The sequence below is a fragment of the Doryrhamphus excisus genome, chromosome 10, assembly GCF_030265055.1.
Source record: "Doryrhamphus excisus isolate RoL2022-K1 chromosome 10, RoL_Dexc_1.0, whole genome shotgun sequence".
NCBI classification, from domain to species: domain Eukaryota; kingdom Metazoa; phylum Chordata; class Actinopteri; order Syngnathiformes; family Syngnathidae; genus Doryrhamphus; species Doryrhamphus excisus.
The window spans coordinates 2,055,678-2,170,351 of record NC_080475.1 but is presented as its reverse complement, the minus strand read 5'-3'; the positions used below and the strand labels follow the sequence as shown (position 1 = coordinate 2,170,351).

Genomic DNA, 114,674 nt, shown 5'->3' with positions numbered 1-114,674 from the left:
TAAAAAAATAAAATTAAAAAAACTTAAACTATATTAAAAATTATACAAATAAAATATATTTTTATTTTTTATTTTATAAATAAAAATATTTATTTTTTTTAATTCAAAAAATATTTTTTATTAAAAAAAATATATATTAGGAAAGCAGGAAGTGAACAAATGTAACAGTTACTAATTGTAAAAGTACCAGATGGAGGGGTAGGATTTGATAAGCTTTGTTTCTTCCTACTCCTTTTGGACATGTGGAACTGTGAACTGATTATGGGATGCATTCAATTGTAATCTGATGCATGTTCAAATGAAATAAAACCATTACCATTACCATTTCCTATCACCCAATCCAAGGCAAAAAAATAACAGAAAATTCCATTTGGAACGGAAGAATCCAATCAAATCTGTTTATTGATGTTAGTCTTTCAAATAGAACATATACAAACAAAAAGGGAAGGTAATTCAAAAATTCCAATCACTGTGCTATTGTGTTCAAAGTTAAAAACATGTCTTTATTTGGTAGGAATATACATATGTTTTAAAAAAAAGTCCATCCAGCAACAGTATCATTCATTGATTGTACCAAATACTACAATAAATAATACTTAGTCAAATCTTTGGTGTGCTACAGTAATATTTTCCATTGTCTTATTTTCTCATTGGTTTCACAGTCAAAAACAATGTCAGGTGATCCAACCGTCTTTAACGTCGCCCTTTTTTTTTTTTTTTGCAAAATGGGCGATGAGTATTGCAATTTATCGGCACATTTTAAAGAATACGCCATTTTCCTGTTGGAGTTTATCACAAAGTTAACTTGAAGCAAGCTGAAAAAAAAACATTGTAATGTGTATGATATGTTTAAAAGGAATTGCTTGGATTGTTAAATTCATATCTTTCTGCAATCTTAAAAAAAAAAAAAGCATTATGATTTCATATATAAAACCCCAAAATGAGAAAAATGCTATCTACAGGAGCCAAAAGCGGTTAAAAAAAAACACTCAATAATGATGCACTATGTATTCAGAATTTGAGGATGTACTGTATATTTTTTTAAATCGGTAAAAATGGCCGCCAGGATGAGAGGTCGCTATATACAGCATGTGATCCGTTGTGTGTCGTCGTTGAAGAATAAGATGGAAAAATAAAAAATAAAAATAAAGTGCAAGTGAGTGTGTGGGTCCACGCGACGTCTCGTCAGTCTATCGCTAAAAGAACAAAAAAAACGGGAACTCGCCATAATCCCCCCCCCCCACTCACGTCAATCAAATACCTGTCTCTTTTCGGATCCATTCTCTCAGCTTGGTGACGCGGGAGTAGACACCGGGCTTGTTGCGGCGAGCGCAGCCTTCGCCCCAGCTCACGATCCCCGCCTGGAACCACTTCCCACTTTCCTCGAAACACACCAGGGGGCCTCCCGAGTCTCCCTGGCGACAAGAGCGAAAAAAAAATGGCTTAGTGGTTTATTTCTAGCGGTGTGAAAAACAGTTCTTACCTGACATGCATCAACTCCTCCTGCCAGGAATCCGCTGCAGAGCATCCTGGAGGTGACCTGACCCTCCGTGACGACGTTACACACGGAGTCGTTGATGATTTTCACCGACGCTTTCTGCAGGAGTTGTGCACCTTGACCTTAGGGTTAAAACAGGACAAAGTGGTCAATGCTTGTGTCGTGTTCGCCCCCCCCCAACCTCAAATCAAAAGGTGTTAATGGGGCTGGATTAGTATTAGCTAATGAAGGTTTAAAGAGGCTTTCCCAGGAGAAGGACGCCCGTGTTGATGTATGGATACGAGGAAAGGCTTTAATGGTACAGAGCAGATTAGAAAAAGATGAGAGGGAAGAAAAGCCATGATGTGAGAGATAAAAAAGGAGGACATTAAAGGGAGGGAAGGAGGGATGAAAAGAGGAACCAGGGATTGAACGAAGATGAATAGCTCATTGTGAGAGGCAATGGGGGAGGAGTGTGATGTCTTCATTTTGATGAGGGGTAACAATCTCATCCATAATTGAGTAATAATAGCGGAAAAATGGGTATAATAATTAAAAAAAAAAAAAGCACATGACTACATTTTGGGATGCAGAAACACCAACGTATGCAGAGTACCTCCTTCTCGGAGCGCGCCCCAACCCGTGACCCAGCAGGACATGCCTGCAGGAAAGACGTGGGAGGAAGCGGGTAGGCAGATAGGTTGGATTGTATTCGACAATTCCAGAGGCTCGCTGAGCTCCAGCAACGCGATGTCATAGTCAAAGGTCATCTGGTTGTAATCCGGGTGGCTGATGATCCTCTTCACGGCACGGCGCTGGACTCCGTCATGCCTGAACTGGTCCTGCATGCCGCTGTACGTTTGCCAGTTGGCTGCAATGTGATTCCTGTTTTTAGCAAAGAGTAACAACAAAAGGTTATGTAACTAACAAAGCCGGAAAAAGACGTCTGCCTAAAAAACGATGGGTTGAGGGTTCAAATCTTCTGCTCATAACTTTTTTGAAGTTAGTTCTCCGTATGCTTGAAGGGTTTGCAAAGTCAGTCCTCAATTTACAGCCTTCCAATGTTTGTCTTTTCATGGTTTCATGTTAGCTCTCCCATAAATTAATAAAAAACTTAATTTTTTTTAAAGCCACGTGTCATAAAATCGCACACAAATGTGTGAGGACCAGGAGCCAATCATGAGCTCTGAAAAAACTCACAGGCTTGTCAACCGATTAGAAATTAGCTCAGAATATAACTCACAGTAAACTCATCACACAGCAACTTAACACTCCAAAAGGTATACCTGAGAAATATACAAATGTACCAATACGAGTTTAAAATAATGCATTCATTGAAGGACAAGCAGTATAGCCTTCCAACGTTTGTCTTTTTATGGTTATGTTAGCTCTCCCATAAATTAATAATAAAACTTTAATTTTTTTTAAAGCCACGTGTCATAAAATCGCACACAAATGTGTGAGGACCAGGAGCCAATCATGAGCTCAGAATATAACTCACAGTAAACTCATCACACAGCAACTTAACACCCCAAAAGGTATACCTGAGAAATATACAAATGTACAAATACGAGTTTAAAATACTGCATTCATTGAAGGACAAGCAGTACAGCCTTCCAACGTTTGTCTTTCTATGGTTATGTTAGCTCTCCCATAAATTAATAAAAAACTTATTTTTTTTTATAAAATCGCACACAAACGTGTGAGGACCAGGAGCCAATCATGAGCTCTGAAAAAACTCACAAGCTTGTCAACCCATTAGAAATTGCAGAAGGTCATTACTCAACATAACTCACAGTAAAATCATCACACAGCAACTTAACACTTCAAAAGGTATACCTGAAATATACAAATGTACCAATACGAGTTTCAAATAATGCATTCATTGAAGGACAAGCATACAAAATGATAGGCTGGTGCTGCAATGTTGCCTCTGTCCACCAGTAGGACCCAGAGAACAGAGGGAGGCTGACGTCATTGCAGCACACCAATGAATGATTTATGTTTTTAACGTATTGATATATGTTTGTATATTGCTCAGGTATACATTTGGGGTGTTATGTTTCTGTGGTGCATTAATTGTTATTTTTGCCAAAGGATGAGCTACTGTTTCCTCTGCACAGTATTTAAACAAACATTCAGTAGTAGTTCTGAGGTGAAGGAGAGGTCACAAGATTATATTTTAACCATAAATCAGGCGCAACACTGTATAAGCCACAGGGGTCAAAGTTTAAGCAAAAAGTAGTGGTTTATACGACGAAATTTACAGTGGAAAAATACACAATGCGACCATTATTAAGGATACAGATGCTATAGTAATGTCTACTTGTAAGGATGATGAGTATGCGTTCGATCAATTATTTCTATATTGCAAAAAGAAAACAGTTTCATGCCAACACAACAAATACGTGCAAACACACATACAGTAAAGTGATTCAGAAGCTCATTCAGATATAATGTAGGTGTAGGATATGACTTACAGGACATAACCCGAGGACCGCCTGTACTGGAATGACTTGTATGTTAGCCTAAAATTAGCCTAACATGTCTATTGGGAGTGTGAATGGCTGTTTGTTTACTGTATGTGCCCTGTGATTGATCTGGGATAGGCTTTGGCTCACCTGTGACCATGAAAAGATTAAATAAGGAGTTTATTGATGATATATTGTAAGGAAAAGATGTACGCGAGTGCCATTTTTAGTTAAATAATAGTGTTTTTTTCAGGAATATTTCATATCAATATTTGCTGTGAATCTATGCAAACCATGAAGCTCCTGCTGAATGACGAAGAGCATGCTTAGTGCTCCACCTACAGGCCGTTCTAATGAGGGCAGCTCTGTCCTCGCACAAAATGAGATGTAAATTTAAGCCCCCCAAGGTTTTTCTGAATTAACTGTATCATCAGGGGCTCTTTTTCAGACTTTGAAATTTGTATAATTTGTCCTCTGTTGTGCATAGTTCAAGTCTTTTTTTTTTTTTTCTCCAAGAATATCGCATAATGAGATCTGATAAAATGTCAAGTACGGGATGAATAATAAAATGCACGACACGATAACAGTATGCACAAGAGATTCCCCTCCGTGTTTATATATATATATATATATATACACACACAGTGTGTGTATATGCGTATTTATATACATGTGTCTCCTGGCTGGGACTCACTCTCGGTCGAAGGTGACGAAGCAGTGAGCGGCTGAAAGGATCCACTTCTTGGAGAGGATGGAGGCCCCACAAACGTGACCAAAGGTCTTGAAGTGGAGGCTGACCTGCCAGGGCCATTCCCCGAACTCGGCATTCTGGCCTCCGACGATGCGATTCAGTTTGTACGGTCTGGTGCCGCAATCTGGGAATGTGAGGACAGTGATTGAATGATAGTTAGGAATAGACCGGGAAGCACCCAGGATGCTATGATGGGACACTAATTGAAAAGGTAGAATGGCTCATTAGCTGATCGAAATATACAGTACAGGCCTTCTTACTGGGTTTTTTTTAGTGGTTTTCACTCCACAGGTGTGTCCTGTCAGGGTTACTTAGTAGAATATGTTAATGGTAATGGTTTTATTTCATTTGAACATGCATCAGATTACAATTGAATGCATCACATAATCAGTTCACAGTTCCACATGTCCAAAAGGAGTAAGAAGAAGCAAAGCTTATTAAATCCTACCCCTCCATCTGGTACTTTTAAAATCAGTAACTGTTACATTTGTTCACTTCCTGCTTTCCTAATATAGTTTTTGTTTTAATAAAAAAATTGTAAAAAAAAATAAAATAAATACATATTTTTATTTTAGAAAATTAAATAAAATTAATTAATTAATAAATTTTAATTAAGTAATTTTTATAATTTTTTAATATAGTTTAAATTTTTTTAATTTTATTTTTTTATGTTTGTCACGTACCAAAGTACAAGGTGATATGACCATCCAATGACATAATGTGTACCATAGTAAGTGTCAATATAGTGATATGTATAGCACATCATGACTGGTTCAAGACTTCATCCTTGTATTTAGCTAACATCAACTGCTTGTATTGTTTCTTGAATTGGCTCATCGTTGTGCATTGTTCGAGGGTCTTACTCAATCCATTCCATAGTTTGATTCCACATACTGAAAATGCTATGGCTTTTTAACGTAGTCCTAGCATAGAAGTGTTTCAAATGTACTTCTTCCCTGAGATCATATTTCTCCTCTCTTGTAGAGAAGTATTGGATGACATTTTTAGCTAATTGGTTATTTTTAGCCTTATGCATTATTTTAGATGTTTGAAGATGAACTATATCAGCAAGTTGAAGTATTTGTGATTTTAGAAATAAGGAGTTAGTATGTTCTCTATAGGCGGCATTATGAATTATCCTTACTGGCCTTTTTTGCAGTACATTTAGTGAGTGAAGATTGCTTTTATAGTTATTAGCCCATATTTCTACACAATAAGTAAGATATGATAGAACCAGAGAGCAATAAAAAGTCTAAATAAAAAGTTTCTGATTGAGAACAAATTTTGCTTTGTTCAATACTGAAATATTTCTGGCCACCTTATGTTGTATATTTTTAAAATATGAGGTTTCCAGCTCATATTTTCATCTATTGTGATCCATCAGAAATGTATTTTCGTTCACCCTTTCAATGTCCACACCGTCTATTTGTATTTGCTGGTGCGTGTCTTTTCTGCTGTTACCAAACAGCATGAATAACTTGCAATAACATACACCAGCCACACTCCAAGGCTAAAACCAAAGAAAGAAATTAAATAGATAACAAGAGCTGCTTGCTTCCCCTCCCCCCGAATAAACAGCCAAATGCGCAGCTTTTTTCATAATCTACTTTAAATGACAATGGAGAGATTAAAGCCACTTTGGGCTAAATGCAGAAAAAGAGAGAGAAGAAGATCAAGACCATTACTCACTGCAGCCGTCCTCGTCTGAATTATCGACGCAGTCGTTGATGCGGTCACATTCGGCGTTGACCTTGTTGACACAGTCGCCGCTCTTACACTTGAAGCTGAAGTCGGAGCAGATACCCGGAGCTACATTGGTGGGGCGGAAAGAAGGAAAGAACTCCAAATGAAAAGCGTACACTCCATTTAAAATCGACCGCTTAAAGTCTAAGCAAAACAACACAATGCAATCAGTGAGATTTCAAAGTGAGCCTCGAATACACAATGCATTGTGATGGAAGAGATCGCATTGATTCGGTGTATCGACTTGGGCTCCCGGTTTAATATCCTTCTTTATTCACAGAAGTAAAAATAAGGGAACTCTGCCTGTGTATAAACAACATCGCAAACAAGGTACAATATAGTGATTCTTTAAAAAAAAAAAAAAAGTGAATACAGACAAGTTAACGGTGCACAGCAAGATAAAAATGCATGTAAGGATGCTTCGTAAAAGCTAAACCTGCACCACGCTGTTGATGAAGCGCTTAATGGCTGGAGTAACATGCTTATAAATCACTCTGCTGTGGATTTTCCGATGCATGACTGACTTGCGAGAGAATAAGAGGCAGCACTTACAGGTTTTACAAGAGGCCTCGTCGCTGCCATCCTCGCAGTCGATCTTTGTGTCACATACGACATCCTGAGGCAGACACACGCCATTCCCACAGCGCCACTCGTTCTCCTCGCAACCTGCGGGGCAAAGCAGCGTCAAAATGAACGGTTGAGAAAATAAAGATGTGGTGCTGGCAAAAAAAAAATAAAAAATGGATTGACTTACTGCAACTTTCCTCGTCGCTGTTGTCTCCGCAGTCGTTAACGCGGTCGCACACCCAGAGTTTGGGTTTGCACAAACCGTTCCGACAACCAAACTGGTCCTCCCCGCACTCTGGAGTGAGAATAAAGCTGTGTTTTAATTATGCAAGTGAGGAAGTATCAATCATTTGACACTTAAGACAGAAATAATTTAGAATACACATTTGTGCCCTGTGATTGGCTGGCTGGGATAGGCTCCAACATGCCCACAACCCTTGTGAGGATAAGCGGTATAGAAAATGGATGCATGGACTCACTTTTGTTGTCATCGGTTTAGACATTAATGGTTGTGTTGAGTTCTTTTGGGTGACACTGTAATATACAAGCTGTACACTGACTACTTTACATTGTATCAAAATGTCATTTCTTCAGTGATGTCCCATGAAGGAGTATATAACATTTGCAGAAATATGAGTAAGGTGCTGGATGTGAATATTTTCATTCTGCATGTGGCTGCACGAGTGGTTAGCGTGCAGAGGCCGCACAGCTAGGAGACCGGAGTTCGATTCCACACTCGGCCATCTCTGTGTGGAGTTTGCATGTTCTCCCCATGCATTCCAAAAACATGCTAGGTTAATTGGCGACTCCAAATTGTCCATAGGTACGAATGTGAGTGTGAATGGTTGTTTGTCTATATGTGCCCTGTGATTGGCTGGCGACCAGTCCAGGGTGTACCCCGCCTCTCGCTCGAAGACAGCTGGGATAGGCTCCAGCACCCCCCCCACAACCCTCGTGAGGATAAGCGGTAGAAAATGAATGAATGAACAAAAATGTCTATTCTTGATGTTGACTTTTTCCTCTGATTTAAGAGCAAAATATGCAAAAAAGTGATTAGGGATGTCGGTACCCATAATTATTGACCTGATATCAGCATAAAAATGCAAAATCGGTTGAGATATCAGATTTTGCATGTTCTCCCTGTGCATGCGTGGGTTTTCTCCGGGTACTCCGGTTTCCTCCCACATTCCAAAAACATGCTAGGTTAATTAGCGACTCCAAATTGTCCATAGGTATGAATGTGAGTGTGAATGGTTGTTTGTCTATATGTGCCCTGTGATTGGCTGGCCACCAGTCCAGGGTGTACCCCGCCTCTCTTGTGAGGGTTGTGGGATTTCGGTACAGATAATTATCGACCTGATATCAGCATAAAAATGCAAAATCGGTTGATATATCAGATATATCTGCTGGGATAGGCTCCAGCACCCCTGTGGTAGAAAATGAATGAATTGCAAGTTGTCCTAGACGAGCAGAGAAAATAAATAATATAACACTTACACAAACAACACTGAAGGTGTGTGTCACAGTAAATGTGTTCCGGATGTATAGAGGACAGGAAGTAAGGTCGCCTATGTAGAGTTTTAGTTTAAATATGCTATTTTTTTTTACTTGTAGTCACATGTCCCATATGACATAACAGCATAAGGAAGACAGTTGTTTTGTTAGGGGACGTACTGCATTTCATTTCGTCGCTCATATCACCACAGTCGTTCCAGCCATCACATTTGAGGTCTTTGGAGATGCATATGCCAGAAGCGCAGGCAAACATGTTGGGGCAAGCTAAAAGGAGGGGGGGGGAGAAAAAAAAAAAAGCTTAAGAGAGATGTATGATTACAGATGTCATGTCGTCATCTCTCCATCCTGTTGATCAGTGCATTAACAAATCCATTGGCGACGACAGCATCAAGAGCTTTCAAAGCTCTTTATTCTGATTAGTCCTCTTCCAGAGTTTAAACGCACAGTCCGAACCCCTCTGTCATTTACCGCCACCATTCTGCAAGATGATGTACTAATCTTGTCACTCACGGTTTTGAGGATCGTAGGCGCTGTATTCTGCGCTGAAGCCTTTGTCCGTGTATGACTCATCGGAGTGGAAGGTCACTTCCATAATATTTGTGGTGCTCGTCAAAGCCAATAAAGACAGCTCGCCACAGTATCTGTGGATGGCAAGGTATGCAAAGATGAGTTGTCTTATATTCGGGGTTTAGAGATTTGAGATGCAAACCAACGGGTGGGTACTGAATGACGACTTCTCAAGCTAGTCTTGTCAATCATGCATGCATGATTCATGGCATTGACCCACTTGGAATTTAATTTTGGTGTATCCAATACGTAGTGTGCATTTATGTAAAGTATGTGTATAATGTCCATGCACATATTCTGCAACTCTTTCAATCTTACTTGTCGTCCATAATCTGCACATAATCTTTGTGACACACACGGATGTCCACCCCTGGTTCTTTCATGCGGAACATGTTGAACCTCAACCGCACCTTTTTCCCAGCCGGTACCTGTAGCACAGAGGCAGACTGGGTCATTACATGCTTATTTGCACAACAACTGTGTTTACAAGGCATGCAGCTGCAATGCTTATCAACGCAACGGACGCATTCCGAGCCGCAGCTCAGCTCCAGCTGCAGCAGTCTGACAGATGAAGACAGAGGAGGTACTGAACAGCTTGGCTTCCAGAATGCTGCCTCAGCGCTCCGCTCATGGCAGACTGATGGAGGAGGAGGGTATTTTTGCATAAAAAGGAGGGGGAGGTATTGTTGCAAACCTTAATGGTCCACTTGCAGTCCACAGCAGGGGGATAGAAGCTGGGGTGGAGAGGGGAGGTTAAGACTCCTGTGCTTGCAGAGAGGACGCCACCACAGGTATTCACTGGAGAAAAAAAAAATGTCACGTTTTATGTTAGGTACACATCCATACTGTATATTCCGTGGATATGTGAAATTTACCCTCAGATTTAGGGATAGCTTTGTACACTGCCCGAAAGCCGGGTCGCTGGACCTCACTGTCCGTAATCAGATTTATCAGCATGATGTTACCAGAAGACACCACCTCCAAGGGATTCGAGGGGGGCCTTTGACCGCACTTCCTGTGGGGATGCAATAAAGATAATGTGGAAAAGACATTTACATACATGCATTTATACGTCTAGTCTCTTTCTGCAATAAAAACAAAACCGGGTCTCAATATTTGATTATGGCTTTTCTGCATTTTTTAGTACACTGCACAATAAACAAAGGCTTTTTCCGCGCAAGGTACAAGACGTGCGTTGAGCGCATTTAAGCCTACGGTTGTTTCACTCTCAACATCAACGACACAAACAAGATTGAAATAATTTAATTTGAAAATAAATCAATAAATACGCAGGGCGAGATGGCGAAAGATAAATAAGGAGAGATGAGATTGCTTTGGAGGTGTTTCAAAGTCAAGCAAAGTGGGGTATTATTATTAAAAGTTTCAATAAAGCTAGGAGTGTGTGTGTGTGTGTGTGTGTGTGTGAGTGGCAAATCACATCTTTAAAGACTATTATGTCCCGGCTTTCATAAAGCTGCATGTCACCTTGAATAACAGCTGATCACTCAATAGCATATGAAAATGTTGCACATTACACATTAGATGTATTTGTTCAGTGGGAGATTGCCTGCAGTTACAGCTAGTGTTGCATTCAATGGCAATCGTTTTGACAATCACATCCTTCCCCCCACAGACAAAGTGCAATTACACATAGTGGTGTGGCAGGATTAAGGTTGGCACCCTTCATAGATTTGTAAGCAAAGGTCTTTTTAGGCCGACTCAATCTCACTCAGGTCGCCAACGTTAACAATAAATGCGGCGCTGAAGGCTCCAGAGGGGCAGGAAGAAAAAAAAAAAGTTGTAGTCACAAAGCAAGTGAAAGGAATGAAGCGGAATGTATTTTCCACCCACATCAAAACAACTTTTATCCCTAAATCCCTGTGCAATGTTTCAGTCAAATACAACGTGATTCCTTGTGGTTGTCCTGTGGGAATACCGTAGAACTATATTTCCTGTCTGTCTGATCTTCAAGGATAAATAAATTAGACTAATACCGCATGAGCCATATTTTTAAAAAATCATGCAACGGAGGTTTAAGAGCAAGTGAGAGTAAGGTACGGACATAATAAATGGTCAGTTTAATGGCATAAAATAGCATTCAGCATGTGATGGATTGTTATTTATGCGTCTCATTTGTGCACTTCAATTCCACGGACAGCCCTACTACGACTTACTCTGTGATCGCCTGTGATTCATCTGGACTTAAAGAATCATAAATGGCCACAAAGTCATCGGAGCAGTCGTCCTCCACGTGGAAGAAAGGGAAAGTGATGGAAATGGCGTTTGTTGCAGAGGTTCTGATTTGCCACTGACAGCGAGACCTCGGGGGGTAGCCGCTGGGGAAGCCCGGAGATGAAAACTCGGATTCCTTTTGCTCAGCCTCCAGTCGGAAGAAACATTCCCCTGGGAATCACATTGATGGCATGACACGTACGCTCTTGAGCCACATTAAGTACACTTGCACATTCTAAGGAGATCCGGTTCAAGCGTTGTTTTTCCAAATTCTGCCTTTAAAGACAAACAGTGGACCTCCTCCAAGGCTTAAATGCACAACCATGAGCCAATTCAAGAAACAATACAAGCAGTTGATGTTTGCTAAATACAAGGATGAACCAGTCATGATGTGCTATACATATCACTATATTGACACTTACTATGGTACCCATTAAGTCATTGGATGGTCATATCACCTCGTACTTCGGTACGGGACAAAAAATTAAGAAAAAAAAAACAAAAAACTATATTAGGAAAGCAGGAAGTGAACAAATGTAACAGTTACTGATTGTAAAAGTACCAAATGGTACATGATAAAAAAAAAATAAAAATACTTCAACTAAACCTTGTACTTTGGTATGTGACAAACATAAAAAAATTAAATTAAAAAAACTTAAACTATATTAAAAAATTATATATATATATATATATATATATATATATATATATATATATATATATATATATATATATATATATATATATATATATATATATATATATATATATATATATAATTTATTTTTTTATTTTTCTAAAATAAAAATATTTTTTTATTTTTATTAAAAAAATATGTTTTTATTAAAAAAAACTATATTAGGAAAGCAGGAAGTGAACAAATGTAACGGCTACTGATTGTAAAAGTACCAGATGGAGGGGTAGGATTTAATAAGCTGTGCTTCTTCCTACTCCTTTATGACATGTGGAACTGTGAACTGATTATGTGATGCATTCAATTGTAATCTGATGCATGTTCAAATGAAATAAAACCGTTACCATTACCATAAATATCTGCAACCTGCTTCAGCAGTGAGTGACTTTGCTCTACAGGAAATGCATCCATGGATGAGGAAATCAATCAAACGAGGACACTGTACTAAGTTCCTACGTAAACACAACATGAACTTCTCACCATGTTAATGTTACATTTAAAGTGTCACATGGACAATTGGCTCGAAAATAAATGAAATAAGCCTTGAAGGAATCACACACAAAAAAAATCCAACAAATGGATGCACAGAAACAAATAAACAAGGATAGAAATGTTTCATGCAAAGGAAGACTAATTAAATGAGGGGTGGTGTCATAACCTGGCCTGAGCCTGACTATGGTTTGAGTAGAACAGATCAGACTGTATATTGCAGCCAAATCGGAAATTATTACAAATGAAACAGGTTGTACTCACGGGCTCGGGGGTTCCTGGCCATGCGAGGGTCAGTGACTGGAGACAGACAGAAAAAGAAGGGAAGGGGAATGTGTTCGAATCAAGAAGGAAGGTTGGAATACACCACTAACGCTGGGAGGCAACTAGATTTTGATGCATGAGCCTGAAATATTTAGGTTTGCGCATTTACTGTTCCATCTCCCAGCCTTGAGGGAAACCTGCGATGCTATGCTCTTTCTGGTCCATCTCACCTTGCCTTAAAGCAGCAAGCCATACATCTCTCCCTGAGTAACTGCGACAGAAACATCAAATCATACCCACAGAAATCATTTTTTAAAAAAAGAGCCAAACCGCTCTGAGTCACAAGCTCAGCTCTTGGCTAGTGGCCAGGATGTGGACAAATGCAATGAGAATAGCAGGAAGACAGGAATGAAGAACAATGTGCCTCTCCAGGCTAGGCCTCGGCTAATAGCATTAGAGGATCCAAAGTGTATGAATGCACTCTCTCAGGTGCAGTACAGGCAGAGAGGGCCTGCAGGATGCCTTATCATCTTATCAGCAGAACTGGAAGTGAGCTTCTTTAATGCAAAGCATACTGCACAGAATTGCAATGCTGATAGGAGATGACAGCGAGCTTATTCAGCTCCGCATTCTCGGTCTTTTATATCTGCTGACTGTTAGGGCTCAAATACAGCGGGCGCATACGCGGGCTGACACTGCTGTCATAGAGTCGAGATTCCTTTCTAGCAAGTGGCTACGCTATACATACAAGTTTCCATTTTTTTGTGGCTGGGGCTTGTATTTATTCTGGCTGAGAAGTTTGCCCCTTTTAACTATTACAACATTGGTTCTGTGTTGTAAAATATACTTGCTAATAAATGATCACATGGGCAAAGGGACCCACATTGCCTTTGGCACTTTCTCATGCACTCCAAATCATTTGGACTCTACATCAGGGGTGTCAAACCACGTGACTTGCACCACGTGGTCAAAGTTGGCAAACACTGGTTAAGGACAATTAATAAAAGTTCGACTACCCAGGGTAAGGGCTCTCAGATGTGTTCAAACATTTCCATTCTGGGCCACATACTGAAAAACCAAAGGATTTTCTGAACTAGTGGTTCTTAGTTATTTTCTGTTAGATCTACACTGCGGGACAGAAATATATTTGTCTTGTGCCAATCACTCATAACGAGGTTGTCAACCTATTAGAAACCTCAGGAGGACTCATGGTATAATTTTGCAAAGAACACTAAAATCATCACACAGCAACTTAACAACCAAAATAGTTGTTTTTGTTATTTTTCTATTTTTTATGTTTTTTTGTTAGTTTTCTTATTTAAATTGTATGTTTAGAATGTGCCAAGGTCCAAAAAAACAAATAAGTGGGGGCCGTAAATGTCCCTCAGGCCACACTTTGGACACCCCTGTCCTTGCGGATACTATATTGTGGAGGTCTGACTCCTCCATCATTAATATTAATATGCTTCAGGTTGCTCCAAAATCATCGGACACTCTGCTGGGAGCCCTTTCTGTATCGTATATTGCGACCAACAGATATCCCGGTCCAGATATTGCACAACCCCATTTTATTTTTTTATTTTAATTTTAAATTGAATAACTTTGTGTATCTGTTTTATTGCCTGTGTCTTTTAAATTGTCTCTCGGGGATACATAAATTGTTTGAAATTGAAATTTCCAAATAGTAATAGAACCCCAGATAGGCAAAATTACATTGCAACATTCTATTAGCTTATTGACAAAATGCTACAGCAAATGTGTGCTGTATTTAAAGACTCCAACAGCATTGATTTTTTGGTTACACGTGAATCATTCCAATCAGAGTGCAACCTGGACAAATGCACACATCAGGAAGCTGAAGGTCTATAAGGTCAAACTCATCCAACTCACTGACTTGTGTATTAAAAGTCACAATGTCAATCTAAAACATGAAGGCTGCTGTTTTGTTTTTTTTTGCACTGAGTTGCTGCTAATACTCACATGTGGCTGTGATTTCACTGATCTTCAGCTGGCCCTTGGTCCTCCGTCTTTGCTGATCTTTTATTCCATTTTCCAAAGTCTCCAACACCAGTTCCTCAGAGAGCTCCGGCACCAACTCGAGGTCCTCCACTGGGACGTCAAACTGGGACCAATAGTAAGCTATCACGCCCTCGCTGGGGTAAGCAGGGAGAAAGTGCGGCCATTCAGTACCAAGTTTAAAGATTTGGGAGGAAGCGCGGATTAGTCGGGGAATTGGATCGCCAATAAAGGGACAAAATTAATGAATAAATCAAGCTACAGGAATCTCATGCCGATGCTGCCATCTAGCAGCGACTATGCTGTATAGTGCCAATAGAAAATGACCAAAACAACACATTCATCTAATAAACTTTTGCAGTCATTTCTACGTGCTTATGTCAACACTTTGGTTTATTTGTTTGTGTTGACGCCAAACTTACTGTAGCTTTAGAGAATTAACATAAAGTACAAAAGCAGCCTAGATGCTATCATACACTTAAAGTGACAGATTGAAAGCAGGGTGGGGGGGTTGGGCTCTTTCAACATTTAAACAATAATTACCCTCCCCGAACCCCAAACAGTACCTGAATGCTGTGACCACAGACTTAGTATAGTATGTAGAAAGGAATTCATCCTTCTTGATATTTTCCTCCAGCTGCGTAGAGAAAAAAAAAAAACATTAAGGAAAGATAATGTTTCCCTGAAGACATTAATAGCATTTTAATAGAAAAGGCGGGATAACATAAAAAGTGGTAAACTAAATCAGATGTCTATATTACAAAATGTATCTGTTCATTTGGGGCTGCACAATGGAAAAGTGGTTCGCGCAAAGGCCTCACAGCTAGGAGAGCAGGGTTCAATTCCACCCTCGGCCATATCTGTGTGGAGTTTGCATGTTCTCCCCGTGCATGCGTGGGTTTTCTGCGGGTACTCCGGTTTCCTCCCACATTCCAAAAACATGCTAGGTTAATTGGCGACTCCAAATTGTCCATAGGTATGAATGTGAGTGTGAATGGTTGTTTGTCTATATGTGCCCTGTGATTGGCTGGCGACCAGTCCAGGGTGTACCCCGCCTCTCGCCCATTGACAGCTGGGATAGGCTCCAGCATGCCCCCGCGACCCTCGTGAGGAAAAAGCGGTAGAAAATGAATGGATGAATGAAATTAAAAACTATAAACTATATTAGGAAAGCAGGAAGTGAACAAATGTAACAGTTACTGATTGTAAAAGTACCAGATGGAGGGGTAGGATTTAATAAGCTGTGCTTCTTCCTACTCCTTTTGGACATGTGGAACTGTGAACTGATTATGTGATGCATTCAATTGTAATGTTTCCCTGAAGATATTAATAACATTTTAATAGAAAAGGCGGGATAATATAAAAATAGTTTCAATGAGAACACATACTACTACTAACCTGCTCATGATGATATTAGATGCATGTCAGCATTATTGCATAGTCTCTAAAGACTGTCATTATTTAATGACTGTATTTGATTGATTGATTTATGAGAGAGTGGTGGTAAGTGTTGAAAAGAAGCTTGTGTTGTGCCATCGTTGTGGAACTGGTTAAACATGTTTAGCCACATGTGCTAACTGACACTTAGCAACAGTGCGGAATAATTTACTACGACTGAGGTCCCTCCTACAAATATTTAACAATATTCAATTTAAAGCAACTGTGCTAAATACAGATTTGCGTACTTCCGTACTTACAGACAATGTAGAAAAAGAAAAAGTAGTAAATTAAATTTCAATTACTGCACAATCAAGAGGTTGGGGGGGGCTTGCAGATATGTTATCGGACATTCATTCATTTTCTACCGCTTATCCTCACAAGGGTCGCGTGGGGGTGCTGGAGCGTATCCCAGCTGTCTTCGGGCGAGAGGCGGGGTACACCCTGGACTGGTGGCCAGCCAATCACAGGGCACATATAGACAAACAACCATTCACACTCACATTCATACCTATGGACAATTAGGAGTCGCATAGTAACCTAGCATGTTTTTGGAATGGATAGCAAGGGTGCTCACACTTTTTCATCCATCCATGCATCTTCTATGCCGCTTATCCTGACTAGGGTCGCTGGAGCCGATCCCAGCTATCTTCGGGTGGGGGGCGGGGTACACCCTGGACTGGTCGCCAGCCCATCGCAATTAAGTTAATATGCATGTTTGTGGAATGTGGGAGGAAACCAGAGTACCCGAAGAATGCGCAAACTCCACTCAGAGATGCCTAAGCGGAGATTCGAACCCAGGTTCTCTTGGTCAACATGCTAACCACTCTGCCACCATTTTCCAATTAACTAATTCAATCCCAGCTACAGTGTAGTTTGGGAAGCGACGCAACACCATCAAATAATTCACTTTTTTCTACATAACCAGCTACAAATTAACAGATTAATTCATTAATTTTCTACTCTTTATCCTCACGAAGGTCGCGGGGGTGCTGGAGCCTATCCCAGCTGTCTTCGGGCGAGAGGCAGGGTACACCCTGGACTGGTCGCCAGCCAAGCACATATAGACAAACAACCATTCACACTCACATTCATAAAACCCAAGATGAGAACCCACGAGAAAACCCACACATGTACATGGGGGAACATGCAAATCCACACAGAGATGGCAGAGTGTGGAATTGAACTTGGGTCTTCTAGCTGTGAGGCCTGTGCACGAACCACTTGTCCATCGTGCAGGCCCAAATGAACAGATAACTTTTGTAATATAGACATCTGATTTAGTTTATCCATTATCGGGATAATAAGAGGAATGTTGCGTAGCTTGAGTTACGTATGGCCGCCCCACATCCTTCAATTTTTCTGTACGAGTTTGGACCCCCCCAGCACCACACTGTTAAAATTTGAACACTCCGGAACTACAGTAAATACAGTACACAGTGTAGTGTTTTAGCTTCCTTGTCCAACATGCATCGGCCACACCAAGTGTTCTTTCAGCATCCAACTCACAACAGCCTCCAGTTCTTCTGCCATGGCTTCAAATTCAGGGCTGCTGGTGTCCTCCAGCTTCTCGTTGTATTTGAGATCGGGCAGCTTCATGTGACCGCTGAACACCAGCTTAGCAGGGACGCGATTGTGACTGAGACTGGCTTCTTCGGCATCCTTAACTTGAATGTGACAAGAAAAAAAAAAGAAAAAAAGACTGCATTTGAACGTCAAGTCAGTTTTGTTGCCTTTTAGATGACAGAAGACATTTTTCAAGCGAAACCCTATTTTTAAAGCCGCACGGTTTGATCTCAAGTTGAGCGGACAGATAAAACGCCTCCTACGAGAGACTGCTAATCAAGACTTCAGAGGGCTTTTCGTAAGAACGCGCGCGTGGAAATGACAAGGGAACTATGTCACGTACTGCCGTTTTTTTTTTTTTTTTTCTTAGCATTATTCAAAGGAGAAAGTCAAGGCTGTCACTTGAGCGAACACTAATGGGAAATCAAAAACATCCAAACAAGCCACTTAAACAGTCGCCTGTCAAAGAGCTTTCACAGCAAGTATAAACACCGATTCTGATGTTAGGTTCTTCTTTGCAGGAGCACACGATGCTGGGGTAAACACTTCAAACACCTTATTAAATTCTACAAAGAATAACTTTGATTTATGCAAAAAAAAAGAATGCTCTCATGATGTTCATAAAAGCATAGTGGAGCACTTGAGAACTATACAAGGGAATATAATGAAGAAAGCTTTCAACAGCACTCACAGACAAACAGCCAAATTAGGAAAGCAGCTACAGCAGCGAGGATGAGGAGCGCCAATAGAACCCCCAACACAGCCCAGAGCTTCCGCTTGGAATGGGCTTTCTCTTTGCTGGTTAGGAAGTCGATCCGCTCATGGCGATCGCTGTGGCCCTGATGGAAAGGAATAAAACAAAGATGATGATGAGCATGAAGAAGGGAAAAATGTTCTGACACATTTGTAGGTTAAATAAAACGCAAATAAAGTAAAGAAACAAAAAAAGTGTTTTTATTTTTGAAAAGTACTTTTTCAGTGGCTGCCATGAATTGGACTGGTGAGCATGGCGCTTTCATTGTTTAAACGTTTATCAAAACAAACGAATCTGTAACTGAGCGTTCCGTTTGCACTTCAATCTTGGTAGACATGATCCCGTACCAGCGCCAAACACCATTTTGTTATGGGTTACCGACTTTAGAGCTACTTGATGTGCATTGAAACCAAAATCAACCGGCCGACCTCGCACCGCCAGAACTGAACAGAATGGCATTATATGTACAATTTGTTGTTACTTTACTTTATTTGCCTTTTATTTAACCTACAGCATTCCGTTTGCACTTCAATCTTGGTAGACATGATCCAGTACCAGCTTCAAACACCATTTTGTTATGGGTTACCGACTTCAGAGCTACTTGATCTGCATTGAAACCAAAATCAACCGGCCGACCTCGCACCGCCAGAACTGAACAGAATGGCATTATATGTACAATTTTTTGTTACTTTACTTTATTTGCCTTTTATTTAACCTACAAGCATTCCATTTGCACTTCAATCTTGGTAGACATGATCCAGTACCAGCTTCAAACACCATCTTGTTATGGGTTACCGACTTCAGAGCTACTGGATCTGCATTGAAACCAAAATCAACCGGCCGACCTCGCACCGCCAGAACTGAACAGAATGGCATTATATGTAAAATTTGTTGTTACTTTACTTTATTTGCCTTTTATTTAACCTACAAGCATTCCGTTTGCACTTCAATCTTGGTAGACATGATCCCGTACCAGCTCCAAACACCATTTTGTTATGGGTTACCGACTTCAGAGCTACTTGATCTGCATTGAAACCAAAATCAACCGGCCGACATCGCACCGCCAGAACTGAACAGAATGGCATTATATGTAAAATTTGTTGTTACTTTACTTTATTTGCCTTTTATTTAACCTACAAATGTGTCATATCATTTTGCCTGACCGTGTATAATGCACATTAACTAAACAAGTCACTTTGTTACGTTGTTTATCACATACTGTAAAAGAGTGGATTATGTCAACAGTCTTGGAACTCGGCAATGGGATGTCGTTTAAAAGGTCATTTATACGACCCAACATCTGACATGTGACCTATTATTTTATGTCCACGATTTTATGCCTGTTGTTTTATGTCAATTTGCAATTAGCACCCAGATGCTATACTGTATAGTCAACATTTATCACCAGTGCTGGGAGTAACGGCATAAAAAAATACCGTTATCGAGAAACGATTGATGTATTTAATCACTATTACCAATGTTAACATTATCAACAGTAAACTGTGGAGCGTTATTATACATTCTTATCCGTCTGTTCGATTGCCATTTATCACGATGCAGGATGCTAAATAGCTGTTAAGGACAGTTGTGGTTTCTCGCTCAGAGAAAAACAGAACCCTGCAGCCCCACCTCATCTCAAACATGAAACATCTCAAAGTAAATATAATTTCATATTATAGCTTGGTAGGGCTGCACAAGTGGTTAGCGCGCAGGCCTCACAGCTAGGAGACCTGAGTTGAATTCCACCGTGGGCCATCTGTGTGTGCAGTTTGCATGTTCTCCCCGTGCATGCGTGGGTTTTCTACATCTTACATATTTTATTGAGACCTACTGGGTATTTTTTTAATTGATATTTCAAAAGGAATTGTTTCACTTTTACCTTCTCCTGCTGTTTCCTATTGTGCGTGTGTTTTTTTTAAAGGCCACAAAATGGGGGCATGGACCCACAGCAGCCCCCCCCCCATAATTTGCACTGACAGCCATGGCTAATGAACGGTAATGCATGATAGGAAGTCATTAAAATTCTTGTTTTACCTGTCTTGTATATTTCTTACCTACCTTTTGGGTGTTAAGTGACTGTGTGAAGATTTTAGCGTAAGGGTGACTTATTATAAGCAATGATAATTATATATATTTTTACTATAATGTCCCATTACGGCTGCACAGCGGTCAAGTGGTGAGACCCGAGTTCAATTCCACCCTCGGCCATTTCTGTGTTGGAATTTGCATGTGGATGCATGGGTTTTCTCCAGGTACTCCGGTTTCCTCCCACATTCCAAAAACATGCTAGGTTAATTACCGACTCCAAATTGTCCATAGGTATGAATGTGAGTGTGAATGGTTGTTTGTCAATATGTGCCCTGTGATTGGCTGGCCACCAGTCCAGGGTGAACCCCGCCTCTCGCTTGAAGACAGCTGGGATAGGCTCCAGCACCCCCACAATCCTCGTGAGGATAAGCGGTAGAAAATGAATGAATGATGAATTATAGCTCGGTCACCCGGGAGGGGCTCAGAGTAGAGCCGCTGCTCCCTGAACGCCTCCCTGATGAGGTGTTCCGGGCATGCCCAGCCATGAGAAGACCCTGGGGCAGAGTAGGACCAGGACACTCTGGAGTGATTATGTCTCACAGCTGGCCTGGGAACACCGTGGTGTCCTCCCGATGGAACTGGAAGAGGTATGCAGGGACTGGGGAATCTGTGCTTCCTGACTAAGACTTCCCAGACCCGGATGGATAAAGAATATCCTTTATGTTCCACAGCATCATGGAACACTACATGTTTCATTGTACTTGGTTAAATATGCTTCAATACTGGCTAAAGTGAATGATTTACAAAATAGGGTTAACCTCATTCAAATTAGCGCAGTGCAAAGCTGAACTATGACACAATGTGGAGTTAAAAAAGGGTAAATGATATGCGTTAGCATTGCGAGAGCAACAAGCAGTAACAAGCAGTGTGCATATGTTTGCAAGACCGGTCAAACCTGTTCAGTATTGTGGCAGAAGATCCCACGTTCACTTCATCATGAGCATGCCTTCAGACGCTGCCTGACCAATGAGGGATGGAACATGAGTGCAGTGCTTGACAGTTATGTGTGTGTCGATACTGGATGTATGCCCGATGTGGAGCTCTCTCTCAAGTGGGCGGACACAGAGAAAGGCTGCTGACCGGCTAGTAATCAACACACAATGAATTCAGCGCCTGCAGCAGATGAGCGAAGAAGCCTGAGTGCCATTAGGGATGGAGAACCGCATTGGTATTAAATCAATTTGTCAGATGGGCTGCCCCTTGCGATGGGGGCTCAATTACATGAGTCTCGATGATAACTCATGGCAATTAAGGCCTATTCTTACTCGGCGCTGGCTTCCGCACACGCTGTCTAAGTGGAATCTCAAACAGCAATCATAGACCAGAATGAGGGAACTCTTTAGAGATGGGGTCAGCCAGTGCTCCAGGGTCTCTCGCTATATCAGCCCCCCCTCCTCCATCAATTAATCACAGCTTAATAAAACCATTAAGCAAACTTCATCATGCCCCATTCTTCACTCCGAGAAAGAGATATTATCCCACATTCAACGACTTGAAGCGTTCTTCTTCTGAGCACTGCTAATACTGCAGAAACTCATCCATTTTTGTCAGAGAAAAGCCCCCTTTTCTCCCCTTTATCTCTTACCTGTTCCAATACACAATTGCACCAAAATACTGCCTTTACAAAAAAAAAGTACACACCTCCAACCAAGATCAAAACCAATCTACCATGCATCAATATTCATTCATTCATTCATTTTCTACCGATTATCCTCACAAGGGTCGCAGGGGTGCTGGAGCCTATCCCAGCTGTCTTCGTGTGAAAGGCAGGGTACACCCTGGACTGGTCGCCAGCCAATCACAGGGCACATATAGACAAACAACCATTCACACTCACATTCATACCTATGGACAATTTGGAGTCGCTAATTAACCTAGCATGTTTTTGGAATGTGGGAGGAAACCGGAGTACCCGGAAAAAAAACAAAGCATGCACGGGGAGAACATGCAAATTCTAACACAGAGATGGTCGAGGGTGGACTTGAACTCGGGTCTCCTAGCTGTGAGGACTGCACGCTAACCACTTGTTCGCCGTGCAGCCTGGATTAATATTCAATCATCGTTTTAAGGAATACCACTCATATTCAGCTGTATCCCTCCACAACAGGGGTGAGCAAACTACGGCCCGAGGGCCACATGCAAAATATTTGCCCACCCCTGCTCTACAATGTTTGTGGAAATGGATTGTTTTTGGATTATGCAAACAGGGGAAAATATGACATTGTATATTGACATATAATCTAATGTTGATTAAAGCAGGAGTCAAGGAGTGTTATTAATAGGGGTGCCTGATAATTATATGAGGATATGAGGAATTTTATGTCATAAACCCTATAACATCCGATAACCAATTTTAAAAAAGCATTTCTCATTCCACAATGAGGGTGGGGAAAAAAAAACCCTAATCAAACCGTATAAGCCACCTAAACGCCAGCATTCCTACGATGAATGGTGCTTGTTCCTATCGCTGCGGCGTTTGAAAAGTGCAAGTAGTTATCATACTTGAAGGTACCAGCTTGCAGCCACAGTTTGTACTTCTGAGCCGACGCTTTTTTTTAAAATATTTTGTTAATTGTGATGATGGCTATCGGTATGGGCTTGAAAAAAATCTGTCAGTAGTTATTAAAAATGATGAGGTTCTGTCAACTTTCTGTACAGTTGTTGACAGTGACAAACTTTACTATATGCACCAGTGGCCAGCATCCTGGAACCAGATCAATACCAATGGTGAGTCTGTATTCATTGCTGCTTTTCTGAGACTTTTGAAGTGTATTGCTGGTATTCATATTTCCTTCCCATTAAGCTTTCACAAATTCCATGGTCATCTGTTGTGCTTGTGTTTGCTTCATACACATCACGTAAATAAATAGCATTACATTACGTATATTAAAACTCGTCGTCTCCTTACGTAAGTGTGGAGCAGAAGTTTGTCAACATCAAAAAAAGGGGTGGGGGGTGGGGGGGTTCAGTAAACTGCATCTGACATACCTCGTAGTCCCTCATTCTGCAGTGAGGGTGCTGAACACCTTCTTTTCAAGTTTGCCTAATTATCTAAAGAAACTGTCTCCTTCCTTTACATCTCAGCAGACTAATGAACGTCTCATCTGACAGAGACACACTTCAATTAGCGGAAAAGGAAAAAACACGCAAGTTGTTATGCCACAAACTAGTACTCAGAAAACTTGCTAAGTTAACAGAATTAAATGTATAAATAGATGACCATAGCGCGCCATACTAAGGCAGCACAGATGCATGTACACTATGTGTACTGTAGATACTATCTAATAAATATCAGCAGGCATTTGATATATTTTATCTATACTATTTCAATTGTAAATGGTAATCATCTTTCAGTATGATGCAGTGCGGTACTTATCCTTATTGTAATAAATAAAAGGCATTTTTGACTTCCACTGGATCTCATTAGACCGTGTAGGTATACCTAACAAAGTTAACAGCTCGTTCCTTTGCTTGAGATTTTTCTTGGTTTTGTTCCCGTTTTACAACAGAAACAAGGAAGAGGGGGGATCAAGTGAGAACATGCTTGGTAATCTGATTGTGTCAAATACCTGAAGATGCAGCCCTTCGAGTTGCAAGACATGGAACTTCAAAACCAGAATGTAGATACTGTAAAATATTTAACACTAAAGAATGTTATGTAAAAGTACTACTTCCCTAAAGGAAGTGCAGAGCAGCACTGTGCAAAGTCTTGTAAACATTAATGAGCCTTTGGAAGGGAAAGCTCACTTTTGGCCAAGCTAACCACGGATGTTTAAGGGTGTATTAATAATCTGTGGCAAACACTAAACCAAAACCGCTTGGGTGTAGCACAGTAAATGTGTTCTCTGTGGCGGGGGGGCAAATGTGTGGAGGACAGGAAGTGATGTCAGAGGTTCAGAATGGTTAGCTTGTCGTAGGTAATGGCACCAACAGTATTTTGATTATTATTATGCCTGTCGGGATAGACAGTAATATAAACGTGCAACGTCACTGAAAAGCGACACCTAGTGGCCAATGTAGAATACTACATTCAACATTACAATGCTTCTTCTGCCTTGTATTTTACTTCATTTAGTTAGTCCATTAAGCCATTTTAATGCTTGAAAATGCTTAATTTAGGCCAAGACTCAGTACAATGTGCTTAAATATGCATTTTTAAACCTAATAATAGGCTGTATTCAACCATGAAACAGTAATAATTTGTTAACTTTTGATGTTCAAATGGAGGAATGACTGTATTAAGTGTATTAAATGAAGTAAGTGAAGCCACAATCTCTGTTATTATTATGATGATCAATGTTACTATGGTATGCTATTATTGTGTCTGTTGTGTGATTATTCAAACTGGTAATAAATGTCTGTCACTGGCGATTAAGTCTGGTGTGTGTTAATAGTTACACTTTCAGTTCATTAATGTTTTGTATTGCCTTAATTGCATTTTAGTACATTTTAGAACCTTTTTATGCTTGAAAATACTTATTTTAGATGTACACAATATAGCCTAGCTAATATACAACAGGGCAAAACCATGTCAAATATGTGAGAATTATGTTTCATACAAAAAAGGGAAAATATACACACATTTCGAAAAACAATAAATGAATCATTATTATTAAGAACTACTATTAATATAATATAATTATATTATATTATATAATTTAAGCTAATTAACAATTCATGGCATTGTTTCAACCGACTCACTGAACAGTGTGTTACTACGCTTACACGCTTACCCAATTCACTATAATATAGTTCCCAACAACCAAGTATTATTTAGACAAGATCTTAATAATTTTGTTAATTTCCAATATGTTCCTCGTCATTATAAACATTACCTCAAATGGCTGGAGTACTAATATTTTGATTTGAGAATCGATTTTAGAACATTAAGATCTGGTTACGGAGGTATCGATAATTCAGTATCAATCCGCACAGTAGTGCCAGTGATGGAGCCAGAGGTAGCTCTCTTCCGTGGACAGGTTTTTTTTACTTCCGCTGACAGGTATGTGCTACAGTGAAATGCGTCCAAGCGGAAACGGCGGTTCAGCTGAACAAATGTTCTGCACTACAGAGCCGCGTTTGTCAAAATTGTTTCCCAGCCGTGGGGGGGTGGGTGTCCATGCTGACTCATTGTGATGCATATTAAGCAATCAAGGCTGATTTTCATAGTTAATTATCTTGCAATTTTTATATTAGGTTTAGTATATACTGTATCATTCAATTAACACTCCTGCCGCCTGACAAGGCCCACCACATCAAATGTGCAACAACACGGTACTTTTATGGCAAAATAAGACTTTCATAAGTATATATTTTTGCTACATTACAATTTTTTGTAGGCTGTATAAACTCAATGGCATTACATTTGAAAGAGAAGGTAATGTAGGTGGATGAACTCACGTCGTATCTGGCGGCATACATCGTCAAAGGATATACGAACCACTTTCCTCCTTATTCGACACTTTTTGGGGGGAAATATAGAATTACAAAATTGTCTGTAAGAGTTAACAGCATTTAACAAGAAGTAAAACAAATAACAAATCAAACAATCACTTCCTATGTCGACGCAGGCTGGGAACACCAAAAAAAAAAACACACCTCTTATCTTCCTTACACACCTTTGTCATAAGCCACGCCCCCAAATACCTGCTAAATGCTATATGTTTCAAGCTAAATACTTATCTACAGTGTGCTTATAGTTTGGTTAACGTTTTAATATGCGGTTCATTCGCTTAGAAATAACATGCATAGAGAAAGTAGAATATTTATTGCGCATTAGCACGGTTTATACCCATAGTTTTAATAGAGGCCACCGAAGAGATCCAAGTATCAATTGTTTCAATACCAAGTGCATCGAAACACAAATATCGATTTTTTTTGTGCTAGTGATGTTTTCACATGTGATATTTGTATATGTAAATATGTAATATTGTTTACAAACTCAAAGAATACGTTCTTAGACACAGGAGGGCTATTTTGGTCCTATATAGTATAGGTTCGATATCACAGTTTGCAGTATCGCCCTTCCCTGCTTTTTTTTTATGCTAACGTTTGCAAACTTTCGCCACGATATTATTATTAAATATAATTATTCTATTGGCACTATATAGAAAAGTTAACTGTTAAAATTTAGTTTTATAATTAAAATATTGTGACATTGTTTTCGTTCTAGACAGATATTGTGATTATAATGTTGTATTTTTCAGTGTGAATGACAGCTGGTGGGTAGATTGTGTTGCAGTATCAACTCATGGCCACTAGATGTCTCTCTTTATCAATGTAAATGCCACAAGCTGCCATGATAAAGCCGGTTGATAAATAGCCGCAGAAACAGGGCTTGGTTCTGTGAGTTCGGATCCACATCCTAGCTCAGACTGCGACTGGAGAGAGACGCTCGCAGGAGGTATCTCAGGAGCATCACTTCCACTGAGCTTATGTTGGACTCAACAATTCTACTGTAGCCGCTACAAACCCTTATAACAACAAAAGGAAAGGACAACAAAATGGGACGTTTCGCAATTGCAATTTTACTGGCTGTGATGTCCTTTTACGCGTGTGGCAGCGTCGAGGTAAGACCATTGTGGCGCAATCCCATTCTTTAAAAAAAGAAAAAAAATCCGCATTGGACTGAAGTGTTAATATTGTATTATATCCTCATATGTGCAGTTTGTTGTCTTGCTGACGTTTCATGTACTGAGTTTTAATTAAGTGAATGCATACAAGAGTGATGACACAACATATTCACACACACACACACACACATTGGAAAAAAATGTGACAGTGCAAAATTTTAAAATGCAGATACTGTTTTTAAGATATACGCATGATCTTATAGTCGTGATTTATCACACAGCACAGAGATTATGAAATGTGCTCGGTTGTCTGCGTCAAGCAGGGGCCTGCATCTGACATGGAGGATGGTGGGAGGATGGAGATCAAACAGCATCTCTTTTCTCCCCCATCTGCTCGCTTCAGGGGTGGGGGGGAGAGAAGCCTGCACCTCCTTGGCATGAATGCCTGTCACGCATATTTGATATATTTAATCACTATGTTGTGTGCCCCCCCTCCCCAAGATAGAAGAGACATTTAAAGGCTGTGGTAAATGAGAGATATCGCCAAATTGGATGCTGTACTCTGAGAGAGCCTGCATGGGGTCGACCTTTAGGCATCCATCTTCATCGATATGTAGAGACGGGATGAAGTAGAGAAACTGCAGCTCAATGGTCCGCCTCGACCTCGCTCCCATCTTGTCTGTACTTACAGCAGGCCCGATGCTGGATGCACACTACCTTTATTACCTCCTCCAAGGAGGTCATGTCTTTAATACATAGGTTTGTGTATTTGTGGTAACCATCATACTTATACGTACATATATGGTAAATACAGTATAGTATAAGCAACTTTCTATTATGGTATGGACATTAGTGAGACGTCACAATTTTATGACTATATAAAAACTGTTAGCAACAAAAGATACATCTTTTATTGGGACGTACTGGGTATTTTTTTATTGATATTTCAAAAGGAATTGTTTCACTTGTACCTTCTTCTGCCGTTTCCTTTTGTGTGTGTGTGTTTTTTTAAAGGCCACAAAATGGGGGCAAAATGGGGGCATGGACCCACAGTAGCCCCCCCGCCATCACCACCCCGGTGGACATCATTGTAGTGCCAATGAACGGCAATGCATGATGGGAAGTCATTAAAATACTTTGTTTTTACTGTCTTATATATTTATTACCTACCTTTTGGGTGTTAAGTGGCTGTGTGAAGATTTTAGCGTAAGGGTGACGTATTATAATCAATGATAATTATATATTTTTTAATATAATGTCCCATTACGGCTGCATGGTGGACAACTGGTTACACTAGGTTAGTACGCAGGCCTCACAACTAGGAGACCTGAGTTCAATTTCACCCTCGGCCATTTCTGTGTGGATGTTCTCCCTGTGGATGCGTGGGTTTTCTCCGGGTACTCCGACTTCCTCCCACATTCCAAAAACATGCTAGGTTAATTGGTGACTCCAAATTGTCCATAGGTATGAATGTGAGTGTGAATGGTTGTTTGTCTATATGTGCCCTGTGATTGGCTGGCCACTAGTCCAGGGTGTACCCCGCCTCTCGCCCGAAGACAGCTGGGATAGGCTCCAGCACCCCCGCAACCCTTGTGAGGATAAGCGGTAGAAAATGCATGAATGAATGTATATTTTTTACCTACCTTTTGGGTGTTAAGTGGCTGTGTGAAGATTTTAGCGTAAGGGTGACTTATTATGATCAATGATAATGATTTTTTAAATATAACGTCCCATTATGGCTACATGGTGATCAAGTGGTTAGCGCGCAGGCCTCACAGCTAGGAGACCCGAGTTCAATTCCACCCTCGGTCATTTCTGTGTTGGAATTTGTATGTTCTCCCCGTGCATGCGTGGGTTTTCTCCAGGTACTCCGGTTTCCTCCCACATTCCAAAAACATGCTAGGTTAATTGGCGACTCCAAATTGTCCATAGGTATGAATGTGAGTGTGAATGGTTGTTTGTCTATATGTGCCCTGTGATTGGCTGGCCACCAGTCCAGAGTGTACCCCGCCTCTCGCCCGAAGACAACTGGGATAGGCTCCAGCACGGTGTGATGTCCTACTTGTGTCGCGGAATGAACGACAGGAGTGTCGGATAGATAAATCCCCAAAATGAAGAACGAACGCAGTCGCCCGTCTTCCATACCCCAAAAAGAGGATCTATTGGATGTTTATTTATTAGCTATCTTCCACAGCGAGCCTGTGACAGTGGTGACATGTCGCGATTCATTCTTAAATAATTTCCCATGTTTAAGAGCCTTAGAGGGATTACTGTGACGCTGAGGAGGATGAGGAGCAGCAGCACACACAAAGACCTGCCCATGAAGGTTTATATGTTGAAGATTACGCTGCGAGAGGGCCGGCTAGCTGGATTACCCCAAGTATTAGTCCTAATAGAAGTGTCAGCTTGCCTTGATTTACTCAGCATGCAGCTGAAATGTGTGAATGGGGCGTATTTGTGGTGATCTCTCTTTTTTTTTGTGGTGCGGTATTTAATTTTATTAAAGCGCTTTGAAGATTCCGGCATTGTCACAGACTGTAGCCATGTTGTTCAGTTATGGCGTCACTTTGCTGACATTGTGGCCTTTGAAACACAACATGGAGGTGCTCGTGCTAAAATGAAAGGTCATCTCCGAGAAGGTGAGAAGCATCATCACCTTCACGGCCATCGAGACAATTTAGTTCAACATTAATGAAGAAAGGGACGAGGGTGTCAATGTCAATGTGTTAGGCTCCATCCAGGATCAGTGGAGTGGACTAATGTATTTGTTGTCTTTCAGTAAACAGCAGGGGTGTCCAAAGTGCAGCCCTGGGGCTATTTGAAGCCTGGGCTATTTGTTTTTTATTGGCACATTAAGAAAAGAAAAAAGGCTATATACAGATTTGATCCGATTAGAGTAACGACGGGCGAACATTTTGACTCGCATGCCACAGTTGGTTAAAAAAAAAAATGCCGTAGAGGCCATGTATATATGGGTGGCATCAAACAGAACGACTTACTTGCTCACAGTGCAACGAAAAAAAGCAAGTTAACATGTAAAAAACTATTTCCAAAATGTCCGCAAGGCATGCTGGGTAGTCCAGCTGAACTGTGAAAAATAAAGCATTGGATATCCAAGATTATGCTGACGCTATTATGTTAACATATTTGGCAATCGGAATGAGACAAACATGGCGGGATGTTGGGAAAAAAGTACCACAAGCTGCCCAGCATGCCTTGCGGCGTAAATATATGGGTGTTTTTTTGTTTTTGTGCGTCGTATGTTGACGTGTTGTGTTGTTCGGATGGCTTTAATAAGAATTCGGAAATGTGTGGGTGGATAGTGGGTTGGATTAAGATGATTGGTGGGCCTGATGTGTCCCACGGGCCGCAGTTTGCTCACCCACACCTGGTCTAGGGCTTAATTGAATATGAACTAAGAAAATAACCACTGAATGGTTGTTTGTCTATATGTGCCCTGTGATTGGCTGGCCACCAGTCCAGGGTGTACCCCGCCTCTCGCCCGAAGACAGCTGGGATAGGCTCCAGCACCCCCTCAACCATCGTGAGGATAAGCGGTAGAAAATGAATGAATGAAGGAAGCTGATCATTATATTAATTATTATTATTCCAGGCGGCACGGCGGTCGAGTGGTTAGCGCGCAGACCTCAAAGCTAGGAGACCAGGGTTCAATTCCACTCTCAGCCATCTTTGTGTGGAGTTTGCATGTTCTCCCCGTGCATGCGTGGGTTTTTTCCAGGTACTCCGGTTTCCTCCCACATTCCAAAAACATGTTAGGTTAATTGGCGACTCCAAATTGTCCATAGGTATGAATGTGAGTGTGAATGGTTGTTTGTCTATATGTGCCCTGTGATTGGCTGGCCACCAGTCCAGGGTGTACCCCGCCTCTCGCCCGAAGACAGCTGGGATAGGCTCCAGCGTGAGGAAAAGCGGTAGAAAATGAATGAATGAATGAAAATAACCGTGTACTTGCATGTACTTTGGGTTCTTGTGTCCAGGGTGTACCTCAAGTCAACTGTGATAGGCTCCAGCTCCCTGCTGACCCTAAGAAGGACAAGAGGTTGTAATGCATGATAGTGTATTAGATTAAAGAGTGAAGACGTAGTTAGAGCGGAGGCATATCAGGACAAAGTGTCCCATCATCCTGAGCATGACGGAAGAGAGGCATAATGTTCCACACGGGAAGACGGGGGGGGGGATTGGGACAGGGAGCACATTTTAGAGTGGCTGAAAATGAAATAAAAATGAGTGAGTCACAATATCGCTACATAGTCACCGTACAAGCGCCCCCCCATATACACAGTCATGCACCTCCCACATCATCTGCCTTTCAGTGCACACTAACACAAGAGGATTTGGGGAGACAAGCAGATTTTTCTCTTACTCTCTCTCACACACACACACACACACACACACACACACACACACACACACACACACAAAGCAGTGGCACACACACTGTCCCATCCTGACTTAATTAATTTTACAGCCAAGAGATAATCGCGTTCCACTAATGGATTCCTGTGTGCTTGGTACTCTCTACTATATCCGAGTGCCAGTGGGCATCAAACGCACCATGTTTTTGTATCACATGTCTTACCTCCTGTTTTTGTATCTGGCTTCCCCTCCAAGCTTTTGGGAACACACACACACACATAAGCACAGAAGATGTTGGCTTCCACTTGCAGTGTCACAGTGAAAACAGCTGTGCTGGAAAAAAAAAAGGAAATGTTCAAGTGTGGGAATAGTTGTGCTTTTCCCATATTGGTCCCAAGTCATAAGTGAGGTTTATGAGGTTTTGCTGGGGTATCAGGTCTCAGATTCAAATTATGTTACGACTTAATGCCATATGCATATCATTACATATCTGTGGTTGCTCAGTTAACTTGCATAATACGCAAGATATTATTTTAAAAAATGTGTTCCTTAAAGAACACAGTTTTCCATTAGTAGATGTAAAACTCTATTACACTAATTGGGGACTCATTATTATTTGGTATATCTGCACCTGGAAGTCCATCCATCCATTTTCTACCACTTATCCCCACGAGGGTCACAGGGGGTGCTGGAGCCTATCGCAGCTGGCGAGAGGCGGGGTACACCCTGGACTAGTGGCCAGCCAATCACAGGGCTCATATAGACAAACAACCATTCACACTCACATTCATACAATTTGGAGTCGCTAATTAACCTAGCATGTTTTTGTAATGTGGGAGGAAACCGGAGTACCCGGAGAAAACCCACGCATCCACATGCAAATTCCAACAACGAAATGGCCGAGGGTGGAATTGAACTCGGATCTCCTAGCTGTGAGGCCTGCGTGCTCACCACTTGACTGCTGTGCAGCCGTAATGGGAGGTTATATTAAAAAATATATAATTATCATTGATTATAATAAGTCACCCTTACGCTAAAATCTTCACACAGCCACTTAACACCCAAAAGGTAGGTAAGAAATATAGAAAACAGATGCATGCACTGGAGCCTATCCCAGCTGTATTCAGGTGAGAGGCGGGGTACACCCTGGACTGGTGGCCAGCCAATCACAGGGCACATATAGACTGTGGATTAATTGGAAGCAAGCCATAATCAGTGAGAGGCTGCCGTTTACAAAATTTAAAACCTCATGCTATAAAAAAAAACTTCAGCAACTTTAATAATGATTTGGAGTGCATGAGAAAGTAAAAAAGAAAATGGAGATTTATTTGAAATTATTTGATTCATTTTCTATATCGCTTATCCTCATGCTGGGGATGCTGGAACTGATCCCAGCGGGGTACACCCTGGTCTGTTCACCAGCCAATCACAGGGCACATATACACAAACAACCATTCACACTCACATTCATACGTATGGACAATTTGGAGTCGCTAATTAACCTAGCATGTTTTTGGAATGCGGGAGGAAACCGGAGTACCCGGAGAAAACCCACACATGCACAGGGAGAACATGCAAATTCAAACACAGAGATGGCCGAGGGTGGAATTGAACTTGGGTCCCCTAGCTGTGAGGCCTGTATGCTAACCACTTTGTTCGCCGTGCAGCCGTAATGGAACGTTATATATAAAAAAAAAGTCATTATCATTGATTATAATAAGTCCCCCTTTCGCTAAAATCTTCACACAGCCACTTAACACCCAAAAGGTAGGTAAGAAATATACAAGACAGGTAAAACAAGTATTTTAATGACTTCCTATCATGCATTGCTGTTCATTAGCTATGGCTGTCAGTCAGGGCGCTGCAATGATGTCCACCGGGGCCTGCACGCTAACCACTGAACCACCGTGCAGCCAACCATATGGTCATTTATTAACAAATATATTGCAGAAAACACTGATGAGTCCATGTTAACCACCATTTTAAAGCACATATATACTGCATATATGTATATATAAAGACTGCAGCGACACCTCCTGGATGCTGACCCCCCCCAGTCACACACTCCACCACACTATCCTTTAGCAATCGGCGCCAATAGTGTTTGCTTATTCCATCACCCCACTTCAGCCTGCATATAATTCCCTATAATGAATACACTACCACTTTTGTACATGTTTGTGTATGTCTTTTCTCCAAGAAGGATTAATAGCAGTGCTCTAGCCATCCTGATCGCATGCAGCTTAGACATCTTGCAGGGCAAGGATACCGGTGGTGCACAAGGGACTTCACACCCGCCATTGCTTCTTCTTGCACAAAACGGTTCAATTCAAGGGCGAAGCAAGACGTTTGGTCCTGCAGTAGCAGCAGCAGCCGGTCGAAGCTTTTAAAGGAGAACCCTTTCAAAACACCTGCAGTTCAGTGATAACACTTGTCCTCCATGTTTGTCTGGGTGAGGTGGTGGTGGTGGGGGGGGGGGGGGGGGCACGGTTAAATAGATTGAGTGCTGACTGGTGAAAGAGAGGTTCTGCTCTGGCACATTGGATGATTTGAGAGATGGAGTAGAGTGAACGAGAGAAGTGGTGGAGAATGTTATGTGGGTTGCAGGGTGGAGTGCATGCTAATGGAGACCAGTCCTGTCTAGATCCAGCAGCCCCGGGAGAGTGGATAGATCCATCTTTGTCATAAGTCTGTATTTATAGGTGGATGAAAAGTCGTATAAAATATAACATCTGTGGCGTTCCCCACCTAGACAACGACATAGTCTCCATCCAATTGTACAGAAATGTGTTATTCCAATGCACACATTCAGCACAGCGACTGCTATAAAGATGCAACAGAATCGAGGCTGCATCAATTATTGAAGGCCGTGGATAGGTCGGAGCTCCCGCCTGTCACGCATCCTTTGCTCCTCATACCCCCCCGCCCCGTTACGTCCCCTCCTCAGCCAAGCTAGTGTGCCGAAAAATCCCTTTGTCTTGTCTCCTCCCTTCCCAGCTTTACCCCCTCTGCAGCATCCCGGAGGAGCTTATTAACCCTGCCGTGTATACGCTCCCAGATGCTCCGCGTCCAGTGAAATCTTTACATATTCACATACGTACACTCTTTGATTTGGCTTGAATTATTCATTCGGAAAACTGTTTTATTAACTGCACCAACTCCGATTGTCTCCTATATGTAGAGCACTATGATATCTGCATTAGCCAATAAAAACAGAATATAACGCATGATACAGTTTTGGAATATAACTAAAATATAAAGGGGTACTATTATGCTCATTTTCAGCCCTTGTTATTGAGCTGTGGCACACAAGGCTTTCTAGATCTTCCAGAATCTGCACCTATTCCAGCTGTATTTCCAAAATGGTCTGTTTTAATTTATTACACCATATTACATATAAAGAAGTCAACTTCACTTTGGCATCGTTTAGATAGATGGATGGATGGATGGATAGATGGATGGATGGTGGGATAGATAGATGGATGGATGGATGGTGGGATAGATGGATGGATGGATGGTGGGATAGATAGATGGATGGATGGTGGGATAGATGGATGGATGGATGGTGGGATAGATGGATGGATGGATGGTGGGATAGATAGATGGATGGATGGATGGTGGGATAGATGGCTGGATGGATGGTGGGATAGATAGATGGATGGATGGTGGGATAGATAGATGGATGGATGGATGGTGGGATAGATAGATGGATGGATGGTTGGTGGGATAGATAGATGGATGGATGGTGGGATAGATAGATAGATGGATGGTTGGTGGGATAGATAGATAGATGGATGGATGGTGGGATAGATAGATAGATGGATGGATGGTGGGATAGATGGATGGATGGATGGTGGGATAGATAGATGGATGGATGGTTGGTGGGATAGATAGATAGATGGATGGATGGTGGGATAGATAGATGGATGGATGGTTGGTGGGATAGATAGATAGATGGATGGATGGTGGGATAGATAGATAGATAGATAGATGGATGGTTGGTGGGATAGATAGATAGATGGATGGATGGTGGGATAGATAGATAGATGGATGGTTGGTGGGATAGATAGATAGATGGATGGATGGTGGGATAGATAGATAGATGGATGGATGGTGGGATAGATAGATAGATGGATGGATGGTGGGATAGATGGATGGATGGTGGGATTGATGGTGGGATTGATGGTGGGATAGATAGATAGATAGATAGATAGATAGATAGATAGATAGATAGATAGATAGATAGATAGATAGATAGATAGATAGATAGATAGATAGATAGATAGATAGATAGATAGATAGATAGATAGATAGATAGATAGATAGATAGATAGATAGATAGATAGATAGATAGATAGATAGATAGATAGATAGATAGATAGATAGATAGATAGATAGATAGATAGATAGATAGATAGATAGATAGATAGATAGATAGATAGATAGATAGATAGATAGATAGATAGATAGATAGATAGATAGATAGATAGATAGATAGATAGATAGATAGATAGATAGATAGATAGATAGATAGATAGATAGATAGATAGATAGATAGATAGATAGATAGATAGATAGATAGATAGATAGATAGATAGATAGATAGATAGATAGATAGATAGATAGATAGATAGATAGATAGATAGATGGATGGATGGTGGGATAGATGGATGGATGGATGGTGGGATTGATGGTGGGATAGATGGATAGTTGGATAGATAGATAGATAGATAGATAGATAGATAGATAGATAGATAGATAGATAGATAGATAGATAGATAGATAGATAGATAGATAGATAGATAGATAGATAGATAGATAGATAGATAGATAGATAGATAGATAGATAGATAGATAGATAGATAGATAGATAGATAGATAGATAGATAGATAGATAGATAGATAGATAGATAGATAGATAGATAGATAGATAGATAGATAGATAGATAGATAGATAGATAGATAGATAGATAGATAGATAGATAGATAGATAGATAGATAGATAGATAGATAGATAGATAGATAGATAGATAGATAGCTCGCGCATAATAATAAATAATAACAAACAATGAAAACCACTTTCTATTAATCTAAAAAAAAACACACACACAAACAGTATAACTGGAGCAGGATGTGAAAACAGGACCTATCCTGATCACCCTAACCATGCAAAAGGGACCAGCAAGAAAACGGCCTGTAAAGATTGCAAACAAACAATGAATGAAAATGAATGAATGAATGTACAGAGATGACCTTTGTATTTATATTTATATTTTTGGGAGATTTCCACCAATCGAATAAAAAGGAATTCCACTGTATTATGATCTTCGATTATTCTGCAGCCTGTCAGATGACCTTCGGCGCTCATTATCTCACCAGAGCATGTCAGCCTGACGCTATGAGGTCACATGTCAGCTTGATCTCAGCTATTATCTGCTGGGTAGTCTAACGCTCTTAGCCCTCTTAGAGTTGTGCTGTAATAGTAGATAGGAGACCGTCATTGGTACTTACATGTGTCGGGTGGTCATGATGGCTTGGGGGTGTGTGAGCCCATTAGTCGTCCTCTGATTCATCATCATGCTCAGATTAGCAAGGACTGCACAACTGGAGGACAGGAAGTGAGGGGGGAAACACACAGAATGATTAATATTATAATAATTCTGTCATATATGTGGTTTCAGTCCCCGCCATTTATGACCATTTCACTGATTTTTCAAGGTACACAGAATATTGTGTCCTCGGGTTATATAAACATGGAACATACTAAAAGAAGTTTAGAGCTTTAGAGCTTTTATCGGGAAAAAAAAGTTAGTTTTTACTTTTTTCTGTTCTTCAGTAATCAACAGTAGAACATAGGTAAGTTTCAGAAAAATATTCGTTCCCAACTAAAAAAAAATGGAGAAAAACAGCAAAAGATTTCAAACATAACAAAAATTTTGCTATATATATTTAGCCAAAATCATTATCATAATAAGTCACCCTTACGCTAAAATCTTCACACAGCCACTTAACACCCAAAAGGTAGGTAAAAAATACATTCATTCATGCATTTTCTACCGCTTATCCTCACAAGGGTTGCGGGGGTGCTGGAGCCTATCCCAGCTGTCTTCAGGCGAGAGGCGGGGTACACCCTGGACTGGTGGCCAGCCAGTCACAGGGCACATATAGACAAACAACCATTCACACTCACATTCATACCTATGGACAATTTGGAGTCGCCAATTAACCTAGCATGTACCCGGAAAAAACCCACCCATGCACGAGGAGAACATGCAAACTCCGCACAGAGATGGTGAGGCCTGCGTGCTAACCACTTTACCACCGTGCAGCCATATAATGAATGTTTTACTCTTAATTAATGACAACCTCAGCACGTGAGAGCATATAGCCTTTCAACAGGGCCTAGCGGGGACTGAGTCAGTTAAATGGCATGTAAACAACTGGCAGGCAGGGGGGTGGAACGCCAACCAACCATTAAGCAAGTGATCATTGACCTGCTGAGGCTAGGAACGTCCAATCAAACATATGTGGCCACCATCATGATGGAAACACAGAGGGAGGAAGACTATTTACACGCAATAAAGAGAGAGAGAGACTGAGTGACATGCAGAAAGGTCCGTAGGGAACCAGTTGCTACGGTAACAGGGAAGGTAGCAGCCTCCTGTGGGTGGTGTTACCATGGAAACCAACCTCAGTGGCCAAGTGATGCTGAGAGAGGGAATGTGAAGTAGAGGACTAAAAATGAAAAATGTGTTTATGGGCAAGCAAGCGGAGGCTAATATGAAACGTGAGCTCAACACAGAGGAAGCTTTATCAAGTTTGTCGTTAGCCTAGCGTGTCTGTTTTATACGGGACATTCATGTTAATGCATTTCATCAATGACTATGGTGGAAATTAAACATCTATTAAGACTGGCCTCCAAGCTAAATGCTTCCATAACAAAAGTAGTGACATTTTTCAAAATAATAAATACGGTATAGTTTATCAGAACTAGTAGTGTGTCGGTCCTGAACAAACGAGTCAAAATAACTAGTTCTTATTTGTGAACGGAATGAACAAGGTCACGACTCCTAAAATACCCATTCAGTCCGTTTAGTTGCAAATGCTTTTTTTTGATTGGCTGGAGAGTCAGTTCACCGCAGGACTATCTGCGTGCTTGCCTGTCTTATCCTAATCTTATCCTATGAATCAGCGGCCGACAAGTGTCGGTCATGGCGGTCCTATCAACTAGTGGTGTGTCGGTCATGAACGAACAAGTCAAAAGAACTAGTTGTTTTTTGTGAACGGAATGAACGAGGTCAATAAAATACCCGTTCAGTTTGTTTAGTTGCAAATGCTTTTTTTTTGATTGGCTGGGGAGTCGATTCACCGTTCCTTTTGCAGGGCGGGACTACCTGCGTGCTTGCCACGCCTCGCTCTGTGGGTGGGGTTAGCTGACTGAAAGACAGTCATTCATGACTGACAGTTGAGTCGGAACGAACGTGAACATGAGTGAACAGACCGACACTCATCGGCTGTTCATTCATGACTGACAGTTGAGTCGGAACGAACGTGAACATGAGTGAACGGACTGACTCTGTGCATGGACCCGGTCAGCTGTGTCGAGTCAGTCCGTTCACTCATGTTCACGTTCGTTCCGACTCAACAGCGCAACAACACATGATGACTGGTGGTGTGTCGGTCATGAACGAACATGTCAAAAGTTGAGTCGGATCGAACGTGAACATGAGTGAACGGACTGACACTTGTCGGCTGTTCATTCATGACTGACAGTTGAGTCGGAACGAACGTGAACATGAGTGAACGGACTGATTCTGTGCATGACTCAACAGTGCAACAACACATGATGATTGGTGGTGTGTCGGTCATGAACGAACAGGTCAAAAGTTGAGTCGGAACGAACGTGAACATGAGTGAACGGACTGACTTGAGACAACTGACCGGGTCCATGCACAGAGTCAGTCCGTTCACTCATGTTCACGTTCGTTCCGACTCAACCTTTGACTTGTTCGTTCATGACCGACACACCACCAGTCACACACCGACACCGAGAGATTGACCGATACTGTCAGTGACTTTGTTCATTCTGTTCACAAAAAAGAACTAGTTTATTCGACCTGTTGGTTCATGACCGACACACCACCAGTCATCATGTGTTGTTGCGCTGTTGAGTCGGAATGAACGTGAACATGAGTGAACGTACTGACTCTGTGCATGGACCCGGTCAGTTGTCTCGAGTCAGTCCGTTCACTCATGTTCACGTTCGTTCCGACTCAACTTTTGACCTGTTCGTTCATGACCGACACACCAGCAGTCATCATGTATTGTTGCGCTGTTGAGTCGGAACGAACGTGAACATGAGTGAACGGACTGACTCGAGACAACTGACCGGGTCCATGCACAGAGTCAGTCCGTTCACTCATGTTCACGTTCGATCCGACTCAACTTTTGACTTGTTCGTTCATGACCGACACACCACCAGTCACACACCGAGACCGAGATATTGACCGATACTGTCGGTGACCTCGTTCATTCTGTTCACAAAAAAGAACTAGTTTATTTGACCTGTTCGTTCATAGCCGACACACCACCAGTCATCATGTGTTGTTGCGCTGTTGAGTCGGAATGAACGTGAACATGAGTGAACGTACTGACTCTGTGCATGGACCCGGTCAGTTGTCTCGAGTCAGTCCGTTCACTCATGTTCACGTTCGTTCCGACTCAACTTTTGACCTGTTCGTTCATGACCGACACACCAGCAGTCATCATGTATTGTTGCGCTGTTGAGTCGGAACGAACGTGAACATGAGTGAACGGACTGACTCGAGACAACTGACCGGGTCCATGCACAGAGTCAGTCCGTTCACTCATGTTCACGTTCGATCCGACTCAACTTTTGACTTGTTCGTTCATGACCGACACACCACCAGTCACACACCGAGACCGAGATATTGACATATACTGTCGGTGACCTCGTTCATTCTGTTCACAAAAAAGAACTAGTTTATTCGACCTGTTGGTTCATGACCGACACACCACCAGTCATCATGTGTTGTTGCGCTGTTGAGTCGGAATGAACGTGAACATGAGTGAACGTACTGACTCTGTGCATGGACCCGGTCAGTTGTCTCGAGTCAGTCCGTTCACTCATGTTCACGTTCGTTCCGACTCAACTTTTGACCTGTTCGTTCATGACCGACACACCAGCAGTCATCATGTATTGTTGCGCTGTTGAGTCGGAACGAACGTGAACATGAGTGAACGGACTGACTCGAGACAACTGACCGGGTCCATGCACAGAGTCAGTCCGTTCACTCATGTTCACGTTCGATCCGACTCAACTTTTGACTTGTTCGTTCATGACCGACACACCACCAGTCACACACCGAGACCGAGATATTGACATATACTGTCGGTGACCTCGTTCATTCTGTTCACAAAAAAGAACTAGTTTATTTGACCTGTTCGTTCATAGCCGACACACCACCAGTCATCATGTGTTGTTGCGCTGTTGAGTTGGAATGAACGTGAACATGAGTGAACGTACTGACTCTGTGCAGTGACCCGGTCAGTTGTCTCGAGTCAGTCCGTTCACTCATGTTCACGTTCGTTCCGACTCAACTTTTGACCTGTTCGTTCATGACCGACATACCACCAGTCATCATGTGTTGTTTTGCGCTGTTGAGTCGGAACGAACGTGAACATGAGTGAACGGATTGACTCGACACAGCTGACCGGGTCCATGCACAGAGTCAGTCCGTTCACTCATGTTCACGTTCGATCCGACTCAACTTTTGACTTGTTCGTTCATGACCGACACACCACCAGTCACACACCGAGACCGAGATATTGACCGATACTGTCGGTGACCTCGTTCATTCTGTTCACAAAAAAGAACTAGTTCATTTGACCCGTTCGTTCATGACCGACACACCACCAGTCATCATGTGTTGTTGCGCTGTTGAGTCGGAACGAACGTGAACATGAGTGAACAGATTGACTCGAGACAGCTGACCGGGTCCATACACAGAGTCAGTCCGTTCACTCATGTTCAAGTTCGTTCTGACTCAACTGTCAGTCATGAATGAACGGCCGACGAGTGTCGGTCAATCTTTCGGTCTCTGTCTTTCAGTCAGCTAACCCCACCCACCCACAGAGTGAGGCGTGGCAAGCACTGTAAAAGGAACGGTGAACCGACTCCCCAGCCAATTAAAAAAAAAGCATTTGCAACTGAACAAACTGAACGGGTATTTTAAGGACGGTGACCTTGTTCATTCCGTTCACAAAAAACAAATAGTTATTTTGACTTGTTCGTTCATGACCGACACACCACTAGTTGATAGGACCTCCGTGTTCCAACCTTGGCGTTCTACCCGATCCCTTTCTAGTTTACACTGTGTACATTTCAATCTGCCTGCAGAAAATTGCAATTGTGAGGACATTATGGGATGTTTTCAGTGGACCTGCAGCGCTCAAATCTCTACTAAGCCTTTGATTCTTTCAATCCCCCCGAGGTAGCACTTCAGCTTGAAATCACATCTGCAGGCTCTTAGCGTTCAGCATTAACATGTTGGCACTCCTGTGTTGTCTTGCTTAACTGGGATGGAGCTTTAGCAGGGTTAGTTATGTAATAGCAACAAAAAAAAAAAAATCATCTAGAAAACTAAACTACCAGCAGGCAGACATTTTTTTGTGTTTGTTTTTTTTTTACATTGAATATAATCAATGTTTGACATGCAGTTCATGTTTCCGGATTTATGAAACGTTATTATGCAGATTTTTGGCCTCCCACGCGCTCATCAGGAGGTGGGGATAGGATTGTCAAATATGTCGTACTATGTTTTGTTATGAAAAAACGCTCGAAGCGGCAGTCAGGACGGTGTGTGTGAGTCAGAAAAAACACTTGTTGAAATGTGGGTGGAACAGGAGGCGGCAGCGTGGATATAAAGTAGCGATGAATATTACTCACTGCATGAACATAATCAAATCTGTTCCCTGTTTTTTTGTTATTGTTTATTGTTTATGAGGGTATTTATTAGAAGCGATGAGGTAATGTCTGATAAATTCAAGTGTGAGTTTTGTGAGTTTTATGACTAAGCGATAAAGATAAAGCGAGGAGGGCATGCGTGAACAGGATTTTGAGTCATGAGTCATGTCATGAAGTGAAGCCTTATCCCCCCCCGCCGCGGGTGCTATCATTCATCAGGAAATTCTCTTATCTCGGATGATCATGTGGGAATGTGTGAATTCAAGTCATCGTTTTGGCCTTTTGCAGCACAGAGCGCCACAGGAAGGAACTGACACTCCTGATAGGAGCAGCCACGTGTTAGAGTCCTCCACAGAACCACATGCATATGCATATGAGATGCAAAAAAAAAAAAAAAACGAGTTGCAGTGATGCCAGCTGACATGTACCATATTTTTTATGCTGCAAAAATAAATCAAATATCGAGAGCCGGTTTTGGCTGCTCGCGTGAACCTTGGCGATTATGAGGCCATCTGCTCCCCGTGGGCTCAGCTGGATGGATGGAATGTTGTAATCTGGTCTGATGAAGCTGGACTTAGAGAAGACTGTGTGTCATGTCGGTGCATCTTTTGCCACTCTACGCCATCCATACCTGGCAATATTTAGCATTTCAAAACAACCCCTGTGGATTTATAAGTCATACAGAAGCATGATGAGTGTATCCGATCCTGCTCTTCTTTAGGTGGCGACAATCGGCCTCTCAATTGTCAAGATATCTACACAAATTGTGTTGTTTTTTTTGGCATGGCTGCACGGTGGTCTAGTGGTTTGCGTGCAGGCCACACAGCTAGGAGACCGAAGTTTGATTCCACACTCGGACATCTCTGTGTGGAGTTTGCATGTTCGTGCACCCCCGTGCATGCGCGGGTTTTCTCCGGTTTTCTCCGGTTTCCTCCCCCATAGGTACGAATGTGAGTGTGAATGGTTGTTTGTCTATATGTGCCCTGTGATTGGCTGGCCACCAGTCCAGGGTGTACCCCGCCTCTCGCCCGAAGACAGCTGGGATAGGCTCCAGCACCCCCGCAACCATCGTGAGGATAAGCCAATTAACCTAGCATGTTTTGGAATGTGGGAGGAAACCGGAGTACCCGGAGAAAACCCACGCGTGCACGGGGAGAACATGCAAACTCCACACAGAGATGGCCGAGGGTGGAATTGAACCCTGGTCTCCTAGCTGTGAGGCCTGCGCGCTAACCACTCGACCGCCGTGCCGCCCCCATTAGAATTAAAAATATTGATATTGTTTCAACTACGATTGGCTGGCCACCAGTCCAGGGTGTATGTGACTTAAAATTAAAATTAAAAACTATATTAGGAAAGCAGGAAGTGAACAAATGTAACAGTTACTGATTGTAAAAGTACCAGATGGAGGGGTAGGATTTAATAAGCTTTGCTTCTTCCTACTCCTTTTGGACATGTGGAACTGTGAACTGATTATGGGATGCATTCAATTGTAATCTGATGCATGTTCAAATGAAATAAAAACATTACCATTACCAAAAAAGTTAGACATTAAAAACGGATTTAAACAGGTGGGTTTTGAGTTGTGGGAAGTTCGAGGCAGCGATGCAAAATTGCAGTGAAAATGGTAAAAAAAAAAAAAAAAATCTGGAAACTAAATTCTGGTCAGTGCAGCAAGAAAGATTGTTTGTCTCGTGAGGCTCCGCTGTAGTAGTCAATGTTGTATTTGATCAATTGTTTTATGAGCATATAATGGCGCAATAGCTGGAACACAATGCCTAATGTTCCATTCTGTCTCCTCTGAATAGAAAATGAATGTCTTCAATTAAGTCTTGAGTCAGAGATGGATAATAATGAGTTTCAGTGTGGAGTGTGCGAACAGGCTCCTTCCTCCTTTGCCCCCCCCCCCCCCCCCCCCCCCCGTCCCCCGTCCCCCCCCCCCGCTCCAGGAGAGGCCTGCAGACTAATGTTACCTCTCTCTGGTAAATGCACACTACACCAGGAAGATGTCTGATGGAGGCTATGAATAATTAAATAACATGATTACAGTGATGAAAGCTCACAAATCTATCTGGTCATTTAGCACTGGGGAGGACAGGATGGTGTCCTGGGTGGGTGGGGGGGGGGGGTAAAGGATGTGGAAACAGAAGTGTGGCAGGTATTGTGTTGGGATGGAGAGAAGATATTAAATATAGAATACAGGGATGGCACTCAGCCATAATGGGTGCTGATGAGAGAAAAGGGAATTTCAAGAAAAATGGAAAGGGGGGTCGGGGGGGGTGTTGAGAACAGGAACACCCACCACCCATCTGTGGCACAAAGGAGCACAAAGGCATGCTCATTAGGACATTGATGTGTGTCAGACATGCACAGCTTAGTCATCCAGTCACCGTTCCATTTTGTTCTTTTATGCTAATGCCAATTGGCCATTAATGGCAATTCAGTCACGGCACGGCCATGTCTTTGTGTAGTGATGAACACGACTCGGTGGATGGATTTGGTCATTAGGCGGCGTCACTCATGGACATGTCTTGTAATGGAAAGGCTACGTTTAATAATGTAAGGTCACCAAAAATACCAGGAGTGAGTGAAGGGCCAAATGTAGTATTCATTTCATATTGAATTCATATTGAATGATGGTTGATTTGGACCGTTATTATTACAACTGATGTGATTTGAAAAATATTTTTATATGGCGTATTAACACGACGCGTCGCTAATCGCTTACATGAGGACTGGAACACACATGTTCCAAATTGCATGTAGTTTTTGCCTAAATTAAGAATTTTCAAGCATAAAAACACACGTGCTGGAAGACACAGCCATCCCAATGAGATCGAACATGTACAGTATATCAAACGATGCAATGTTTTAGAGTTTGTTTTTTTTTTAGAGGGATTCATAGTGTGTCTCAATGACTTTTGTTATTAGTTAGCTCATATTAACTTGTTTTCTTGTTTTATAATGCACAGAAAATGCGCCCTCTATTGAGTTTTTTCAAAAATGTATTAATTAATTAATTAGTGCTGTTTCGTGGTTGAATACAGTCTATTATTAGCTTAAAAATATGCATATTTAAGCAAATTGCATGTATTTTTTTGCCTAAATTAAGAATTTTCAAGCATAAAAACACACGTGCTGGAAGACACAGCCATCACAATGAGATCGAACATGTACAATATATCAAACGATGCAACGTTTTAGAGGGTTTTTTTTAGAGGGATTTATAGTGTGTCTCAATGACTTTTGTTGTTATCTAGCTCATATTAACTTGTTTTCTCGTGTTATAATGCACAGAAAATGTGCCCTCTATTGTGGTTTTTCAAAAATGTATTCATTAATTAATTAGTGCTGTTTCGTGGTTGAATACGGTCTATTATTAGCTTAAAAAATATGCATATTTAAGCAAATTTTTTGCCTAAATTAAGAATTTTCAAGCATAAAAACACACGTGCGAGAAGGGATTTATAGTGTGTCTCAATGACATTTGTTGTTATATAGCTCATATTAACTTCTTTCCTCGTGTTTTAATGCACAGAAAAGGGAAAGATTGTGCCCTCTATTGTGGTTTTTCAAAAATGTATTAATTAATTAATTAGTGCTGTTTCGTGGTTGAATACGGTCTATTATTACCTTAAAAAAACATGCATATTTAAGCGAATTGCATGTGTTTTTTGCCTAAATTAAGAATTTTCAAGCGTAAAAACACACGTGCTGGAAGACACAGCCATCACAATGAGATCAAACATGTACAGTATATCAAACGATGCAACGTTTTAGAGGTTTTTTTAGAGGGATTTATAGTGTGTCTCAATGACTTTTGTTGTTATCTAGCTTAGTTTTAAAAAAAATATGCATATTTAAGCAAATTGCATGTATTTTTCGCCTAAATTAAGAATTTTCAAGCATAAAAACACATGTGCTGGAAGACACAGCCATCACAATGAGAGCGGACATGCTTGTGATGTACGGTATCTTTTCACAGCATCACAGCATGTACAGTATATCAAACGATGCAACTTGTTGTTAGCTAGCTCATATTAACTTGTTTTCTCGTGTTATAATGCACAGAAAAGGGAAAGATTGTGCTCTCTATTGTGGTTTTTCAAAAATGTATTAATTAATTAATTAGTGCTGTTTCGTGGTTGAATACGGTCTATAATTAGCTTAAAAAATATATGCATATTTAAGCAAATATTTAAGCAATATTAATTTTTGAAAAACTGCGATCAAGTGAGGGAACAAAGGATAATTGTAGAGGGTTTAAATTTTTTTACAACTTATCAATACAAACCCTTGAAGTCAGTATATAACAAGAACACAGCCAATAATTAGCGGTATCCATATTCCATATTCACTGTCATCAGGCAGAGCAGGGAATTAATACAGAGTATACCATGGGATATAAATGTCTTAGAGCGGCCTTTTATTGCGGCCAGCCTACGGTACCGGCTATGCAACGTTGTCTAATCAGCTCTCGGCAAAGGACAAGTCCTCACAAACCCAGATTTTGTGTCTTGTGTACATGGTAGCGGTGCATTCATGGAAAAATGGAAAAGCAGGAAGCAAACTGTAATACGTGACAAGTGATGGGTGGGCTTTTCCGCTCGGCCTTTCTCTCTCGCTCTCTCGCTTGCTTCGGCTTGCCTGCCAGGGCCAGGAGATTGCATCATTAAAGAGGATGAAGTCATCCTGCAACAGACGGGTGGAACAGGTGCTGCAAATTTAATTTGGACAGGGTGGATGATGCCTGGAGGGGGGGGGGGAATAAATCTACAGCTATGACCTAAATGTCTCAGTGTTGTATGATTGCATTGTTTTTCTTTTTAACATAGCTATAATTAAATAGTACATCTTCTGTGGTTTTGTCCCAGTTGGGAACATTTTGTTTTCTTAGTCATGCGTTCCGCCATGGAGACCGTGGAGGTGCACGCACGGTTTTCGAAAAAACAGAAACCGTTGGGACACACAAAAGCGAAACCTCCATACAGCAGTGGGAGTCAGAAAGTCAATGCATGTCCCCGCTTTTCTATCAGCAGGCTGTTATTAATGATGCGGCACGCTCTCTCGCTCTCTCTCGCCGGGCTGATGATACCGTTTGCTCTCTTCGGCGCCGTGAGATGATATGTGGGATTTACCACTGGCTTACCAACAAACAGCTTGAGCCTGGTCCGCCTCGGATACTAAAAAAAAAAAAAAATGTCTGTGTTGGCAGATCTTGGCAATGTGCACCCACACCAAAACAAAACCAGTGTGAAAATATTAATGATAATGTGGACTATGGAGGTCCAAAATAAGGGGGGGAAGTTACATGAATGGATGCTTCCATCATAATAATTTTAATACATTTTAACTCAAAGACTCAAAAGACAACACCGAGAGGGAAAAAAAAAAAATTCAAGGCACACAGAATATCGTGTTCTATGGTTATAAACACATGGAAGCTAGCAAATCAAACATTAGACTCCTGTCTTTATTCATTCATTTTCTACCGCTTATCCTCACAAGGGTCGCAGGGGGTGCTGGAGCCTATCCCAGCTGTCTTAGTGTGAGACGCAGGGTACACCCTGGACTGGTCGCTAGTCAATCAGAGTTGAAACAATATTCATTCATTCATTCATTTTCTACCGCTTATCCTCACAAGGGTTGCGGGGGTGCTGGAGCCTATCCCAGCTGTCTTCGGGCGAGAGGCGGGGTACACCCTGGACTGGTGGCCAGTCAATCGCTGTTGAAACAACATCAATATTTTTAATTCTAATTATAAGACATTGAAATAATCCTACGGCTGCACGGCGGTCGAGTGGTTAGCGACGAGACTTGAGTTCAATTCCACTCTCGGCCATCTCTGTGTGGAGTTTGCATGTTCTCCCCGTGCATGCGTGGGTTTTCTTCCGGTACTCCGGTTTCCTCCCACATTCCAAAAACATGCTAGGTTAATTGGCGACTCCAAATTGTCCATAGGTATGAATGTGAGTGTGAATGGTTGTTTGTCTATATGTGCCCTTTGATTAAGACCAAATTGCCACACAAGTATAAAGAGAAGTTAACCAGTGTACAATAAAAGCAAAGCAAAGTAAAATTACTCACCCTTCGAAGGCTTCTGACGATCCACGTAATGGAGAAAGAACAGGAAGGTGTTTGCTGGAATTAGAAAGTGTAATTGTAATGTTTTTATTTCATTTGAACATGCATCAGATTACAATTGAATGCATCCCATAATCAGTTCACAGTTCCACATGTCCAAAAGGAGTAGGAAGAAGCAAAGCTTATTAAATCCTACCCCTCCATCTGGTACTTTTACAATCAGTAACTGTTACATTTGTTCACTTCCTGCTTTCTGAATATAGTTTAAGTAGTTTTTTTTAAATATTTTTTTATATTTTTTTTATTTCTGTCACATACCGAAGTATGACCATCCAATGACATAATGTGTACCATAGTAAGTGTCAATATAGTGATATGTATAGCACATCATGACTGGTTCAAGACTTCATCCTTGTATTTAGCAAACATCAACTGACAACATCAACAACAAGTGTACCGAGCATTATCCATTTCTTGGTCTATGGTTGTCATCACAGTTTTTTTTTTCATCACTGGTGCCCTTTAAAAACCCCCCAAAAAACAAAAACAAATCCCCCTTGTAGAGTGTATACTTTAGATCAGGGGTGGGCAAATATATTGACTTGTGGGCCACATTGAGTTACTAAAATTGTCCGGGGGGGCCAGAACATATATTTAACACACACTATTTTATGCTTAGAATTTTCCTTGAATTATTTGTCTAATTTTATCTGTAAAAGTGTTATAGTATCGGCTGTATGTTCTCATGTCCCTTTTTTCGGGAGCACTTTAAGCATCAGACCACATCAAATTATGTCATTTAATTTTACAGTTATGTTGTTTTTGGGTTTTTTTTTTACTTACTTTAAAAGATTCAAACACTTGATGGGCCGCATGTGGCCCCCGGGCCATAGTTTGCCCACCCCTGTTTTAGATGCTGGGTTGAAATATATATAAATAAGATTTACTGATGTTTGTTTGTCTTTTGAGGCATATATTTCCATAAAATGTCAGTTTGAACTCTAAAATTGGGTCATTGGACTTGTACTGTATGTCTATGGCGTTTTTTTTTTTAATATGGCCAAAAACATGTTTGTTGACAATGACTGCTTGTACAAGTATGAGTGTAGTATTTACATAGTGTTTAATAAACTGGATCAGATCCAGTTTGAGACCGAGTTAGACATTACAGCCTTGGTAAATTTCATTTCAAGCACATTCTATTATATATATATAATATATATATATATAGAATATATTTTAGTATTGTGTCGCTGTTGTCTCTGCGTGATGTTTTTGTGCCGCTTTCATCCCAGCATCAGGAAGAGATGGATGTGATTTAACTCCAAATTGGGTCACAAACCAGCAGGAGGCTTTTTCCACACACGCGTGTGATGCACTGAGCTGGGGAAAAAAATAAACAAAAAGTGAGCCTGTCAAAAGCGCTACTTGCTATTCACGCTTATCATGACAAGGACATCTAATCTGGTCCCACATCAGCCTTGCCGTCATGGAGGTCGGGTGAATCGTGCTCCTGATGGACTCCTATTGATTGAAGGTGGGGTGGGGAGTGGGGGGGTGCAGTGTGCTGATACAGTTGCAGTCGCTTTGCATTGATTTTCTGCAAGTGCACTAGTGGAGAGCAGGCAAAATGAGAGAGGTTGGACCAGAGGGAGAGGCCAGGTTATCTTCTCAAATATCCGGAAGTACTTTTTCTTCATGGCGCTGACCTTCCCCCCCGTGCCAAAGATACTCGCTTAGACGTTAAGCTCAGCAGCTTCGCAGGACAGCAACCTCAGCAAACATCTGCCCTGACGCTACACTACATAGTCAATAAAAGTCAAACACGCACTTATTTCACATTTTAAATTTTGAAACCGAAACCCCGATTGTGATGAGGAGCTACTTGTAAGAAAGCTGGCATGAGGTGAGCGTATCCTGCCAAAATGAGGATAGCAACAAGGGCCGGCGTCCAGAGAAGCTTTATTACTGGCAGCGGAGCTAAGTTATTTTAGAATGCAAGATGGTCGCAAAGCCCAAATGATAAACAAAGCAATAGTAACCACATCGGGGAGATGCGGCGTGCCATGTATTTTTTTTTTGGTTTCCTCCGAGCACAGCGAGACATTTCCACAGAGCAGATTATGTCAAAAAAAAAAAACAATGGCGCTATCACAAATTATGCACAACAAACAATTAAAAATTGAAGAACTTGATCCTTTACATTTTCACTTGGCCCCCAGTGGGTCAAAGTGGGCCCTTGAATGACATCAGACCACAACTGTCAACATTTCTATTTCAAAATATGATACATTTATCAGGAAAATTTTGGAAAGACCAGACCATGTTATTTTTTTCGCCACCAGCTGCTTATAATTATCTGCCTTGAAATTTCCAAGAAACTCTGATACAAAATGGCTACTGTTCATGATTTCAGCAAATCAAAACAAAAGACCAGCATAATCAAGAAGCGGTCAATGAAATGACGTTGGAATTTTCGACACTTCCAATTTGGTAGTTCCGTTGAAATTGTAGTTTTGTGTAATTTTGCTAACTCACAATACCGGCTGCACGGTGGACAAGTGGCCTCACAGCTATGAGAGTCGATTTCAATTCCACCCTCGGCCATCTCTGTGTGGAGTTTGCATGTTCTCCCCGTGCATGCGTGGGTTTTCTCCGGGTACTCCGGTTTCCTCCCACATTCCAAAAACATGCTAGGTTAATTAGCGACTCCAAATTGTCCATAGGTATGAATGTGAGTGTGAATGGTGGTTTGTCTATATGTGCCCTGTGATTGGCTGGCCACCAGTCCAGGGTGAAGACAGCTGGGAGAGGCTCCAGCACCCCCCACAACCCTCATGAGGATAAGCAGTAGAAAATGAATCAATGAACAAAAAATTGATGTTGAAAATGTAAAATCGGTTGATATATCATCTAATCATGAAAACCGATATTAAAAAAATGCTGTATATGTAGATATGTCATGATACACATATCGGTATCAAAAATTGAGAGTTGGACAGTATCGGTTTTCGATTAAAAAAAGCCAATAACGGACATCCCTAAAAGTAACTATTGTAATTATTCCAGCTAGTTTAATCTCCAGAACCCTCCCCTTCTCTCTTTAATTGCCACACAACACAATCCTAGTTTTGGCCCTAAATATGCCTCAAACACTTTATTAAACGCATTAAAAGCCGAATTGAGGTCGAGTGGTTAGCGCGCTGACCTCATAGCTAGGAGACCAGGGTTCAATTCCAGCCTCGGCCATCTCTGTGTGGAGTTTGCATGTTCTCCCCGTGCATGTGTTGGTTTTCTCCGGGTACTCCGGGCTTCCTACCACATTCCAAAAACATGCTAGGTTAATTAGCGACTCCAAATTGTCCATAGATATGAATGTGAGTGTGAATGGTTGTTTGTCTATATGTGCCCTGTGATTGGCTGGCCACCAGTCCAGGGTGTACCCTGCCTCTCGCCTGAAGACAGCTGGAATAGGCTCCAGCACTTTCTCCTCTGATTTAAAAGCAAAATTTGCAAAAAAGTGACTAGGGATGTCAGTACCGATAATTATCGACATGATATCAGCATAAAAATGCAAAATCGGTTGATATCATATCAGATTTTTTTCCCAATCATGAAAACCGATATTAAAAAAATGCTGTATAGATATGTCATGATACACATATCAGTATCGGAAATTGAGAGTTGGATAATATCGGTTTTTGACCAAAAAAAAAAAAAACAATATCGGACATCCCTAAAAGTAACTATTGTAGTTATTCCAGCTAGCTTAATCTCCCCTTCTCTCTTTAATTGCCACACAACACATTCCAGGTTTCGGCCCTAAATATTCCTCAAACACTTTATTAAATGCATTAAAAGCCATTTTGACTACCAAAGCTAGTACTTCTGTTCACACACAACAAAAAAAAATGAGTGAAGGATAAAGACATAAATATGTAAAATGGTCTAAATTGTTCTGACATCTGGGAATCTTGGAACAGACTGTTCTACTATCGAGGTTCCAAAGTAGTAGGAATGATTTTCACTACAAAACAAACTTTGCAGTGGTCAGCATCAATTTACAATATACCGTCGTTGTCATGTGAAAAAAAAAAAATCTGCCAAGACGAGCAAAAGACAAGAATGCCTAAAAACGAACACGGCTTATTACATCAACTGTACATACGAGTCAAAGGTTTTTGATTTGCTATGAATTTTAATTGGGACTTCAAACATTTATTGCTGCCGCCAACCCAGGCAGTACTTTCTCTTTGATCAAGCATCACTCTCACATTTTTTTTTTCTACGCACTTTCTTCCTTGGGGGGAACTTCTTTTTTTTTCTAATTGGCTCAGCAATGCTTCCAGCCTCTCTGTCGTCTTTCGCTCTATCTCTCCGAGTCCGTCTGCTAACATGAAAGCATCACGGTTATACAAAAGTTCACTGCATTTTTTTTTTTAGAGAGTTTCAGACTGCTTTCACACTTGTTTGGTTTGGTAAAAAAAAAAAAAAAAAAGGAACTCTGGTGCATTTTCTCTGCTGGTACAGTTTCTTTGGTCAAGTGTGGTTCTTGTCTTCCACTATGTTGCTTAGTTATTACTGTCTCTTTCATAGGAGATGTTCCTGTTACATGGTTAAAGACACCATTCATTCATTCATTCATCCATTTTTTACCACTTATCCTCACAAAGGTCGCGAGGGGTGCTGGAGTCTATCCCAGCTGTCTTCGGGCGAGAGGCGGGGTACACCCTGGACTGGTGGCCAGCCAATCACAGGGCACATATAGACAAACAACCATTCACACTCACATTCATACCTATGGACAATTTGGAGTCACCAACCAAAAACCCACGCATGCACGGGGAGAACATGCAAACTCAGAGATGGTCGAGGGTGGGATTGAACTCGGGTTTCCTAGCTGTGAGGTCTGCGTGCTAACCACTCGACCGCTGTGCAGCTAATTTTCACCCAATTTTCTCCAAAATTCAAATAAATTCAACCGTTTCTAATCATTTAGTAGTACTTTCTGCATGTAAAACTATAATTATACTGTAGAACCTGTAGAACCCATCTGGTGATGGCTTTGCTTTTCTCAGCCCAATTTCACCAGAAGAGCCCGCATTAATAAAACTTGGTAGACATACTGAAGTGCAAACAGTTATCATTGCACCCACTCAATTTAGAGGGAAAAAATGATTTGCACATATATAGGCCGCACATGTCATTGTCATAAAATGACATATTGTGGCACGCACGAGTCCGTGAGGACCAGACAGCTCTTTATTTGCTCCTTTATTGTGAGCTTGTCAACCCATTGGAGGACCCATCAGAGGAGGTCGATACTCAATATAACAGTCTGATTCACTGTGTCATCTTACAAAGAATGCTAAAATCATCACACAGCAATCTAACACGCAAAAGGTATACCTAAGAAATATACTAATACAATTAAAAAATAAAAAAAACATTTAAATGGTTTTGTATTGCATCAAAAAATCATATTGGTACTTGTATTGTATATTTCCAAGCTACCTTTTGAGTGTTAAGTTGCTGTGTGATGAGTTTAGATTGTTACATTGAGTATTGACCTGCGATTTCCAATGGGTTGACAAGCTCATCATGAGTTCACTAATAGCTCATGATTGGCTCCTGCCCAAGAAAATGCTACCATTATTTCACTGACTTGCGAGCGGCACACAATTTGTATCTGATTAATAAAGAACTAAAAAAGGTACAAACAAACTTTTTTTTCTGATGAAAAATTAGCGTCTAATCTTCATGTCTATATAGCCCAGGAACAATTAGTAAAAATCATAAAAAATGGCTGTTCTTGAATGAGTTAATTAATTTATCAGGGTGCATATGTAACCACGAAACGACTTAACCAGGGGGACCATCTCCATGAACTCATGATGAGCTTGTCAACCCACCGGAAATCGCAGGAGGTCAATACTCAATGTAACAATCCGTGTCTAAACTCATCACACAGCAACTTAACACTCAAAAGGTAGCTTGGAAATATACAATACAAGTACCAATATGATTTTTTTTGATGCAATACAAAACCATTTAAATGTTTTTTTTTTTATTTTTAAATTGTATTAGTATATTTCTTAGGTATACTTTTTGCGTGTTAGATTGCTGTGTGATGATTTTAGCATTCTTTGTAAAATGACAGAGTGAATCAGACTGTGATATTGAGGCCATATTGTTGTTTTTGTAGCAGAATAAATCACCCCAAAACACCATTTGTCTCTGAGTGCAGCCATAGCCTTCATTTGTGCTGATTCCAGACCTAACCCCCCCCCCCCTGCTTTCTCGCTGGGCTGTGTTTTTAATGTAGTGAAGTGGCTCATCGGTCAATGAGCTTGAATTAACACCTGACTCCCTGTTTGTTCCTCAGTGTGCGTTCCCCGGAGTCCTCCCGAGGCAGAGGCACCATTCCACGATCAATAACAAACATCTAAGAAGGATGCCTCGGGGGGTGGGGGGGGCGGACGGCAGGATTGTAGAGGAAGCTATATTTTATATACAGTATATTTATTAGATTTTATTTATTTACATCCACGGTGCCTCCCAGCAAACAGGCAGTATAAACTTAATGGCTTTTAGCCATCGACTTAAAGAGTCTTTTTTAACCGTGATAGATCTTTCTCGGGTTTGAGGTTTGTCGATATCCTTTTAAGCCGCTTCAATTCTCCCGTGCATTAAGCTGAACTTTTCTGTTTTGATATCACGCCCTCGCTCAGTGACTCCATTCTCCTCCTTTATTGATAAAGTGCATCTAACAATTATCCGTGGCCCGCTCGCCCCCCCCGGATCGCTATTATCTGTCACTGGGTTTGTATCGACTCCTCCTCATCCTCATCATTCTCCTCATCATTCTCCTCTCCTCCGCAGGGCCTGGCCATGAGCGAGGTGAACGGGCCCGGCCTTCAGGTGGCAGAACCGCAGATTGCAATGTTCTGCGGCCGTCAGCTGCTGCATATGAACCCGCAGACGGGACAGTGGGAGCCGGATCCTCAGGGCCGCAAGGACTGCTTCAAAGATCCCAGTGAAATATTGTCTTACTGTCAGGAGGTAGGCGGTGTGACTTCACGATATATATTATTATTTGAGGTACCCGACACCTACTCTATCAGATCTATATATTAAAACGTATACACGAAAACAGGGGTCGGCAACCTTTACTATAAAAAGAGCCATTTTACCATTTTACCCCAAAGAAAAATAGCCTGGAGCCGCAAAACATACGTTTAAAACAACACTGGGGGGGGGGGGGGGGGGGGGGGGGGGGGGGGGATTTGGGGGTATCAACGTAGTTCAGATAAGAAAACACGAGTTGGAGAACTCTTGCTAGTACACTTAAATTACACATAAATGTATGTGTAAACTACTGTAAATTTACCTGATTTGTTTACTCTGGCGCCCATGCAGCTGTTTTTAAAATGTCAAATATCTCTGTGAAAGTTGTGGACTCCTATAGAGCAGCTACACACAATAACCCGCATAGAAAGCTTTTTAGATTTTCCAGAATCTGCACCTATTCCAGCTGTATTTCCTTGGATTTGTGCTGCCCGCCAAAACGGTCGGTTTAAATTTATTTATTCTGTTTTTAAAATGTCAAATATCTCTGGGAAAGTTGTTGACTCCTATAGAGCAGCTACACACAATAACCCGCATAGAAAACTTTTTAGATTTTCCAGAATCTGCACCTATTCCAGCTGTATTTCCTTGGATTTGTGCTGCCCGCCAAAACGGTCGGTTTAAATTTATTTATTCTGTTTTTAAAATGTCAAATATCTCCTGGAGGAAGTATTACTTATTTTAGTTCATGTTTACCTGCGTGAGAGAGAACTGAATAGCATCCTGTCTGCTCATCCTCGTGCTCATGTAATCAGTCAGAACTCACTCAGGATGCATTCATGGTCTCACACAAAGTTGGATTTTTTAGATTAATTACAAAGACGTGCATTTTCCCCACTTTGTAATATTCAAGCATTACATAGGGAGCCACAATAAAGAGACTGAAGAGCCACATGCGGCTCTGAAGCCGTGGGTTGCTGACCCCTGCACTAGAAGAATGCTGGTCTGATGGGATATACTGTACAATATTAATGTTTATAAAAATTATTATATTATTATGATTGGGTGATTATAATATAATATATAATATAATAATATATATAATTAATAATACAATATTATACTATATATTATATAATATTTGTATATATTTGTATATTATATTATACAAATATTTGTATATTGTTTATAATATATTATTTTATATAATATTATATATTATTTTATTATATAATATTATATATTATTATATTATATATTATAAATTATATAATATTATATAATATATTACATATTATATTATTATTATATTATTATATCTAGTGGCAAAGGCAAACAGGCGCCATCTGCTGGCCAAAGTAGGTATAGCAGCTCTTGACATTTTTTCATTGCACACAATATATTATTGTCAGTTAGAGTGTGTGTGCCTTTAAATGAAAGCGGTGAGATGTTAAATTAGTAATAGTCAAAGACAGGAACAGTCATTAAGACCTTAATACCGTCATGTCTAATGAGGCATCGGACAGAGGAGGTCTTGCATGGTGTCGCAAAGGTGCATGAGTCATTCCCCTGATGTAGTCTTCTCCCTACACCCAAGAACTACAGTTTGACCCTCCTCTTTCGTTCTGCCCTCTGACCAAATGTTCCCTCTTTCCATCCTCTCGCCACGCTTCCCTCTCCTCTACCCATCCATCTATCTGTCTCTATTTCATCTCTGCATGGACCCGCACGACCAGATGTACCCAGCGCTTTCCATCTCCCACGTAGAGGAGGCAAAAAGTCCTGTGAACATCCCTTACTGGTGTAAGAAAGGCTGGAGCCACTGTCAGGCACGCCCCTTCATAGTGGTGCCCTTTCGTTGCCTAGGTAAGAATGACACAGACTACTACGTTGTTTTCTACGTTCAAATAACTTATTACAGCATCAATCCTCCAAATCATGACTTGTATTGTCATATCATCTCGTACTTCTGTATGTGACTAAAAAAAACTATATTAGGAAAGCAGGAAGTGAACAAATGTAACAGAAATATGATCTCAGGGAAGAAGTACATTTGAAACACTTCTATGCTAGGACTACGTTAAAAAGCCATAGCATTTCAGTATGTGGAATCAAACTATGGAATGGATTGAGTAAGACCCTCAAACAATGCACAACGATGAGCCAATTCAAGAAACAATACAAGCAGTTGATGTTTGCTAAATACAAGGATGTGACAAAATAAACAAATTAATTAATTAATTAATTAAAAAAATAATTTCTCATAGAAAATATATTTTTTATTTAAAAAATATATTTATATATATATTTTTTTTTTATTTAAAAAATATATTTTTTATTTAAAAAAACTTAATCTATATTAGGAAAGCAGGAAGTGAACAAATGTATCAGTTACTGATTGGATGGTCATATCACCTCGTACTTCGATACGGGACAAAAAATAAAATAAAATGAAATAAAATAAAGGCGGCACGGCGGTCGTGTGGTTAGCACGCAGACCTCACAGCTAGGAGACCAGGGTTCAATTCCACCCTCGGCCATCTCTGTGTGGAGTTTGCATGTTCTCCCCGTGCATGCGTGGGTTTTCTCCGGGTACTCCGGTTTCCTCCCACATTCCAAAAACATGCTAGGTTAATTAGCGACTGGTTGAATGGTTGTTTGTCTATATGTGCCCTGTGATTGGCTGGCTGGCAACCAGTCCAGGGTGTACCCCGCCTCTCAAAATATTTTCCCCGGCAAAATAGAGTGTGTGCTACAAGTTTATTTCCATGTTGGTGCAGAGGGTGAGTACGTGAGCGAGGCCCTGCTGGTTCCGGACCGATGCCGTTTCCTCCACCAGGAGCAGATGGACGCGTGTGAGAGTTACGTATACTGGCACAACATCGCCAAGGAGGTGAGTATATATATATATATATATATATATATATATATATATATATATATATATATATATATATATATATATATATATATGCTGGTTCGCTAATTTATGTTGTGAATAAACGATGTGTACTTCTTCCCCTGAAGGCGTGCACTGCAGATAATCTGGAGCTCCACAGCTATGGGATGCTTTTGCCTTGCGGAGAAAATTTCCGTGGCGTGGAGTACGTGTGCTGCCCAGGTCGAAGCAGTTCCAGCAGTAAAGCGGAACTCGAGGAGCGGGAACTACTCACTGGCCACCAGACGCTCAATTCAGTGTAAGACACCACTCGTAGGATCCAACATGGAGGATGTTATGATTTATGACAACACGCCTTGTACTTCTGTACAGAATCAAGGTAACAGCACCCACCCCAAGCCCTTCCCCCGATCAGGATCTGTATGAGACAGACATGGAGGAAGAGGATGATGAGGTGGTAGAGGAAGACGATGAGGAGGAGGAAGAAGATGAAGATGAGGTTGATGAGGAACCGGTGGAGGTGGAGGATGAGGAGGAGCCAATCGCTGTGAGGAACCCAGAGAAGTACGAATACCCCATCGACTCCGGTCCCTACCAGACCTCGGACTACGTGGACTCGTATGAAAAAAGCTACAAGCCCACAACCTCGGCCCCTCTGAAAGGAGACAGCGGTACTTGAACTCATCTTATGTGCACACTACTACGTATACTACTATACCCATTATGTCATTGGATGGTCATATCACCTCGTACTTCGGTACGTGACTAAATAAATAAATTTATTTATTTATTTATTTTTTTATCTCATAAAAAATATATTTTTTTATTCAAAAAAATATATTTTTTGATTTAAAAAAATATATTTTTTATTTAAAAAAACTTCATCTGTATGAGGAAAGCAGGAAGTGAACAAATGTATCAGTTACTGATTGGATGGTCATATCACCTTGTACTTCGGTACGGGACAAAAAATAAAATTAAATAAAATAAAATGGGAAAGCAGGAAGTGAACAAATGTAACAATTACTGATTGTAAAAGTACCAGATGGAGGGGTAGGATTTAATAAGCTTTGCTTCTTCCTACTCCTTTTGGACATGTGGAACTGTGAACTGATTATGGGATGCATTCAATTACTTGAACTCATCTTATGTACACACTACTATACTACTTGGTTACTTCATAACACTGAACAACTGCAACTTCCCTGACTTTTGAATACTTAATTATAGGGAGAAGTTAGGGCAATCCAAGTCATGGGCCCCCCAAAAACAGGTAATTATTAAAAAATGAAAAGGGAGGACCCAACATGATTTTTTTTCATGGCTGCACCGCTGCTATTGGCTCTATGATCTGAAATATTAAACCATAAAATCACCTAAATTTGGACAAAAACATATTTTGCTTACTTTTTCAAGAGAACATATATTAAAGGGGACCTATTGTGTTCATTTTCAACCCTTTGTATTGAGTTGTGGACTCCTATAGAGCAGCTACACACAATAACCCCCATAGAATTTAGAATTTAGATTTTCCAGAATCTGCACCTATTCCAGCTGTATTTCCTTGGATTTGTGCTGCCCGCCAAAACAGTCGTTTTAAATTTATTTATTCTGTTTTTAAAATGTCAAATATCTCTGGGAAAATATTACTTATTTTACTTCATGTTTACTCAATTTGGACAAAAACACATTTTACTTAGAACATATATTAAAAGGGACCTATTGTGTTCATTTTTCGACCCTTTGTCTTGAGTTGTGGACTCCTATAGAGTAGCCACACACAATAACCCGCATAGAAAACTTTTTAGATTTTCCAGAATCTGCACCTATTCCAGCTGTATTTCCTTGGATTTGTGCTGCCCACCAAAACGGTCGGTTTACATTTATTTATTCTGTTTTTAAAATGTCAAATATCTCTGGGAAACTACAAACCCACAACCTCGGCCCCTCTGAAAGGAGACAGCGGTACTTGAACTCATGTTATGTACACACTACTATCATTTTCCAACCGTTTGTATTGAGTTGTGGACTCCTATAGAGCAGCTACACACAATAACTTGCATAGAAAACTTTTTAGATTTTCCAGAATCTGCACCTATTCCAGCTGTATTTCCTTGGATTCGGTTTAAATTTATTCCAACCACGGCCCGCCTCCGGGTCACACGCCGATTACTGATATCGATCGATCAGAGCACCCCTAATGCCGACTTGGTGCGTCCCGTGCTTTGATTTTGTGAATTATTTTACGTTTCCCGCTAACTAAAACTATGCAAGGTGGTGGTTACTTTATATTTATATATTTTATATTTATATCCTATGAAGCTTATCTCAATAGAAATGACTATGGAGTTAAATGATAAGATAAAATTTAGCCAAGCTTTTTCCTTACTACATCAGGTCTCATTTGAATGATTGTTTGTGGACTGATGGTTAAGTGCGGCATGTATGTTGCTTTATTTTATGACACGGTAAATAATAATAAAATCAAAATTCATAATGTCAGGTAAGTTGCAGTTGTGCAGTGCTATGAGTTTTTTTTTTAAATTTGTATTATATATTTACTTATTTTTAATTTATTGTATTTTTTAAATTTGTATTATATATTTATTTATTTTTAATTTATTGTATTTATTTTATTATGTTTATTATATTTATTATATATTTATATATATTTTTTTTTATTTAGACAAGCAAACACATGCATTCCCAAGATGACGGTATTAATATTTGAATTATAGGAGTAACTAATTTATTTCTTCCCTCCCTTGCAGTCACTACCCCCCGGCCCACAGATGGCGTCGATGTTTATTTTGAGCGACCAATCGATGACACAGAGCACGCCAACTTCCTGCGTGCCAAAACAGACCTGGAGGAGCGGCGAATGAAGCGCATCAATGAGGTGACTATTGAAAAAAAGCCAATTTCCTTTTTTTTTTGGACGCTACATCAGATGTGATTCGTGTTGATGCGTGGCTCTCCTTCCTCTCCTGTCCTGATCAATAACACATGTGAAGGTCCCATATTGTAGGATTTTATAGTGTCATAGTTCCTACAGTAGTGTGTTGGAAGTATGTTGCCAAAAGTCTAATAATTTATTCCAGTCCACGTTTTACAAATCCACTACTAATCTTCTCCAGGTACTCCGGTTTCCTCCCACATTCCAAAAACATGCTAGGTTAATTGTCCATAGGTATGAATGTGAGTGTGAATGGTTGTTTGTCTATATGTGCCCTGTGATTGGCTGGCCACCAGTCCAGGGTGTACCCCGCCTCATACTATATATATATCACTATATTGACAGTTACTATGCTACCCATTATGTCATTGTATGGTCATATCACCTCGTACTTCGGTACGGGACAAAAAAATAAAAAATAAAATAAAATAAAATAAAATAAAATAAAATAAAATAAAATAAAATAAAATAAAATAAAATAAAATAAAATAAAATAAAATAAAATAAAATAAAATAAAATAAAATAAAATAAAATAAAATAAAATAAAATAAAATAAAATAAAATAAAATAAAATAAAATAAAATAAAATAAAATAAAATAAAATAAAATAAAATCAAATCAAATCAAATCAAATCAAATCAAAATAAAATAAAATAAAATAAAATAAAATAAAATAAAATAAAATAAAATAAAATAAAATAAAATAAAATAAAATAAATTATCCCCGTGCATGCGTGGGTTTTCTCCGGATATTCCGGTTTCCTCCCATATTCCAAAAACATGCTAGGTTAATTGGCGACTCCAAATTGTCCATAGGTATGAATGTGAGTGTGAATGGTTGTTTGTCTATATGTGCCCTGTGATTGGCTACCGACCAGTCCAGGGTGTACCCCGCCTTTCGCCTGAAGACAGCTGGGATAGGCTCCAGTACCCCCGCGACCCTCGTGAGGATAAGCGGTAGAAAATGAATGAATGAAAATAAAATAAAATAAAATAAAATACATTCGGAAAGCAGGAAGTGAACAAATGTAACAGTTACTGACTGTAAAAGTACCAGATGGAGGGGTATGATTTAATAAGCTTTGCTTCTTCCTACTCCTTTTGGACATGTGGAACTGTGAACTGATTATGTGATGCATTCAATTGTAATCTGATGCATGTTCAAATGAAATAAAACCATTAAAAATCATTTAAAATGATTTCTTAGATCATGAAAGAATGGGCAGAGGCAGACAACGAGTCAAAGAATCTTCCTAAATCAGAACAGCAAGCCCTTAATGAGGTAAGCTAATAATAATAATAATAATAATATGATGAATAGACTTGATAGGATTTGGATTTTTTTCATTAGATTCTATCTATTCTATTCTTGTGTGTAGCACTTCCAGTCTGTGCTGCAGACTTTGGAAGAGCAAGTTGCCGGCGAGAGACAGAGGCTGGTGGAGACTCACCTGGCCAGAGTGGAGTCCATTCTCAACAACAACCGCCGCCTGGCCCTGGAGAACTACCTGACCGCCGTACAGTCTGACGAGCCGCAGGTAAAAGACGGTCATCCATCCCCCGTGGCGTCTGGCTTCCGTTTAAACGGTATCACATGTTGTACGTTGTGTGTTCCTCGCAGCCGGAGCGCGTGCTGCAGGCGCTGAAGCGATACATGGCCGCCGAACAGAAGGACCGCAGACACACACTCAGGCACTACCAGCATATTGTCGCCGTCGACCCCCAGAAGGCTGAGCAGATGAAATTCCAGGTGCGTATGCTTTGAAAGCGATGATGAAAATAACATAAAGCAGATACGTACTCTTTGAAATGCCATCAATGTTCTCGTTTTTTTTGCCGACTCATCTTTTCTTCTCTTCTGGGTTGAATTCGGGGGCCCCCGATCCGCCGAGACTTCCTGTTAGGGCTCAAAGTTAACTCCTGTTTTTGTCAGGTGTACACTCACCTTCATGTGATCGAGGAGCGGATGAACCAGAGTCTGGCGCTGCTCTACAAGGATCCCATCTTGGCCGAAGAGCTTCATGATGACATCCGTAAGAGGAATTTTTTTTTTTTTTTGGGATATATTTGAATTCTCTCGTTATTATTAAAGACGGGATTTTTGCTTGCCTGTAGAAGAGCTGGTGCGTGCAGAGCGGGGGGACATCAGTGAGCTCATGACCACCTCCTTCTCTGAGACCCACACCACAGAGGAGCTTCTGCCTGCCGAAAGCGAGGAGGAGAAGGATGACGAGGAAGAAGAGGAGAGAGAATTCCAGAACAGACCTTATCCTCCCCACGTTGGTACGTACGGTGTCTCTTGAACGCAGCACATTGAACGTATATGCTAGTTCTGCTTTTTCTAATTCCTCTCTTCTTTTTCTTTTCTCCATCTACAAAGAACTGCAGTCTAATAAGAAAGGTGAGTTTTTCATTACATCAAAAAATGGGAGACCACACATGGAGAACATCTATCCAATATGATATCACCTATTATCATTCATTCATTCATTCATTTTCTACCGCTATTGCGGGGGTGCTGCAGCCAGCCAATCACAGGGCACATATAGACAAACAACCATTCACACTCACATTCATACCTATGGACAATTTGGAGTCGCTAATTAACCTAGCATGTTTTTGGAATGTGGGAGGAAACCAGAGTACCCGATGAAAACCCACGCATGCACGGGGAGAACATGCAAACTCCACACAGAGATGGCCGAGGGTGGGATTGAACTTGGGTCTCCTAGCTGTGAGGTCTGCGCTCTAAACACTCGTTCGCTGTGCAGCCTATTTCGTAACATTCATTCATTTTCTACCAGCTCCATCATTCTTCAATCATTAATTCATTCATTTTCTACCGCTTATCCTCACAAGGGTTGCGGGGGTGCTGGAGCCTATCCCAGCTGTCTTCGGGCAAGAGGCGGGGTACAACCTGGAATGGTCGCCAGCCAATCAGTTCTAGTCAGTTCCAGGGTCAAACTGTTTTAGACTGATCATAAAACATGTACAGTTCATCACAGCTAACTGGTTCTGTTTTGTAACATTATTAGAGCCCTCTAGACATGAAATAGCACCCCTAGAGTCACCTTTACACTTATATTACACCAATACAGTAAATATTCCTTCATTCATTCTCTACGGCTTATCCTCACGAGGGTCGCGGGGGTTGCTGGAGCCTATCCCAGCTGTCTTCAGTCGCGAGGCGGGGTACACCCTGGACTGGTCGCCAGCCAGCCAATCACAGGGCACATATAGACAAACAACCATTCACACTCACATTCATACCTATGGACAATTTGGAGTCGCTAATTAACCTAGCATGTTTTTGGAACGTGGGAGGAAAACGGAGTACCCGGAGAAACATGCAAACGCCACACAGAGATGGCCAAGGGTGGGATTGAACTTGGGTCTCCTAGCTGTGAGGCCTGCGCGCTAACCACTCGACCGCCGTGCAGCCTATTTCGTAACATCCATTAATTTTCGACCGCTTTTCCTCACGAGGGTCGTGGGGGTTGCTGGAGCCTATCCCAGCTGTCTTCGGGCGAGAGGCGGGGTACACCCTGGACTGGTCGCCAGCCAATCACAGGGCACATATAGACAAACAACCATTCACACTCACATTCATACCTATGGACAATTTGGAGTCGCTAATTAACCTAGCATGTTTTTGGAATGTGGGAGGAAACCGGAGTACCCAGAGAAACATGCAAACGCCACACAGAGATGGGTGAGGGTGGGATTGAACTAGGGTCTCCTTGCTGTGAGGCCTGCGTGCTCACCACTTGTTCACCATGCAGCCTATTTCGTAACAGTCATTAATTTTCAACCGCTTTTCCTCACGAGGGTCGAGGCGGTGCTGGAACCGAAATTTGTAAAAAATATGCACCCCTGCTGTGTTGTCTGTGTCCCAAAGTTCAAAGTTTAAACTCTAAAGTTTGAGCCCATTAAAACATCCGCTGCAACTTTAGGATGTTTAGCCGAATCGCTATGAAATTTGTTACGGACATGTAGTACGATCACTTGGCCATCAGCCAAAACATCCTTTCAGGAGTCCATGGGTGGGACTTAGTAAGCGACTATTTGTCTCATGGTTAGTTCAATGTCTATGAGAGCATTGGGTAAATGTGCTGATGATGATGTGTTTTCAACAGATGAATATGATTATAGCACATCAGAGAGGGGTCCTACTTATGAATACGAGGAGAAGGTAAAGGTAATCTTTTTCCGTTTGCGATATTCAAAGCATACGCCATTAATCCCATACGGTTCTCGTGTCTTAACTCTTCCTGTCGTCGTAGATCAACACCTCCGTGGAACTCAAGCAGGTCGTCTACAAGCCCGACGAGATCGAGAGAGATGAACTGGTGAGGGTCTAGTCCAGGATCAGGATGACGAATGACGGATAAATTGGGTGGTCACCTGTTGACATTATTATTATTATTATTATTATTATTATTATTATTATTATTATTAAATAATGGCCCATAGTTCCCAAATTGATATCCATTTTTTATAGATCAAAGTTAACTATGGACAAAATGTGATTAATCACGATCAAATATTTGAATCGATTGACAGCCCTAAAAATTAAACAAAATTTATTTGTTCAGCACTTGATCAAAAATTGGGAATCGTTTAAGACGGATGGTCGGCAGAATTCCAGGATGTATTTTAAGATGTGTAGCGAAGCCTGTACCCCTGTGACCAAGTAAAAAAAAAGTGAAAAATAGTCATCCAAAAATATGCTTGCTGACTGTATTATTATTATTATTATTAAATAATGGCCCATAGTTCCCAAATTGATATCCTTTTTCTTCCAACAGCAACCTGACACCTTGGAGACGTTCAACCGTGGCGCCATGGTTGGTCTGCTGGTGGTGGCTGTTGCCATCGCCATGGTAATGGTCATCAGTCTGTTGCTGGTGCGCAGGAAGCCGTACGGCACCATCAGCCACGGCATCGTCGAGGTAGGATCTATGAAATAAACACGTAGATATATTTCATATTGGCTTTCATTTACTTACCACGCAAAAACACTGAACCCTCATGCTACATCTTCTTATTTTCTGGTAGACCAGGTGGATTATAAAGTGTGTATGGGGAACATCGGTGCTAACATTACCATCACATTTTAAAACAAGGCCTTTTATCTTCATTTTCGGTCAGTTGTATTGAGTTGTGGACTCCTGTAGAGCAGCTACACACAATAACCTGCGCAAAAGCTTTCTCGATCTTCCGGTTTCTGCACCTTTTTCTGCAACATTTCCATGGATTTCATGGTTCCCACCAAAACGGTCTGTTTAATTTCGTGATTGGTCACACTCCCGAGCACTCCTGAGGACTTCCGGACAGCTGCCGGGTTCATTTTGTCCAATTACGTACACATTGTTTAAGACAGATGGTCAGCAGAACTCCAGGATGTATTTTAAGATGTGTAGCGAAGCCTGTCCCCCTGTGACCAAGTAAAAAAAGTGAAAAATAGTCATCCAAAAATATGCTTGCTGATTGTATTATTATTATTATGAAATAATGGCCCATAGTTCCCAAATTTATATCATTTTTTCCTTATAGATAAAAACATATTTCTATCTGCCATTAATTCTAAGTTAACAATGGACAAAATGTGATTAATCACGATCAAATATTTTAATCGATTGACAGCCCTAAAAATTAAACAAAATTCGTTTGTTCAGCACTTGATCATAACTTGGGAATTGTTTAAGACGGATGGTCGGCAGAACTCCAGGACGTATTTTAAGATGTGTAGCGAAGCCTGTCCCCCCGTGACCAAGTAAAAAAAAGTGAACAATAGTCATCCAAAAATATGCTTGCTGACTGTATTATTATTATTATTATTAAATAATGGCCCATAGTTCCCAAATTGATATCCTTTTTTTCCTTTTAGATCAAAGTTAACTATGGACAAAATGTGATTAATCACGATTAAATATTTTAATCGATTGACAACTCTAAAAATTACACAAAATTTGTTTGTTCAGCACTTGATCAAAACTTGGGAATCGTTTAAGACGGATGGTCGGCAGAACTCCAGGATGTATTTTAAGATGTGTAGCGAAGCCTGTCCCCTGTTTTTGTATTATTGATTATATCTGGTCGTCCTTTTCCTAGTGTGTTGAGCTCATGTTTGTCCACCAGCAGGTCGACCCCATGCTGACCCCGGAAGAACGACAGCTCACCAAAATGCAAAACCACGGCTACGAGAACCCCACTTACAAATTCTTTGAGCAGATGAACTGAGTTCCCGCAGGGCCGTCAGCAAGTCGACCACGGCCAGCGACGGGATGGTGATGGTGATGGTAATAATGGCGCGCCAACCTCTCCACCACCCAGTGATGGATTTACAACATTGAGAAAATATCACTTATCCGAATAAGCTCGCTCGTTATTCCATAGAATATTGTAAATGACCAATGAACAACACGAGTCATCATTAGCAAAATGTGAATAGTGAATGATGAATTCCACACCTGTAGTCTTCATCGGATTAGATCCTGCTCCCATCCGACCATCAAGAGTGGCATGACATGACCAACCGACACACTAGAAAATGAATGGTAATGCTTTATAATATTTTTTTTTACCCCCCCCCCCCCCCACTCCATACACCCCATTTCACTTCAATAATAAAATAGAATAAACTACACCATCAAGCAGAACCTCTGAGAACCAGCCCTCATTAATTAGTTGCTGGGATTAAATTTAAATTAAGCGACTTTTCCTGGATTCCTTCCTACCGACTCGTCCGCCGCTACCCGAATTAACCTTAAAACGCAATCAACTCCCGTTAATTCAAAGCATGATGTAGTCAATCGGCGTAATTCTTTGCGTTGTTCCCGTCACACCGCTACCCCGTTACTGTAAATAACGTCGTCGTTTGATGTGTAATGGAATTAGCCCATCCACCCGGTAGTTCATTGTGCTGTAACGAGAAGGAGATACATTTTTCCTTACATGGCTGATTGAAAACGGACTGTTGTTTAAAAAAAAAAACGAAAAAAAAACAGAAAAAAAAAAAAAACAGCACAAGACGACACAGTAAAATTATTTCTGAATGTATTTAGGCTAGATGTTAAGATTCAATTCCCTTCATTATTTGTTTATTTATTTATTTTCCTTTTCACCCACATTAGAGTAGTTACATGTTAGTTAGGACATGCCTGATGCTCCCGTTATCATGTAGCGCCTTAGTCGGAAAGCAAAGGAAGCTGGAGGTGTAAAATACTGTAGAACGCAGTATATTTCATGTCAGTGTGTGTGTATTCAATCCTAAAAAAACACAACACTTAGATATACATACGTGGTGATAGTATACGCCATTAAGTCATCTTCGGGACTGAAACAACTATAGACGCTTTTAAGAAGTTCTTTTTCCTCTTGTTCGTCGTGTGTATCATTTTATTATAAAGCCACTTGAGTCAACTAAAGAAAAGCAGGAAGTGAAGATAATTAATAATACTTTTTGTTTTGGTAAAAAAAAAAAAAACACACTAATGATGAGGAATTGTGTGTTTTTGCGAGGCGGGCGGCGGCCATTGTATAATTTGTACAGCTATGTTAGTGAATGACAACGTGGTATGTTCACAGTTTAAGTACGTCCATCTTGCCATGATACTACTACTGAAATCATAGATGAGAATAAGCTTGCCTGTTTTTTTGCTTTTTAGGTTGTTTTTTTTTCTTCATTATCGCAAAAAATACAAACAAACAAAAAAGGGTTCCCAACTAAAACGGAGTGTTAGAGCCACACTGAAGAAACTCAGCATTAAATTATAATTATGTGACCAGAAACAAGTCGTAATTACAGGGAATGTTACATTATTGTTATATGAGTAGTAAAAGTAATAATTTCAAAATTCACGTTTGAACCCAAACACACCATTCTAAATTACCACGTCTCTTTCTAGTAACCTGATGTATATTTATTGACTAGTATAATTAAATAACATTTGTAATAACATGGCTGGCGACCAGTCCAGGGTGTACCCCGCCTCTCGCCCAAAGACAGCTGGGATAGGCTCCAGCACCCCCGCAACCCTCGTGAGGATAAGCGGTAGAAAATGAATGAATGAATGAATGTACAATTACATTAAACTTTTCATAAGAACTGGCTGTGTACCCCGCCTCTCACTCGAGTTGGGATAGGCTCCAGCATACCTGTGACCCTCGGGTTGGGTTGGGTTTTTGCATTAAAACACTATTTTATTTTCATATTATTCTGACTTTTTTGTTAAATAATAAAAACTTCAGACCAGTCCAGGGTGTACCCCGCCTCTCGCCCAAAGATAGCTGGGATAGGCTCCAGCACCCCCGCGACCCTCGTGAGGAAAAAAGCGGTAGAAAATGAATGAATGAATGAATAAAAACTTCAGACCAGTCCAGGGTGTACCCCGCCTCTCGCCCAAAGATAGCTGGGATAGGCTCCAGCACCCCCGCGACCCTCGTGAGGAAAAAGCGGTAGAAAATAAATGAATGAATAAAAACTTCAGTGTGTCCCTAAAAAAAACTGAAAAAATAAAGTATAAAAAATAAAAAATAAAATTTTTAAAAACTTCACTGTGTACCTAAAAAAATTTTTGACAAAATAAAGTATAAAAAATAAATAAATAATTAAAAAAAAAAACTTCAGTGTGTCCCTAATACTCCTTCATACCCTACCAGCATTTAGCAGATATAGAAAGGTATATAATACCGTAATCCCCCCCCCCACTTCACCTTTATATGTTAGTCCTCTGTTCAAATTTTCATCAATCCGTCCCCTATTTAAAAGAAAAAAAAACAACAAAACCCTGTGAAATAATAATGAAAAAAAATATCATTGCTGCATTATTGCCTTTTAACAATGCTGTGTTTTTGGATGTAATTATATTGTATTTTTTATTTATACTGTACTTAATCAGTTGGATCAAGGGTCATTTGCTTTTCACGTGTAATTTTAGGAGCTTGTATAGTACAACGATGACATGTTTAATAAGATAAATGTGAACTTATAGTCAGCCTCTGACTAAGTGACAGCGTCTGGCACCAAGCACAATACAACCAAATGACTCTGCTCCAGCTAGGGATGGGCATTGGACTACATTATCTTGACCTGACGATCGATTTTTTTTATTTTTATTTTTTTTTAATTCTTAACAGGATGTTAGAGTGTCTCTGTGAATGTTCTGAACTCCTGTCCTGACAGCGATCTGAGCAGAATCACGCTGCAAGAATGTAGCTCATTCGTTATGAGTTCAGACTGGATCTACAGCACCTCTGCTGGTTAGAATCGTGTAGTACAACGTCGTTTCGCCTCAATTGCTTCAAGACGCAAATAATCAATAAAAACAATCCATGTATCTATCTTGCCCATCCCTGGTTTCTGTACCACCTCTGATAGTAGTAAGTTTGTTTTTTTCCATCTGGACATTGAACTTAAAGCCATGCACCAAAAAGAAGCTGATATTCAAATTGGGAAAAAAATAAGTTGTTCTCCGTTGTGTAAATGTACTTGCAAGCAATCTGAGGCTGTAAAACCCTCCACGCTAATTGATAGTGTAATAAAAAACAGAATGACCCATCAAATGGTGTGCTTGGATTTTTTTTTGTAATCTAAGACATTGCTGCACGGTGGTCAAGTGGTTAGCGCACAGGCCTCACAGCTAGAAGACCCGAGTTCAAGTCCACACTCCATTGCACGTTCTCCCCGTGCATGCGTGGGTTTTCTCAACCTAACATGCTAGGTTAATTGGCAACTCCAAATTGTCCATAGGTATGAATGTGAGTGTGAATGGTTGTTTGTCTATATGTGCCCTGTGATTGGCTGGCCACCAGTCCAGGGTGTACCCCGCCTCTCGCCCGAAGACAGCTGGGATAGGCTCCAGCACCCATGCAACCATCGTGAGGATAAGCGGTAAAAAATGAATGAATGAAGGAAGCTGATCATTATATTAATTATCACGATGGTCAAGTGGTTAGTGCGTAGGCCTCACAGCTTGGAGACCGGTGTTCGATTCCACCCTCGGCCACCTATGTGAAGAGTTTGTATGTATGTATGTATTGTATGTATGTTCTCCCCGTGCATGCGTGGGTTTTAAATAACACCCCGTAGTAATCTTTGTTTACACTACATTGCAAATATGCAGATCACTGCTTTGATCGTAGCATGCTAGCAAGCTAACTAGTTAGCCTCCAGTTTACTTATTCAAGACTTAAGAAAGGATTGCAAAAAGAGTGGGAAGAAAGACAAAGTAAGAAGCCAAAAACGTACCACTTCCACACGGAACAGGAGGAAGTGGCAGTATGCAGTATGAAGGTAATGTAATGCAATGCAATGCAACCACAAAACAGCAATCATTCATTCATTTTGAGGGGGACAATGTTTGAACGAAAATCCACTCATGACGGAAATGTCGTATTTGGAACCAACAAGGGATTTTTTTTCATTTTTTTCTTCATTTTTATATGTTGCGCTTGTGTGGTTATCCTATTTCTATCACTGCAAGACAAATTTCTTGAAAAAGTTCATGCATTTCTCACAAGGTCCCACTCAATTTTCCGGGACAACACCATTCCTCGCCGTACCTGATGCCGCACACATCGGCAAACATCACAAACAAACTGAAACCAACTGAAGCCAAGCATTAGCATGATCACTACCAAGAGTGAGTAGGCGGCGTCACACACTTCCTCCACAAATTACAAAGAAGTGTAAGAAGCACTAACCCGGCAAAGTAGGTAGTCGCATTACTGTGAAAAAGATATGTGGTTGAACAGCGGCACGCTAGCATGGTTGCTTCCATTTGGAACAACAGTCATGTCAATCGCTTTGTGGTTCCTCGGAATTTTGACAGCGTCCACGTCCACGTCCACTGTGGTAAAATGACTCATATTTACCGCTCCGTGGCAGCAGTCTTGGCTGTGCGTTTGGTTTACTTCACCAGCTCTTTGATTCATTCAAGAAAACAACATGAAACCTACAGTAGTATGAAAGAAACCATATTTGGTTATCGTCAGGCTGCATATACACTTGTGGTTTGGTACTCTGGTCCGGTCTTAGGACAGTAAAAAATACAAGGATGTGATTGGACAGCTTTTGTGATGTTTTACATCATACCGAAGTACAAGGTGATATGACCATACAATGACATATGGTACCCATTATGTCATTGTGTCAAAAAAAACCTAAACTATATTAGGAACTATATTAGGAAAGGCATATACATTTAGAGTAGTTATTAATAAACAGAGACCTATTGAGTAGAGTAGATACTGAGGAATGAAAAACGAATGAGGAACTAATGTCCAAAGCCCATAAATTTAGAGTAGTTACTGAGGAACTAGGGCACATACATTTAGAGTAGTTACTGGGAAACTAGTGAAGACCTAATGAAGAATTGATGAGTAGAGTACTTACTGATGAAATAAAGCATATAAATTTAGAGTAGTTACTGATAAACAGAGAACTATTGAGGAGTGTAAATACTGAGGAAACATGGCACAACAATTTAGAGTAGTTACTGATGAACTAATGAAGAACTAATGACTAAGGCGCACCGTTTTTGAGTAGTTACTGAAGAACTAATGACGAACTGATCAGTAGAGTGGTTACCAAGGAACTGAGACACATACATTTAGAGTAGTTACTGAGAAACCAACTAAGAACCAACGAGGAACTAATGACTTGAGTAGTAGTAGGAGCTAAGGCACATCAATTTAGAGTAGTTACGGAGAACCTTATGAAGAACCAATTAGGAACTAATGAGTAGTTACTGAGGAATTAAGGCACATGCATTTAGAGTAGTTACTAAGAAACTAATGAATAGTTACAGTAGTTACTAAGAAACAAATGAGTAGTTACTGAGGAACTAAGGCATATACATTTAGAGTAGTTACTAAGAAAATAATGAGTGGTTACTGAGGAACTAAGACATATACATTTAGAGTGGTTACTAAGAAACTACTAATAATAAATAGCTAATGAGTAGTTACTGAGGAAATAAGGCACATGCATTTAGAGTAGTTACTATGAAACAAATGTGTAGTTACTGGGGAACTAAGGCATATACATTTAGTGTAGTTACTAAGAAAATAATGAGTGGTTACTGAGGAACTAAGGCATATACATTTAGAGTGGTTACTAAGAAACTACTAATAATAAAGAACTAATGAGTAGTTACTGAGGAATTAAGGCACATGCATTTAGAGTAGTTACTAAGAAACTAATGAGTAGTTACTGAGGAATTAAGGCACATAAATTTAGAGTAGTTACTAATAAACTAATGAGTAGTTACTGAGGAATTAAGGAACATGCATTTAGAGTAGTTACTAATAAACTAATGAGTAGTTACTAAGGAACTAAGGCATATACAGCCGTGGAGATTCTAAGAAGACTGAGCAGCACAGCAACACCTTTTTACTTCAACATGTAACATATGGAAAAGACGAGGCAGCAACTTCTATTTTAAGACTTTGAGTGACACTTAACCTGACATATAGACCGCCCCCCCCACTCCCCCACCCCCCATAAGCTCATGTCTGCATGTTTCCTGTCACAGATGAGTATCTTTCAAGTGGTTTGGTGTCACAGTACATGGACCGTTCATGTTGTGACCAACAAGTGATGGTTGACAGGATAAGGTTAACACTTCCTTCTCAATATGGACCAGTCGGGTTGAAGAAGCCCTGAAATTGGCATATTTGCCATAATTACTGTATTATTTCCTCAAATAGTGGCCCAGGGCTGTAATGTACTCTGTCTATTTGAAGTTAGGAACTAAGGCCCATTCATTTAGAGTAGTTACTGAGGAACTAATGAGTAGTTTAGTTATTGAGGAACTAAGGCGCATACATTTAGAGTAGTTACTGGGAAACTAATGAAGAGCTAATGAGGAACTAACGACCAAGGCCCATACATTTAGAGTAGTTACTGAGGAACCAAAGAGTAGATTAGTTACTGGGGGACTAAGGGACATACACTTAGAGTAGTTACTGGGAAACTAATGAAGACCTAATGAAGAACTGATCAGTAGAGTACTTACTGATGAAATAAGGCATATAAATCTAGAGTAGTTACTGATAAACAGGGAACTATTGAGTAGTGTAAATACTGAGGAAACAAGGCACAACAATTTAGAGTAGTTACTGATAAACAGAGAACTATTGAGTAGTGTAAATACTGAGGAAACGAGGCACAACAATTTAGAGTAGTTACTGATGAACTAATGACTAGGGCGCACCATTTGTGAGTAGTTACTGGGGAACTAATGACGAACTGAGGAACTGATCAGTAGAGTGGTTACCAAGGAACTGAGAAACCAACTAAGAACCAATGAGGAATTAATGAGTTGAGTAGTTACTGAGGAACTAAGGCACATCAATTTAGAGTAGTTACTGAGAAATTAATGAAGAACCAATGAGGAAGTGTAGAGTAGAGTAGTTACTGAGGAACTCTAAGGCACATTAATTTAGAGTCGTTACTGAGAAACTACTGAATAACCATTGAACTGATGTAGTTACCGAGGAACTAAGGCACATGCATTTGGAGTAGTTACTAAGAAACTAATGAGTAGTTACTGAGGAATTAAGGCACATACATTTAGAGTAGTTACTAATAAACTAATGAGTAGCTACTGAGGAACTAAGACATGCATATTTAGAGTGGTTACTGAGAAACTACTACTAATAAAGAACTAATGAATAGTTACTGAGGAACTAAGGCACATAAATAAGAGTAGTTACTAGGAACTAATGAGTGGTGATGAGGGTTAGGTAGGTCATTTTGTGTACCTTATTGTAAAGTGTTAGCAAACAGTATTTAGCTTCTCTCTTTTCACTCTGAGAGTCTTTAAAAGCAGATTTTAGAAGCTTTTGGTAAATATAATCATCATTTTGGTGATTTAACATGATTGTGCTTAAGATGAAAAATATTCCAATAACAACTCTCAGTATGACGCAGTGCAGTTAATACACCCCAAACTACAACCACTCCAATAAACAGAACAGAGCATGATTAAGTCACGTTACGAGAGCGCAGGGTATATCTAATGTAGACCTACAGCTAAGCTAGCTAACTGTTAATGCAAAAACAAGGTACCGTCCCTCAATGAACCAATGAGAGAGGGAGAGCAATGAAGAGGAGGGACGACGACAAGTGAGAGGAAATCATCTCACCTTTGCAGTCCCAGACGTGATGAGAGCTTGGCCATCGCTCAACACAGCGAGAGACTCTCTATACATCCGGTAAGTATCAACCTCCATACGCACACACACACATGGTGAACATCCTGCTCTCATATGCTATGTTGGTGTCCAGTTAGGGATACATGAGGTACACATCAACAATTGAATGAGATTTATGACTACATATTAGAATAAACAACAACCACAGTGATGAACATTGTACTAAATTAATCTCTGACAGTGTCCATCATTAGTATCTTTGTACAGTGTTTAATATGGGATGGCTGGTACAACACATGCTAAATATGTGTCAACTAGAGAGCAACGGCGGCAAAAATCACTCAAGACTGTACAGTTGTGGTTGCAAGTTATTTCCTGCGGCAGAACGATACAATTTACATTGCTGGGAGGGGGGCGGGGGGGTTTAATTTAGAGCTCCATTTTTTTTTTTTATTGATGTGATACCAAAGTTGACAAATTGATATGCATTATAATGTTGGAATAATTTATGGTTGTATAGTATTGCTTTTTTTTAAATTAGAAATTATTCCTGAATAAATAGTAAAATATTTACACCAATATTGATTGTTATTTTAATTGTTAATTTTGATTTTTAATTGTTTTTTTATACATAATATAATATGTTTTCTAAATGTGGCTGTGGTAGGCTATAATGAAACCTAACTAGTCTCACCTTAGAATAATAACGTACACAAAAATACACTAATGAGAACAAATATTATGACTTGTGTGTTGCACTGAGTTAACAAAATTGTCCCTGGGGGCCAGAATATATATTTAACACACATACACACTATTTTATGCTTATAATTTTCCTTGAATTATTTGTCTCATTTTATCTGAAAAGTGTTATACTATCAGATGTATGTTCTCATGTCCCTTTTTTCAGGAGCACATCAAACTATGTCATTTAATTTTAAAGTTTTGTTGTTGTTTTTTTTTACTAAATATGACATCCGACATGCAAGTCATGTTGCTAGTTTGTATGTTAAAAGTTGAAATACTTAGAAAGCAACTGGTGGGCCGGATTCAAACACTTGGTGGGCCGCATGTGGCCCCCGGGCCGTAGTTTGCCCACTCCTGGATTAGGGTTATGTAGGTTTGTTCATCATTAACTACTGTCATTTTGTGTATTTTCTTCAATAAAAAAACAAAAAAAACAACTCTCAGATATAGTTTAGTGGTATTTCAAACATGCTTAACAAAATTACATTAAAGTACATCAACGTTGACATTTGCACATTTTATTATGCCCGAAAAAGTAGAAAGTGGCAAAGCTTATTTCACGTATTTCTGAAATGCTAGGATGAAATTTGATGCTAACTTAGAGTAGATATAAAAATTAATTTTAACAGACCTGGAGCGATAAACCGTAAAAAAGAGAAAGATTTCAAAAACGAGTGCAAGAAATTCCAGTAAGGAGGCAACTAAATGTCATAGTGTTTCATAATTACTGTCCATTAGAGATCGAGTAAGGAACTCAAACAATGCACAACCATGAGCCAAATGAAGAAACAATACAAGCAGTTGATGTTTGCTATTACAAGGATGAAGAGTCTTGAACCAGTCATGATGTGCTATACATATCACTATATTGACACTTACTATGGTACACATTATGTCATTGGATGGTCATATCACCTCCTACTTTTGTACATGACAAAAAATATTTAAAAAAAATATATAAAAATGTAAAAATATATATATATAAAAATTTTAAAATATATATAAATAAAATAAATATAAATATTATATATAAATATAAATGAAATTAATTTTTTAAAATAATAAAATAAATGAAAAAAAAATTAAATTAGGAAAGCAGGAAGTGAACAAATGTAACAGTGCCTGATTGTAAAAGTACCAGATGGAGGGGTAGGATTTAATAAGCTTTGCTTCTTCCTACTTCTTTTGGACATGTGGAACTGTCAACTGATTATGGGATGCATTCAATTGTAATCTGATGCATGTTCAAATGAAATTAAACCATTACCATTACCAGAGGGCTGCTTAAAGTAAGCGTGACCGATCAGAATCGGCTCATTAGGCTCACCCATGCAACAACTTATTGTTGTATACTTTGTGTATATGCATGCAGTATAAGTATACAGTATAAATGACAATATAAAGTACTGCAAAGTCAAGTTTACGTATCGTTTTAAGATGTTCCAATTTTACAGCATTTGTGGTGAGTCTCAGTTTGATACACTGAAGGTTTTGCACCATCTAAGTGAGCAATGTAATACGAAAGCTTTCACAAGACATAGTACTTGTCAACACATCAAGTGTGATATGAGATATGACTGACAGTGAGACAAGCGCATGTATCAACCCCCCGATAGATGAGATGATAAATGTGTCAAACCCGACACCTACAGTAAGACTTAAGATTTGATAAAGCTTTGAATTATTGAGCAAGGAACTGATGCAGAAACATAAATAAATAGAAGATATTTTGTGTTCATAGTTGCTTATAATGTGTTAAAATAATGCTAATAAAAGGTATTGTTTTTGATGAAACTCAACACCAAATATTTTTCTGCCGCTTTGTGTTCTCAGATTCTAAGAACGACTCACTTCGGAAATGATCCGACTCAACAACACGCAATATTTCCACTTCCTGCACAGGGCGGATGCCTTACGTCGTTCGGGTTCGTTATGTGACGCCGTCATCTCCGTCAACAATCAAACTTTTAGGGCTCATCGTTTGGTGCTGGCTTGTGCTAGCACTAAATTAGCACAGACTTTAGACCGAGAAGAAGCGGACCGCCAGGTTCACTGTACGCTTGAGGATCTCTCACCCAGGACCTTCCAACAGGTCTTAGACTTTGCCTACATGCAGACTTTGGAGGTGTCAGTGGACGACCTGCAGAGGCTACTCAAAGCCGCTCAGATGTTGGAGATGCAGGCATTGGAGGAAGAATGTCAACATCATTTGGACATCAAGCTTCTCAAGATGAATGAGGAGCGCCAAAGATTGGGACAAAAAACAAACGGCCATGAGGAAGTCGATGAAAAGAAAAAGAGAAGTGAAGAAGACAAACTCCAAGTGAGCACAGAGGACCTCAAGTCAGAATCCACTTTCAGCAGAGACAGCGTCATCACCAGCTCGGTGTCCACCATGATGTCCTCTTCTCCTTGGACGTTCCCAAGACACATGTGGAGCTCTGTGAGCACACTGAGGTGCATCGCGGAGAACTATTCCAACTTTATAGCAGCTCAGCCCACAGCGGCACACAAAGTCACCCTATCCAGCCCCCATGTATTACATTCCCAGGGGCCCCGATACCCAAAAACCGCAACCGCTCACTGCTCTGTAGGAACAAACCTGCATGCAAGTTATGCACGAAATCACTACGCTGCTTTTACACGGACGGGGAGCAGCATCAAGCAAGCAAGAAAAAAGGCCAAACGGACGGTTGACAAGACCACTGAGTTGAGGTGCGTCACTTTTTAAAAAAAAAAACTTTTTAAAATTAATATCACATTTGTTTAACAATGTGCTAAATACTATGAAACATAAAATTAACCATTTAACCTAGCATGTTTTTAGGAATGTGGGAGGAAACCGGAGTACCCGGAGAAAAAGAGGGCCGAGGGTGGAATTGAACTTGGGTGTCCTAGCTGTATGGCCTGCGCGCTGTTAGCTAATGTATTCAAGATATTTCATGACATTGTTTCACATTAAAAACACATGTTTATACAATAGATTAAGGCATTTTTGCCTAAAAATAATATTTATATTTTGAAAATATTAAAGTTGCACTTGGCATCTGCCAAGAAATATATCTTAAGACATTAGGTGATTGAATATCTTGTGATATTGAGGGTGATGTGCTATACATATCACTATATTGACACTTACTATGGTACCCATTATGTCATTGGATGGTCATATCACCTTGTACTTCGGTACGAGGTACATTATTTATTTAAAAAAAAAAAGGAAAGCAGGAAGTGAACAAATGTAACAGTTGTAAAAGTACCAGATGGAGGGGTAGGATTTAATAAGCTTTGCTTCTTCCTACTCCTTTTGGACATGTGGAACTGTGAACTGATTATGGGATGCATTCAATTGTAATCTGATGCATGTTCAAATGAAATAAAACCATTACCATTACCATTACCATGTGTCAGGGGTGGGCAAACTACAGTATTTAAACTTTCAACATACAAACTGGGAACATGACTTGGAAGTCGGATGTCTTTAGTAAAAAAAAAAAAAGCAACAAAACTGTCAAATTAAATGACAGTTTGATGAGAACATACAGCTAATAGTATAACACTTTTAAAGGTAAAATTAGACAAATAATTCAAGGAAAATTATAAGCATAAAATAGTGTATGTGTGTTAAATATATGCTCTGCCCCCCCCCCCAGACAATTTTGTTAACTCAATGCGGCCCACCAGTCTAAATATTTGCCCACCCCTACTACGTATATGTTAATAGCGCCGGTTGGCTGTTATTAATCATCTGCCTATTTTCCTTGCAGAGTACCTCTTATTTCCCCTAATTTACCTCATTGTTCCCTTTAAGGAGTCACAGTAGTACCTGACTCATCAACATGTGCCGGTCCCTCTGTTCACCTAACGGCGTCTAAAAGAAGGAGGGAAAAAATTAGATCACAAACAATGAGTTTACTATCCGGTAGTAAAATAATTACTCTTCTACTTGATGTGATAATAATGTCTTGTTTTGAATCAACGTACGCTGTGTATTGTTTTGCACAGTACAACTTTAAGTATATTTATGTGTAGGGGAGTCCCCTAAATTTTTCCCCTCCTTTGTGCAATTCGAGATTTTCCACCCGCTGTGACATTGTTTCACGGTTAAAAGCGGCCATTTCTACACTCTATGAAACTATTGTTGAACTTTATGGGGGAAAAATATCTCTGTACTGTATGGGATTTTAGCATCCTCAACATCCCAGGTCGGTGTACTGTAACATGTCACTTTAACAACACTGCACAATCCAATGAGATCTATTACAATAAACATATAAATATTAAATAAAAACACAGATTTTATGAAGATAATAATGCATATCGTAATGAACAGACTGAGCATTATTATCTTAATAAATCCTGATTGTTTTCATTTTGTTGTTTCATTGTTGGATCTTAATAGATTTACTGATATTCTGATATTGTAAAAATGCAAATATTGGACTTAACAAGAAAAAAATAATGTAATAATTATTATTTTCTTATGATATTAATTGAAGGAAATATTTATTCTAAAAACCCTACACTTCTTAACCCTCAATTATTTTTTGTGTAATACAAATGTAATAAAAAAAAATATTTATTAATAAAGTGTGAATCGTACCTTTAAAAAAAGGTATCTGTTGATATCTGTATTGGAATTTGAGAGCTGGACAATATCAGTTTTCTGCAAAAAAAAAAAAAAAAGGCAATATCGGAAATCCCTCATAAAAATATAAAATAAAATATAAAAATGTATACATTGTAAAAAAAATTCATACAAATTGAATTGAACATTTTTCTCATTTTTTCCCCATTCACTGCCTCATAATGCTCCAAAAATAATACACCAACTTACTACCCAATATACCAAATATTGTATACTGCTTGATTAAGAAATAAAGACTGCCTTGGTTATTTTTCATGCAGTTAGGATATTTTTCATGACCTGAACCTACTCCACAGCTGCCATAATGTTCACCGAGCTGACACTGTTCCAGACTGCAGGCACTGCCGTGATCCACTGCAGCCGGAGTCAGCCTTCTCATCACCAGGTAAGATTGTGATATCAGGCAAATGACAGCTCATCGTTTTTAGTACGTAAACTTTAAAAAAGACAGCACTTATGGTGACCTCTAACCTCAGCGTCTATATGCTATACGCCATGGAAAGTGTTGAATAGAGTTGTGGTTTACAGAGCATGGTGGAGCTATGTGGTTAGTAGTTAGACAGCCATACACGCAGTACAGTACGTCCTGAATGCAAGTGTTTGTGCACAACAAAGAACAGCACATGATCGTGCAAACTATAACTAATACATATGTGTATACAAATGGGTAGACAAATTATTTTTTTCAGATTAAAATGAACAAAGCATTATTAGAGCCCTGTAGACATGACAAAACACGACTATAGTCACATTTATACTTTTATTTACAACATATTGCGCAACTGCAGGGTCTTGAGACACATGCTAACTCGCAAACTAGAGAGCTAGCGACCTAAACGGTAGCCTTCAAGTTATTTCCTTAAAACTTGAATAGCCAAAAACTTACCACTTCCACACGGATAGGGAGGATAACTATTAACAGTTATTTAACCTTTAACATGAACATTAATCAAACGTAATAATTTTTTCTGGGTACATGATACCATACAGCATCCATATCAAACTTGCGCGGGCCGCACTAACATTAAATTTTCATATCAAGGCGGGGGCCTCAAACTAGTGTCCTGCGGGCCACATTTTTGCATGTTTGTCACACTTAAACAATTCAGATCGTCAAACCAATTTCAATATTAGCCAATGACAACACAACTGAAGACAAAATCTACAACAAAAAAAAATGTGACTGAAAAGGTGACTGCCCACTGTTGCACCAAACCCACCAGAAAGAAAGTAATTGAGGTCTATCCGTTCAAAAAAAGGTTAAAAAATAAATTTCTGAGGCTTTGGGACTATAGCAAAACACAATGAGAGCCATTATCCATGAATGGCGAAAACATGGAAAAGTGGTGAACCTTCCCAGGATTAGCCGGCCGACCCCGAGAGCGGAGCGACGACTTGTCCAAGAGGTCACAAAAGACCCCGTAACATCCAAAGAACTGCAGGCCTCACTTGCCTCAGTTAAGATCAGTGTTCATGACTCCACCATAAGAAAGACACTAGGCAGAGACAGCCTGCATGGCAGAGTTCCAAGACAAAAACACTGAAATTTTGCCGGAAAACATCTTGATGATCCCCAAGACCTTTGGGAAAATGCTGTGGTCTGATGAGACAAAAGTTGGAATTTTTGGAATGTGTGTGTCCCATTACATCAGGCCTAAATCTAACAGTAAAATATGGTGGTGGTAGTGTGATGGCTTGGGGCTGTTTTGCAGTTTCAGGACCTGGAAGGCTTGCTGTGAGAAATTGACCCATGAATTCGGTTGTCTACCAAAAAATGCTAAAGAATGCCCGGCCATCTGTTCATGATCCCATGGTCATATTGTTCCGATGATGTATTTTACCCTGAATATTCAGATGCGTGACTTTTTTTTTGTCTGAACAGAGGAAGCCTGTGCAAAACGTCGACACTTTGAGAAAGATCGGCATTCCCAATCCAACGGACAAGACCTCAGAGGAGCAAGACCTTACCAGTGCCAACACTGTCCCAAAAAGTTTAGTCTCAAACATCAACTGGACACACATCATCGAGTTCACACAGGTATGGTCATACTTCATAATGGAATACCGCTAAATAGCCATGATATGTATAATGCTAACAGTCGGCATGCTAACCGTTAATAAAGTTAGGTAATGCTACATACAAACGGCAGAAAACAGCTCAAAAAACATTTTGTGAGATCATATTTCACATGTGAACCGTTAAAATGTTAATATGCTAACTGTTATTATGCTACAAGCCAGTGAGATAGGTAGAATATGCAGAAAGTGCATAATATAGTGTTAAGAATTTGTCAAGTTTACCATTATTTTTCATTGAATTATTATCTGTAAATTACTTAAATGTATGCTTTGATGTGCATATGGTGGCATACTAAATATAAATTCAGATTTAATCGATTTCTCTTGGGCCCTTTGCACAAGGCAGGTCAAAGTAATTCCACATTATTGAAATGCCTCCAATTATAATTAGACAAAGAAATCAACCATAAATATTCACAAATAAATGCAACTAAAATTAATGAGGATTTTTTTTATTAACTTTAGTTGCATTTATTTGAGAATATTTATGGTTGATTGTTAATACATTTTTTAATAAATAAAATTTATAAATGTATAAAATTAATAAATAAAATTTATAATTATGTATAATAAATAAAATAATAATTTAATAAATAAATCAATAAATAAAATAAATTAATACAAATCCCTTATTAAAATATCAACCATAAATATTCTAAAATAAATGCAACTAAAATTAATAAGGAATTTTTATTAATTTTAGTTGCATTTATTTGAGAATATTTATGATTTTACTAAAATTAATAAAAAATTCCTTATTAAAAAAATCAACCATAAATATTCTCAAATAAATGCAACTAAAATAATAAGGATTTTTTATTAATTTTAGTTGCATTTATTTGAGAATATTTATGGTTGATTTTTTTATGAGAATTTTTAATTAATTTTTGTTGCATTTATTTGAGAGTATTTATGGTTGATTTTTTTGTCAAATTATAATTGGAGGCATTTCAATAATGTGGAATTACTTTGACCTGCCTTGTGCAAAGGGCCCAAGAGAAATCATTTAAATCTCCGCATGTAAAAAGTAAATCATACATAATTTTAAATTGTCTAGAAAATTTTAACATCGAAACCAGGTCTTCAAAAAGCTTTTTTCCCCAATTTTTGCTGTCGATTCTTTCAATTTTCTTCTTCGAACATTGCGACTCTATTCCCATATTATAACTGTCCCCCCAATCCATCCATTTTCTGTAGTGTTTATCCTCAGTAGGGTCACAAGGGTATGCTGGAACCTATCCCAGCTGACTTAAGGCAATACACACCCTGAACTGTGGGTCGCCAGACAATTGCAGTCACACTCATAAGTCATTCCCGTCGACAATTTCGACTCGCCAATTAACCTAACATGCATGTTTTTGGAATGTGGGTACCCGGAAAACCCATGTATTCCCGCAACATAACTTTTTTGGCAACCTAATTTTCCAAAAATTATTTTTTTGGCAACATTATTGCTGATTATACTATTTTTTGTTTACTTTTCTTGTTAAACCATACTTTTAGAATGTGCTGCAGGTCAATAAAAACCTCCCCAGGCCGCACTTTGCACACCTCTGGTAGATACCCTTATTCAAAATATTTAACCTGCATCCTTCCTTTGCCCCAAGGTGAGAAGCCCTTCGAGTGTCGCCTTTGTGGCCAGCGTTCTCGTGACTTCTCAGCCATGATCAAGCATCTGCGGACTCACGGTGGTGCATCTCCTTACCAGTGCAACTTGTGCTTGGAGTTCTGCAGCAGCCGGGTCGCCATGCAGACGCACGTCAAGAGCCACCCGTTGCATGACTTCCCCTCGGACTGGAGCATCAGCAGCACCTACCTGTACACATCACATACAAGTCAACATTCACATAAGGAATAATCCAGATGAATTTTAGAAAGGTTCTTACCTTTACATGTAATATTATTAAACAGCAGTTGTGGAAGTCTATGACATACATATATAAAAAAATAAAAAACAATGGCCATTTTGTTAATAAAGGTTTTATAACAGTTTGAGAACGCATCAGATACTTCCTTTAAAATTATTTTCTACAGGAAAAAAGTCAACCAGCCTCATTCAACTTTGGAGGTTCAACTGTACAGTATATATGCTACTGCATTTAACATGACTTGAAATCACACATTATTCCAAAAAACCAAAACAAAAAAAAATACGTACATTATGTACATACAACATGTGATGAAACATCTTTATTTAAACAAATAACATTATAAATAAAAAAAGTGCATAGAAAAATTAAACCGGCTTAGAAATACGTATACAAATATTTACAAACTCAGGGTTTATTTGTACATGGTAACAAAGACAAGATAACATATTTTCTCATTTTTGTCTTTTACACTTACCTTAAAATAACCCTACTATATATATTTATATATTTGTGTGTATAATATAACATAGCTTTATGAACAGATTCTGGGTGAGATGAACATGTTTTTTCTTTTTTTTTTTTTTTTTAACAGGTTTAACTAGAGCTTTGCATCCTTCATTGCAAACACACACACACACACATACAGACCTAAAACAACACAAACAGACGCACCCACAAACACACACCAGCTCTGTAGACATTAAAACCGAGTTATCCTCTGTTTTTGCATCAGTATTCCCAAACATCTGTCTAAACAGCTGAGGTAGAATCCTTGCAATGAGTTGGGAGTGACTCTTGTTTTGTTTTTTTTTTGTCAGCCAGGTGATTGACACTCAATAATCTGGGCTCCATCCCAGTGATTGGACATGCAAAATGAAAGGACTCAAAAGCTAAACACACACAAACATGACCCCATTGGAAATACGCTTGGAAAAATAAGGTACAGGGGTTGGGGGAGGGAAAAGTTTAAAGAGGCAAACAGTGCTCGCTTTTGACTTCTGTGGCTTATTCTAAGACCGTCAGTTATTTACCGTGACAACAAAAAAAATAAAATTAAATAAAAAAATATTCTTTAAAAATACCTGGTTCGAAAAACAATTTCGGTCAAAACAAACAAAAACAAAAAAAAGGCCATAAATGTATGACGCGATTGCCTCAAAAGGAAAATTCAAGTAAATTAGTGAAACAAAGGACATCACTTGTAAACAAAACAAGAAAAGGGCACTACCAATGGAGCTGTACATCCACCACCGTTTACACAAACAGCAAGCTCTCACCAATAAAAGTAACTCCAATACGCGAATAAATATCACAACTCAATTCCCAACAGTGTGAATTCAATTAACGTTATTAATGACAGTACTGAACATCGACTAAGAACAACATTTCAATATAATTAAGGTGCCGAGCGCATCGTCTCTAGCCCCGTTTTGACTTACGCTGGCTTGTTGTGATCCGAGTGCTGCGTTAGGAAAAAGGGGATGGGGGGGGGGGGGGGGGGGGGGGGGGTGCACCAAGTTCACAACAAGCCCGCTGCAAAAGCTGAATGCACACACTCAGTGGCAATTTAAACCAGCACTCTCCCTGATTTACAAATCAGCAGTTGCAGGAAATTTGCCAAATGAGAATTTACACAGGGGTCGCAGAGACTTATTGGAATTTAGTTGCAACCATGAGCGGGATAAAACGTTATCGTTAAAAAATTGAGATTCATCACACTTGACTTTTGGTATGGGTAGTGCTTGCTACATATTGTATACAGCAAAAAAAATAAAATATTTTGGGCTGTTTGGTTTCAAATTTGAACTCAAAACAGATGGTGATGACTAAAAAAATGTGTCCGAAAAATGTCTTCTGTAGGGCTCTTTTAGGACATCGCAATCAAATAGCCTTCAATGCTTAGCACCATGGTTGTCTTCTTATTCTGGAAAAAATTATAAACAATTAAAAAAAAATTATCTGTGATAAGAGAAGCATAATTGTATGATTTGGGCTGAATATATGGCTCAAGAACTGACCTCACAACAACACAGATGGGGTAATAACATTCCCTTCTCTCGAGGATGGAGCTAACGTGATTACACAGGTTCTAAAAGAGAGACGACCCCCCCTCCCTCCGGAAATGACTAAAACATTAGAAAACGGTCAAAGCTGAATCGAAGGTTTTTCAGCGTTGATTTTAACAGATAAGGCTTGTGTGTTGAAGAAATGCGGTTGGGGGTCAGGAGCCCCCTTCCCAAACATCGTACTGCTTCGGAAATTTCTTGTGTTCTCTCATGTGGTGACACTGCTGGAGCAGCTTTGTATGACAAGGCGGCCTTAAGAGGAAACTTTTAAACACTCCTCTTCCGGGTTCCATGCACATAGAGCGCTGTCAACTAGTCTCCATAGTGGCTAATTCCTATGCTGAGTGCCTTCCATATTTTAGTGCTCCATCCAGTGTAACCTTAAATTTAAGGCTCTCTTGTTAACAACACCACCACTCCGCTTTAAACGGGTGACCTCTCAGTTGAGGAAGCGTCGACATCGGCGAGCCCCGCAGTTACAGTTGAGCTTGTTGCTGGCGTCCTCAATAGGGAACTTGTAATCGTACGTCAGTTCCTCTCCCCTGTAGATCTTCCTCAAAGCAAAGATGACGATATGCTTGCGGCCCTCCACGTTGATGACTCGCGAGTAGCAGTTGGGCTCACACGAGTGGTTGATGAATCGGGCCGCGTTGCCGTGCATGGTCGCATCCACCACATCAAAATCATCAATGCGGAACATGTAACAGCCGATACCCTGTCGAAACAGAGCGGAACATATGGATTTGGTCTGCTAATTGTTCTTTTCGCATTGTTTGATATATGGAGATGAAACTGATTAAGATAAATGTAACGGGGGTGGGGGGGAGACCGACCTTGCCGTCGTAGTACTTCTCTCGTTTGTCAGTGAGCACTGCGCGAATGACAGTGCCAGCATACTCAATCACCATCTCGCCTGCTTCGATGTTCCTCTTGCAGAAGAGTCCGCGCCCATGGATAGCGGATCTACACAAGGTGAGTTAGGGATCAGACTATGCAAAACAAACTTTTTCATTATGTTACAACAGGAATGTTAGCGCCGTAGCTCATTAACATTTGTGTGTGTTTGTGTGTCCCGCTTCTAAAAAAAACATCTAAAAACAAAAAAACATTTTATATACAGTACATGCTCTAACAGGAACAATTACATTGTTTTGCTAGTTTTAAGCAGTAAAGGAACTCCTTTCTTGGGTACATTTCACACAGCACATAGAAACTAACCCTACTTCCGTCAACAACAACAGAGGGTGAAAAGTCGGCTTGTTGGTGTAAATATGGAGCTTGCTAAGCCATGTCGACAGAAATCAAATTATCAGCGCATCACTACGGACAAAAAAATATATTCCCACGTACTGAAAAACACGCCTCCAGCCAGCTGACCAGACAGACTACTATCCATCAAGTCAGTTTTAAAAAGGTCATAAACCGGGTTTTCTACGAAAATATTACATTTATTAATATTGAATCCTACTTTGTGAAATTTATAGCAGTCTGGTCTGGAACCAATTAACCACGGTAAACGAGGGACTCAGAAGAAATTCAGAGCTGACCTGTACACGCCGACCGCTTCCTTTGACGTCCTTTCCAAGTGTCTAAATCGCATAGCCATGGGCAACTCCAAACTGGTGGCCCGTCTACAACACAAGCAACAAAAAAAAAAGTCAAAAAGTCAAGCCTTTTTTTCAGAGACAGCATCTAACTTGTACATTTCAAGTTATGAGAATTGTCCGGCAAGGTGACACTGACCTTGTGGACTTCAAAAGAACATCATCTTCTTCATCGTCATAAGGCCCAATGTCAGGAAGCTGCCGATGCTGAGACGCCAGGAAGTTGAACATGTCAAATGTAGACTTCCTGTTGAGAGAACATGTTTTTTTTAGGTCTGAGTTAGTATTTAGAACACATATTCATATCTCAGAACCAATGCAGCACACTGTAGTGGTAATTTGGACCAGTTTATATCATGCTGACTGCAGTAGCTCAGAAGAAACTTTTTGCGCACCAACCTTAGGTACTGCTCGGAGCGGGCGCAGCCGGTGGAATTGACAGGCAAGTCATCTTCCTGGCTGAACTGTTTGAAGAAACGGAACGAGTGATGTTGACAGCGGTGTGCTCCTTGAAGTTGCTCCAGCAAGAAGACCACGGCATCATGGACCAAACCAAGCATTCGGGCACCGGTCATCCTCTGAAAAGCCAGAGGTCTCAGCTTTGCGATTGCTCGTGCTTCCTGTACCCCATCTATCACCGCTTTCCAAGCCACTGTAGGTAGGGATGATAATGAAGGGCGTTAAATGATTCATGGGTGAACAGCTTAAAAAAAAAAAAACACGCTTGAGAATCACCCTCAATACTGTCTGCCTCCACACTGAAGCCATCATCGCTGCTTATCTGGAATCGCAAGTGTGGCTGATCTTTGTTTGGCAAACATTCTTCGTCATCAGCCGACATTGGTGATTCATCATCTGAGGTGGACAAAGCACCTATTATTAGACCTGACCTAATGTAAACACTTTACAACACACTCTCAGCTTAGATAAACGTGTTAGAAAGTACTCATGCATACAGAAAAAACACAGAGTAATATGGCAAAATAGGAACAATTACCAGAGTATTTCTTCCAGTCAATAAGACTGCTGTGTCCCACTGGCTCCCAAGCATGCTGCTTGCCATGTTCACCTCGAGACAGAGTGTCCCACTTTTCAAACCTGAAGAAAGACAAAAGTGACGAGACTGTATTAGACAAAACATATAAACTCTTTGCATTATCAACAAGTTCTATAAATACTTTATATAACATGCACATAGTCATTTTCAAGAAGCACATTCTAATTTGCGTTCATTTACTCACATGCCCAGACTACCAGGCATCTAATAGGCCATCTATTGTATGGGCAGAAACAGAGAAGATGTAGCGTAACCTCAAGAACTTAGGCAAACTGGATAGAGGCAGATTAATCCAAACATTCATTCATTCATTTTTTACTGCTTATCCTCATGAAGGTCACGGGGGTGCTGGAGCCTATCCCAGCTGTCTTTGGGCGAGAGGCGGGGTACACCCTGGACTGGTCGCCATATAAACAAACAACCATTCACACTCACATTCATACCTATGGACAATTTGGAGTCGCCAATTAACCTAGCATGTTTTTGGAATGTGGAACAGGGAGAAAACCCACGCATGTACGAGAAGAACATGCAAACTCCACACAGAGATGACTGAGGGCGGGATTGAACTCGGGTCTCCTAGCTGTGAGGTCTGCACGCTAACCACTTGACCGCCATGCAGCCCTAGTCACACAAGGGGCTAGATATAAGTGGGTGCTGTTTTGCTCACAGCTCTGTGTATAGAGAATAGTGTCTATGAAATGTATTTGTATTGGGAAATCTAGCATAGTCTATAAGTATAACCTTTTTTGTCTATTTAGGGCAGGGGTGGGCAAACTTTTTGACTGGTGGGCCGCATTGATTGAACAAACTTGACGGGGGGCCAGACTATATATTTTACACGTAACAGCCCACCTGGTATTATTGTATCTGTAAAAGTGTCATGCAGTCTATACATCCCTGTGTCCCTTTTCAGGAGCACTTTGGAAACAGCAGACCATATCAACCATCAAAACGTAGGCTCAAGCCGTGACGCCACGTTGTATGTTAGGTTTAATGAAATACTTTGGAAAGAACGGGCGGGCCGTATTCAATCACTCGGCGGGCCACATGTGGCCCCCGGGCCGTAGTTTGCCCACACCTGATTTAGGGTGAGATGTTTATTTGTTTACAGTGGTTATTATTTAAGACATCTATTATCTATCTGAGAAAATATGGCACGCCAAAAATATGACAATCAATAAGTAGAAGTACATGTTTTAGAAAAGTTAATTCTTACTCTGAGCTGTCAGAATCACTTGGATGCTCTTGCTTTAGTTCATCCAGGTTGAGTACTCCTTTGACAGTTGGGGTCTTAATACGAACTCCAGAAGCCCTGCTGGACACACTTGGAAAGTTTGGTCGGATGCTCTCCTCCTCGCTGGTGGGTTCAGAAGGAATGAAATCCACTTTAGACTTCTTGGTGACAATCCGGTCTGAAAGCGAAGATACTCTCTTCATGCGGACATGGGTGCGAGGGCGGGAAGAGGGGGTAGGTGCAGGTTTGGGACATGGTGCTGGAGGCTCAGGTTCAATGAGTAGGCCAGGGGGCAAAACCAACGAGGAGGGGCTGAGTGTCCGAAGCCCGCCCCGCTTTGGGGTGTAGTTGCTTGCCATTGCTTGGTTGATAATCGCTTCGGCGCTCTCTGCAGGAGATATGTCAGAATTGTCAGGTGACAAAGTAGACTGCCCAACAGTCTTGGATGACTTCGATTTTTTCGATGCAGTGGACTCTTTCTTTTTCTTTGGCTTTTTCTTTTCCGGAGTGGTATCATCTTTGGGTGTTTTTGCAGTCTTTCTTGGCTTTTTCGAGTCAGCCGATGACAATGCCCCGTTGGTATTGTGAGTAAGCAGCTGTGTAATTATGGCGGGATTCTGATCTGCGGGGGAAGCCATCCCGGATGTGGTTGACATCACGCTGGTAGCAGGCGGTGGAGAAGACATGCTACCAGCTGCTGCTAACGTGGCTGACAGTGCATTGCTTTGCAAAAGACTGGCAATCTGAGTGACGCAGTTAAAGGACGGGGAATTTGGATTTGGCAGCTGGAATGTGTTGCTCTCTGGGTTCTTCACAAAGATCTGACCGAGACGGTTCACCAACAAGACGTGCGGTGTCGGGTCGACATTCGGACCTCCCACTTCCTTCACAGTAAGTATGGCATGGCCAGGCAGAGCCTGTGATAAGACGGGCTGCTGAGGTTCTGAAGTGGGCCTTGGTGTGGCAAAGTTGATTGAGATTGTGTGACCGGATGACGCGTCCTTCTGCGTGGAAGAAGTGTTGTAGCCATTTAACATGACTGAGGCGGTTTGGACTGAAGACGGAACATTTGCAGTCAGCCCAGGAGGGAAAGAAACAGAGGCAGAGGACGAAACAATGGTGACCGCTGTTGAACGCAATGGCTGTGTTTGTGTGGAGTGCATGGGTACTACTGAGATGGTACCAGAGGTTTCTGCTTGGACACAGGTTCCTGGTAGCAATGGATCATTTTGGGGTGACTCATTTATCCGGGTCTGTGTCGGATCCCCAACTGGAGTTAGAGTGGTTAGTTTGGTAGACAAAGTTTCCATTTGCGGAGAGGCTGATTCCTGTGACGAGGTCACTGGCTGTAGTGTAATACTCGAGAGTGCAGGCTGGGTCGCACCAGGACAACATGGATGCATCTGCACAGATTCTGAAAGTCCATGAGACGGGCACTGTACATCTGTCGATGTTATGGGGGCGGATTGAAGATCCAGCACAGCGGCCTGGGTATTGTCAGGTGAATCTGATAGCGAATTACCTTTTTGGTGATTAACTATCACAGTACAGGCCTCAGTTGAAGACACTATGTGGCTGCTGTCAGGTTTTAGGGGGGTCGATGGTTCAGCCTGTTGTGGCGTGGAGTCATTTGGCTCACAAACAATTGGTATTCCAGAGGCAGGTTCTTGACAGGAACTCTGTAAAACCTTTTCAGGCACCTTTGTCAGTAAGTTGGGGGGCCCCTTCGGGGTAGGAAGCACATTTTCTTGCTGTGTGCCCAATCCAGTGCTGATCTCTGTAGAGGATCCTGGAAAAATATGAAGTGTGCCAACGGGGTTATGCACTGCAGATATGGTGTTCAGAGAGGAATCTTTGCGCGTGTCATTGGGTGACACTATGGGGGTCTGATTCTGAATTTCGGGCACCTCACTGTTGGTAATGTTCTTGGCTGGAATGACAGTTTTACCGGAAGCTCCAACTTTCTGAGGATCATCAATCGGAGAGACGCTTGCATCACTCTCTGTTCCGTCATCCACACCATCAAGTTGAGCCATGTTCCGTGAGGAAGCAGATGTGGGAGACTTGGAATGATCTTTAGACCCGGGGCAGCTAACAATAGTGCGCGAGAAGTCAAAATAATGCTCCAGATCATCATCAGAAGAGGCATTCCCCAAGTCATTCCTGCCTGAGGCGGCTGACCGTGGCAGACTTGCGACAAGGGGCTTTCTTTTCTGTACTTCTTGGGTTCTTCCCCAGAATTCCTCTTGGTCATCCCCTTCCACCACTATTTGTCCACCGCAGTTCATGGCCACAACTTCATTCAGGAGCGTCTCTTCAATCTCCTCCCCTACAACCACACTGGAATCCTTGTGGAATGGACTGTAAGGAAATTCCTCTTCATCCTTCTGTTCGCCACCCTGGGGTGAACTGCCATTTGCTGGAGAGACATCTTCCGGCTCTGGAGAAGCTAAGAAGTTGTGCGGTACCTCAACAGAATCCGACTGGCTCAGATCGAAAGACAATCGAGACCTGGGTAAATTCTGCATTGATGAGGACAAAGACAGACTTGAAGGTGCGTATGTTCCTGTACTGTCCTGCCAGGGAGACTGAGGAAAGAACGATGAGGCACAATGGGTCTTCGTGGTACCAGAGCAACGAACTGAGGAAGCACTTCTGCCCCCACCCGGGCGGGCTTGTATCGAATTCATCAGGGTGTCTGAACCAGCACTTGGGAATAGCGGGGAAGTTGGAACGGAAGCTTTCCCTGCACGGAGAGTAACCGGTCCAGTCGGGGGGCCCAGAGTAGGAGCCATGTTACTGCGTAGGCCTGTTGGCTGTGGGTGGGGGTTGTGGCGCCGAGCCCTCCGGGTCTCTTCCAGATCACTAACAGTTAGTATGTGGTGAGGTTTTGTTAGGATTGCTCCTGGAAAGAAAAAAACAATAAATGTTAATAATGTTATTGTCATGAAAAATCCACAAAATCAATACTTTGTCTCCGCTGTCCTCACGCTGCACTTTACATTATGTTGTTCATATTTGGTGTCTATTCTATCTATTTATTCTCCACATTATTATTATTATTTCTTATCTTCTTTTGTGTCTGTTATTATATGGGAGCCAGGCAACGACATTTCGTTGGCAATTTCACTACTGTGTTTTTGTGCAATGACAATAAAGGGAGTCTATCTATCTATCTACTTTACCTGGCGATGGCAAAGGTCGGAACATTCCTCCAGCTGGTCTCCTGGTTTGCGGATAGCTGGGAATTTTTGGCTTTGTCCCGTGGTCCGGTTTTGAGGACGGAACTCTGATAGGCAGTTCCTCGGGCTGTGGATGTGATTCTGATGCATCCGTGTCTTGGTTCACAGATTCTGATTTATTTGAAAATCAAGATGTTAATTAACTGTGGTATTCATGTATTTATTGCCACTTTGGAAGCCAGTTCAGGCAACATTTGTTAAATATCAAACCACATACCTGGCAACGGACAGGGGTTGTGCTCGATGGTGTGATTATCTCCTTGGTCAGGCATTTCCTCGTCGGGTTTCTCTGGTATTAAAGGTTGGACTTCTCGGATTGTGCATGTGTATTTGCATTTTTGCACCGGATTGACTGTGCTCCAGTACCAGCGCGAACACCTATGGAAAGAAAAGCAAAGCTTTAAAAAAGTGCTGTTTTAGCATAAAATTTAACAAAGTAAACGCAAATGAAGATAACTTACTGAAATCCCACAGGAAACAACTTTCCTTGGTTGGCTGAAAGTTCTGACAGGACACCAAGTTTACCAATCTTGACTGAACCTGTGTCGAGACAATTTGGACAAATAATTTTTTTTTAATGCTGCTCAATATAAAGTAATGAATAACAGTGCCTGAACTGACCAATCATGACATTTATTAACTCGGGCTCCAGGCCAGTTAAGAACTTCCTGCGGAGGCTGATGCCCTCGAAATCCACAAACACTCGTCGCTTGACTTCAAACTCTTGACCGGTGATGACCTTCACAGCAGAAAATTCATGTCACAGTACAGCTCAAACCATCTTAAATCGTATTATTTAGGAGGGATAAAGGGAGAGACTGGCTACCTTTCCACTGATTAGATGTTTGTGTTTGTGGCAGTAGACCTTCTTATCGTCCTGGAACACACAGTGGCGGGAGCGGGCACACATGAAGTGATAGTTGCTTTGACAAGACGTCAAGCAGCAGCCTACTGTGGCGCCTGTCTGGTTGCAACGTTCACATCGCTATAACGAAAGAAAGATTGAGAAATAATAGGAGCAAAGACTCAATAAAGAATGCACAGAAATATAATATTAAAATGATATGTTAAACAATTATAATTATTAATATTAATAAATTATTAATTCATTCATTTCGCTTTATCCTCGCGAGGGGTGCTGGAGCCTATCCCAGCTGTGTTCGGGCGAGAGGCGGTGTACACCCTGGAATGGTCGCCAGCAAATCACAGGGCACATATAGACAAACAACCATTCACACTCACATTCATACCTATGAACAATTTGGAGTCGACAATTAACCTAGCATGTTTTTGGAATGTGGGAGGAAGTCAGAGTACTTGGAGAAAGAGATGTGGAAAGAGAGGGTGGAATTGAACTCGGGTCTCCTAGCTGTGTGGCCTGCGCGCTGTTAGCCAATGTTCATTCATTCATTCATTTTCTACCGCTTTTCCTCACGAAGGTTGCGGGGGTGCTGGAGCCTATCCCAGCTGTCTTCGGGCGAGAGGCGGGGTACACCCTGGACTGGTGGCCAGCCAATCACAGGGCACATATAGACAAACAACCATTCACACTCACATTCATACCTATGGACAATTTGGAGTCGCCAATTAACCTCTCCTAGCTGTGTGGCCTACATGCTGTTAGCCAATGTATTCAAGATATTTAATGACATTGTTTCACATAAAAAAAACATGTCAATAAATTACATAATGTAAATAAATGTAAATGTAAATAAATTACATAATAGAATGAATGTTCAATTTCGTTCAGAAAGATCAAATTTCTACTCAACATACCCTAAAAAAAATGTGTCTGAACGTAAGAAACTGAACATTTATTTTAAAATGTTGTATAAGATTAGCAACAAACCATTAAGCGACCCCTTGTGACAGCACTGTGCACATGTAGTAGAGAGCCATCGTCCTCTTCAAACACCTCTGCTGACCAAAGGCAGCAGTTGACATGTGCCCACTCGTTCTGGCCCAGGTACAACAACCTACCAGCGTCCTAAAGAAACCACCAAAAATACTTGCCGGTCAGTAAGAGTCTTATATTTACAGTGTGTGTTAGCATGTAAGAGACACTCACGTTAGGTTTTCGTTCTCCATATTTCTGGCACAAGGAGCACTGTCTCTCGTCATCCTTTGACCAGCCAGTGTCTATAGCTGCTTTTTGGGGTCGTCCTCGTTTCCCTGAGCAAATAGGCAACAGTGTGAAACAAATATGACAGTATTTGCTTCAAATCCTATGCAAACATGTAAAAACACACCTGACATTTTTCAAACAAATCCACTTTATCAGCTCCACTTCAACGATGACAATACCTTTCAATTTGAGCCTGAAGTCCCTGCTGTTTTTGATGTGGTTCCAGCCTGCTGCCTCTGCAGGCATTGGAGCAGTCACCTCTTCTTTTTTTTCCACCGAATTCTGTCTGTTATCATCCTGTAGATGTTCCAGTGGGGTTCTTGATAGGAGAGCTTCCCTCTCTTGCCACTGGGCATAAACATGCTCATTGGTCGGAGGATGGACAGCATGTGACAGCATCCCGCTATGTTGGGGGGGGGGGGGGGTTGAATGAATGAAATATTATCCACAACCAACCTGCAATACCCAAACGTATACAGTTAAACCAATGAGCTTTTTCTCACATGGGCAGTTCTTTGGTACGGGGGTTCCACACTTTTGGGTCTTGACTGTTGAACCAATTGAAGACTTCTTCAAGTAGCTTTAAAAAAAAAAAACACTCCAGTTAATAATACAGTCGAGACACCGGCTGTGAATGAAATGTTGACTTATCACTCTCGATAACAGTAAGAAGCAATAGAAAGGAAAAGTACCTTTAAATAGTATGAGCGTGCCAGCGCAGTGGGTTTTTCCTCTTCTGGGAGGTCTTGCTCCTGTTCAAGCTGGTTTCTTATCACTTGCACCACATCGTCATGGAACATTTTCTGGAGAGAAAAAAAACATTAGAGCAACTTCTAATCAGGGATGTCACAAGATTAAAATGTGACAAGTTTTCTCATTCAGAAAAAAAAAATGTCTCTTAATAACTTAATTAATTCATCACACAACAAATGAAAATGAACGTTTTCCTCATCTTCCGCCTCCAAACAGGATGGAAGAGGGTGTACTCTGTGCATTGGTTTCAGCACCTGAAACCTGATGGTGCGTTTGTTTAATAGAAACAGTCTCTTTGTCTCAGTGGGTGGGAGCAGAACCGACTGTCAACATTTTTTATTAGGATATGTGGTATGGACTCACCAACGTGGTATAAAGGCCCTTGTCGAACTTCTTGCCTACAGCTCGGAGGTCACAAGCTGGTCGGCCTTCTATTCCACTGTCAGGGGCCACTGCCTTTTCACACTGCAGTAGAAAACAGTACCCTTTGTGTCAAACTGTGTTTTGACCCTTTCTATTTCAGTTGACCATTTCCCAGAGTTATACTTTTTGACCCGCTACAATAGGGGTTTTGGGTCTCACCTGTGAGCAGGTAACAAGATGCTGGGTGAGGGTGGAAGACAGCAAGCAGGCGAGAACTTTCTCCACCCCAGATCGAAGCTCGATGTAGAGCAGTTCTCTCCAGGCGCTGGGCTGAGTCACACTGCAGGGCCGACACGAATACACCACACTCTCTGGTAGACTGGACAGGATTTCATACAGTTCATCTGAAGATGTGTTCACAGGAAGGAATAAGTTAGGACATGGGACAAAATGTATTTGCATATATTTTTTTTGTTTAAATAAAAAATATTGTAGATAAAAAAAACAAAAGAGCCTGTGTTAAAATGAATGAAAAAAAAATCTACTATATGCTTGCTGTTCAACTAGAAAATATTCTTTATTTAAAAAAATAACACCCTGTCATATTCAGTTTTATATTCCAACAATGCAGAGACACTGCAGAGGTGCTGACAAAGCAAAATTTTACCTGTTAGATCCTCACACTTGGCATGCACCCAGTGGTTACATGTGCCACACTGCATCATCTGACTGTCATAGTCATTGTCCTCATAGCACTTGAAGCAGATTGGGCAATAGTTACCTGATGAGATAACATGTAATTGATTAAAAAAAACATATATTGGTAATAATAATAGATATAAGATATAGTTATAGTCAAAAGTGCATGTCTCCTCACCCTGTTCATAGAGATTTGAACAGTCTGGACAAAGTCCTTTATCCTGATTCCAGTCTATGTCCCAGCTCTTCCCTGGCGTGACCCCACAACTCTTACACCTGATGCATGTCATACAAACCTGCACACACGCCATTACATTGACATAAAACAGAATCTAAACAAACATGACTTTGGGTTTTAAAAAACGTAAAGGAAACCCACCCAAGCCTTCCTCTTCTTGTTTTGTTTTGGATAATTTGGTCCGAGACAGGAAGCGTGATAGCAATTCTGACATCTTTCACACTCCAACAACGGCTGATGGAGAAAGTTTCAACATGACATGAGTGACTTTCATTTATTTCCAGGAAAAAAAAAAGGTGTGGTCGTACCTTTGATGGCTTGTTTTTCCTGCCACACACGTGGCAAAACTTGCAGTGACGACAGCACCAGTTTTCCTGATTTTCCACTGAGGGGCGCTCTGCCTCTTCAAGGCAAAACCAGTGAAAGGGCTCACAGCAAACTTGGCAATGCAACATCTGAAAAATTGAGGGAAAACAACATAATAATAAATAATACACCTTTCCTTAGCATTTTGGCAACCAAAACAGTGTGGATAAATATTTTTTCCATCTGCACGTTAACGCGTTAAAAAGGGTGAGATTCTAGGAAAGGAAAAGAGCATTAACAGTTACGGTACCTCATGTTGTCCTTTACTGGCACAAAGGAGGCACACATACGGTGGCATGTTGGGTGCGGAGGTCAAGATACTTAAGCCACCCATGTTCCACACATTTTCCAAAGTACAGTCCTCCTGAAAACAAATTTACAGCAAAATCATTTACAGTACTTTACTGCCTCTACTGTCCATAACTCTATTATATTCATACATATGTCACTCACAAAAAGTTACGGATATATGGCTTTCAAATGAATTTCAGGATGAACTTAGATGCACTCTAACTTTTACAAGTGTACTTAATTTGACTTTCTCTGAGCTTTTGAATACACATGTCAAACTGTTCAATTTTTGAGTAATTTTGCACAACTTGCATTTCTTCAACAAAGAGTTGAAGGTCAAAATTGACGAATCAAAAATTGCCGATGCCGCCTGTGGATATTTCCGATCCATGAGCCACATCTGTGTGTTATAATGCTGTGAGCAAATGTAGCAAGAAGAATATTTGTAAACATAGCCAAAAAAAAAAAGTATCAGCGAACAAAGCTGCCTCCACAAGTGCACTGCAACATTCAATCTGCTGATGACACTCTCAGTGGCCACTTGATCTCATGATGTCAAACTGTGAACAGCAGGAAGAATAGGACTGCTAATTAGAATTTAACCAGGAAATTTTAAATCGATTCATGGATCACACAACTGAATATTGCAGTTCAGCTTGCAGCTAGAGAACAGTAAGGTCAAGTTAAGGTCACCGAAAAAGGTCATACTCCATTTTACGTTCATCCTGAAATTTAACCCAAAAGCCAATTATTCCTAACTTATTGTGAGTAGTGTATGACACAGTTGATTCATTGAGGTTTAGTTGTTGGTAGGGATGTTCTGATCCATCATCCACCCATCAGTATGGGCCCATTTCTGTGGAAAAGGATGTGATTGACCAATGTCTTTCAATGCATAGTAGTGTCCTGAGCTCATGTCTTGCGTAATGTCACCTACACAGCACACACCGGGCAGTACTGCAACACATTTTTGAATTGCATGGTAGCGCTAAGTATCTGCATATGTTGATACTTATAAAAATGTTTAAAAAAATGCTACTCTCCTAATATTAGCATGCTACCACTAACATGCTAGCACCTAACACCTAGCACTAAGTATTCATAAAAGCTTCTACTCATACAGCAAAAATATTACTATGCTAATGTTAGAATGCGAAACATAGCATGGTAGTGCTACGTGTCTGTATTTGTTAATACTCGTACACGACAGAAAATGCGATTATGCTAATGCTAGCAATGAGAACATTGCAAACTGCTAGCATGAAGAAGCTGCAAAATTTGAACCGCGATGTGGCTATGGACGACTGTACCCAAGAATTCTGGGCGCTGTGGGGGGTGGGGGGGGGGGGACAGGTTGTACACACCCCTTTTCATTTTGTGATAATTATCTATTTTTTGCCCGGATAAGCAGAGTAAAATTGATGGATGGATCTATTTTTTGCTTGGAATTGTCCTACCTTCTCCAACCCAAATTATAACAAACCCATATTTGTATGTTGTATATAAGACTTATTAGTTATAGGATCAAATCCACAAACCCTACCTTGAAGTCAACCCGTATTTTATGGGTGGGTTTCGAAGGTTCAACAGCTCTCTGCTCAAATCCGTTAGCCAGGGCAGCTAGGACACTTGGTGGAGTCTCCTCAAAAGGTGTCTGGGATGACATACCCTGGAAGACACGCGTAATTTGTGAGCTGAACCGTTAAGTCTGTCATTAATATTAGATTGCACCTGAATCACCATATTACACAAATACACAGAATGAACATAAATAACATCAGCAGCATTAAAGGTGAGAATACTGTTGAGTCTGTTTGTGCTGACTTGACTACTTATTAGTAACACATGTTACTAGTTCAAAAGTTCAAAAAATGAGAAAAGTAAAGAAGTACACTAGGCTGGTACAAAATGCTGGAGTCAAAAAGCAAAGCGTTCCAAATACAGACGAATCATCATATTCATTTTGAAAGTAAGATCAGATTTACTAACCTTATCGGGTTTACGTCGAACAGATGGCACACGGTGTGAACTGGATTTTCGATGCCGGGTCTCATCATCCGATATATCTCCAAGGAGTCCGTCTAGTGAAACAAAGTCTTTACACGACAACGATAAATATCGATAAAATATCAGGATGGGCACACTCGGTGGTTAAAGTCTTCAAACCTCATAGTGAGATTAACGCTTGGTGTTAACTGAATGAGACAACAACTATAAGAAATCATGCGATTACATAAAGTTAAAAGTGCAAAATGCAATGTATTTTTGCAAGTATACCTGGACTCAAACGAGTTCCATTGCCCCTTCTCTTAGCTGGTGATGCTGAGCTAAGCGTCTTTTCATCCAGATCTGAATCGTAGTCCATTAGGTCAAAGTAGACACGTGGTTTCACGACACGCTTTGGCTGCTTCCTCACAGATGGACTGTCACCTTGGAGAGCAGACGGCGAGTCGACAGCACCCTCCATCCCTTCATCATTGCTTGAATGCCCGCCGCTGAAAGGGGGTCTCCGTCGTTTTGAACCTTAAAAAACAAAAACAACCTTAACTTGGTGATTGAATTACTTTCAAAGCAGGTATTTCATTTTAATTGAATGTAATATAAAGATGATAATCCCTTGTGTGGAAATACAATTTACACACGCCACCAATCAGGCCGGCAGGCACGTTTGTTCCATAGAACAATGGCATGAACAGAGTGAACCCTTCTGTCAATCACACAGTCTCTTTGTACTTACAAACAGAGTGCATTGCAATATACAGTCTTATTTTTTAATTGCACATTAAAATCTGAGCGTGAACTGAGTGTCTTGTGATACTTATAATATTTTGGATGATAAATTGATCACACACACACGTGCAAGCATGCAAGAAGACAAACAAAATCACCTTTGGGTGTTGTTCTCCCACTTAGTCGTCGTGCCTTCCTCTCTTCAATCTGATCACATCTCTTGTACCTAGTGGGTTAGAGTATGGAAACTATTATTTGAGAAGACGACTACGACACCATCCCCACTAAAGGTTGGAATGTCCAGTAACTTACACGCAACACTGTCGTTTGGTGTTGGGACCACCAAACTTGGGTTTGTCAAGGCAATTGATGCACGTCCCGCAATCGTCCTCATGGTTGCAGCCTTTGCATACGCCACACCTCCGAGAGCGGTATCCGAATGGCCCGAGTCCTTTTCGTTTCACAAAACTCGAAGCCTTCTTGACCTTCGTGACTTTTAAGTCTGAGAAGTCAGGATTGTCTGATTCTGAAGGAGAGCCATCTGCAACATCTGCGACACAGATTGAAGAATATTAAGTTTGACAGAGAATTTGAAGGAATAAATCGCTGGATACTTGCCTAGTTCACGTTGCAGTGAATTCAATTTAACTAGAATACTAAGCATGCGGTATTGCCTATAGCAGGGGTCTCAAACACGCGGCCCGCGGGCCAAATGTGGCCCGCAGGACACTAGTTTGAGGCCCCCGCCTTGATATGAAAGTTTAATGTTAGTGCGGCCCGTGCAAGTTTGATATGGATGCTGTATGGTATCATGTACCCAGAAAAAAATATTACGTTTGATTAATGTTCATGTTAAAAGTTAAATAACTCTTAATAGTTATCCTCCCTATCCGTGTGGAAGTGGTAAGTTTTTGGCTTTTTAAGTTTAAAGGAAATAACTTGGAGGCTACCGTTTAGGTCGCTAGCTCTCTAGTTTGCGAATTATGTGTCTCAAGACCCTGCAGTTGCGCAATATGTTGTAAATAAAAGGAGTATAAATGTGACCATAGTCGTGTTTTGTCATGTCTACATGGCTCTAATAATGCTTTGTTAATCTTAATCTGAAAAAAATATTTTGTCTACCCACCAACTATATGTGGTTTCTTAAGTTTTTATTATTTGCCGTTTTATTATTATATTTATTTATTTATTACTGATTGATTGATTTTCTTTATTCTTGATCTTATTTTGTGTAGAAAAATAAAAAGTAAGATATTTGAGAACAGTGAAATGTTTTATCAGAGCTTTTCTTGTAGAAAATCGGAACCAAAGAAAAGTTTATTCATTTCTGTTTTTAATAAATGCGTTTTTTGGGGTTTTTTTTGGAAAAAATGATGCGGCCCGGCCTCACCCAGACCCTAGCTCCAGTGGCCCCCAGGTAAATTGAGTTTGAGACCCCTGGCCTATAGCATGGAAATATTACAATAGAAGAAAATCGAAATTTTGACTGTCAGTTTTACCGACCGTTTGCGACAGCTGAAGGAGAGATGCCCGTTCTTTCGTGCAGAGGCAGAGCGCTAAGCCTGGGAATGTCATCTGGTACCAAGGCCCGAGGCTGTCCAAGCACCACAGAAGCGGCTCGGCAAACGTGCTTGATGCGTGGACCTCCTGCTTGACGGAACTCTTGGCACAGCGGAGAGATGAGCTGGGGCTAGAAATGCGACACAAACAGATCAACGATAGAATGACGCTGGAACTGGCAGAGGGCTTACTTTGAATGAAATTACAATCATTTTCCTTAGATTAAATGTGATCACATTTACACAGTGCAGAGAATTTGTGCCTTTTTAATCTAAAGGCCAATCAGATAAATGTAAAAAGCGAAAAAAAGAGCATATTTAAGTTAGATTGATTGTTCTCTACAGGCTTTATTGATTGGTGCACTTACTTGTCCTTGAGGTGGCTCTGTCTTGATTGGAACATCGGTATCAAGCTGCACCCTCTGCTTCCTCCTTTGTCTTTTCGAGGTCAAGTTTCTCGATCGGACACCAGTTGGCCCTGATAACAGCTAAGGAAAACAAGGCACCTGTTTAAGGTATTTTTCCCCCAAAAAAACTAAATACTCGTCCTTGGTGAACACGTGGTCTTACCCCAGACGACTTCATTTGTTTCTGCTGGTCAATTTTCATGAGCTGGGCTTTGGCTTTCCTGAGCAGGTTGAGCATTCTTTTATTGGCACCAGTAACCCGCACCCTCTGTGAAGCTCCTTTCCCGATTGATGCGGGATGGTTGTCTTCACCTGCGTGGAAGGGAACACATGCCAGTTACGAACCCGAGGTCGCACAATACAAAATCCTTAACATCCTAGGCGGAGCGCGAATAATAGTGCATGTACCTGAGTGAAGCTTGACGTTGTTGTCATTGGCGACCGAATCCTCTTTATCAGCACTCTGAAAGGCAAGTAACCTAGACTTTGTAGCTTTTATACAAACTTTTCTCACAACCCCAGGTGAGTCAATGTCTTCTATTTTGAGTTTGGATTTTTCCTTCACAGTGTCTGTGCTGCGTTGCCTCAGGCTAATGCTCATAGCCTCATCGTCCAGTCCTTCGGCTAAATCGACAGGTGGCTGAAGAAATTTGCTTGCGCCTTCCATTTCGGCTGCGGTCTTGCTCAGAGGAAGTCCTTTGTGCAATTTGTTCAATCTTTGATAAATCTTAAAGTGTGCCGCTTGCTTGTTCAAGCGAAGGGGTGATTTCTTTTTTTGAGCGTCCAAAAGCCCAACGGATAGACATTCTCTGGGTTTGTCAACTGGCGAAGATAAGAAAAGATCCTCACATTTGTCCTCTGGAGTTTTGTCCAGTGTAAAAATTTCCTCAGTCAACTCCGGAGGCAGATCCCACTTGAAACTGGAATTCTTCTGAAAAGAGCTCTTCTTTTGCCCTTTGATGCTTTTTGTGTCGGAAAAGAGGTCCGTTATGTCAGCGGTGTCGTCCAGATCATCTGATGAAAACAGATCCAGATCCAGCTGAGCTTCTCTTAATATGTCTTCCTCGTCGACGGGTAGGATGGGGGAGATGGCTCGGACCGGACCGTCGTCTCGCCTCTTTCCAGTGCGAATTTGCAAACCCAGTTGCAAACCTTTTTTTGGCGAGTTTCTCCGCGGCAACACAGACATTCCGACGTCATCCATAAATCGCTGCGGGGTCTTGATCACTCGAGAGGATCTAGCACTTACAACAGGCATTATGAAGTGTTTGATGTTTTTCACAAACTTTGTTTTTCCGGGCGGCTGGTCGGCAGCGTCAGTTCGTGAGCCATCCACTATTGAGTCCGTTTCTTCCTGTTTCAAACTATCGCTGTCTTTGTCAAGCCCGATTTCTATCAGTGTAGAAAGAATGGACTCTGGTCTTTTAGAGTGTAGATGAAGGCCAGAAGGTCTCTTTTTATACCTTTTATGCACGCCAACGAGTTTTGTACCTGGGGAGGGAGCGCTGACTTCTGATTGAATGGAAATGTCTCCATCTTCTTCAGTTGTTTCCTGATTTTTGGGCGATTTGAGCGGCGCAAACTTTCCTTCTTTGTTCCGGGATCTGTGCTTCTGACGCTGACCAATTAAAGTTCTGCGCTTCTTTTTGAATTTTTTACGGGATTTCTTCGCTGAGCATAATGTATTTGGATCGCTTGCTTGACTTTCCAAAGGCAACGACTGCTGACAATCTATTAACTGAATGTCTGTTTCCTCTTTTACTGGCGCTTGTATCGGCTCTTCCTCCGCTAATACACTGACCTCAGGCAGGGTGCTTTCTTCCGTGGCCTCGGGTTGGACGCTTTCGTTCACGGCCTCGGGCAGACTTGTTTCTGTAGCTGAAGCTTGACTCTCATCCTGAAGGACGGACTCTGCGTCGGCAGACTCAACAGTGGGCAACTCTGCATCAACAGTGCTTTGTTGAGAAACAGCAGTCTTCTTCTTTTTATACGACCTCTTTTTCCCAAATGTATTATTTCGGTATTTCCTACGTTTCGAAGGCACAGACATCGGTTTGGCCTCCTTCATTTGTAGGTCAGGCTCATTTTCTGTTGTTTTCTGCGGAGACACGTCAGCAGGCACCGGTAAAGGATCATCTGTTATCACTGCAGAGTTCTCGTCGGGAATGTCAGAGGTGTTAATGCTAGTTTCCTGCGAAGACATTTCAGGAAGAGCGGGTGCAGTGGATTCTTGTATTAAAACCTGAGCAGGAACATCAACTTCAATCTGAGGGTTTTTTCCCGTCCGTGGACTCGTTCTCGCCCGCCGCCTTACCGGAGTCTTCACAGGTTTACAGCTGTCAGGCTTTTGAGGCGATTCAAGGCTTGCCATTCTCCTCCGAAGTCTCCTGGTGGGCTGGACCTCCGCATCCGGAGAGGGGACTTTTTCCTCTTGGACTTGATCTTCTTTAAGAGCATCGTCTTTCTTTTCAGGCACAGGGCTGACTTGCTGAACCAAAAAGGATGCCTTGGATTTTTTATGTTTGCCAGGAGAGGAGAGTTTTTTTATTTGAAGAGGTGGGACTTTCCCGCAATCGGAATGTTTGACTTCTTGATGACAACTTTCATTTTCGCCTCCTGCTGTAACTTCCACTTGCAACATGGACTTTTTCTCACTGGTGATATCAGCTTCTTTTTGGCTGTCTTTCTCACTGCTGTCTGTTGAATTACTCTCTTGTGGAGCAGAGTTATCCACTTGTGAAATGTGCTCCACGCCTGTCAAATTGGTGTCTGCAATACTCTCACACGGAGTGGGCAGATCCACTTCATGTCCCCTCTTCTCTCTCGGTTTGACGGTGCTTTCGGGAGGAGCAGGCTGGGTCTGTAGTCCTGACTTAACTAACGGTAAAGTCCAGATGAATTTTTTTCGCTTCTTTTTTCGAGTTGAATGCTTCCCGCTGGAGTGTGCATCATATTTGGGATTTTTGATTTTTATCAACTTCAAACTCGGGACCCTCGCTTCCTCGTTGGAAGGTGACCTGTCACTGGGTTGCAACGCTGAATCATCAGTCTGCGTGAAAGATGGAGAATGGTTATCCGGCACTGAAACCTTCTTGTTTCGCCTCTTACTTTGCCTCCATCCACCTCTTCTCCTCAGTGGTTTGGAATCAACATTTCTGGACACTTTTGACTTTGTGTCAACAGTGGATTCACTTTTGATGGGATTTTCTGGTTCAGCAGCACCGGTCGAGACAGGTTTTGAGAGCGGGTTGGTGACCCTATTGCTTCTCCGAATCACTTTCTGATTGGCTTCTTTAAATCTTGACTGCTTTGCCTTTGTTATTGACTGTACAGTCTCTATAACAGTGTCAGCTTGATCAGCCGATTTCTGGTCCTCGGCAGCAACTTTGGCACCAGGCTGGCAGGGCGATGTTGTTCCCTTTGAAGCAGATCGTCCACGTCTTCTCGCAGGTAAAGTCCCCGCACCTTCATCTTGTGCCGCCTCAGCTTTTAATTTGACATGAGCGCTGGAAATGTGTTCGGCCTGACTGGTGTCGACTTGGGGCTGCTCCTCAATTTCTTTTCCATTCATCTTCTTGATAGACTTTTCACGAGGCTGCTTTACAGTTTTAGTTTTCTTTTTAGCCACCAACTTTATTGTAATCCTCGGCGCCAGTGACAACGCCTCGCCTTTGGTCAACTCCTGGTCTGAGGTGTTCTTGGCTTTAGAGCGTTTCCTGGGACCTTTGGCCGTCTCTGATTTGGGAGATGCGGTGCGCTTCACCTCTGCCAAATTTTCATCTTTCAGAGGATCGGGTGGACAAACAGCTTCCTCCTCAGCTGGCGTAATAAGTGGCACCTTCTTTTCAATTTGTCGTTTGGATTTTGTTTTGACGTTACCTAGGAAAACAAAAACATTTTTGTAAAAAATGATAAACTAACGTGTAACTTGTTCATAAGTAATTGAACATGTGATTTGCATGAAGTGTTTTTACCTTTGGAAGGGTTTTGTCGACACGATTTCACTCCTTTAGAGCATTTTCTTTCAGCTTCAAAACCTCTGAAGTCATCACCCTTAAAAAAAAGTCAGTAATTAAACATATGCAACAACTTATAATTCTGCAAGAGCTCGTCAGCAAAATATATTAAAAATACAATTTATTACACAACATTAACTTTGTAAAACCACATATTTTGAGACAAAGAATGTGTGCCAAATAAGTGTCAAAACTGTCATCAATGCCAAGCCTAGTAATGGTGTGAACAACACCCTAATTAACGCTAAATAAGGTGTTTATTGTTAACATCACTGTGGTTGTTTACATTCTGTGCTAGATACTTCATTCATTGCTTAAGTATAATACTTTGTGTTTTACTAAAGTTGAAACCAAAAGTTCCAAGCGTGTGTTAATAAGCTAGCTTAAAAGTATTTGTATGTTTTTTGCATTTCTAACAGCAAGCCATTAAACACAATGTTCCAGTTTGGCAGTACTTGCTAGCATGTAGCCATGCCCCTATGTGTAACACATTGAATTAAACTCCACATGCAGGTTACATGTGTCCATTACATGTTAGTTATACGGGTAAGTACTGTAGTTACACACCGTGTGGTCTTTTGTTTTTTTTTTAATAAAGACAAGGATTTCACAGTGAGTAAAACACAAGTTAGCAGCATAGCTAGCGGCGGCTGGCGGGGCAAGGGTGCTAGCCTTCCCGTTCTTTGTGTTCGCTACTATTAGCTGCCAGCTACTTTGGCCCGATAAGGAGCGGGCCATTCGATAGCTAATTGCGATCGCTGTTTACAAATTGGCGTACACACTCTCTAGCTTTCATTAAATATTTAGAAGATAGTGCAGCACAGTGATATTGTATGTACATGTGTGGCAGCAACGGGTACAAATTTGTTACTGTTATTGTATTGTTGTTGTCGAGACTGTATTTCACAGTGCGACTTAGTAAATGTCATGAAAACTCCGCTCAGCTAACATTAGTTAGCATGTAATGTTAGCTTATCGGGATTAGCCTACGAAAGGGATGTTGACATTTCTCCATGGCACCAATAGACAGTTTCAGAAAGCACTCATTTGTACACATTTAAATGAGTAATAATGTGTGTGAGAAAAAATAAAAAATAAGGATACTAACTCCTGAGTCGTTTTGGGACCTCACCTCTTCACTCCCACTAGAGCTGTATCCAGCCTGACCAAGGGTCTTGTGGCTCGCCTCTATTCCAAGTAAGCGCAAGTGAGACTGGTCTTCGTTTAACGATACAACCAGGTTTGCGGGCCTGGGCCCTCCGTAAGTCACATCATCACCTTCTAAGCCTGATCGCCCGAGTTGCCACCGCTTCTCGGAGCGCAAACGACTGCGAGATGACCAAGGCCGACCGGGGAAACGACCTCTGGCCGTAGCGGTTCCACCTTGGCCTCCTCCGGCAGCCGCGGTTGCTGATCCGCATCCCGCTGCCGCCATCATTGCTTCAACAACAACACACACACATCGATGGCTAGCAGCTTGAACGAGGACAGACAAGAGGGAAGGCGCGAGATGGGAGGGGGGGCGGGAGGTTGACGCAATGCCTCACGGGAAATTGCGTTTTTCCTCAGATCTGACTGACGGACGGTTGCTCTCTGTAGACCTCTGGTGGTGACTCCTGCAAGGTGTAACCCCAACACCAACTCATTACAGAACATTCATTTTCTACCGCTTATCCTCACCAGGGTCGCGGGGGTGCTGGAGCGTATCCCAGCTGTATTCGTGCGAGAGGCGGGGTACACCCTGGACTGGTGGCCAGCCAATCACAGGGCACATATAGACAAACAACCATTCACAATCACATTCATACATATGGACAATATGGAGTCGCCAATTAGCCTAGCATGTTTGCACGGGGAGAACATGCAAACTCTACACATAGATGGCCAAGGGTGGAATTGAACCCTAGGCCATCTCCTAGCTGTGAGGTCTGTGCGCTAACCACTCTTCCACCTTGCAGCCTGCAATTTTTCATTCATTCATTTTCTACCGCTTATCCTCACTAGGGTTGTGAGTTGTTGTAAATTGTAACGTCTTGTTTTCATTTTTGCAAAGTGATCAATCACTTGGCTGTGGCTTAACTTGGAAAGTTCCTCACTCTCCACTAACAAGATGGCAAGATGTTGACGCCTATTCTGCTCCATTGTGCTTCTCAGCCAATTTCTGTGAAATAAACTTGGTTTAAAAATGTGGCTCACGACTTGATCTTAGGGGAAAATGTCTTTCTCTCTGAAGATACACCATTTGAGAACCACTGCTCCATCCATCGGCTATATCAACTAACACAAGTTTACTCAAAATCATCATTGATGCACAGTTCGGGATGCTGAGGATGCTGGTTCCTGAGTAGAACCAGTAGACCATAAGCAACATTATATTTCATGCTGATTAAACTCACTGGAAGTTCCCCCGACAGTTAATTAATTACAGTTAATTAATATAGTTGTCTTGACACAGGTATAACGTTAGCTAACCTAGCATTAACTTAAGACAGACTTTTGTTGCCTGCCTAGCTAGGACTTCAGTTATTTCTCTCATTTCTTGCTGCTTTCTTCTGCTAAGCTTCTGATATCCACCTTGAAGTTTATTAATTTAGAGTCAAATCAAAATAAAATAATATATTTAACAAGTTGTTGTCGTCGTCTAATATTACCTACCTCCGGCGGCGTCGCCAACAAATTTCACTGGAGCACGTGCCCAGCGGCGTCGCGAGACAGGTTTCACTGGGGCACGTGCCCTAGTATGGATCTGCAAGTGCCCCCATTAAAAATGTCCCCAATATAAAAAAAATCACTTCAGAGTTTTAAGTGTAAGGTACATACTACTTAGTATGGTAATTAATTGCAGCCGTATTCACTCCACGTAAACAATGTACACATGGTTAATTAATATGGTAATTTATTAACGTGTAGGGACTTATGATAATACTTCTGTGTCAACTCGAAGTCGAGAGAGCTAATGTTCCTATCTGGCTTTCCCCAAACCGGAAGTAGATAGAGATATAAGCTAAAACAAGTCAATATATAAGAAATAAATATTATAGTTACTTCGATAGATATATGCAGATGGCTCAAAAACGAAGAAGGGAAGGTGGGAATCGGAGTTTATATACTATCAATGAATTATAGTGTATAGTGTACCAGAGGCAATTATCAAAAACAAATCATGGGAAAATGGCAAAACAGATGGGATATTGATAAAAAAGAATACTACAAAGTACAAAAAGATGTTAAAACACAGTTGAACACAGTGAAGATGAAAAAAAGAAAAGAGGAAACTGTCTTAACAAGGCTACGATTTGATCATACTGGGTTAAATAAAACATTGTTTTTAGTAGGTAAAAGCACATGTGAAGTATGTATGTATGTATGTATTAGAGATATACAGAGGGCGGTGATAAGGTATTTAAAGGACACGGGACTGTATAAAATAATATAGATTATTAAAAAATAATTATTCTAATAATATTAGAATATTTATTAACATTATTATTAGTAGTAATATCATTTGATATCTCTGCTACTCATCCGAACATAAAGTAAGTAAAGTGCCCATTCTGGTACAGTAGGTGGCGGTATGCACCTTTTTTTAAGTCATGGTTGCAACCCGCCATTAAACCAAAAGAAGAAGAAGTCGAGAGAGCGAGAGAGAGAGAGTGAGAGGCAGGCGATGAGAATCACTGCGTGAGGAAGGTAAACGCTTGACTGACGTTCATGATGTGTGCTGTCATATTTCTGGACACTAGATGGCGGTATGAGCTGTTAGTCGGCATTAGTGGACTCAAAGAAGTAACCCACAAAGAAGACGCAAGAGGCGAGGCACAAGCAGGAAGTAACTGACCTGTTTTGTTTCCATTTAGTTTTCACCCACCGCTTTTTCTTTTTGGAAATTGTTATTAGGAAATAACTGGTCAGTTATACTTTATCTTGTAATTACGCAAGCTATACAGTGACATAGTATCGCTGGAAATATGTGAGTGGCTTATATGTTTGTGGTCAGAGTAGACAGAAGCTAAGCTAGCTACCGATGATTCCCCGGTTGTTGTTTTTTTTTTGCAATACTCCAACAAACGTTATACAATACGCAGTTCCATCATTTGGTGTTTAGAATCGTTATTTTGACTAATTATGTAGAGATTTTGAACTTCTTGCTCCTGTGTTTTGTTACAGAAGATCTCAGACAACCACAATGAACCTGGAAAGACTGCCAAACGAGGAGAAACTTAACCTATGCAGAAAGTATTATTTAGGTGAGAGCATAGAAAAACACACATAAAATGAAGCCATATATTACGATGCGTTTCACTTTGCTGCAAATTGGTATTTAACACATTTAGATTGAGTGTTACTGAATGAATCCATTATTTGCTGTTGCAATTTGTTTTCTTCTCTCAGGTGGATTTGCCTTACTGCCGTTCCTGTGGCTTGTCAACGTGGTTTGGTTTTTCAAAGAAGCTTTTTTAAAGCCAGCCTACACAGAACAGCTCCAGATAAAAACATGTGAGTGCAAAAACCTTAGAATTTAACCTCGGTTTTTGTCATTAATCTATTCCAGATGATAAGAAAATCCAAGCCGTTTTCCCCCATAAGAAATCATGTTAATCCAATTAATCTGTTACTCTCGGACATATTAAAGTGGACCTATTGTGCTCATTTTTCGGCCTTTTGTATTGAGTTGTGGACTCCTATAGAGCAGCTACACACGATAAACCAGCACAGAAAGATTTCTAGTTCTTCCAGAATCTGCACCTATTCAACTGTTTGGGCACTTCATTCTGAGAATTAGTTTGTTTGGCAGTGTACATAAACCAAGACACATTTGTGGTAGTAATGTTCATTGAAAATGGCGGTTCCACTATGTAAACATACAGAAGCAACTCAGCAACAGTAAATTAAACACATATGGAACTGGAATAATTATATATGAATATATTACATTGTAACTTGTGTGGTTGGTACAACAATGTTGTCTCTTATGTCATGAGAAGCCATCAATATGAAAAACTCTCATTGTTGTGTATGAACAAAGCTGATGATACTGAATATAAAGGTATTTTTTCAACTAACTAATAACCATTTTTTGTTTGTTTTCAAATGTTCACATAGATGTGAAACGCTCTGCACTGGGGTTGCTGTTATGGCTGGCAGTACTCACCACGTGGATCACAATTTACCAGCACTACAGAGCTGAATGGGGCGAGATGGGAGACTACATCTCCTTTACAATTCCACTGGGGATCCCTTGAGTCCTTTTTTTTAATTTTTCATTTGGCCTCAGGCTGTATCAATAATGTGTTCAATCACTAATTCCTTATGTGTGTGAAGAATGACTGTTTAACAGGAAATGTTGAAAGCTTTAGTTTATAAACGTTTAAGTTAAGTGTGTGGAGGTGCGTTGTTTTTACATTTTGTTATGAATGACTGTAAAAAAAAATGTTACTTCAAATTCCAAACATGTTTTCCACTCATGATTAAAACAATGACAGATTTGTCAACTTGTGCTGTTGCAGTAATGTGCTTCATGAATACTCGGGTCATTGTCTTGCAGCAGCAGTGGTCCTCAAAATTCTGTAGAATTGGCGGCGCCTGTTGTGAAACCCAAGACCCTAATCCCCTTCACATGCCCCCCACCCTGTTGTATCATTCTGTATGAGTCATAACGTAATCAATGCCATATTTAGTCAGTCCAGTCAAAGCTTGGGTGACAGCTTCCACATTACTTACAGGGAGACCATGTGACTGCCGCATATGTGACTGCTGACATCACGCCATTGTGCATTGAAAGGTTAAGCACTATTCAAGGCAGGGGGCATACTTCATAAAATACAGTGGGGGGCCCCCCCGTCCACCCAGTCGCCAAAACAACCATACACACACATTATTGCCTATGGGTAATTTAGAGTCACTGACTAAGCTAAAGTGCATATTTTTGGAATGTGGGAGGAAACTGGAGTACCCGGACAAAACCCACGCACGCCCAGGGAGAACATGCAACATGCAAACTCCTCAGAGATGCCCCACGGAGATTGGAACTCAAATCTTCCATGTCCCCTGACTGTGTCAAATATAACTTGCATATACTCTCCATAATGAGGACTTCATTCATTTTCTACCGCTTTTTCCTCACAAGGGTCGCGGGGGGTGCTGGAGCCTATCCCAGCTGTCTTCAGGCGAGAGGCGGGGTACACCCTGGACTGGTCGCCAGCCAGCCAATCACAGGGCACATATATAGACAAACAACCATTCACACTCACATTCATACCTATGGACAATTTGGAGTCGCTAATTAACCTAGCATGTTTTTGGAATGTGGGAGGAAACCGGAGTACCCGGAGAAAGATTTGTTGACGTTTCACCTGATAATAAACTCCGATTTACTTTTTAAACGGGATCTGTTATACTCAATTTCGGCCCTTTGTATTGAGTTGTAGGAAACCCCAACCAGTTGTTTTCCCTGAATGAAACATTTTTGTTGCTAAAAACAGAGGGAATCAGAGCTGTGGGGTGGAGGGCAGCTTTACAGCGTATCTGGGCATGCCCACATAAAGACATCCGGATCTCACACCCAAGTGTTTAGAGCCATTCCAAACTTCTTTCAGGGCTCACTTCCACATGCGGAAACCTTATTATTTGTAACTTTGGCATTGTTTACAACAACATTTATGGTTCAGAAAGGTGGAAATAGGTCAGCATATTATTTCCTTAACATCCTTTATTCAGATTAGGGGTGTCAAATGTGCGGCAACATAAAATCTTAATTAAATGTAAGGGATAGGCTCCAGCACACCTGTGACCCTCGTGAGGAAAAGCGGTAGAAAATGAATGAATGTTCTTGGAGAAA

At 40.8% G+C, this 114,674-nt stretch overlaps 5 protein-coding genes across 14 annotated transcripts; 3 read left to right on the top strand and 2 right to left on the bottom strand.

The window, feature by feature from the left end:
* Window positions 1–404: 404 nt before the first annotated feature.
* Window positions 405–26,256, bottom strand: st14 (ST14 transmembrane serine protease matriptase). 3 transcript variants are annotated; one of them, XM_058085532.1, is made up of 20 exons: window positions 26,230–26,256; window positions 26,032–26,092; window positions 18,481–18,628; window positions 17,733–17,890; window positions 15,353–15,423; window positions 14,751–14,923; window positions 12,771–12,806; window positions 11,266–11,494; window positions 9,967–10,106; window positions 9,786–9,889; window positions 9,410–9,519; window positions 9,035–9,165; window positions 8,684–8,788; window positions 7,197–7,304; window positions 6,995–7,108; window positions 6,389–6,508; window positions 4,643–4,823; window positions 2,094–2,362; window positions 1,484–1,620; window positions 405–1,415 (listed from the first exon to the last, which is right to left on the bottom strand). In XM_058085532.1, exons 2-20 carry the CDS (start codon window positions 26,050–26,052, stop codon window positions 1,254–1,256), a joined length of 2,517 nt encoding a protein of 838 aa, XP_057941515.1. In that variant the 5' UTR covers window positions 26,053–26,092; window positions 26,230–26,256; the 3' UTR covers window positions 405–1,253. The 3 variants fall into 3 exon arrangements, with proteins under 3 accessions (XP_057941515.1, XP_057941516.1, XP_057941514.1); XM_058085533.1 differs by lacking the exon at window positions 26,230–26,256 and adding an exon at window positions 26,185–26,203; XM_058085531.1 differs by lacking the exon at window positions 26,230–26,256 and having other exon boundaries at window positions 406–1,415; window positions 26,032–26,221.
* Window positions 26,257–26,955: 699 nt separating this feature from the next.
* On the top strand, window positions 26,956–71,142 carry aplp1 (amyloid beta (A4) precursor-like protein 1). Of its 4 annotated transcripts, none has more exons than XM_058084141.1 (17): window positions 26,956–27,200; window positions 55,534–55,713; window positions 57,456–57,585; window positions 58,500–58,612; window positions 58,747–58,916; window positions 58,991–59,289; window positions 61,390–61,517; window positions 62,783–62,857; window positions 62,955–63,113; window positions 63,197–63,325; window positions 63,509–63,608; window positions 63,691–63,858; window positions 63,956–63,976; window positions 65,712–65,767; window positions 65,859–65,924; window positions 66,384–66,527; window positions 67,717–71,142. In XM_058084141.1, the coding sequence occupies exons 1-17, from the start codon at window positions 27,135–27,137 to the stop codon at window positions 67,816–67,818; spliced, it is 2,106 nt and encodes a 701-aa protein (XP_057940124.1). In that variant the 5' UTR covers window positions 26,956–27,134; the 3' UTR covers window positions 67,819–71,142. The 4 variants fall into 4 exon arrangements, with proteins under 4 accessions (XP_057940124.1, XP_057940122.1, XP_057940125.1 ...); XM_058084139.1 differs by having other exon boundaries at window positions 65,712–65,773; XM_058084142.1 differs by having other exon boundaries at window positions 26,957–27,200; window positions 67,720–71,142.
* A 4,608-nt stretch (window positions 71,143–75,750) lies between these two features.
* Window positions 75,751–85,499, top strand: zbtb32 (zinc finger and BTB domain containing 32). The gene is made up of 5 exons (XM_058084611.1): window positions 75,751–75,798; window positions 78,319–79,200; window positions 81,430–81,518; window positions 83,016–83,171; window positions 84,820–85,499. The coding sequence occupies exons 2-5, from the start codon at window positions 78,344–78,346 to the stop codon at window positions 85,068–85,070; spliced, it is 1,353 nt and encodes a 450-aa protein (XP_057940594.1). The 5' UTR covers window positions 75,751–75,798; window positions 78,319–78,343; the 3' UTR covers window positions 85,071–85,499.
* On the bottom strand, window positions 85,101–109,523 carry kmt2bb (lysine (K)-specific methyltransferase 2Bb). Of its 3 annotated transcripts, none has more exons than XM_058084607.1 (36): window positions 108,945–109,523; window positions 107,795–107,873; window positions 104,229–107,699; window positions 103,984–104,132; window positions 103,782–103,901; window positions 103,358–103,544; window positions 102,167–102,404; window positions 102,013–102,080; window positions 101,402–101,647; window positions 101,114–101,205; window positions 100,668–100,793; window positions 99,084–99,197; window positions 98,776–98,922; window positions 98,609–98,701; window positions 98,408–98,525; window positions 98,198–98,311; window positions 97,750–97,934; window positions 97,531–97,632; window positions 97,107–97,217; window positions 96,918–96,994; window positions 96,594–96,817; window positions 96,358–96,461; window positions 96,139–96,276; window positions 95,116–95,274; window positions 94,911–95,028; window positions 94,751–94,829; window positions 94,507–94,667; window positions 94,233–94,400; window positions 91,030–93,952; window positions 89,751–89,851; window positions 89,489–89,608; window positions 89,153–89,405; window positions 88,893–89,000; window positions 88,697–88,780; window positions 87,983–88,112; window positions 85,101–87,864 (listed from the first exon to the last, which is right to left on the bottom strand). In XM_058084607.1, exons 1-36 carry the CDS (start codon window positions 109,272–109,274, stop codon window positions 87,589–87,591), a joined length of 11,313 nt encoding a protein of 3,770 aa, XP_057940590.1. In that variant the 5' UTR covers window positions 109,275–109,523; the 3' UTR covers window positions 85,101–87,588. The 3 variants fall into 3 exon arrangements, with proteins under 3 accessions (XP_057940590.1, XP_057940589.1, XP_057940591.1); XM_058084606.1 differs by having other exon boundaries at window positions 101,114–101,220; window positions 108,945–109,522; XM_058084608.1 differs by having other exon boundaries at window positions 101,114–101,220; window positions 108,969–109,522.
* A 2,061-nt stretch (window positions 109,524–111,584) lies between these two features.
* psenen (presenilin enhancer, gamma-secretase subunit) lies at window positions 111,585–113,328 on the top strand. Of its 3 annotated transcripts, none has more exons than XM_058084768.1 (4): window positions 111,585–111,665; window positions 112,004–112,083; window positions 112,229–112,333; window positions 112,940–113,328. In XM_058084768.1, exons 2-4 carry the CDS (start codon window positions 112,023–112,025, stop codon window positions 113,077–113,079), a joined length of 306 nt encoding a protein of 101 aa, XP_057940751.1. In that variant the 5' UTR covers window positions 111,585–111,665; window positions 112,004–112,022; the 3' UTR covers window positions 113,080–113,328. The 3 variants fall into 3 exon arrangements, with proteins under 3 accessions (XP_057940751.1, XP_057940749.1, XP_057940750.1); XM_058084766.1 differs by having other exon boundaries at window positions 111,593–111,743; XM_058084767.1 differs by having other exon boundaries at window positions 111,633–111,806.
* Window positions 113,329–114,674: the final 1,346 nt, after the last annotated feature.

Bases quoted from the DNA above. Each gene is read 5' to 3' on its own strand.
- kmt2bb (XM_058084606.1), bottom strand. From the start codon at position 109,274: ATGATGGCGGCAGCGGGATGCGGATCAGCAACCGCGGCTGCCGGAGGA. The intron at 102,405-103,357 runs GTCGGTAAAACT...TCTGTGTCGCAG, and splicing joins TCCTTCAGCTGTCGCAAACG to ATGTTGCAGATGGCTCTCCT. The intron at 95,029-95,115 runs GTAGCCAGTCTC...TCTGCTGTGAAG, and splicing joins AACATCTAATCAGTGGAAAG to GTCATCACCGGTCAAGAGTT.
- psenen (XM_058084768.1), top strand. From the start codon at position 112,023: ATGAACCTGGAAAGACTGCCAAACGAGGAGAAACTTAACCTATGCAGA. The intron at 112,084-112,228 runs GTGAGAGCATAG...TTCTTCTCTCAG, and splicing joins ATGCAGAAAGTATTATTTAG to GTGGATTTGCCTTACTGCCG. The intron at 112,334-112,939 runs GTGAGTGCAAAA...ATGTTCACATAG, and splicing joins ACAGCTCCAGATAAAAACAT to ATGTGAAACGCTCTGCACTG.
- aplp1 (XM_058084139.1), top strand. From the start codon at position 27,135: ATGGGACGTTTCGCAATTGCAATTTTACTGGCTGTGATGTCCTTTTAC. The intron at 58,917-58,990 runs GTAAGACACCAC...ACTTCTGTACAG, and splicing joins CACCAGACGCTCAATTCAGT to AATCAAGGTAACAGCACCCA. The intron at 66,528-67,716 runs GTAGGATCTATG...TTTGTCCACCAG, and splicing joins TCAGCCACGGCATCGTCGAG to CAGGTCGACCCCATGCTGAC.
- zbtb32 (XM_058084611.1), top strand. From the start codon at position 78,344: ATGATCCGACTCAACAACACGCAATATTTCCACTTCCTGCACAGGGCG. The intron at 79,201-81,429 runs GTGCGTCACTTT...CCTACTCCACAG, and splicing joins GACAAGACCACTGAGTTGAG to CTGCCATAATGTTCACCGAG. The intron at 81,519-83,015 runs GTAAGATTGTGA...TTGTCTGAACAG, and splicing joins GTCAGCCTTCTCATCACCAG to AGGAAGCCTGTGCAAAACGT.
- st14 (XM_058085532.1), bottom strand. From the start codon at position 26,052: ATGTATGCCGCCAGATACGAC. The intron at 11,495-12,770 runs GTGAGTACAACC...TGTGATTCCCAG, and splicing joins GGCCAGGAACCCCCGAGCCC to GGGAATGTTTCTTCCGACTG. The intron at 9,890-9,966 runs GTAAATTTCACA...TTTTTTCTCCAG, and splicing joins AGCTATCCCTAAATCTGAGG to TGAATACCTGTGGTGGCGTC.